Source organism: Aquila chrysaetos, chromosome Z (assembly GCF_900496995.4).
Source record: "Aquila chrysaetos chrysaetos chromosome Z, bAquChr1.4, whole genome shotgun sequence".
NCBI lineage: Eukaryota > Metazoa > Chordata > Aves > Accipitriformes > Accipitridae > Aquila > Aquila chrysaetos.
This window is the reverse complement of record NC_044030.1, coordinates 28,393,994-28,524,319: the sequence shown is the minus strand read 5'-3', so window position 1 is coordinate 28,524,319 and position 130,326 is coordinate 28,393,994. Positions and strand designations below refer to the sequence as shown.

The following is a 130,326-nucleotide window of genomic DNA, read 5'->3' as shown; positions in this document are numbered from 1 at the left end:
TGCAGACTAATGAAGAAAAAGCAAGATGTAAAGATGTGTTAGCAAACATAAAAATGACCCCAGGTGGATCCTAGGGTGAGAAAGAAATGACCAACATGAATATCACATTCCTCCTGGCAAAGAACACTGGATGCTGACAACTCCACATAACTCACCATGAACCATGAGAATGACTACATTGACATGAGGACAGAAAGGAGCAGAGGAAGGATGAGCATAGCACCAGAAAAAAACCCAGAAACTGTGTGTTTTGCATTTCAATTGTTACTAAGACTTTTTTTCCCTGTATTTTAACTGTATTATTATTCTTTTTCTGTAATAGATCTAGGCTAATAATGATTCTTGAACTACATTGTCCAGATTTCTTTGATACTAACCATAAATTCTTGGATTTATCTGTAAAGTGTGTTTCCTCTTTGCCCATAATCAGGATTTTGAAAGTAATTTATGTATTGACCTGACATTGTGCCATTACATTTCTCAGCTGGATGAAAATTCAGGAAATCAGCCAGCAGTAAAAGTGTCCCCAGGAGACTAGAAATGTAAGAATGATGCAATTGGAACTACACAGGCAAACAAAGGCAAAAAAAAATTTGTGGGAAGGCCCAACCATTGCCAAGACTTAATTTTTTCATAAAATTTCCTGTTTCCATATATACTGTGTTATTCTTTTTTTATACTGTCTATCAAGAACAATTTGAGTTAATGCTAAAAAGGACCTTAGAGCTGGTAAATCAAAATTATGTCTATCATACGTTCTAGTTATGAGCACTAACATTGGTTTGCTTTCTCCTCACACTCAGGATCTGATCATAAGATTACTTTGAGCACTGAAATAGGCAGGGTTTTTTTCTGTGGGAATACAAGACAGACAAGCAGGTAATTCAGTGGTTTTTGTACAGCATTGGCAAGTGGCCTGGCTGATAAATTGGAGATTTAACAAGTTGGCATCTAAAGCAGGTTAATGTGGACTGAAATATGCTTTAATGATCATTGCTTGGAAATGCTCTTTGCTTTTGAAGTATGTTCAAATCTCCAGCCCACTGATTCAGTTCTCTTTTTTTTTTCTTTTTTTTTTTTTTCCCCCAACACTTTTTAGCCAAAAATGCCATTGCCATCAGGCAAAAGATTTTTGTCACTGAACTTACCAGTCTCAGTATATCATAATATCCAGGATCTGTTAAAAAAGTACCTAGAGAAGGAAGACTGATTTTCTGTCACTTTTATTTCCTGTCAGACTGCTACAGACATCCAAACTGTCCTCAAGAAAAATTCATTTAACTCCTTTCCACCTCAAAGCTTTTGGCAGTACTGTGGTAATGTAAAACAGCTTCAGCACCTTCTCTTGTACTTCAAGTCTGTGTACGAAACTTTGTGCCATAGGCAGTGAACTGTTTCATAGAACATGCAGGACTAGAAGTGCTTTTGGTTACCAGCCTTCTGAATTATTTCTATGCTGAGGTTAATAATGCTTCATTATTTAAAAATCATATTCCAGAAAAGACCACAAGAAAGGGAGAAGCCACCACTGTCTTACCTAAGACTTTTGCTAGAACTTTACAAAGGTGAAGACAATGGCACTTAAATTTAAAGGAATTTTTCTTTCTTAAATTTCAGTTTTGCTTACACCCTTGTCCAGACTCATGGGAAAATGAACTAAAATTACTAGTACTGAACAAGCTAATTTTCCCCTCCCAATAAACATACATCTGTTGGCTTAATACAAGACAAACACCAACTCAGGGTAGATAAAGGGGCTAACAGGCATTTCCAGATAACACACAGTTCCATGATCCTAAAACAAACCCATAGTTCCTTTACAGCCCTCTTCCTTGGTGAGGTGGTTGCTAGCTGCCTCAGCTGCACACTTTTACCCTCCTGCAGGAACACCTACTTTCTCATTACTGGGGATCTGTCAGGCAAGGCTGACTGAACTGCTGTTACTCTTGGGCGCAGTCTGCTGGTGCTCCCACATAGGTCCTGCCTATGCCGGCAAGGGTGGGTGCAGCACTGAAGGCTTACCTGGTTCTTTTCCAAACAGGAAGCTCCCAAAGTTCATTCCAACTTCATAGCTCCTTCCCTGAACTAAAGTTACCTAAGGCATCCCTTAATCAGCCCATATGTTCATACAGTGCTCCAACCAGAAACTTTTTACCTCTTTAAAATGAAGTAGTTTTGGACTCATTTCTGTAAAACAACAACAAGAAAAAAGTAAAAGCAAAGGCCCTGTTTCAGGCCTTTAGACCCTGCATTAGTTCTTCTTGTCTCCCTGCCAGATTTAGGAGGGTACTTCCTCCAAAGAGGTCTTACTCTTCCCAGCTACCAATTTATCCATGCCTAGCATACATCAGACTACTTAATCACCCTCCCTGCTAAAATGGTATCACTTCTTTCCTACTGGAATTTGTCTGGCTTCAGTTCTGGCCACTGATTCCTTTCAAAAACTTTTTTCCACCTTCAGCTCCTGGCACTTTTCCTGTGTATCTGTATATACAAGATGTTACCTCCTCTTGATTATTTCTGCATCCTCCTGTGTTTTCATACTAGTAGAAGAAAACACAAATACTCCTTTGCTTTTTAGTTGTTCAGCACACCCAGCATCAGAAAACAATCTAGCTATCAGCTGCCTCTAATCCCTAATTCCTGGCTTTCTGCAGGAAAGCTTTTAAGGTAAAATGAGAGCCTGACAGCAATCAACAGTGACACAGAGGTGCCTGCTCAGAAACTCACTCATTAGTTTTAATCCTAGCTGTTGCTTAAGCCTAAAAGGCAGGTTTTGTTAAAAAACAAGAAACAAAGCAAGGAATGACTGACAACATGTCATAATATATGTACTATATGAATAGAACTACCGTTGTGCTTTGTCAATGCTAGCTAATGAACAGAAAAGTGTTTTTCTTGCTCTTTCATTTCAATAGATCTGTGTAACATTCTGAGTTGCAACTACTGTAAGTGTTCAAGGACCAGTAAACTGAAGGTAAACCCAGAAATATTTATAAAGCTTCTGCATCAATGAACCTTATTTAAACAGCTTAAGATTCAAACAGCCTGGCTATCTTAAATAATGTGAATGTCTTTATTGTGCTGCTACTCTGAAACACACTCACCCAGACAGTATTTACTAGAAGCAATTAAAAAAAACACTCCTCTGTCACTCCCCCCTGTCCCCCAAATCCCCTCAGACCAAAACTAATGACCAGCAGCTGCAACCCTGTCCCTTGCCTCACAGCTGTGAGCAGGCTCATGCAGCAGGGCTGTCCCAGCCACTGGAATGGGACATTTGCACAGCTGAGTGCACTCCTACTTACATGGCATCGGCAACAGGCTCACACCATTAACATCAGCTTTCTAAACACATGCTTGCCTCTCCCTCTTGTTACATTTACAGTCTTCATAATTGTCCATTACCTCATTATTACTGATCACTTTCCTGGACTAAGTTTCCTTCACATATTTATTCCTGCCAGTGGTTTCAGTCTTTATTCCAGAATGCCTTTCCCTAAGGCAACAAAATCACTATTCTTCAGTTTAAAAAATTATGCAAATATTAGCTATTCATGACACATGTCAAACATCACCGCTCAGTCACCTTGCTCTTGCTGCATCTGCTTCCCATCCACACTCTAGGCTGGCTGCAACAAAGCAGCCACAACAGTGAACATGCTTTAATTTCACTTTCTTTGCATGATATATTTCTGCTGGAAGGAAATATTTCAATTTATCCTACATACCACCAGAGAGAAGCTGTAAATATGCTGTTAGCCCAAATCAAATCTGAAAACGAAGTATGTTTTTCAAATATCCACAATAAATGTTTGGGGGTTTTGTGTGTGAAATGATATGCTGAAAACTACTTTGATTAAGCGCTGAGGAAAACCTGGTTTCACCAAACTCTATGCGTTTTCAAACAGCTAAAATCTAAACCGCTTCTCTGCACATATTTTATATGTTGTACTGTAGTATAAGCCAATACAGTGACTCAGGTGACCCTGAAGACTTCATCTAAGTCAAGCAACAGAAGTGTAAGTGTCTTCAATATTACTTGAGCATAAGAAATTGTGGGACAGCAATCCTGCCTACAGCATTATCAGAAAGTAAGTTGGCCTCATACATTGGCTGATAGTCTAAAGTAATCACACCCAATGAGTTTTTTGCTCTGCTGTCTGTCTAATATAACACACATCTATTTTCTAGCTGGACTTCTTTTCACTTTAGATTGTGTCTCCTTCTCTTATGATGAGAAGGAAAAGAAAAGGATTCAGGAGAGTTCTTTGCCAGCTGCATCATCAGTCACTTCAACAGTGAGATCAGCCATAAGCAAGGGAAAAATCCATAGTTCTGATATACCTTACTAATGAGCTCAGTCTGAAGTCACATGTTTTATGGCTCTTTCCTGATTTATAATGCATTCTGCATTCAAAAGTAACAGGTTTTGCTTTTTGCAAATCAGAAGTTTGCTTAAAAATTTAATTGATCAGCTTTATTGCTTCAAATGCATTTAACTAATTTGGATGCTCAGCAATATTTCTGTATTTCATAAATTAAGTAAATATGTATCGGCATGTTTATCTATCCTCCTCTGTAAAATATTTACTATTTTGTCAAGGCAGCTCAAGAAGAATTGGCTTAAATTAGAATCTGTCTGCTTCTCTTCAACAGCTAAGTAGAACAGTGCTACTGCAAACCAGAGATTTTTTCAGAGCAACAGTCCTGCCATACTGTGTTCTGCCAGGGGGTATTCTCACCTCCTGTGAAGTCCAATGACTGATATAAATAACAACTGAGTCATTTTCCATAGATCTTCTACTGTTTCTTTCAGACTGCCTGCATGTCTAACCTTCCTTTCCAGGATTTTGACTTGTGAGTAGGAAACTGTCTGTATGGTAACTACTGGTGCATCCTCACAGTAACTGACTTCCTGACCCCAGGTTACACAATTTTCATGTTGCTATGCTCTCCTGCCTAGCAAGGTGGAGCTGAGGACCTGGACAAGTGACCTGGTGAGGATGGAGTGATTGCCCTGTGACAAAAGATTGGCTGCACACAGGTGCTTTCCCAGTTTACAAGGTTTCTGCTAATTTTCCTCTTACTGTTGGTGGGTTTATGTAGGATACAGAACCTTATATGTTCCATAACAATTATCAAAGAAGCAAGCAAATGAACACTCTGACGAGGAAAACACCTTCATTAAAAGAGTACCGTGTTTTCTTAGCAAAAAAAAGCTCCACAATGAAGTCAGAGCACCAGCTTCAAACTTTCCGTTATAAATTTTAATTAACTAGGAGTACTGCTATAGCAGATTAGATCCTCTGCTTAGTCATCAAGATACCATTTCGATGTGTACTACTTAAAAACAGAAGGACATTCATCTTAGCTATTTCTTTTCTGTCTTTCTGTTGACTTTCATTATGGCAGCAACTGAACTGAAACTAAAATTTATCAACACTTTGCTGTATACTAGTTAAAAAATTCAAGCAGTTGCTAAGAAATATACTTTCTACAAACTATTTCTATGCCAAATAATTACAAACTACATATTGTAGTGCTATGTGGTATTCAAATAAGCCCACAAACAGACAGGATACAGAGATGAAAAATCTTTCCTACTTTTAGAGAACTACTAGTTTTCAAACCACAAAGTTCTCTTTTTCTTATAACTGTTTTCAACAGCAAATTGGAGAAAATCCAAATCATCATCTTTTTTCAGCATGTTTGCCTGCAAGCCAGCTTCCAGATGTATTGGTCTATTTAGCTCTAAAAATAAAGATCAAAAACAAAGCCATATGTTTTTAATAGATTTTCCATTAATTGACACCATTTCCAAAATATGAAAGTAAACAATACACAAGTGTGTCTAGAGTCACTTGCTTCATCATAGTCACCTAAAGATCTGCTCAGGCTAGAAGTCATGTTAAGGCTATACAAGTATAATCTGGTCTAGTGAATCACAAGAATCTAGGAACAAAATTCTCCTGGGGTGCATGGGAATTCTCTTATAGTTCTTGAAAAGCAAGCTACTTTCCCTATCAGGAATTCCACATCATCTTTCCAAACTTTGTCATATGCTCCAGATAAGAAGGTACTAAAAATAAAAGTGAGAGAATATGGGCTGGATTTCTGCTCACCTGCCTTTTTGTCACAACTGATAACCCTAGTGAGGGGGTTTCAAGTACTAGCAGTAGTAGTAGAGACTGGAAACTAGGGTTTATTTTTATTGAGAAAATAAATACCTTAGCTCTCTTCAGGTATTTTCCCATCCTATCTACAGTCACATAGCTCTGTCTTTATGTACAGCTCACTTCAGGCTGGTTTCCTAAGGCAGTAAGGCTTATATGATGCCATTGTGTCCTGGGTTCAGCTGGGATAGAGTTAATTTTTACAGGAACCTGGGAGGTGGGGGGGCATAGCCGGGGCAGCTGACCTGAACTAGCCAAGGAGCTATTCCATACCATGTGACATCATGCTCAGTATATAAATGGGGAGTGGGCCGGGGGGAGGGCTCTCCTGCTCTCGACTTTCGGTGGGGGAAGTGGCGGAGCGTCGGGTCCCGGGTGGTGAGCAGTTGCACTGTGCATCACTCTTTTCTGTATACTCTTTCATTAGTACCGTCGTTGTTGTTGTAACTTTTTTTGCGTTGTCCCAGTAAACTGCCCTTATCCCAACCCTCGAGGTTCCAGTTTTTTTCTTTTCTCTCCTCCGTCTCCCCCCTATCCCACCGGAGGGGGGCGGGAGGAGTGAGCGAGCGGCTGCGTGGTCCTTTGTTACCGGCTGGGCTGAAACCACGACACATTGCTTGTCTGTCACTTCATGCTAGTAACTTAGCCAATGAGTCCAGCACAGGCTCATGAAGAAGATTAAGGGACCGAAGCATCTTTCATATGAGGAAAGGCTGAAAGAGATGGGACTGTTAAGCCTGAAGAAGGCTCAGGGAGGTCTCATCAATGTGAACCTGATGTCCGGGAATGAAGCAGAGGGAGCCAGACTATTCTCAGTAGTACACACTGACAGCACAAGAGGCAATGAGCACACATTAAAAACTGGAAATTCCATATGAACACAAGGAAATCCTTTTTTTACTGTGAGGGTGGTCAAATACAGGACCAGGCTGCCCAGAGAGGTTGTGGAGTCTCCATCACTGGAGGCTTTCAAAACCCAACATGGTCCTGGGCAAACTGCTCTAGCTGACTCAGCTTGAGCAGCAGGATTTGGACTGAATGATCTCAAGAGGTGCCCTCCAAGCTACTGATTCTGTGATTCTGTACTAATCCCTTGAATCCAGTTCAGCCACTTTTGCTAGAAGAGTAGCTGTCTTAGACATTTTAAATTCCTAAAACTTTTTGGAAATAAATAAGTTACAAGGAGAGGGAGAGTGAGCACCACTTTTGCTGCTGCAGGAAAGACAAGCAGAACTCTGCACTCCGTCAGCAGCAACTGCCCACTCTCTAAATGGGATACAGGTTTATTAGCATGGGCATATTAGCCCTTGCACAGCTGCAAACTGGCATCATAAGCACCTTTCCTTGCCTGGCTTGTAAGCTTCTGCTGCCTTTGCAAAATGGCTCCTCTGTCCCATGCTGTAGAAGAAGAGCAGAGAGCATTACCATGATGCACTGCTCACGCTACTCCATCCTTCTTCTGAAAGAAGCAATTCATCCACATGGAGTACCATACTACAATAGCTATTCTTCTTCCAGGCTGGTGCATTGCTACATAATACTGCCTCAGGTTTCAGATAGTCTCTCTTCACACACAGATTTAGGAGTCAGCTTGCAATTGAGAATGCTTTAACAGGAATAACAGAGAGCTTGGAGAGCAAATGGTCGGCCCTGGAGAGGAAAGAGTGAATGCCATGCAGTTGGGGGTTCAAAAGAGGGACATTTAAAAGCACATGCTTTTATTTTATTACTGTTATTTTGTTCTTGCTGTTTTTATACTATCATAAGGTCATTAACCTTCACTTTGACTCTTGCTTTCCTGCAGTCAGAGGATTATGTAGGAAAACAATGTGGGAACTGGCTGCTCAGACACTGTTCTTGAACTTACCGGATGTGAAGCTGGTTTTTGTTAGTGCAACAAAACAATGGATGGAGACAAGGATTTTAATGCTCCAGAACAGCTGCTGAGTCATGAAGGTGGGTCTGAGAAACCTGATAGTAAAAGCAGGCAGATTAGTTGGATTTAATAGCAGCCATCAATATCTGAAAGGAACAGAAGCTACTGAGAATAATATTCGTGAGGTAGTAAGGAAGTAAAAGAAGTCTTAGAAACACTATCTGGACAGCACAGCTAGCTCATCAAGAAGTTTTTTTTCTTAAGGTACTATTTGAAAAAAGGTGTGCACCAGTAAACACAGAGCTTGCACCTGCCTACCATCCAGAGAAACAGCCCATTCCAGCCCTTCTGTATTAGCAAAACACTTTGTGAGCATGATTTCTATCGGGATTTCAGAAATTGACTGATTACTTACTAATTTGAGGCAAGAAGACCAAATACAAAAAGCATACGTCTCCTTAAAGCATTTTTTAGAGATATCCATTAATATTAAGGATGATGGTGACTATTTGGAAGGATTGCTTCTATGTACAGAGCATATTTTCAGACAGTCAGGGCCTTGGCTGACTCTCCATGCCCATTCTGATGCTGGAACTAATTACTTTCCCAGTTTTATATTGGTCTGAGGCTTAACTCCTGGACAACATCCCAGTGTGTTGATAGGCTTTCCTTTGGCAGGGGAATTTCCAGGAATGCATTTGAGTGTCCATTAGAAGGGGACTATGTTTAAAAGCAGGAGTTGAACTTTACTTCAATAGACTCCTAATTGTTCTCTGTATGTTATCCACACATTGACATAACAGTAACACTCAGAGCTGTTCAACCACAGTAAACAGAAATTAAAAAATCCATTAATAATAATGACCTACAAAATGGTCTAGTCCTGAGGAGAAATACAGCAGTCCCATTAAGCTATTCTGGAAGAACTGGAAGGTTTGTTTTATGAAACAAAGATCTGAGTTCATCCACAGATACAGAATGAAAAATTCTATTGCTTAGGCTAAATAAACCATTTTGATATTTATTTTTCTCTGGGGCAAATAAAGAGCTGAGAGACTGAAATTTTTTTATATTATATTTGGAAATGTCCATACATGTAGTTTTGGCATTTGGAGTCCTAGCACAACAGTCTGCCATTCCTGACTGGAAATATTTTGTTTTGTAATGTTTGCCTGAGATTTACAGGAGTTGTATTTGGGCAGGTGTCTGCATTTTTCACTCTGGGATAGAAAGTCAGTCTTCACACGGCCTCTCAGAATGGAGAATAGCCATGAGATGCCCACTGGCTTTTCAACAGAGGATGCTCCTTGGTGCACCACAAGAGATGCTAGTCCATAGAGGAGAAAGGGGACAAATCTTCCCATCTAACCCTAGACAGTAGCTTTAATAGCAACAGAGTAAAGACAGTATTTCTTCTTTGATGTACAGGTAATACCTGACGTGTCTACAGACCTGTTTTTCCTCAGACAAAGACAAAATACCATTTTATTTTAAACACACTCTGCACTAAATAGAATCAAGTCCACTACTTCCACTCAAATTATGGCAATGCAAAATGAGTGGAAAAGGTAAGAATACCCACAGTATGTATACAACAGTCTGAAGAACATGGAATGACTGTAAGGAGACTAAGAGGCTGACTTGTAGTCAACATACACGTTTTAAGGGGATATGTTTCCTGTTTGCTCTAAAACAAAGAACACTGAGACTCAAGCAATGATGTCTCCTTTAAGAGTGGACCCTTCTTGTTCCATCTTTGCCATTTTATGTTTCTCATTGCACTTCCCTTGGAATACATTTTAGTCTCCAGGAAAGAAGTAGTATTTTTCTTAGAGACCACAGCCTCTCTACTGTGCTGACTAGCTATCTGTGCAGTTGGATAGCTCTCTTATCACCTGAGTGCCCTAAAGGAAAAACTAAACTGGAAGTGGAAATTACACTTCTTTTGGCAGTACTCCTTTGAGAAGCAGTCCTTCATATTGTTAATCAGGTTTCTTAAGGCTTAGAAGCAGCACTTGAATCACATCAAAAATCTTTAAAGTTTTGCAACAAGAAAAATGTGAAAACATCTCCTTGATTTATATATGTATTTATTTTGGGACATAAAAGACAAACAGAAAATAAGGTGGCATAAACTGAAAACAGGAAGGTTGGGCTCACAAGGCCACTGTTAAAAGTCACAGGAGAAAGCACAGCTGAATATTGGCAGTATAAGCAGATCTTCACTACAGTGGAAGAATTTTTCATGGACATAGTTACTGATTATCAGTTATATGCTTATATTCTTGCTTTAGTAAATAATCAGAAGACAGCACTTTCCCAATAAAAATGGATAGTCATTTAAAATAATCTAATTAATATTACAGACCTATATGCAGGATTTAGCAAAATATGGCCTCTTGCGCTTGTGCCATGAAAAAGAACACAGCTTAGCAAAATATTGAATGTGATAGCATTTTCAAATGCATACAAGCTCCAACAGTGTGTGAAGGCTGAGTTTGCAATTATAGAATAAAAATATCAAATCCATTATGGAAAAGGTTGGGGTTTTTTTTCTACTTTCTATAGCCAGGGTTGAGTTGTGTATTTGCTTTTGCAGCATGGCTGGTAAAACAGAAATCTGTTATTGATTGAAACATGATACTGATTGATTTAATAGGCTTTAAAGCATAGTGTATGGGTTTTGCAGTATTGTATATGATTTGTACAAGCTATTTTTACATTTTCTTTTAAATTCTGAAATGTATACAGAGAATAATTCTGGCCGTCACTGGGTCAGTTTTGCTCTCATGAACCACTTCAAACATTTTATAATAGATTGTATTAATGGCGCATTATGAGCGGCTGCCTCCTCCAGTCACTTCGGGCCAGGACCTCTTCATGGAGCCCAGCCTGGTGCTTGGGCACCCGGGGTCTCAGCCCAGGCTGAGGGCTGAGGGTGATGTTTTCCCATTTGCAGGCTCAACCAGCAGTGAAGCTGAGCACACGTCCCTGTGACACACAGACACACGGACAGACTATGCAGAGGGCACTGACGCGGCCGGTCACACACGCTGCCACGGAGGAGGCTCTCTGGCAGCACCCCCATGGCGGACTCCCACAAACACAAGGGCAGACAGCCCAGCCCGCTCCTCCTCCCGGCCTGCCAGAGACGGAAGGTCACTAGTGCAGCACACAGGGCACACTCTCCCGGTTCACAAGCACACGGCCGTTCGCGGATCCCCCGAGTACCGGCACGGCCCCTCTGCCCGCCCGGCACCCCTGCCCCGACCCCGGGCCCCCTCGCCTGCCCCACGGGTCGCCGACTCGCGGGCTGGTCCAGCTCGGTGCTCGCTGCAAGCACGCAGCACTGACACACTCACTCGCCTCACAGCACCCCGCGCTCGCGGGTCCCCCTGGGCGCGCCAGCACAGACCCTCTGCCCGCCGGAGACCGCTGCCCTGACCCGGGGTCTCCTACTTGCCGGCTGGTCCAGCTTGAGGTTTGCTGGCGATTACACACGCGCACCCCAGGGCTGGGGAGGATACAGGCGCTCGCCCCCCTCCAGCAGCCGGCACCAGGCTCGTGGGCTGCGACCTGCGGTCCTGCTCCAGCCACCGGCGCCGAGCCCCTCACTCGCCTCACTGACGCCGGTGACCCCCAGTAGCTGGTTTTGGGAGCACGCGGCATTCCCGCCCCGTGGCTGGAGGTTAAAGACCCCCACTTGCTGCAGTAGCTCACGCTGGGATCCCCCCACTCACTCCAGCCTCTGACACCACAGGCCAGGGGCGCCCACCCCCCAGTCTGACTCCAGTGGCTGGCACCAAATTCCACTTGCACACACACAGGTCCCCCGGCATCTGGCACTGAGTCCTTGCGGCACGCACGCGCGCGCGGGACAGAGAGTGAGTTTACGCGGAGAGGTAGTTAAGAAAAGATTTAATGGGGAGTGAGGACAGACTGCACAATCAGGTGCAGGGCTCAGCCAGACAGGCATGCTGACCAGCCACGGTTTACACGCGGCCGGCCCCTGTTCTGTCTATTCCTCATTTCTTCCTCCCCTGCACACTGCCTCATCAGTTTGCACAGTCCCAGACTCCTCTCCAACATCCCGCACCCTCAGGTCTGCATCCTTATCAGTCAGAAAGTCCTGTTCGCCTGCGGTTTCTTGATAGCCATTCAGCTAGTGTGACTGACGAGGTTGGCTTCTTGTCTTTGTCTCCATTATGATTTGCCTGTCGGATTTGTGTCTCCATATACTTTATTCCTTCCCCCTTTTCCTTAGTATGCCATTTGACAAGGTCCTCGATCAGATAATCTTACTGTAATAAACATTCCTACACTCCACATATCCTTACCAGTTGGTGTGACTGATCAATTTAGGTTCTTGTCGCTACCTCCCTTGTAATTTGTGGGTCAGGTTTGTGTCTCTCTGTGTTGTTTATGGCTTCCTCCTTTACTTAACATCCCCTTTTGTGTTGAGAAAGTCCTTGAACAGACACCTTAAAGGAGTAGACACTCTCCTTCCACATATCCTTACAATTAGCACATAACTGAAAAATATTATCACAACTATGTTACAAAGGAATATGGGACAGAATATAGCAGAAAAAATGAAAAAAACTCTTTATTTTACAGTTATACAAATAAAAAACAATCCCCATAGCTGTACTTGAAGTAATATCAACAGTGTCAAACATGACAATCCTGACAGAATACATATCAATACTTTAAACCACAGAAATTGTATTACATATGCTCAGTAGCAATAGTACTGTGCAGGAGTGAAGCTCTCTGTAAACGCTCTTCCTTTATTTTATCTACATTTAGAACAATTGTGCTTTTCCCTACACAAAGTAACAGTGCTCTTAAAAATAAATAATGTGCAATTTCAGAGTTATATCCTGAAATATGCTAATCTAGATCCCCATCTAAATCCTGGGCATGTCTCTCCCAGGAAAGTCACTGTAAAGAGTGCTTAGCACTTTGCTAGATCAAACACTAAAAAAAGGTACTGAACCCACACCTGGTTTTCTTCAAATTGCAGTCAATTAGAGAAAAGGTGCTGACCTCAAGCACATGTTGCTTATATTGTTTAACAAAAATGGTACAGTCTTTATTACATATCAGATTGTGTAAACCAGCCAGGGTTTGAAAGGTTCAGTAGTCTTATATCTGGAGAGTGGCTCAGAGCTGTGGGAGAAAGAACTGTCCCAAAGCTGAAAACTTAACAATCAAATATAATTATCTATTATTTTTATGAAATATGAAAGACTCTCTGCCACAGAAACATTAATATGTATGCTAATAAACAATTTACAATAAATTTATCTGAATAAAATCAAGTTGTTCAATGTAAAGCTGCCATAAGATTCAGAAAAATACACACTGTCTGCTGTCTTGATGTAGCTCCCAGTTCTTACTTTTAACATACATTTAGGAACCATAGCTGGCAATTGATATGACTGATGTGAGGATAAATTTGAGGAACACTCAACTGATGGGCATTCCTCAGATGTTCCTCACCAGGGCAGTTATCATTACAATATTAAGGATCCTTCTTCTTTTTATCCTATCATCTACTTTGTTGTAGTTGTTGATAGTGTTGGATGATAAAAGTGGTAAGTATAATAAAGCCTGTTTATCTGATCTGTGCTGTAGGCAGCACAGGAGGTGTGAATCTATATAGACAACAGAAATCATTCAAGGCACCTACAGAGGCTTGAACTGTTGACTGCTGCCCAGTGAAGGACCACAAGGTGAAATTTATTCCACTGTCAAGTCCCCATACAGCAGCTAAGCCTTTGGTGCTATTCCCCCAGGTCATCTTTAGGGAAGAAGAGTCACACAGTAGAAGTAATCTGTTTTTTTCATTCAGGACCTGGGGTGCCTCAATAGAAATGCACAAAGAGCCCCAGGGCAATACAGAGCCAGAAGGTGTAAGAGAAAGATAAGAAAGGCTGCCTGCAATGAGTCCCTTGCTACAGCTTCCCAGCAGTGAGAGGGATAACAACTAAGGCCATGTAACCTAACAGGAACAAACTCTGGGCATGTCCCACCTCAGGTCACCCTAGAGTAACTGGTGGTCACAAACCACCTGAAAACAGACAATTTGCAGCACAACAAACCGCACACCAGGGAGCCCCAGAAGCTTTGGGCTCCACATGGACACAGATCTTATACAAGAGCAATAGACTAAAATGACTCCTAGTTCTTGTGAAAACCTGCACAGTCAAAGACTACAATTGCTACTTGCCTCAGAGGATAGTCTGAAACCTACCACTCGCTACATTACACTTCATCTCAGGATAAAGCTGAGGCAGGTGAGACAGGAGATGATTAGTGAGGATTCCTATGCTTTTGGTAGGGAGGCACAATTGGGTGCCAGTTTGAGGAGGGTGCTATGAGAAGGATGAGTGTGGATGACAGTAAAGAGCCGTGAGACCATGGCTCATGGTGCCAGAAGTGTGCATTATTGAAGGTGGAAAGCTGCAGGAGATGAGGTTAAGGCCCAGTTTTGAGAAGGTATGGGCAAACTCTGTTGTCTTGGAAGTACGTGCTACTGTCACATCTTGTGCCAAACTAAGCCAGAGGAACCTTGCCCTGTATCACCCTGTTCTGTCAGATTTAGTGATAGGGTAAAAATTTGGACTCCATGGCTTGTGTACTAAAGTTAACTTCACTCGCAGAGAATCAAATGTGAAGCCTGCAAAACAGGCTCAGGCCAAATTTTTCTTCATCTGCTGACTTCTAAAGGCAAACCTTCCCATCTGTCTTCCTATTTACATCTCATTGTTTTCACTTATTCAATTACACAAGTAATTTTATGTTTTTTACTACCATAGGAATCAGAGTATCTCCGTTTACTTTGCTCTCAGAGAAATAATCAACTGGTGTATTAAAACCTTCCCTGAAGTGAAAAAAATCACCTGTCAGTTAATATTTTAGTCTACTTGAATTCCCTTTTGGTTGATGGCCTGACACTAGAGTGAAGACAAGACATTCCCAGAAGAAAAGATAAAGCTGAACAGATGCTTGTCTGAGCTTCTGTGAGACTGGCACCTGTGAATTCTTTACCTCAACAGAAATTCTGTCAATGTATGTGAAATACGTTTCAAGAGATCAACAGCAGCAAAACCCTAACAGAAAGAACAGGAATATGCCCACCTTTCATCAAGGAAATAACCTTGTCTTAAACTGCAAGTTTACACAGTGTACAAGTAACACCCTCTGGCTTATCAACAGCCAATTAAACACATTCCAGTCTGTACTGCTGTTTAGCTACTTGTGATGCCTTGCTTTCAGTGGTGATCATGTGAGGACCACAGCCCACACCTTAGCATATAGCCAAAGTAAACTGTCCTGACTAGGAGAGACTGGTGAACAAGGAAAGATGCTACTGTGTCTTAGATATAGCAGAATTTTCTATTACCCATCAACTTTTGCAAAACTGTCTGCAATTAGCTACTAAATTTGCATAATCACAGACCTCTAGTCATGCATGATGAAATACATGTGATCTTAAGAGGAAAAATAGGTAATAAATGGCACTTTTAGCTAGTTAATGTTTGTGAGTGTTGTGCTACATATGAAATTGCTCAAGCTAGTTCAAAATTCAATAGATACACCAAATATCATATTTGGAGATGAGGACTTAACGTAGAGCTGAAAATATAACAAGAAAATACCCATACATTTTATCTGCATGCCTCCTCCTTAGCCTAGCCTGACATGAAAATGGTGGAACCATGGTGTTCTTCATTTACCTGCTCCATTAGTGCTATAGCATATCATATGCAGACAGGTTTTTTATCTTAGTACATGCTGTACTGACACTCCACCCTCCCCCACCATCCTGTAATTTCTTGTTCTTTTTTTTTTTTGAAAGAAGAGAGTGAAAGAATTCTTGGTTTCATGGATAAACTGGAACGTTAAAGAGAAAAATCACTGTGAGATAATGCAGCTCTGTGTTATTTCAGTCAATCACACAGCAGAACATTAAACTGATACAAAAGAGTTATATTAGAGATATCATCCAACACCATCAGAAATTTAAGTTTTAAAAGAACTGTTTGATCTACAGTTCTTTTATTTTCCATTTAATTGGCTAGGTCTTTTTTTTTTCTTTAGATGTGTTCCAGTGTCACCTGAGTTTCTTTAGACTTTGTGTTTTCCTTTCAATCAGGAATAAAAATTGTAAATATATATATATTTGAATGTATAAGGTAATTTCTTTACTCCTGCAGATTTTTCTGAAGAATGAAATTCTATATGCAAAGTCAGTAAAGAGACTTTGCTTTGAGATGCTTAATTAAAAAAATTAAATAACATAAAGAATATGTTCCCTTCAGCAGCAAAGAAACATCATACTAAATCTACACCATTTCTTCAAGGAGAGGAAAAAATGTGTATAAAAGTAATCTTTGGTACCAAAAATAAGGACACCTTCTTGTACGTCTTCAAATCTGAGCACAACAGAAAAACTTCTCTTTAAAAATGGATCAGAATGACCTCTGAGTGGTTCCATGTAGTGGGTATTGACAGCGGTAGCTAGAAAAACAATTGAGATGTTAAGGGTTGTGTGACAGCAGGATACAACACAATAACAATTGATAAAATATTTGATGTTTCCCTCCCACTCTTACAAATTTTTTTCCTAAGACAATTCCATATGATATATACTTTTAATTGCTTGTAACATCCTCAAAATCCTTTAAGGGCTCCAATACTTAAAAGCAACAAAACCCAACCAACAGCAATAAGAAAAACAGCAACAAAAGCTGAGGTTATAATACAAGATCAGAAACAGTCCTCTGACTGAAGGCATTTACTGATTTGGTTGATCGTACGGACTTCACTTTCTCTACTCAATTCCATCATGATCTTTTCTGCCAAAGCCTGGTTTCTTTGCTCAAGAAAATATTCCATCCACTTGGGATTTCTTCTGTGGGCTGTCTGACCACAGTGGCAAGTCAGCACTATGCAGGCTGTATTTTTCTTCTTTAATTCATGATGAATGTTTCACTGGATCCTGTAAACACTACTGAATATACATTCAAGCCTTGCTCTTAGTGAAAGTGGCACTTACTTGAACCCTTGCAGTCAAGATAGCTTAGTTATATAGCACTTTACAGGTATAATAGCTGGTTATGTACTTCTGATAAAATTCCTTTTTCTGATGGCTTAGTGGGTATTTAAACATATCCTCACTAGGATCCCATTGCCATTCCACAACATCTTTATGATGAAGTGTGTATTCTGTACTTCTTATTGTACTTGTGCTTTATTGCTGTACACATTTCCCTGTTGTTAATTTAAGTGCTCCTCTGTTATGTAATACATACAATGTTTTAAACTCTAATGGCATCCTATGAGGACTGGCATTAGAAAAGTACCGATACTTTAGATCATCATAATAATGATACTTGACTGGTTTTCCATGTAAATCCTTTGGGAATGGCCAAAATCCGTACAGGTGAATTTCATCACAAAATCTGGTGGCAAGAGTATACATGAGGAGACCAGTGCTGGGTCGTTTAATGTGGACCTTGTTTGTCAGCCAATAGCTACAAAGAAAGAAAAAGTACATTAAGAAACTCTCATACAACTTCACGTGAATAAATCCTGTAAACTTGTTTTAGCTATTATGCATTCATTTTACACTATAAAAAGGCAAAGGTTTCCTTCTTCTCTCTAAACTGAGATCATAAATGATGACACTGTTTTGGCACACCTTTATTCCACTTAGAAGAAGAGAAGTGAGATCTTATTTAACACAGTGCTGCAGAAAAGCTGGCCGACTAAGGTTCTTAGTTCAGGCTTTAACCCTAACAAGAAGTCACGAACCCTGCAGATGCTAAAAAACTGCAGTTAACCTCCTCAACCAGACCAGGGAACAGTCTCTTGGTACAAACTTAGGCCTCTTGCAGCATCCAATTCACCTCATCAAGTCAGCCCTACACTGAATGTTTGATTGGCCTAGTGATTACTTCACAGATTACTTGTCTAAATAGAAAGTAAATGGAAATAATGAACATAACACGTTAAGAATGTAACTTTCAGAAGTAAACAGAAGTGAAACTTTAATTACTTTGCTTGTGATTAAGTATGTAAAGCTTCCTGGTTGCTAACAGCAGTCTCCAGAAAAGCAAAATCTTACACTAATAATTTCTAAAAGGTTTTGTTTTGTACTCAACAGCTCACAGATCCAACTGAAGCTATGGGACAGTTCTCCTGAGCCAGTAACAACATGTGTGGTTGTGGGTTTAGAAACTGCAGAGAGTTTTCAAAGAGGCAAATGGTGGGTAGGTGCAGAAAGAACAAGGAAACTGAACTGGATTCCAGCATGCGGCTTACATTGGTACCTTCAAAATCTGCCACCAACCTTGTTTTACATCCCCAATCTTTAAAAATAAAACTTCATTAAAATAGTGCCAGCCTATTACTGGTAAAATGCTTCTCCCATGCCCGATTCAGTGTAAAATTTGTTAGTCCTTGATAGGAATAAAAAAGGGTATTTAGAAACTCAAACCTGGTCATTCTGTTGGTTCAGATAAACAGACACAGTTGTTCTGGTCAAACTGTGGGAATGAGTGGCTGCAAGTAAGGGAGGCAAGCAAGTCGTTACATAGTGTTATCACACAAACCTCAATCATTGCATTGTGTTGCTATATTCTTTGTTAGTTGTCAGCTGTGAATTGTTTCTACCATAGCCTAGACAGGGGGTCAAGGGAGATAAACCTCATCAGACCAGAGTTAGCCTTGTGTTAAACAGGGTTGCAAAAAGGTTGGAACCCTTGAGTATACGACCAGATTGCTTTAAAGGCATTTAGCGGTGTAGCAGGAGGAACATCCCACTGACCACGATGAGACAGGATAGCAAAAATATGTCTTTAATCAAAGCTTAAAGTGTCTTAAAAGCATCAGATGCTGTGCAACATTAAAAATAATAATCCCATTGAAACTAGCCTTTTCAGTTTCACCCTTTGCCAAAACCATAGGGCCTAAAGGCTGATGTCTTTGAATCACAGATACATATGCATGTGAAAGATAATGGGTTTTTGCATGGTACTCAGTTTCTTTTTTGAAAGCTGAAAGACTCTGCAAGCAGAAAGCAGTTCTAAGCTGAGTGATTGCTTCTCCAAAGCCAATAGAGGGAATGACTCAGAATTTTGTTTGGCTGTCAAAACCAGAATGGTAACAAGGATATTTAAGAAGCAAGCACGATGGGGAATCATTACATGTACAAATGTCAAATGTATTGCATATAATTTTGTCATTGTTTTCATAAACCTGAGTTTTCAGACAGAGGTTTCTGAGATAAGATGCTAAGTAGTTTGCTTCCTACTCTGAGAAACTGCAACATTTTAAAACAAGACAAGCCAAAGGAGAGACTCCAATTCTTGCGGATTTTTTTTTTAAATGTTTGCTTACAGAAAAGTTACTGAAGAAACAAATGTGACCACTTTTGGCACTTCATATCACAGATACAGCAAAACAGATTAAAAGTGAAAGCTAATTATTTAATTTTTGTAGAAACTGGTATTTGTGTCTTCAAAAGTTGGTAGTCGCTCTGATCATGTACAGTCAGCCACCTACATGAGCATCTCTAGCCAAACAGCAATCAAACCTGATGCACCTGCTACTACAGGGCACAACTGCTATCGTCTCACCTAAATTTCACCCCTCCAGGAATACGATGATCATGGCAGAGAATGAAATTAACAGTAAACAGGTGGATCTAAATATTTGAAAAGGACATCTTCTTACTTAAGAGTTTCTATACAGGAGTATGTAATGAAGGAGTAAGATGTAATGAAGAGCCTCTCACAATTTTAGTATATAAAAGCAGATCTTTTCTTCTGTTTGTCATATTCAGGTATCATACAAAAGGGAAGTTTAACTGTTTGGTTTCTCTTAAAAATGAAAAAGATATCCAAACTTTGTACTCAAAATTTGGTACTTGCTGTACTTACTATCAAAATTTTGCAACTTGGGAACAAGTCTACTTCAGATGAAAAAAACACAAGTAATGCAATGAATGAAACAGTTAGAGGCACTCAGTGCTCCAGGCTGAAGCTTCCTGCAGATCATTTGACCTCTGTAAATCTCTGTCTCCCAGCCTCTGCTTGAATGATAAAAATGGTTGTGTGGTATAAGTAGTCTTTGAAATTTTGGTCCTGAAATATATGTCACCTTCTTAGTCACTCAAGTAGCTACTCTAATATGAAACTAGGTTAAGGCTGATTTTTAGAGATTGATTGATATTGTAAATGCTTTAACCACTGACCATTTTTGCACCTGCTTTCAGTTTCTTGAGTTTTGTTATAACTTTATTTATCTGGGATACACTAATTTTCTGTATAACTAAGATTACAATGTGAGGGAAGCAATTTACTACAGATCCAAAAAAGAATCTCTTGTTTCTCATAACTAATCTCTAGATCTTCACCCATGACCAATTCCTGATCTTCAGGCTGGATAGAGAAGTAAGTTTAATTGACAAAGAAATAGGTGCATCTTGCCATGTTAGAAAATGGAGTCTGCTATTTAAGCATCACTATTAAGCCCGTAAGTGGAAGGCTGCAGTCACACAGTGCACCACTATAGTGCTCCAGTTATTTGTTCTCTTGATAGCTGTGCTACAACAACTTGTTTGTGGGGCCAAACTGTAAAGCAGACTTCTGAATTTATTGAAATGTGCCAATGTCTAAACACGTTTCATTTCTATAACACTGATGACCTGAAATTGAGTAGCTTGAATTCAGACTGAAGTCTCACTTCAAATTACTTTTAATTACACTCTCTCAAAAAATACTGTAGAACAGGACAAGACACAGAGAAAAGCAACATAGGCTATCTGAAGAATAAAGTAACTTCTGTATGAGAGTAAACAGGGTAGCTTGAAAAAGAGACAACTAAGCAGGGATATGGCAGAAAACTCCAAAGTCATGTAGTGCGTAATGAAGGCAAATGAAGATTTAATTACTACTCTAACACAAGCGCTGTAACATAAAAACTATGGACCCGATGGAGTTATTCAGTGGTAGGTCTAAAATAAACAGATGAAAGTACTTTTTTATACAACACATCACTGAACAATGGAATTTATTGCAACAGGATGTTTTGGATGACAATGGCCAACTGACTAAAAAGATACAAATTGTTAAAAGTTCACAAACACAGCAGCGCCGATGAAGTTCCTTCTCAAGGGTTTGCTAAGCCACTGGCCATGGGAGCACTATCACAGGATAAACACTTGACATTTCCTCTGCTTCTAACTTTGCTTCTAAGCTTCTGTGTTGGCACGTGGCACGGGTAAGACCACAGGCTAGAGAGGGATCTACTTAAACAACCACTTTTATGTTCTTGGACCCAGTGTCTGCTTTCTCCAGAAGGTGTTAGCTAAAATAACTTCCTCAAACTCAGAAAGAATAAAGCCTTTGCTTGTGCTTTCATGTCCTCAGTGGGATGAATCACATCAACGATATGAACAACCCTTCAACTGACCCTCTCAATTTATGTGACTGTATTAATTAAAAATGCATTATTCGTCCTTTTCTTACTGAGCTATGCCTTGGGCAGGAGGCTGCACAAGGACTCTAGAGTGTGAAAGAATTAAAGTGTGAACAATAACACTGAGAGTGTGACACACAGCACGGAAACACTGCTGAGTGTTTGCATAAGATCTACTTTAGAGTTTTCAATGTACAGTATTGTGAAATAGCATACACAAAAAACATTTCATTAAAAGGAATAATGCACTTTATGTAAAGAGCTGAAACACTTCCCAAAATTGTCATTTGCTTTTTAGCAAACTTAATTCACTACTTTAATGTTAAGGGGTTTTTTTTTGTTTGGGGTTTTCTTCCTTTACCCCTTCATCTTATATTGTCAAGTAAATTCAAATTCTTGCTTATAAAGCAGATTTCAAGGACCACTCGAGAGATTGGACTCTGCCTGGCAATCTTCATTAGAAGGAGAAAGAAAAAAACAGTGATATCAATGGTGAATGCAGTTGTGTTGCATACCTTGCATTGCCACAGCTAAATGAGAGCATAGCCAGCAGGCTGCCATTCAGTGTCGCTGCCATTCAGCATCACTGCCATTGCAGAGATTTTTAACCACTGTGAGCATAGTCTTTACTAGCTATGGCAAAATAATTAAGAATATATTAAAGCCACTTTTACCTGTCTTAAAATAAAATGGTTCAGTTTCTCTAGTGTAGGAGACTATTCTGCTTTGCACCATTGCTCTAGCATGATCTGCTCCCAAAGCTGCTTTAATCAACTTTTGGAAAATCACCTCAATAGGAAAAGGATCTGCTAAGGATAAAGTAGTATCAAAATACAGCATAATGTTGCCCTTCTGTTGCCAGTGAATTAAGAAATGCTTGCTATAGTTAAGAACAGTTAAGCCTATGAACTCTTTTCTCATACATAAAAAGATTTTGGTGTAACAACTGGAATCCTCCACAGCCATAAGCCACATGCCCTATATAATATGTGGAAGGAGGGGGTAGTAAGGCCTGTATACGAAGGACAAAACCTTCAGGACTCATTAACAGGATACGTTTAAGACTGGGAACATGTCTCAACTTCTGTCTGACTTCTGCAGTATTTCCAAGCTATCAGAATACTTTTATTTGAACCCATACTAGCTCCTTCAGATTTCATCTAAAAAAAGAAATTATTGACTTAGGTTTAGAAGGGAATCACAGAATAAATAAGCCTCCTTAACCATTTGATAAAACCATTCACCCAAAGGAAATGACTCATGCTTAAACCCTTGATGAACCAACGACAAAGGTTTTTTAAGTTAAACCATCATTAGTTTCAAAATATAAAATGCCCATGCTGCAGAATCCTTGATTCTTCCTTCACAAACAAGGACTTTCAAAACTGCCCACATATTTTTTGATTTTAAAGTAGAAGCATTCCAGCAGAAGAGACAGACAACGTCCCTTTCCCCAGAAAAGCCCCCAGCAGACACGGGGCAGAGCATGACTGCAGAAAACATGGGTCTCAACCTGATCACATGGGGGAGGGAGGAAGCAAGTTTAAGCCTTTGCAGGTGCTGTGTACCCTGTGCTGCACTACAAAAAGAGAATGAGAGCCATCATCTCCCATCTGTTTAAGTAACTTCCAGAAGAGAATAGCAGTACATCTCTGTGAAAACTGATTTCTAACAGGCACAGGGCCTCCGTAGAGCATACCTACAAGACCAAGCTCTTCTTACAAGGCTGTGAGAAGGTCATGCTGTCCACACATCTGCAAAGCTTGGCAATGAGGTACCTTGGCATCCCGCTCACTGCTATCATGACCAAGGCATTCCAGAATAAAAGTTAAACTGTATGACCAAAATTCTAAATTTTAGAAAAATCCAAGCTGCTTCCTTAAACACTTATTATGCCTGTACACAAAAATGCTTGTACATAATGTATTTCAACTGACACCACATCATTATCTTCATTTAGCCATGAAACTTCGGTAAATGCTCTGTTATTTTCACATGTAGGAGGTACACTGTATCTGTGAAACTAGTTAATGCCTATGTATCCAGATGGATATAAAGTCATTCAAAACCTACTAGAGTAAGTTGTCAAAAAGGAAAAACTTCCTAAAAGATGCTCTCAAATTTCAAAGAAATGTCAATGTTTCTATTAGAGACACCTTTCTTGTTTAAGAAGTTGAGTCTCGCTTGATTTGTTGCAGCAGCAGATAGTAAACCCCCGCAGAAGAGACTTCAAGCAATAGCAGTTGCAAACCTTACAGAACAAAAAAGAAATTAAAATGAACCCACATTTAAGCAATAAACAATACACATTTACTGCTATTCAAGACAACACGCTCCAATTAATTCTGCAATTAACCCACAGAAAGAGTTGGAATACTTATCTATGTATATTTTTGAAAAGCAATTGAAATTATCTTGAAAAAGACTGTGTGTGGGAAAGATAACAATGATTTAACAGCTAGTTCACTTTAGATTTCACTGATGAGAATAGTTGCCATCAGTGTAAACAATAATAGTGTACAAACCTTTTCCAGAAGGTCCATAAAGAACCAGACTATAAAGTAGTATCTTACATTAAATTTCAATCTTTAGGCTACGTAAAAGCAACAGGAGTGGAGAGATAATAGGCCAGGCCTGTATATCTTTGCTTTTGCAATAGTAAGTTACACATAGGACTAAGAAGAAATGTCTCGAAGTGCTTTTGTGAAAAGAGAGTTGATGCAGCTTCCAAAACGCTAAACATGTCAAAGTAAGCAAGTGATGTCTTTTTCCAAAAGACAGCCAAGATGTGATTGAAAATTATCTGCTTTCATTCCATGCGCAATATACTAATGATCAAACTGGCAACATAACTTATCTGGCAATTCATAGAGATACTGTCATTAACATTATTTTGACACGAGCTGAGTTACAGGTACTCTGACAGCAAAACCTAAATTGTTTACTGCACTTCTAAATCTATTTTGCATGCACATCAATAGCCCTTTTGAAAATACATACTGATTTCTTTTAAGGGACAAGAGAAGTGAAAGTCCACCCCTGTAACCTTTCGTACAAGTAACTCTCAAGTGCCTAAATTGACTTACACACTGATATAATTGTGTTAAAAAATGACTTGTTTAAAGATAAGGGACATGGGATTGCCAATGAGATTACACAAGAGGAAACTGAGTCACTTTGAATTTGAGTGTTACTTACATGCTACTGGCCTGTCAAATATTTTGAACTGACTTCAGTCTGAAAATGCTATGGCAATTAGCTTGCTAGAAGAGATTTCTTGATAAAATAGTTTAAACTCTTATGTGAATATTCCTCAGTATACAGAGAATGTCTCTCAAGTCAGATACTAACAGATGGATAAACACTTCAGCGTCAAACATTAAAAAAAGCTAAGTGAGTTTAAACACTTGCAAAAGTAAAATTACAGAAATTACATTGTCCTGTACCAAAAATCTTATTAACATTTTTTAGTTAACAGTTTCTGCCAAATCACATTGTCTCAGTATGCCTCATAGCAGAATCTATCCTCAAAATTGATAGTTAACTATGGAAGCATAGAGCTAGGCTTGCTTTCTTTTTTTCGGGCTGGGGGAACTGTTCCGTCTTTACCATTCATTATGTTTACTTCTACAACATAATCAATATTACAATGCAAGGTAGAAAATAGTTTTTTAGAATTATATCTGCCTTGCAATGCTCCACAGTTAAACCACCACTCAAAAGCAGAGTGGGCTGGGCAAAAGAGTACTTAAAATGTTCCCAGAGAAAGTTACCTGGATTTTTGCTCCCCCTGGAGTCAGTGACTAGGGCTACATTAGCAAGCAGTGGGGACCATTAGGACTTGCTCTATAGGGTAAGACAGATGGTGCTGAGTACAGTATGTCCACACCATAACCATTACAGGTTTTTTTCATCACAGACTGAGTTGGGGTGTACTTGGTGAGCCACAGGAATGCCCCGGTTTATTTTAATCTGAATATCATGTGCTTTAAGACCCTTCCATGACAGAAAAAACAGTAAAAGAGAATGATCAGGACGTTTACTTAAAAAATGCCTTCTGATGCAAACTGAAAACACTAATGTACAGACACCCAATGACAACTACTGACTTAATAGGTAACAGATACAGTCTCCAAGATGTTTCCTGAAGACTGCAATTAGCATGTTTGACCAATTCTTTGAGGTCTCTCACTAAAACTGGCCTACTGTACTTGAAAAAGCAATAGTTGGTTTTTTTTTTTAATACTAAAAGTGATGCTCCTTGATTCTCATCAGAGACCACATATCTGTCAAGAATGGAGCTCATGAGAAATGGTGCCAACTCTTGCTTGGTAGCATAGGCTAGGTTTAGCACTCATCAGGAAAGAATGACTGCAAATCTGATGTTAGCACAATAGCTAGACCTGAATGAAAAAGGAGTAATAATGTGCATGTGTGTGCTTGTATGTGAGACAGTGAAAAAGCAGTTTTGATGCAGAATATCGTCTAAGAAACAGCTACATATTTTTCAGGACAATGAAAACCAAAATCAAAGCAATGGAACAAGGACATTTTAAATGTATTGTGATAAAGATTATCTTAACTGGAGAATCAGGTTGGAAATAAAGATCACTAGAGAAGCTTGCAGAATGAAACTGTTTATAACACAATGCTATTATTAACAGACTGGGCTTGATCTACTCCAAACTAATTACTGGTAGGAGGATCATCATGTCCACGTTTCCTCTATTCACTTCGCAATAACCATCTTCTCACAGCCTTACTGGGTAGGCTGGAATGCATGCACATCCTCTAATGTTGACATACTATTTTTAAGACCTACTTAACACTTTCTTTTGTGCATCTGAGAACCTGTATTAGAATTCCTCAGGTCCTAAGCTTTGGTCCATTTAACATTCCCTTAAGACCCTCCAGAAGCCAAGGTCACTTTTGTTACTTATTTTTGTAGAAGGGCTTTATTTCCTGCTTATTATTGGTCTTCCATATCATTTATTCACTGTCATCTACAATTGGCCACAAAATATTTTTTCAGGAGTGAGGGAAGATGCATCTTCTCTTACTGTATTTTCATGCTTTTCTCACAATGCAAGTCACATTCATGACAACTTTTAAAATAAGGTTGCTGAGCAAAGCTTTTGCTGACATCTATGGGACACCTTAGTCTTCAGGCTGTGCTTAACTGCTCAGCATTCTCACAGAAAAACCTGAATGGGGCTTTTCACAGCTCCTTTTCACCTCCTCCTCTCAAAGTATTCAAGCTTCTGGGAAGTCCCTTCAACCACTTCTCTTTTCACTGTGACTTGTAAGCCACAGAAATGACTCAGTGTCTCAGGCTGCACCATCAGAACTCTGCCTGCACTTGTTTTACTTCTGTTACTTCTGTAACAAGTCATGATCTCTTTACCTGCCTACCACCAGTCACTATTCCCTACTGTGCCAAGCATGCTGAGTTTGGCTAGACTGTTGTCTTCCTCCAACTCTCAAAACACCTTGGAAACACTGATCTGGTGGTTGGGTAGTTAGTTAGAAATATTCTTTCTCATACATCACACTACAAGAAAGAAAGAGACAGTAGAGGCTACTTACTTATGTAGCTACTGAAAATCGCAAAGAATATCCATAAATTTATTTTTTAAACTGTTTTAAGCCCTTAGAAATCCATTTACACCAAAAAAGGCATGGAACCTTTGACAGTAAATGTGGTTAGTCTTCTGTTGCATAGCGACTTAAACACTTATCCTTGCTTCAGAGTCATGGAAGTCATCAGCTGACATTCTAGCACAGTACATGCTGCTGCTGAAAAGCGTTGCTCCATCAACTCATGCACAAAACCATTTTTATAGGTGAAACATATCTTAATTTAAAAGAAGTCAGTTATAAATAATTTATTCAGATATCACAGGTGCCCTAGATGTGCACACAGGTACATAGCAAAGGTGGAGTAAAATAGACCTAGAGTACATTTTACAGACTAGGAAAGCTAATAGGTAAACTTCTGGTGAAAAGGTTTTCCTTTGTGGCAAATCAGCTCCTTCCTGAGGTCTGGTGAAGAGAGATACATCTCTCAGTGAGGTGCTCCATGTCTACCTTATTTCTCTGTGACATACTTAGATAATAACATACTCCTGCAATACAGATAATGGGGCAAAATACAGAATCCTATGAATTACAGAATCACAGAATCGTTTGCGTTAGGAGGGACCTTTAAAGATCATCTAGTCTAACTCCCCCTGCCAGGGGCAGGGACATCTTCAACTAGATCAGGTTGCTCAAAGCCCTGCCCAGCCCAGCCTTGAACGCTTCCAGGGATGGGGCATCTACCACCTCTCTGGACAACCTGTTCCACTGTCTCACCACCCTCATAATAAAACATTTCTTCCGTCTAATCTAAACCTACCTTCTTTCAGTTCAAAACCATTGCCCCTTGTCCTCACACTATAAGTCTTGGCAAAAAGTCTCTCTCTGTCTTTCTTACAAGCCCCCTTTAAGTATTGAAAGGCCGCAATAAGTTCTCCCCAGAGCCTTCTCTCCTCCAGGTTGAACAACCCCAACTCTCTCAGCCTGTCTTCATATGGGAGGTAGTCCAGGCCTCTGACCATTTTCTTGGCCCTCCTCTGGACTTGCTCCAACAGTCTTTGTTCCACTGGGGACTCTAGAGCTGGATGCAGTACTGCAGGTGGGGTCTCACGAGAGTGGAGTAGAGGGGGAGAACCACCTCCCTTGACATGATGGCCATGCTTCTTTTTATGCAGCCCAGGATACAGTTGGCTTTCTGGGCTGCAAGTGCACATTACCAGCTCATATACAAAGATATGAAGGTATGTTCATGTTTCCTTCAGGTTAACATTTTCTGACCTGCTCAAAAAACCTATATTTTTTTTCAATTTGTGGCCATCAACTAGAACCCACCAGTGATAAATAATAAAACTGCATCAATTTCTTTTTGTGTTACTCCCCCTCCTTACATTATAAATGAATGAACCACATTCACACTTACAAGATAAAAGTCAATGTCTCAGTCTGTAAGTTCAAATCCATCTATTTTTGATTAACATAGCCAGAATCTGCACCAAGTAAATTATTTTTTATTATACACTGGTTAAAAGCTGCTGGCATTAATGTGCTTTTTTTTTTCCTTTCATTTCCAACAGTTAAGAAGACTATTTTTCATATGTTTTACTCTTGCCCGGTGGAACTGTTTAAACACATGGAAATATTAAGGGCTAAGATAAAACCTTAAAAAATCATGGAGAACACTTGAACAGAGGGACCCTTAGGTGTATCCTGGTTTCAGCTGCGATAGAGTTAACTGTCTTCCTAGCAGCTGGTACAGTGCTATGTTTCAAGTTCAGTATGAGAAGAAGGTTGATAACACTGATGTTTTCAGTTGTTGCTAAGTAGTGTTTAGTCTAATGGATTTTTCAGCTTCTCAAGACCAGCCAGTGAGGAAGCTGGAGGGGCACAAGAAGTTGGCACAGGACACAGCCAGGGCAGCTGACCCAAACTGGCCAACAGGGTATTCCATACCATATGACGTCCCATCTAGTATAGGAACTGGGAAGTGGGGGCAGGGAATCGCGGCTCAGGGACTAGCTGGGTGTTGGTCGGCAGGTGGTGAGCAATTGCACTGCACATCATTTGTACATTCCAATCCTTTTATCATTACTGTTGTCATTTTATTAGTGTTATCATTATCATTATTAGTTTCTTCTTTTCTGTTCTATTAAACCGTTCTTATCTCAACCCACGGGTTTTGCTTCTTTACCTGATTTTCTGCCCCATCCCACTGGGTTGGGGGGGGGGGAGTGAGTGAGCGGCTGTGTGGTGCTTAGTTGCTGGCAGGGTTAAACCACACCAGGTGTAAAAATAGTGATCAAAAAGCATGTATGTGAATTTATGAGGATGTGAAATGGAAGATGGGAGATGTGTTTAGATGGTTCATAAACAGTCAAATCTAAGCTAATACGAAACAAATGTCTGTAGCAAGGTACAGTAGCAATGATGAGAAAACAGCACAAAAGAAAAAACATTTGATTAACTAGGAAAAAACATAGAACTGACAAGTTGAATACCAAACCCAAGCAACTATTTGTCGTAATTTGATAGGCTTCCTTTTTCCTTTGTTTGATTCCTTCTGCATGAATTCAGAGAAGAGAAACTATTTTGCTATGCCTATAGCTACAAAGCACAGCTACAAACTGGCTGATGGATGTTCCCATTCAAAATCTTTCCATGACTTGTCAATATACTAATTTAGCAAGCTTCTTCATCTTGAGTGCACTCACATGGCATGTGCAGGATAACCAGTGGATCAGGCCCAGCCAGCATGAAAGGCAGGTCCCGCTTGACCAACCTGAACTCCTTCTATGACCAGGTGACCCGCCTAGTGGATGAGGGAAAGGCTGTGGATGGTGTCTACCTGGACTCCAGCAAGGCCTTTGACACTGTCTCTCATGGCATACTCCTTGAGAAGCTAGCGGCTCATGGCTTAGACAAGTGTACTCTTCGCTGGGTGAAAAACTGGCTGGATGGACAAGCCCAGAGGGTTGTGGTGAATGGGGTGAAATCCAGTTGGAGGCGGGTCATAAGTGGTGTTCTCCAGGGCTCAGTGTTGGGCCCTGTCTGTTTAATATCTTTATCAATGATCTGGATGAGGGGATTGAATGCACCCTCAGTAAGGCTGCAGATGACACCAACTTGGGTGGGAGGGTTGATCTGCTCGAGGGTAGGAAGGCCCTACAGAGGGATCTGGACAGGCTGGATCGATGGGCTGAGGCCAACTGTATGAGGTTCAACAAGGCCAAGTGCCAGGTCCTGCACTTCGGTCACAACAACCCCATGCAGCGCTAAAGGCTTGGGGAAGAGTGGCTGGAAAGCTGCCCAGCAGAGAAAGACCTGGGAGTGCTGGTTGACTAAGCTGGCTGAGTATGAGCCTGCAGTGTGCCCAGGTGGCCAAGAAGGCCAACGGCATCCTGGCCTGCATCAGAAATAGCATGGCCAGCAGGAGGAGGGAAGTGATTGTTCCCCTGTATTTGGCACTGGTGAGGCCACACCTTGAGTACTGTGTTGAGTTTTGGGACCCTCACCACAGGAAAGACATTGAGGTGCTGGAGCGTGTCCAGAGAAGGGCAACCAAATTGGTGAGGGGCTTGGAGCACAAGTCTTATGAGGAGCAGCTGAGGGAACTGGGGTTGTTTAGCCTGGAGAAAAGAAGGCTGAGGGGAGACCTTATAGCTCTCTACAACTACCTGAAAGGAGGTTGTAGTGAGGTGGGTACTGGTCTCTTCTATCAAATAACTAGTGATAGGACAAGAGGACATGGGCTCAAGTTGCGGCAGGGGAGGTTTAGATTAGATATTAAGAAAAATTTCATTACTGAAAGGGTTGTCAGGTATTGGAACAGGCTGCCCAGGGAAGTGATTGAGTCACTATCCCTGGAGGTATTAAAAAAGTGCATAGACAAGGCACTTCAGGACATGGTTTAGTGGGCATGGTTGATGGTTGGACTCGATGATCTTGAAGGTCTTTTCGAACATAAATGATTCTATGATTCTTCTTTCTTCTCCTCAACTTTCTTCCTGCTCCAAATGCTAACCCTATAAAGGCCAGGTTAAAGCAAAAGGTGCTTAGTTATATGGAAGTTCATAGGCGTATTCTGATTTGTTTCAGTAAGGTGTGGGTTTCATCCACATAATCTAACAGGAATCTTTCCTCACGACATCTTTTCTTTAATGCTATACCCTCTGTTACACAAGTATCTCCCAATTTCCTACAACACCATTGGAAAGAAATACCTGGTTGGAACTTCGTAAACAATTAGTCTGTGGATAATCTAGAACACTGTTCAGCTCAATCCTTTCTACACTCTGCAGGTTTGCATGAAAGTCCAAGCTTTCACTATCTGGCTGTCTTTTATGACCAAGGGGGAAGGCGCAAAATACCCGGCAAAGCTTTTCTGAGTGAGACCCTTTGTTGACTGGAAGGATGCTTCTATCTTATAGTCTTACAGACCTACATAACAGCTAGTGACAATAGCAACAGTTCTGTGTCACTCATGACTGGAGACAGCAATACATTAAGAGAATGTGAGTTAATGCTAACGACCAGTGAATATGCTAAGCATAATGGGAGAAAGGCACTGTGCTGCTTTGCTTATGCAGTTGTGCTAATGTGCTTCAATTAGAGAATGTCTCTGCTATTCCAGGTCAACACACTTCTTCAGACCAGTGACTTTATAAGTAGCACTGAGCTCTGCAGTTTTCCTTTGTGATTAAACACACATTAGGGAATATGCAAGCACCTCTAAACTCATTGTAATGGGTTAACCAAATCAGACTTCTGTACAAATCTTTAGAGACTAAAGATTGGAGCATGACTACGTCTCCATTTCCCAATCAACAGTTCAACACAAACAAGTAACACAAAAGTTAAGCATACTGATAGTGCAAACTTAAAACTTAGTCAGGAAAAGTAGTGTTGTATTTCCATTCTGGAAAGCACACTGGGCCCAATCCCAACAAAACAGTTATAAAAAGAAGCAAAAGGAAGCAATTGCATTTTAAGTAAATGGGTCTAGAAATTTAAGTTATGTTTTAGAGGGAGTCAGTTGCTTTTTTGCTCTCATATATATTGTAAATATTACTTATTTCCTTCTCTAAAAAGAGTATTGGCATTAGTTTGGATTAAACAGAAGTGATGAAGCAAAGCGATGAACAGGAGGATGAGAAAAATCATATCAGATTGGAGATGGCATACAATATTTTATTGTTTTTTGAGAAGGTACTACTTTTGGCTTCACAACTAATCTTCTATTCAGCAAAGTAAGACTACCTACCAAACTCTTTCACACACAGAAACATATGTAGAGGTGGGGGAAATAAGGCAAAACAGAGAGTGAAAGAATGGAAAAGTGACAGAGAAAACAAAATGTGTAGTGCATAGAAAAAACCAGCATTTCCTAACAGCAAAATGAGAAAGCAGTCATAGAAGACAGGTCTTTTACTTCATTGAGCCTAAGCTTATATTTTGACTCATAATCATGCTGTGTCTGTTTTTGAAGGAAAAGCTCTTCCTGGAGTGGTAACCACTGCTGGAAACCCCTCCTTTCCTCTCCACTCATCTTCTGGGACTCCCTTCCCATTCGGGGGTGGCACAAGAGACAGCACCACTGCTCCCTGCTGCTGACACATTTCATGGACCTAGGGGTTGATCCAGACCAACTGTGATGGTAGGCTAGCTCCCTAGGCAGAAGTTTGGTCTGTGGCATCAGCAGGGTTGATACAAGAGGTCAGCCTCCAGCTGAAGGGTGGAAACACTAGCCCACAGCGGGACCTCTCCTATTGCTGGAGCTAAAAATGGAAATGAGAACCCAAGAGTGGGTCTGATTTCACCTGGCCCACAGGGACAATTTTAACAGGCAGAGGGATAAATAAGCAGCCTACTTTCTACCAGCCATATTTCCTTTCTGAAAGGGCCTTTATTTGTATGTCTCAGAGTAGCAATTCAAGCCTCAGAAAGACTATTGAAGCAGTTCCTTCGTAGGAAACCTTGATAATGGCTTGGGTCAGCAAAGACACCGTAGCCAGGAAATGAATTTGACCCATGTCCTGCACAGTAGTGATGAATCCTCTAATAAATGCAAAATGATAATTTCCCTATTGCATGACTATTAAATATCTATTACATGATGGCAATTACACAGACTATATTTCAGCTACAAGAGAAGTTAAGTAAGTTTGAATTTTAGTTTCAATTGAAATAATACATACCCATGTCACCAAAATAATATAGAATACAACATAACCACATGTTCATGTTAATCTTGAACGTACGTGATTTGTCAGACTGCGCCCTGGGGTCCTGACTTTTTCTGGGGATTGGCGAGGCCATGACAAAATGTTCATTAACAATTACCACATGCAAAGCTATCTCCTGTGGCAAACATGGGCAACTGGAGGGGAAAAGGTATTTGGTTTGTAACAATACAAGAGTGGGACTTATTGGACAAGACTCTTCAACCATGTCAGCCAATGCTTCTCTGGGAAAGCCATGTCAAATTAAGAACAGGGGAAAACCTTTTGTTTGAACAAAGGTAACAATTCAGCTAAAGGCTAGTAAGGGAAAAAGAACAATGTAGTCTTACTGCAAAGTTATAGTAATAGTAATGTGCAGCAGACTGACTGGTAGACATGGCTAAGTGCTTTGAAACACATCGGTAACTTTGGTTTAAATTTAGAAAATATGCATTTCAAAAACCTACAGAATTCTTAATTTTTTATGAAAGCATTACTACAACTTAAAATTGATTTAGCATTTTTCCTATGAAAATGGCAACAGAATGTTACTAGAGTGTTGTAATTAAAGTTAATAACTTGCACTAATTCTAGCTTTCACCATTAGATCTAGTCTTTCCTACTGATGTGAATATCTGTTCTTACACTAATGCCCAGTAAACACATTTCTGTAACAGAAAAAATCCTAACTACTCTCTTTTCAAAACAATGCAAATGCTGTCATTTTCAGAAAATAAAAAAACCCAAATATATGAGGAATAAGAATAAAATGCAGTGTGTCCACTATGTATATTAAGGAATTAGGAACACAATAATGGAAAGACCTACTCAAATTGTTAAATTCTGTCTTTGTCACTTCAGAAAACCCTGGAATAATTTATTTGTTCCCCAGAACATCTATTCCACAGGTCTGTATTCTTGAGAGACCATTTTCTAACACCTCATATCAACTGTTAAATCTACCCTAAAAAAAGACACAACTATGGGACATTCTGCTCCCTGCTGTGGAATATTATATTCTGTGTCCCTGCAATAGAGGGAAATTTATAAAGATGATCCCAGGATGAGGACTATGCCCTGTACCATGGAGCATTTCATTAATGGCACTGATACTGAAACTGATGTTGAAAAATGTAGTCTGTAAACTTGAGAATATGTTCAGGATGCTCTTTGCTCATTGGACTGATGAACAGGTTAAAACTGCTTTCAGCTTGTGCCCAACTCCCCTTGAAGGCTCAAGTCAATAATGTCTAACATTAGCTCTGGACAGATACAGTAAAACAACATGTTCAGTGCTACATTACTTGTTAAAATAACTTCCATTATATAGAAGAATATCTGACCTCTTTTGGTTTAATCAATACAATCTGAAGTCTCCCTTTTAGAGATTATTATATAAAATATCTATTACAGGCCCTTAAATGTGATCAATGCAATGAACCAGAGCAGCTAATCAGATATAAAAGCTATTGGTTTTACCATAATAAATCCCATGGCTGTCACTGAATTAACCAACCAGAAGAGCCAGGCTTCATACAAATAAAAGTAAACTACTTCAGTAAAACAAGGAGGCAGAAGTTACTCCTTAGTATCAAGATTACACAAAACCTTTAAACAGTTAAAAAGTAGTCACTGAAGCATGTGCAAGCATGTGTTGAAGAACGTGATTGAACAGAAAGAATTTGCTGCGTCACAGCTTAATGTAGAGCTTAAAAGTAAGAGATTGCCTTAAAAAGTCCATTAAATATGAAAAACATACTTAAATAATACATAGGAGTCCACATGCTGCTACACCAAAGGACCAGCACCTTTAAAGAACAACTGTTGCTCACTTTTCACATCCTATTAAGCTCTAGCTTCACTGCAAACAATGCCAACCAAAATGCCAATTAGCAGCAGTGAAATGTGATTGGAGTTCTGCCAAGCCCACCAACTGGTTTCTCAAGGACATGCAATAGACCAAGAAAAAACTCTTTTCACTCACTGCTACACTTGGTCAGATGATACCTGTGTGAAAGGCTACAGATCCCACTACTAATTTTACAAGCAATAACTTCCCAACAGATTTCCTGTGGTTTTCAAGTAAGGAAATTAATGGATGGTTTTCCTCCAGAAAGATTTCCTGTCTTTAGCTTGCTTTTGTCCAAGATTTACTGATACGACAGCCTTCTGCATCACTTTCTTTTTTCTACTATGTATTTCAGAAAGGAGTACAGAGAAATATGACAAAAGACTTTTGTCATGATTGGCTACTATTTGCCAAAAAAATTTAGGGATGTGTCCTCTCCATTGTATAACTTGTTTTATTTTCTTTCTCTGGGTTTCATGTACTTTAAAATGTATCAATGGAGGCATCCAGCAGGTAGGTGTCTACTATTATTACTGCTGTTATAAATCAAATAAAGAAAAAAAGGAATTATGACAATCCCAAAACATATCAGCCTGCCACTTCACTAAACTGTAAGAATACAATGAAAAAGAAAAAAAAAAAGAAAGAAAAAAGAAAAGGAAAAAAGGTTGTATAAGTGCATTTAAAAAAATTCTTTTAAAAGGAAATGAAATACTTGTCACTTTCTTGATTAAAGCCTTTAAGCAAAAACTGAACTGTCTTACTGTTACTCACTTACTATTATGCTAGAAGTTGTGGTATATTGCCAGTGGCTTTACTAAGTTACCATCAGCCATGTCATTGACAGTAATTTGTTCAGTCTGAATTTAAGCTACTCAACTTCAAGTCACCAATGTTATAGAAATGAAGTGTGTTTACACATTGGCACATTTCCCAGATATTTTGTGCCCGGAACTTGCTTTGCATATTATAAACAAGTTTATAGAAATTGAAAACAAAACCAGAAAGACAGATTTCCTCTTCCTCTTTCACCTTTGTTTCAGAGGATTATCATCGTACCACAATAGTAACAATGGCTTAGCAATCTCATGAGGTAAAAGCAGGAGATCTCAGGCAAATTTTGCGCTCTACAACAGCCTTTCTGCATTACCCATGTCAGTGAGGATCCTACTGTTTTCTAAAGGGATTCAGTAGGAAAAGGACAGATGTTCACTACTAACAACATCAGAGAGCTGAGATACCCAAATGCATGAGCCTAATCTTCCTCTGCCCATATCCTCTCAAACCTGTCCCTTCTCACTCCTCAGAATTCATTCAGTTCACCTTCTAATTCACTCCACAGCCAGCCAGTGTCATCTCTATGGATCTGCTGTGAAAATTCCCTGGGGACTCAGAGAAACCCATGAACTACAGCAAATCAATTCTTCTATGAAAACCCACAACAAACCCCTTGGAGGCAGCAGAAATCCCAATTGCCATCAGTGGTCTACAGGTCAAGCCCTGTGTTTTATTTCCAGTGCCAGCTTACAGCAATCCCCTACAGCCAGCCACGCTACACCATCTCCTCAGCACACAGTCTCCACAGCATGGCTCACAGTACACTTGTGAGGTTTCACGCAGCCCATGCAGCTTCCCAGCTGGTGCAGGCGTTGTGTACCTCACTGTTTAGAAAGGAGAACACACTGCAGCATTGAGGGAGGGGTTCCCTCCTCGATCCTGAAACCCGATCAGCCCTCAGGGTTTATTTCAGTTATTTTAAAATGACTGCTAGCTCTGCAACAGAAGATAAAAAGAAACACAGATTATTTTCTGAAAGCTTCTTGTCACTGAGACCTATGTTCTGTAGTCCATCTTCTCTCTCTTGCATCTTATTCTATACTGTTCCTTACTGACTAAAGGTGAGAAAGGCCTCATCTTGAAAGTTCATACCAAACATGAATCTTTCAAACAATTTGCAAAGCCCACAGATAGATTTTACACTGTAGGAGCAGTCTGGAACAAACAGGAGGATACTGCCCTCTTAGCCCTTCTGTATGTTACGTCTCATCTGAAGCTGAAGATTTTGATATAAGCATAAGCTGTGCCACCTGTTGGTTTCAGTATGACTGATACACCCACTACTTCCTCTCTGCCAACACTTCTGGTGAGTGTGCCCACATTTATACTGAAATGGAAAAATTAAAAATAAAAAACCCCTCACGAGCCTCCAAAAGGTTCTGAAACCAGCAGTTGCACTTGTTCTCAGTAGGGTCTTATCTCAGATCCTTTTTCAGATCTTCTGTGCTTGCAAGTTGTAGAAGAAAATGATTACTCATTCTGGTTGGAAATTCCCCTGTATCCCACTGCTAGCCAATAAAGTACAACTAAGTTTAAAATGAAAAAGCACATTCTAGCAATAACTTTCTCCAGGTCAATTTTCTTTAACAACTTCACTAAATATATGCTTCAAAAAATGAAAATGATGACTCTGGTTCCCATTAAATACAGAGCAGGAAAATGTGAATAAGCTGTCTCCACAGTGCTCGTGACGTATATCAACTATTATTTCAATACAGAAATATTGTTAAAAAAAATGGTAGGAATAAAAGTAATGGGTTTTTTTACATTTTAGAAGTAGTGGTTATTTTCTTAATTCTTCCTGTGGCCCATTAATTCACTTGTTGAAGACTGAAGGACAAATTTCAAAAAAGGACTTTAGTACAGCAACCTTATCATCTTAAACTCATCATGTGGATCCACACACAATGTTAATCTCCCATACATCTGTAGACATGTCCTTATGTCTACACATAAGCATAGGGACAGCAGGACACCTAAGAACAGGATTCACAGGAACAACGTCTGCTGAAAGAGATGCGTAAGACAGAATGCACAGAGGAACAGAGACTTCAGTCTAGCCTGGGAAGGAAATAAGGACTGGTGAGATTTAAATCTCATCCCACCCGAAACGCAGGCACATAGCATCTAACTCAACCAAGGTGCGCCTTCCAATACCAAAGAAGCAGAATTCAGACCCGTCACCTGATGAACCAGTTAATTTCTTTCAAAACATGTTCTGTGCTTAAAATATCACCAGGCATGACAGCACTGACCTAACCACCTGGCTCCTTTATCTCCCAAGTGTTTAGAATACAGCAATGCTCACCCTTTTTCTCACTTTCTACCTTAGTCTCTTAATTCGTTGATGCAAATTGGAACAGGCTGGTAGGCTTCCCTTAGTCTCTGAAAACCCTGTAGTTGGCTAATGTAGCAAATACTCACACAAATTCTTTCCCTCACATGGTGGATTAACCCTGGCCAGCAGCCAAGCACTACACAGCTGCTCTCTCCCTTTCTGCTCCCTCCTCGGTGGGATGGGGGAGAGAACAGGAAGAGCAAAAGCAAGGAAACTCATGGATCAAGATAAAGACAGCTTACTAGGCGAATGAAAGATAGGGTGGAAAAGGCAATCCCTCACCGTCACCCACAAGCAGACTGAGCCCCACCTCATCTCAGCAATGGGCACCTTGGAAGACACCCCCCGGCCCCCCCGCCTCACACTTCTGCTACCACAGTTTTATTGCTTGCTGAGCATGACGCTATATGGTATGGCATTTCTTTGGTCAGTTCAGGTCAGCTGTCCTGGCTGTGTCCCTTCCCAGCTTTTTGCCCAGTACCTGCCTTCTCACTGGTGGTAGGAGAGTGAGACATGGAGAAGGCTTTGAGGCTCTGGAAGCACTGTTCAACAACAGCCAGAACAGTGTTACCAACACCGTTTTACCCCCAAATCCAAAACATAGCACCTGTATTTTGGCACAGGGCTGCCATGAAGAAAGTTACCTCCATCCCAGCCAGACCCAGTACACCTCAGAAAGAGGGATGAACAGGAGGTTTTCTCCTACACAACAGAGAAATACTCTAAACCCTGGACTCCTTTTGTAAAAGGAAGAGACAGACTGCTTCCCCACAAGCTGTCTTTGGGAGGAAGGTAGCCATTAGCCTTGGCATTTGGTAACTTCAGACATAAAATGCCCAAATGCTACTCAGTCCTTCTGACTTGAAGCACTTATGTCTTTCTCCATACACAAACAAGAACCGAAGGACTTCGAACCAACCCATCAAAGCATTCTTGAAGAAACTCACACATACTAGAAAGTGAGGGTACAGAAGATACTAAGCCAAACTGCTTCTTCCTATCCTGACACCAGTTTTGGGATTGTCCCAGTGTATTATTTCACTGAAGGACTGGACTGTTTATTCATTTTCACAAACAAGCCAATGACTTGAATTGGAGTATAAGGTAACTGACAGCATCATCTTCAATCCGTCATGGTCCTCCACGCAGAATGAAAGGCCATACTCTGTTCTTGATCTAGCTCTGCTAATGCCAATGTGGCAGCTAGAAGTGTAACACAGAAGAATTACAAAAGAACAACTACAGGCATGTGTATCCATTTCTATCTTCTCTCTTTCAGTTTGGTTTGGACTTTTTGTTTTGTGTGTCCCTGTCCTGTTCCACGCACCTCCCCACCCCCAAAAAATGTAACAAAGATGAAAAGAGAAAAAAAGCTTAGCCTTTAAAATTTTCTCTTTGTAACTATTTTTATTATTTTTTTTCTAGATGAAGGGATCAACTTAAAAAAAGATCAATAAATATATTTAGAACTAGTAGAATTTGTCAAATGATAACATGGTATCAGAACAACTCTCCACTTTTACAGAAAAGTTCAGATCCAAAGGCATTTTTAGCCAGATGGTACTGGGCAAAAAGCTGGGAAGGGACACAGGCAGGACAGCTGACCTGAACTGACCAAAGGGAAATGCCATACCATATAGTGTATAAAGCTATAACTTTCTTTATTTCCACATTTCCTCAGTAATTAACTAAGCACTTGAAGAAACCTGTTACTGGCTGAATGCTCAAATACAATTGCTCCTCATCACGAAAGTTCAGTAAGATCAAAGCTAAATGCAAACATCTTTGAAAATTCTTGGGAGGCATTACAATCAAAACAAAAAATAGCAGAATTGTAATTATTATAAGTTTTACCTTAGAAACAGCACTTTAAAAGGAAGGAAACCTGACAGAACTTCCTCATGCGCACATGTATCATATAGAATCAACAGATAGCTCACCTCACGTGTCAAAAAAAAGAAGCTGCTCTCCATCCTATTAATAATATCTATCCAACATGACTCTCTATGGACTCCAGTCCTCTCTGTAGTTTGATCCTCAAAGACAGACTATAAAAGCTGCTTCTGGTTTGCTTCTCAGCTGCACAGCTACAATTTCTGTTACAGGAGTACGATATGGTCAAATGAGAATTAATTTTGCACATTTTTATAGTTTTCAGAAACACAGAAATTAACAGATTTTATGAAACCAAAGATAAGATAAAAAATTGAAAAATTATAATAATAATACAGTAGCAAAATATTTTTGAAATAAATCTGAAAATACACTGTATGAATAAATTATGTGTTATTTATTCCCTGCTTAGCTGCCAACAGTCATTAGCATTATGTACAGTGCTGTTGCTCATGGTAGACAAAAGAAGCAGCAAAACTTGAAAATGGGTAATTTCATTACTATTTTTCTTATAACTGATACTGTTGCTCTCCTCTAGTTGAAATCTGAAATTCAACCTTAGAAGAGTAAGTTTTACAAGTCTTAAGTATATACATTGCTGATAATCAGGAACAAAGCAGCTGCCACAGCACAAGGGACAAAAAAACCCAACAACCCCACAAACTAAAAACTCACAGAATTTTGTCATCAAAAGGTAAATAAAAATAAGAATAATGGTTGTCGCCCCACAATCATGACCAGGCTTTTCATAGCATACTTCGTGGAATGGGCCAGGCAATGAAAAATACAAAAAGCAGACAAGTTTAGTACACATTCAGTTTCCTCCTGGTGCCCTCCTCTACTTCAAGTGTGTTTGCCCCCATTGAAAAAGCTCTCATTTTCTCACAAAGTGATGTATCTCTTGGCAGACCTTGCTAAATCTTCCCAAAACACAATAAAATAGGAGATCTTCTGCAAAGGAAATAAAAGTGCATCCTGAGAAACTTTGAACCAGATGAGGAGGCACCCTTATGAGGTGCATGGGCCCTGAAGCCCTGGTAATTAACTGCTAGACTGAAAGATCAACCCCGGAGTGTCTCCACTTCAAGAATGGGAGCATCACCTCCTGCTCTCCTGTTAGTACAGGATCCCTGGATCCAAAGAACGACTTCACAGAACAGATTAAGTTCTGAAAATCCAAACTAACTGGCATCCCATTTGTTTGTATAACTTACCAACTCTACTGATAAGTTACACCAAGGGCACAAGGGTACTGTAATATAGAACTCCTATTTTAACATCCACGTATACGAAAAACGGGATTGTACTCCACTGAAAAGTAGGGAAATGTGTGAATCTTTTTCCTAATATTTTGAATATTTGAATGACATGATGCAAAAGACATGGTCATTTTATATTAAGTATAGCATTGTATTTTTAGCCTAATGGCCTTTTTTTTTTAATCTTTTGTTTTCTGCTGTGATTATTTAATTCATCCGTGTACTCCAAAATGTCTTCTCTTAAGAAATATATTTTAGCAGTAAAGAAAAAAGCGAAGTCTGTTAACAGTAAGAAAAGAAACAGAAGTGTTTACAATATGGAGTGCTCCCAGCAATTGTTTCTTCATTAGCACAGAGGCTGCTGGAGAACTATTTGATTTCTGCATATGTGAGTTTCTCCAAGTATTTTTCCTGTAATTCCCACAGCAAAGGACTCTGAAGCCATGGTGAAGTTGTGTAAAAGGTCACTACATTCAAACAACAGCTGTTTGCTTTCACTGATAATGGAGAAAAGACTTTGCACTGAAAAGTGACCATAAATAGGCATAGCATACTCTTCACACAGACAAAACACAGAGATTTCAGTGGGAATTCTGCCATGTTTAATGCAGGATCAACTCTAATACCAGTCTTTTGCAGGCAGTATCAAGGAGGAAATAAGCTGAGCACAGGCAAATCCCACAGGATGGATGTCCATGCAATTGTTCTATACCCAGAAGAGGGGAAGGAATCTTATGTGAAGCAATTTCAGCAATACTGCAGCTGAGTGACTAAGAGTTCATGGGATGGCTCCAATAGGAAGAAAAGCCAAGAAAACATTCTTACACATGAAGATGAGTGTGAGAACTTTGTTTTGTGGAGTTGGAAGAGGAAACATAAGAAGAAACTTCTCAGAAAACTACTGCATTGTAAAAGACTGTATTGCTTGCTGGGGTGGGGGGTAGCGGTGTTCTGCCTCTTCAGCAAATGCCTTCAGATAATTGCCAGCAGAAGCAGATGAGCTGTGCAAGGCTGCAGGAGTTAACTCTGGCCTCCACCTAATGTACCAACAAGATGCTTAGTGTCAGGAGCCCTCTCTACTCCCTCCAGGGAACTGCAAGGCAGGATCCATAGCAGAAAGCATCTGCTGATTCTACTTTCCGGTTTGGTTGTCTGCCACCATTGGAAGTAAACAACAAGATCTGGACTCTAGTCCCAGCAGGCTCAGTTCCTGTTTGCCTGTTTAATGCACCTTCCATTAGAGCTCTGGTACTGAGACCAGACTCTATACAGACACTATCCACACCTCAGAGTATCATCTGACTTGGAAAATATTATTAAAAATAATCCCAATTAAAGAGTTCAACATCAAATCTCAGGCCTATTAATAAATCAAAGTTTCTGAAATTTGCTGTTAAATTAAAAAAAAAAAAAAAAAAAAGTTGTGTGGTTTGCTTATTATAATTAACCTTCCTGGCAGTAGCATTAGAGAGCAAATAAATCCTTTTAATCAGCTAAGCTCTTCATTTATAGATTCTAGTTCCATCTTGAACTCTGTTATGTATTGACTACCTCAATTATGTTGTCAATAATATGTGCACAATTACATAAAAAGTTCCATAAAACAGCTTTTAGAAACACTTTGTGAAAAAATCATGCAACTCCCCCTAAAGCTCCTTCCCAATCCAATTTTCTAACTTGAAACACAAACTTGGTGATCAAGACATACAAAAGCAAAATAGAGAAAATAAATTATCACATGAAACCACTTGATCTAAATCTACTGAAGTAAAAAATATGAATCCTATGTCCATTTAAGATATGCTATTGATTACAAAAAAGTAGTTATCATGTTGGAGTTAGTATTTACATAATCTGTTTTTAAAACTTGGAATCCCTCTGAGATTTTACAAGAGTGGCCTTCACTCACAGAAGTTTAATAAGGCATGAAATCTGTAAAAAAGTGATTTCTTTTTCCAACACCACATTACCTTTTTTATGACCCAAAAAGTGCACAAATGGACAGGAAAAAATAGTTTTTCAAAATTATTTCAGAATGCAGTCATTATTCTATTATCTGATCAAGAGCGACTACCAAATACTATGTGCTGCTCAGAAAGTTTCTTTCATTAAAAGAGAAGGAAAAATAGGAGAGAGAATTTCAGTGCCATATGTTATTGCAGCAAAACTGCTCTGTTATTATGTAAACCAGTACATAGGAATACAGAATTTGGCCTCACTAGATCAGAACCGAAGTCTAAGAAAGTTAATGTTCTGTCTTTAGAAACTGCCTATGCCTTATGCTTTAAAGACTTATGAAGGAAAACAACGAATTTGCCTGACCAATTTGGCAGTGTGATACACACAAAGAGAAATAGAGACAATACTTTCCAAGCCTTGTGGCTGCCAGCCTGCATCCTTCAGCATTAAACATCTCTATTAGTATTTAATATGTCAGGTTGGAATTATGAACTTAACTTTATTGATGATTAGTTACTTGAAGATTTAGCCCACAATATACTACATTTCCATATTTTTAATAAAATAGTAGGTGCATTAAATCAAAGAACTCTTGATATGAATTGAAATTTACACTGGGAATTTGTTTGTTCTTCCAAAAAAAAAAGACAACCTTATAATTATAGCTTTTTAGAACAGACATCTTCTCTTTTCAGGCAGTTATCAGGCCTGTAGCAGTGTTTTGTGTTTTTAGATTATGAAGACATGTAGTTGTAATATAATACATTAAAGTTTCAAATAAAAGCCTCATTTCAACCAGCTGAGCGATATGGGTATGGTATAGCCCTGTGGTATACTACATCTACAGATGTATCTGTGGTATAGGAAGATCAGCATGGGTGCATAAGTCTTCTGAAACAGCTTAATGGAATCTTTTAGCTTGTTAAACATAAAACTGCACCTTTTATTCGTCTCCATAAGAATATGCTTTCAAGTTGAGGACAGTTCTTCAGTAGACTCTCCTGGCATTATGTCTTTGGCATGGTCTAACAAAAATCTCACTGTCTTTACAAATTTGGGAGGGTTTCAAAATATAAAAAGTAACGTAAGACCCATACTGACTTTCTTGACTGATTCTCTTATCATTAAAGTCTAATTTAAAACAGCTCTACGTACCTTCATATAAATTATTATTTAATGCAAAATATGCATAGTCAAATAAAGAGTGAAGCCAGAGTGCTTTGGAATTATCAAGGAAAGAAACCAGAAACAAAAGAAGTTAATACTTACTTGCACGGAGGTTAAGAGGGGCTTGGGGATGTTACAAATATTACCACAGGCCAATGATTGCAAATGCTACATTCCCATGTGTCTGCTCTAAACTTTTGTAGCCTTTAATGAAAATCATTGAGCTACTTTTAAGCACAAAGACACAACCATCTGAGAATGCTTACAATCTACAAAACAACGATTGCACATGCAGGTAGTTTCCTTGTGTAAAGTAAGACAGTCTACAAAAAACACTTCTTCCAGTTCAGCCTTCCTTATCATGCTTTCATCAATAAATCAAACTTCACCTACCTCTTACGGCTTAAGAGGCTGAAAGACATAGCATAAGCCTTGCATTCTCACAGTCTTACATACATGCTTAGGCGCCCTATGAAGGAGATTAGGTGCTTTGCACAGGTCTTGCTGTATATTTTAAAATGCAGGTTTTGTGGGTAGATTTCCTGGTTTTGCTTCTTATTCAACTAACAGGAATCTTCACATTCTATTTATTTTACCCTTTCTGTTTTGCAACACCACAGGCTTCCACTAGGTCATCACTGTTAACATGGTCACAAACTTGCAAGCAGAGAGCTTGCAAAAGCATCAAACATACAAACAAATATATCAAATCTATCAAAAAAACCCCCCAAAATTAGTTCAGATTCATAAAACAAGGAGTGTTTTATAGGAGCTCCTTTTTGGTGGTGTCTCTTCAGAGGCTCATAAATCATCAGTTTACACTGAATTTGAAATAAACATGAGCACAACAGATAGAACACAGTATTATGAAGATTCTCCTTAAAGCTAAGTATGTAAGTTGCACACACCGTTTTAAATGGCAGCAGACTTAGCTGTCCATTAGTTTCAAACTGCAGTTACCAGTTGTGACTTGTTTAAACTTTCCCAAGTCTTACTGCTCAAAATGAACTGATTTGATAATCAGGTCATGCAGCTTTAAATTTTACTTTATTTTTCAAGTTACTTTACTTATTTGTAGAAAATACTTATTTTTAGCTCAGGCACATTTTTATTTAAGAACAGTTTTTGCTTAATTTCTCATACTACCATGGTATTCCATTTGACATACAAACCTAACAGATCTTAAGAGAGATGTAATTCAAGCTGTAATGAGATGATACACTCTCCCTAAATTTAACTTTGCTGTAATAAAAACCTCATTATTATGGGCTGGTGCTTTAAGACTGCCATCTAAGAAGTCTAAAGAATATTTGTTCCAAATGTATTAGTGCTAACTGTATTACTTCCAAACTTGACTCACGAAGACATATTCACCTCACGCACCTCACTTCATGAAGTCAAGAGTTAGACCAAAGATAAATTTGACTTCTTGTTTTGTTCCTACTCAAATTACAAAAAAGAACAGTAAAGAATACAATTTGATATTCAGTTACTTCCCACAAGAAGTGGAGGACCTAAGGTTTAGAGCACAGATTCAACAACCTGACAAATTTGTGCAGTCATATCAGATGACACTGCTAGGTATAATCTGAAATACAGTATAGTCTAAATTTTCAACACCAATTCTGATGGTAGAGCTTTTGTTGCCTTTCTTTCAGAGATTCATCAGTGCTAATTCTTTTTTTAAGACAAAGCCCCCTAAAGGACGTTAAAGTTGGCCAACTGAAAGACTGCATGTTCTGAATTACCATTCACATTTGATAATTTTGCCCAGATTTAGCAGATGAAAATGAGAACAGCTATTTGTAAACTGGAAGTAATCTTATTTATTCAGATTTATACACACACACAAAACCCACCACACCCATCCATGTGTTATAGGCATTTTGAATACATGAAAATTCCACACAGTCAGGGACCATAAATAGCTGAAGTGTAACTGTATAACAGAACAACTATCCAAACAGCTATGGAAACTGAGCAACGCAGTAAAAAATTAAAGGATTTCCAAATTCCAAAGGGAACAGATTATTTTTTCCAGTGCCAGAAGTGTACCACAGGAAGAATAGAGCAGTTAATCTATTTGCGACATGGCAGAAGGAGAAAAGCATATTCAGAAGTCCTAATATCCTGAAGAACAACTTATTTCTCATATTTCTAAGCTTTATTCTCATACTCCTGTACTAGATTGGGGTAACAGCTCAAACATTCCCTCTGATCTTATCTCTGCTGCTGTAACAGTACCAACTTTTTAGGCAGATACATGATCAGTAACTGGGGTACAAGTCAATACCAATACTTTAAGGCAACTCCCAAAACCCCACAGACAGCATAGTTCAAGGAACTCAAACTGAATATTATCATACTGTCATAATTCACTGCACAAACAGATATTGCACTACCATCATCTTCTGAATGTTTTTCATGCACAGCCCTATGTACTTTTATTTGTAGTGACAACAACATTGGAGCCTTCATCTGACAGTCTTGCTTAATTATGGGGCTAAAAAAAAAGTCTCTGCACAAAGCATGGATGCTTTTTTTTTCTTTTCTTTTCTTTTTTTTTTTTTTTTTTTTTTTTTTTTTTTTACCAACTGCTAACATTAATATTGATCAGAATCACTGAAAAAGTTTTTGAATTGCCCAAGCATCCGGCCAAATTCAAAAGGAGAAAGATTGCAACAAATTCTAGATGTTTTAGGAAGGAGCTCATTATTTTCAGATCTGCCAGACTTCATCATTTACATGGTTGTTACCTTACCCCTACGCTATTTAAATTATACTTTTTATCTCCATAGTCTTGCCCAAAAGAAGACACGTAGCACTTTCATTGTCCTCTGCTTTGATGACTCACAGATACTCTTTGAATTCAGACTATTTTGTCATTAATCACTATAATGATCATTAAAAAATTGTGTATGTAAAAGTGAAAGTGAAAAGTTATTGCGCTAATGCATTTCAGTTGTTTGCATTAGAGCAGGCTAAATGAGTGGATGACATTTATTACCAAACAAACTCATTTTATCATAAATGCAATCCATTACAACAATAATGGAAATATCAAACTCCTTTCAACATTTTACTTGAGCTTTTTTCTGCCTGTTAGGAATTCTAGTTATTAGCTTCATTGTGCCAAGGACAGACCAGTCTTTTCCAGACACTTACCCTCTGACAGCATGAATAAGTCTCAGTGATGGATAGGCGGTTCGCACTTTCAATTTATTCTTAAGGATTAATGCATTAACCCACTCCACATGCTTCTCTCCGCCTTTGACCATGAAAGCAGGGATCCAAAGGACACTGTCATTCAGCATGGATAGTCTATGCACAAATTTTTCTCTGTCACTCTCATTCCGAAAGCCTCCAAATGCTCTTTGTACAACTGATGGGTTCATGGTAATAAAATCAGATTTAGTTCCCACATCGGCAGCAAACTCCACCACAGGAGCTAGATTGCACCTGAAGAGGAAGAAATTAATGGGAAAAATGAAAATAAATATGAAACATTAACTCAGAAAAATGTGTGCATGAAGGGAAAGCTGCAAATGAACATGAAAGCCCATTTCAATTTAACATGAGAAAAAAATACCAGTGATAATAGGTGTGATAACACGTAGCATTTTACCCAACTTGGACATTCATTAGACAAATTTTTAAAAAACATTAAATGTACATAATGCTGCAAGAAAAAGAAGTTCTTTGTACATATGAAAACCACGTCATCATGCTTTAAAATGCACCGACAGCTATAGTAGCACTTACGAATAAGAGTACGCTTTCTAACACCTATTACCTTTCATTAGTGTTCATTTGTCATCATGTTACCAACAGCTCGCACTCTTAAAGGAAGCCATGCCAGCCAGTTAAAGTAGAATTTATACAGGTTAGTCATTGCATTTTTTTTACAGTACGGTATTTAAATATGATTTACAAATGAACTTTACCCCATGTTAAATGAGTTTTTGGTATTTTGGGTTTTGGTATTATCACTGCAGCTGATCAGATGTTGTGAAATTTCGTATTTTCTTTTAATTTCGAAATGAAATTTTTGGGAAAAAAGTATTAATCTTTCAATTTTCCTTGATGTCTCATTTTCAAACCTTGTTTAATTTTGCAGTAGCCTTGTGCTTTTTTCTAGGCTTGAGAAAAAGGTCTCATCGGGCCTTTGTTCAGCAGTTTTTTACCTCCGTTACATAAATACATATATGTGTATTTATATGTAATCACACACAGGCAGTATTCTCCATGGGCAGCATTGCATGCAGGTGACAAAAGGCAATTCAGAAATTGTGATTTCAGTGACCAGTATGATCCAGCTGAAACAAATCACCTCCACAACATCCCAAGTGAATTAGCCTGTAGCTGGTACGCCCCAAATAAGTATCCTGACACAACAATATTTTCACAATTTAACAAACTGCTCTGTTGAGGTGAAGTATGCCAAGAAGCAATGTTGGAACTAGGTCCTTCAAAAGATTTGTATATTATTATATTATTAATATAAATAGTATTCTATTAGTTCTGCAGTTCTTTTCTGGTGAAGTTTTTACTTAAGCTTATCCCTTAGCATCTTCTAAAGGCCAGATCTCCAACATCATATACAAATAACTGAAGTCAGCAGGGCAATATTAACACCAACTGATCACCTAGTCCTGACTGATAATACCAACTTCTCAGAACATCATTTTCATTCTGTAATTATCAGCTAAAGAAGTGGTCCTGTCTTCCTAAGAAAGAAACATTCGGAAGACTGTAAAGTGTATATATTCTTAGGAGGTAAAGCTGTCCAAGTTTCTGATGACATGTGGGTAGATGTAAGCTTTATTAGGAAACGGATTTACATTCTTCAGTATCTTTATACATCCGTTCCACAAACCATCTGCATGTATTAGGCTGCTGAGAGTAGTATGTTTTAGAAAATGGTAGTTAGGGCACAAGAAAAAATTCCACTGATTTCAATACTGGCTTTGAAAATTGTTTCTAAAAACCTTAATGCATGAACCTATAACCTGCAATTGTCAGAAGTTTGGTATTGCATAAAATCTAAAAATAAAAAAAATAATCAAACCAAGGACTTAAAATCAACCAAATTCACTAAATTACTGGTGCTTTTGAAAATACATCTTTTAAGGGCAGACTGCACATAAGGAAGGATTTTTGCATAGTAGGGATTTTTTCAGTAGTCACATCTACATGCACGTGATGGCATCTATTACTTACAAACATAGGACAGAGCTTGACATTGCAAATCCTGCTCTGTGTCCAGTTTTGAGAAGCACCTATGTACCAACACTATCTTGTTGAAAAAGCTGTATGCCATATGCAAAGTGTGCACATATAAAATAGGCCTTGTGGTTCTAAAATTATTCTCTGCCTTTTGACAGCTCCTTTCTGATCTGCCAACAGCATCAGTGCCTAAATCTTAAAAGTGTATGTAGTTTGAAACCAGCATATAAATGTAATTTCACCTAAAACCTGAAAAAATCATCACAGGCATACCAAATACAAGGGCTACTTACCTTGCATGTCATTACTGCTTCATCAGTAGTATACTTAATATCAAATACTGTATTTTAGAAAGGTATACAGTATAAGCAGCATAAATTCTTAACAAATTGCATATTCAGATTTTTCAAGTATAACTTCAGAAAGTAATAAGCAATCCAAATGCACTCAGTAACAATGGGGTTTTCTATTGTCTACGAACAATTATTTAGAATATTAGTCGTATTTTTCAAGCTCAAGCTCATATGTCTCAAATTAGACAACTGATTATAATATCAGAGGCAGGTAAGGCATTTTGCTTTCTAAATGCTGAGCACCTCTTAACCTTTGATCTTTTAAAAATTCAGTTATATAAATGTGGACTAGTAGCAGTGCTGAAGTTTGAAATAATGCAGTAAGTGCATCTGCACTTTGAAAGGCTCTGTTTTCAAAGAAGTAACTAGATGCTGTTAGCAGTACACTAAGATTGTTATTTTAGTAGAATACGAATGTAAGACAAGCTCTACACAAATTTCTAGCTCTGTGAAGGAAATAAACATTACTACAATAGTTGTAGTTGACCAAGTTATAAAAATAATACCCCCATTATGCCACTTCTCATTTTCTTAGAGGTTATTTCCTTCAAAGAGTGATTCTAGTGCTCATTAAATTACAAGTGTCAATATTGAATATTTACAATATATTTATCCACAAAGTTGGAAAATATAAAACACCTGCTACAACCCCTCAATTAAAATCAGCACATTCTTCAGTACAGAGTAAATGTAGCAGTTATGTCAGAAGTGTTTCCATACGAGCTTAAGAGTTTATGTGCTAGTGACGAACTGTAACACTTACCCTAAACTGCTAGTACCTGATAATTTATATTTCCAGGTGAGTTCAAGAAAATTTTATAGAAAGGTATCATGGAATCAAAGAATGGTTTGGGTTGGAAGGGACCTTTAAAGGTCATCTAGTCCAATGCTCCTGCGATGAGCAAGGACATCTTCAACTAGATCAGGTTGCTCAGAGCCCCAGCCAGCCTGATCTTGAATGTTTCCAGGGATGGGGCATCTACCACATCTCTGAGCAACGTATTCCAGTATTTCACCACCCCTGTTGTAAAAAATTTCTTCCTTATATCTAGTATGAATCTACCCTCTTTTAGTTTAAAACCATTACCACTAGTCCTATTGCAACAGGCCCTGCTAAACAGTTTCTCCCCATCTTTCTTGTGTGTTTCAGGGCTAATAAAACTAGCTATTGTATATTTGTATATAGACCTGAGTATATGTAAATAGTTTTTGTTACCTGTTGCAGAGCTTTTGTCGTAACCTCTAATGCATCTTTGTGCTATGCCAGAGTGTCATACAGTTGTTGGAATTTTTAAGTTTATTTTGTTAGCAGACATCAATGACCTCCCATCAATTCTCAGGACTCTTTCAAGAAAACTCTGTATTCAGAGACACACATAAACATATACTTGTTTTCTTTTAAGTCAAATTAAGAAGCCTATTAACTGAAAAACTGAAATGGGCAATGCAGTACCCTTCCCTCGTTAAATTCTTCAGTTCTAGCTCATTTGTCCTAAGGCACAGAATGCAAATATATCCACAACAGTGATGAGGAGGTGAGGGGGGGCTCTGCACCACAAGCTTTACCTTTATGTGCCTACAAATTTGTACACAGCAAATGAAACCTTTAAGTTGTCATTGCTATATCAAATCCAGCAGGAAGAATACATAGAAGACTGTCATTTACTGAGTTTCTCTTTCTCACATGCCACATTATTGATAACTTGCAACTATATAATTGCTTAAAATTTGACTCCAAAACACAATTTTCTGCAACATACTATCATCTTGCATTGATTCTAAAAAAACTTCAGTATTGCCTTCATGTCAGTCAACCTGCAAGTATAGAATCATAGAAACATTTAGGTTGGAAAAGACCTTCAAGATTATCGAGTCCAACCATCAACCATGCCCACTAAAACCATGTCCTGAAGTACCCCATCTACTCGGTTTTTTAATACCTCCAGGGATGGTGACTCAACCACTTCCCTGGGCAGCCTGTACCAATGTCTGACAACCCTCTCAGTAAAAAAATTTTTCCTAATACCCAACCTAAATCTCCCTTGCTGCAACTTGAGGCCATTTCCTCTTGTCCTATCTCTAGCCACCTGACAGAAAAGACCAGCACCCACCTCGCTACAACCCCCTTTCAGGTAGTTGTAGAGAGCTATAAGGTCTCCCCTCAGCCTCCTCTTCTCCAGACTAAACAGCCCCAGCTCCCTCAGCCACTCCTCATAAGACTTGTGCTCCAGGCCCCTCACCAACTTGGTTGCCCTTCTCTGGACACGCTCCAGCAACTCAATGTCTTTCTTGTAGTGAGGGGCCCAAAAGTGAACACAGTACTCGAGGTGCGGCCTCACCAGTGCGGAGTACAGGGGAACAACCACCTCCCTGCTTCTGCTGACCACACTATTTCTGATACAGGCCAGGATGTCGTTGGCCTTCTTGGCCACCTGGGCACACTGCAGGCTCATATTCAGCCGGCTGTCAACCAGCACCCCCAGGTCTTTCTCTGCCCGGAAGCTTTCCAGCCACTCTTCCCCAAGCCTGTAGCGCTGCATGGGGTTGTTGTGACCCAAGTGCAGGACCCGGCACTTAGCCTTGTTGAACTTCATACGATTGGCCTCAGCCCATCGATCCAGCCTGTCCAGATCTCTTTGTAGAGCCTCCCTACCCTCAAGCAGATCAACCCTGCCTCCCAACTTGGTGTCATCTGCAAACTTGCTGAGGGTGCACTCAATCCCCTCATCCAAATCATTGATAAGTAAGTAAGTGGGCTGCAGGTCAAAGCTGAGCTGGGCAAACTTGCTCTGAGGTTACTAACACGGAGAATATGAGAAGAGGTTGTAATTAACAGTCACACATAGCACTGAAGATTGACTTGAGCAATTAAGCAAACAGCTGTAAATATGAGCATTGAGAATATACAACACATTACATAAGGGTTTGTAAACCTCCTTCTCCTGAGCCCAAGCTATTGACTGTTTCCAGAGAAACTGATGAAATGCAGCTTGCCACAGCACCAAGAATTTTGCATAATAATGGTTTTCATGAGTTCCTTTGGTTTCCTTTTTTTTCCATAAAAATTCACTGTAAGCATATTCTTTAAAACTAACAAGCTTATGCCTGTTTTTTCTATACAATTTTGTTTAATCAGAAGCTCTAGCTCATTCTTTTTTTCCTTGCACTAAACTAGCAAATAATTAGAGTCATTATTTGCTCCCTTACTTCTTCTAAGCACTAGCTACAGTAGAAGTGTTCAGAAATTGGTCTAATGAGACAAAGATTGGCACATTTGGGAGAAGGGGTTAGGAAAAAACCTAAGTAAGTGGAAAACGTTCATAATCTGTGTGATTGGTATAGGCAATAATATGCAAGTGCCTCAAATTAATGCTGCAGTCCCTGTTCATCCCATGAGATCATCCCAGACCATATCCAAAGCCTCAGCGCATCCATTTCAACAGGGTAGTCTGTCTAAACTTACTATTGGGCATCAATTATATGATTTAGGCAATCAGCAAGTTTACAGGGTCACCTGATTTACATAGTGTTCATGTATAATCATGACACTGAAAGGCAAATATATATATATGTATAAAATATTCATAGTAAAAATGCAGAGGTTACCACACATGAGCTTTCAGTGTGGGAGCAGAGTATTTTCAACAGGAACATGCACTGCAATGCTATCACTAAAAAAAAATCTGGGGTAAATGGGAAAAATTAGTTCATGTCTGAAATATCACATGGTATTTGGGTATCTGTAGAATAACTAAGATCAACTGAGATCCTAAGATACACATGCCAAAAAGTCTCAGCGATTGAAAACCTGCTTCTTCCACAACTGTGTGTTGTATGTATTAGTTACAGTGGGATATATTAAGAAAAAGTGTGGGGAAAAAAGAACTAAACTGCCAATGGCTGGAGTTGCATGCATGAGAAAAGACTGAAGAATGGACTAAGTGCTGCTATACCACACTTACATCAAAGTAATCAACCATGGGTTTGCTGTGACACCTCTATGGCCCAAACACATCCACAACCTATTTAGTCTTTTAGAGAGCAGAGTTTAACAAAGAAAATAATGAAATCATATTCACAAAAATACACTTAAATGCAAAGACAGTTATTCCACAGGGATTCAGTTGAACTTGCTTGGTGACTGATAAACATACAGCTCATGTATATGCATGTAAATGTCCAATACATAATATTCATAGGCCACGTATCAGTATTTTCAAGTTAATTTTAAATAAAAGCCTTAAAAATTTGCTTGAGTAAAAGCAATTACTATTTCCATTTTATTTGACATTGAGAACTAAAAGCATATTCTTCATATGGTAATAACGCAAGGATTGGCCGTGAATCTGTATACTTGTTAATCCTCTAACAATCTGTGCAGTTGAGGTTTACAGGTTGAAATAAATATTTGGAAACCACTCTAAAGTCCAAGCTGCACAAAAGTGCCGTAAAAACATGCTTTGTTTCATTAGCTCTCCTTGTAGAGCAAAGCCAAAAATATCCATCACACAATATTAACCACATACACTCTGAGAAGCCAAAAAAAGAAAATTAGATTGTTGCTGGAAGACATAACAGTAAACCCATCTGAAACTTAAGGTGTTACCTAAACTAGTATCAGTTTACATACACCCTTTCCTGAACAGCCTGCAAGCTTTTATATTCAGGTTCATACCCAGATGCTCATATGAATCAAACTTGCAATCTTGAATTCAAAGATTCTTGACATTTTAAGAAACACTTGGATGTGAAAGTAAAATTCAAGGCTCAAACACACGGGGAAAAAAAAAAAAGTTAAGTTCAAGGCAGCAGACAAGATATCAGCTGGAATACTCTCTACCCAGTCTATTTGCAGGAAGCACATCACCCTAATATCTGTGTATATGTAGCACATCATTTCACCCAGTTCTTCAAATAAAGGTGTGCAGCAGCAGTAATTACTTTCACATACACATACACCCAAAAAAGGGAGATTTACAAAAAAAACCATGCACAAACCTTCTACCTCCCCCTGCCGAATCCAATGATTAATAAAATGTATGGATTCTCACATGTTCTGTATACTTGTTTGGCTCCTGATAAAACCAAAATTGCTTCAAATTAACTATAGGGATCTGGATTAGCAGGGAATCCCCTGACATATCCCACTTCATCCCAGTCCTTATCCTCTGCATGGCACAATAGAGAATGTCTCATGAGAACTGCAAGCTGTGTAGAGGCTCAGGTACAGCATAATTATGGATTCTATTCACACACAGGAATCACAGCTGTCTTTTAAGATGTGCCATGTAAAATACACAATTGTTGACCTGACATCCCCTTTTATAACACAAGTCCAAAAGAATCCTGAATTTGTGACTGGTTTCGCTTTAGTTAGAAGATACATTTTTGTGACATCACCTGCATTACTTCTTGTCACCCGAACTAGAACCTATACTGATCATTAAATTCTTTCTTCCCAAATATTCCTTAACACCAGTGACTAAAATGCAAGTTATCCTCAACTGACACAGCACAGTGAAGTGACGGAAAATGTCTAAGTGGTATTTTAGAAACAGTGGCAAAACATACTATTTACCTCTTTACTGTAAGTCCTTGCTGCAACATTATCCATGAATTACAGAGTTTTACTGTTCTTTCCAATACGATTACTTTGACACCAAAATAAAGAAAGGAATTTCTATCACTGAAAGTTTGTTGCAGGTGGGAAAAAAAAAAAAACAAAACCTACAGCAGTGAAATATTGAGAATGTAAGAAAATCTGAGAAATGGAACTTAGTACTGAATAGCTGCATCTTCACCTTTTTATGTGAAAATCCTTTACACATTACTGTCTATAAAGGGCATATTCTACAGGGCAATGATCAAAATGCTACAGAACCATTACTATTCCGATATAGAAAACTTTAGAACAGTTCTGCAACACCGTGAAGAAAGAAAGGGTTAAAAAAATTTATTCTTGCAATAAATTCAGGCAAAATGATAGTTTTCATTGAGTTGGAGAAGCACTTTGGGGTCGTGAGATTGGAATGTAGAAAAAAGCAGTAGTTTCAACATTCAAAAACAGAGAACAACAAAAAAGGCAATGTTTAGACAAATGTGAACATTGTCATACCTCTTAATTGAAACACTCGGTCAATGAACAAATGGATTAGTGAAGCTTTCCTGCATTTGAAACTGTTCAGAAAACTAATAAAATAAAAGCTCTGTATTATCAACAATAGAAGTAAGCAACTTTAAAAGAATTTTATCCTTTTCTCTCAGGATAATTATAGAAAGAGTCAAGCTAACTCTATGTGCTCTACATTTGGATGCTCATAGGACACCTATTTATTTAAGAAACCACTTTGGAATCTTCGATCATTTGTATATGGGTTTACAGAAGTCACTTCTTACTGATGTTTCCTTAGCCTTCTAAATTTATGTCCTTAAATCTCCTCCCATATCACCTACTTCAGAATTAACTACTTTTTTTTTTTTTTAAAAATAAGTTGCACCAAAGTTGGAATTATAAATGCTTAGGGAGGGTACCTAGTACTGTGGCCCACCAGCATAGGTAGCACCAGGTGCTTCGTACTGACTGAGCAAGAGATTCATCTTCATAGGAAGACATCACTGTATCAGCTCCTGTCCCATGATGGGCTGCCTGGAGTAGCGGTCATGCATTCCAGCAGCTGAAGAAGTCGTGAGGTGAAGCCAAAAAGGGAAAATGTAGCCACAAGAAGGCAGGCCTTATCCAAGGTTCTCCTGAGGCGGAGGCCACTCACGTCTAACTTGACTGGAAACACTGAACAGCTACACTGGCAATTCCCCCCTTCTCAGGCACCCAAATCACTGAGCAAGAACATCTGAAGACAATGGCTGGCTGGCTTTCTTCTGCTTTCATTTAATGTTTCAATGTAGTGTAACAATTTGTAGGAAGAGACAGAGGGCAAAAATAGAGCTGCCACACGTGAGAGCTTGAAAAGGTCTAATGAGCTAGTCATGATGTATTCAAATGTTATTTTTAAGCAAAGAATCATGTTTTAAAATAAGTCTGTTAAATTGGCAACTTTGCTTTCAACAGATCTGCTGGCTCTGAGCATCCAGCTCTGCTGGCATGATGGTTATGCTCCAAGCAAGGTGTATTAAATAAATATCTGGACATAAAAGCTGAGACAAGTTACAAAAAAAAGTTCCAGAACATAAGTATATTAATATCCTAAATCTTTCTATTCCGACAAATTTATGATTGTTTTTTCCTATCAGCTGAAGGAAGAACACAGAAGAAAGAAGCTACTACCACTCCCTGCTTATATATTAATATTAGCAGAGAAATTTAAATTGTTCTCCTGAAATGAGCAACCACACCTCCATGGTATGGTTAGAAGGTCTGTCTTTTTCTTCTTCTTGAATAGATATGCTGTCTTCTGCTCATATCACAATTGCTTGTTCACAAAAACAAGACATCAGGGAGGAGATCAAACAGATGATCCTCCTCTTTGCATAGGATAATACTTATTAAAGGACTACTAGTTTTTTCCATGTCAACTTCATAACCACAAAAATTGCCAAGTTAAAAATGAAAGTCAAAGGACACTGGAAAAATAAGAGCTGCATTTGCCCAGCAAAATTTTTTCACCAATGATGGCAAAAATACTCAGCTTAATTCCTAGATACTGACAAAGTTAGCAGGAAAACACTCCAACAGGAGAAAGAAGAGTTGTAATGTATAAACTAGGCACTTAAATCCAAAGAAAGTTAGTATTCTCTCATGGCTGTTTCCTATCAGAGCAGCCCTAAGCTAGTGAGAGCTTCACTCAACAGGCCTGTTTTCCATATAGTCCAACTGAAATGAAAGGGACTTTCCCAGAAGTAGTGTCACCATGAGAAAAAACACAAGATTATTTACTAGGTTTGGGGGGCTTTTTGTTTGTTTGTTTTCTAACCGAGTAATTCCAGAACTCTACTTGGCCTCTGCTTTTGAACAGTTCCCATCATGAATGCTGAATCCCATTACTTAAAAAAAAAAAAAAAAAAAAAAGAAAGATTTCTTCTGATCTTTGGCATTGTTCAAATTCTGAACCCAAAGCTGAACTGAATTCTTTTTGGTACTTATTGGCTGCCAGAAGTAATTCCAGGAATCTGAAAGTTATTACTTGGCAATGTTTACTATTGTTATTTTACATTTACCCAAAATACAGTTGTATTTTTCATAAGTCCTATGTAACTACTACATTTCAAAATGGACCACTTATTATAACAAGTTCACCTGTTCTGTAAGATGTTACAGCTAACACAGCCCTGGCATGAGAATTTCAGCATGAGAAAGTATAGACAGTGGGGGAATAAGATGCATTGCATTTAAATCTCACAGGGAGTAAGCACCATGTACCTGACTTAACAGCCAGAGAAACAGCTGAAAACAGTCCCATGCAAAAAACAGCTCCTGCAACAGCACTGTGCCATTTATTCATTTTAAAATGTAATCTGGTTGATTATCTCAAATTTTCATTCTAATTTATTTTATGGAATCTGGGATTTTGGAATGCTTCAGACCCTTTCTGGGTATAGTATCAAAGTGCAGCATGCTTTAGCTCACCACTACAAAAGTAGTAGAGGTGCAAGGATCAATAGTCCTTGACTATCAACAGGGTGTAAAAACATAAGAGGTAAAAAGGAAAGGAATATGGGAAACAGGAAATAGTTTACAGTCAGCACAGGTTTCTTTTAATAGCAGAGTGTCCTTGCTTCCCGTTTTAACTAGATGGGTCACATTTTCTACTGTCAAAATAGGCATGACTTCACTAAACTTGTGGAACTAATCCATTTTATCCTAGCAGGAAATATGTCCCTAGACTCTTGATTTCTGATGTTGTGAGAACAAAATAAGGCCTTATGTGATCAAGTAATTAAAACCAAGCCACCCCAAAATGTTCAGTAAATACAGGAAACCTGCTTATGCTGAGAAGATATTACCTTGCTTGCAAAACTGACCTTTATTTATCCACTTTCAGAGATGTCTAAAGAAGAAGAATTGTATTGTTTTACTTGTAAAATTTGCTGACAGAATTATATGTTGGCTTGCAGGCATGCTTATTATTTGACTCTAGTTTCAGGGCCTACTTTTAAACATTTTTCATAATAGAAGTATTCTAATCATCCAGTGTCTCTGTTGGATCAATATTCTTTGAGAGTCACTGTTACACAGAAGGCACTCAGTATGCTGCAATGTCTCAAAGGAAGATGAACAGTTATGAGTAACTTTGGATGACTTTCAAAGACATAGACAGATACTATCAAGCTTAAAGTGCTAGGTACTGACATTCTTCTTCACCCTTAATAAAGAGTATATTCTGTGTCTTTATCAGTTATTACTAACATGTTCATACCACCTTTATAGGAGCATTAAAATTCAGGATATTGAATTTATTGTACTGTAATGCAAATACTGCTGGATGTCTGCTGTGTCCTCTTCACTTTCACAGATCTTCACTATCAGTTTTATCATTAAATTAATGGTACTGTTGGTGTTAGATCTAACATTAGAACTGCTGCTCTAAGAAACAACTCTCAAAACCACACACATTTGCTTCAGATCTCAAAAAGAACATACAGTACTATTAAAATCAACTGGATAATATATTTAACCAAAATAGTATGACATGCTTGTCACAGCACATAGGCATAATGCACTCAGCATTGGAAGATTCTACAAAAATATTGCTCATCAGCCTATACACCTAGCTGCATACAGTACATACAGTAGCTGCTTTTCAGAACACCATCAGGTGGTGAGTACAATATGTACATTTTACTTTTAAGGAAATGAGCTGAAAGCAAAGAGAGTAACTGAGTCTCATGGTACATTTTAATACCAGCATACTAATAGCAATAGAGGTGAGTGGGTTACCAAGTATGCCAGTACCATTAGATCATATGATTACATATCATGTTGCGTACAACTTTTTTTAAATGAAAGAAGAAGAATGTAGGAAACTGAAGCTCTGAAGAACGCTTTGCCTTTAACTCAATATACAAATTAATTCATTGCTATTTGCTTTAAACAAATGTTATGTACCTATGCACCCATCCAGACATATATAAATAAATATCATATAATTTAACCTATGAGATAATCTGTGAACTTCTAAAATATTTTAACTCTGATTTGTAAATCCAAAAATTTCACTGTACTAAAACTCTTTATAGGCTGCAGCGTCAAGTATTCTATTCCCAGAACCTTACAAAGATTATTATCCACAATATTGTCAGTCTAACTAGTTATTATACTGATCACTTTACTAGTCATACACCATTGAGATGTTTCTCCAGTCTAAATGACTGATTAGCAACCGTAACTTTCTGACGTTCCTATTAAGCTTCACCATTCTTCTTTTATTCATACACAAATCTTTAAGAATATTATCTTTACTCCACATGGCTTGAATTAGTTAAAATCTCCTATCAGATATCATCACCTAGTTTCATGGCTAGTTAAAACATGGGGAAGAGCATGGAGATGACTTCAAAGAAATTCAGCGCATGATTTAAGTAAAAGTATGTACCTTGCCTTCTGAAAAAAATTTTCATCTAGAAAATCTAGTATCTAAATTTTTCTGCAGTCCTGTTAAATGAATCACATTTAATCTCTGAAAGAGTACAAAAGCATGCCATAGGCTAAATGTGGTTTAAAAATGTGGTATCTATTTTTGGATTCCTTCTGCAATAAGGATGTTAATTTGAAACACTAGTGGTACAAGCAAAACAAACAAGGAAAATGAAAGAGTAGTGTGTTGTTTCAGTTGCCACTTGCTAGTACACCTTTCAAATAAAATACAACTTCCATGTGTGTATCCTGTTTTATGTACTGAAAAACTATAATTTCTTCTCCATATCCTTTTGATATTTTTTTGCCACCATCTTTCTTCAAGAGGAGAAAAGAAAAAGCAAGTAACTCACAATGACAACTATTACTATACTGTTTTCTGCCACTGCCCTTCTGTTTTCTGCCCTTTCACCCTTCTCAAACCAAACCAATTGAAACTGCTGCTTCAAAAGCAGAAGGGCCTGTCTCTTGCCCGACCTTCTCTATATCCATATAATGCCAGGCTGTCAGATGAGACCAGCTATTCCTCTTTATTTCCTGTTGATATGTGAAGCCCAAAGGTATTCTACTGTGCGTGTTTGAAGAATGAACGAAAAGTGAAGCATATCAACATTTCTGTCCAAACTGCAGGGATACATTTTTAGAGCAATGTGAAGGCATTTAGATGTGTGACTTCCAATTACCTTAATGGCAGCCATCTGGTTCAACATCAATACATCACAGTGAAATTTTACCCCATGCTGCACGTAAGTAAGGTAGTAATTTACAGTTGCCAATCTTTATTGGCTAAGGGCTAAGAAAGAATATTTTTGAAAGAGAAAACATTTTGCATTTATTCTACCTCCATAAGAATATTTATTTTGTCTGGAATAAAACCAATGAACAGCAAAAATAAGTAGCACAAACCTCTCTCCTCTGGCCTCTTGTTTTATTTTCACCATAAAAATAATCTTCTTGTCAACAACATGGGCATGTATTTAAATTTGGGGAATCACACCGTGAAGGATACTGTTGCAGATTAATTTCAGATAATGCCTGAAATCTGTATCACAGATTAAAACACTTCTCCCCGCTTTTCTCCAAGAAACATAGCAGGCTGTATCTTCAACAGCAGATGACAACTCACCTTATTACAAAGTCATGGCTGTCAATCTCTTTTCCACATCTGCTGTCCAGAAGGATGCCAGAATTCCCAACAACTGCACAGGTTTTAAATCGGCGATTCTTCATTGGGGAAACTTCAGGGAGAAGACTGTGCAAATCCCGAGAAATGTTTAGGGTGCGACGTCTGTCCAGTACATAATGGATTACATCTCCTGGCTTGAAGCTGCTTTTGACCACTGAGACATCTCTTTCAGCATCCAAGAATCGAAGAATATTCTTTCTGGGTTGACAGAAAAACATACAGATAAAACCCAACACTCACTGCTCACATGGAGTTTATCTGATAGTAATACAGATTATACAGAGCATACTACATAAAGCAGAGGGTAGATAACGTCAGACAGGCGAAGGTCATTTCCCATGCTCTGGGATGGAGTTAGAGCAAAGCCATTAGGACAGAGTTCAAACTTTGGTTACAATATAACATGCAAATACTACAGTGACTTAATGACTTCCTACAGACAAAGGCACTGAGAGACCAAGGGAAGATAACTTTGGAAATTAGAACGCATGCTGGTTTTGACTATTTTACAAAACTTTGGTTTAAACACATATTTGAAAAAGGACAAGAGCAGTCTGTTTTCATAGAAACATAGTTAAATATATGAGGTATTTATGATTTAGGAAATAAATGCTTCACTGTGATCTCATCTCTCACAAATCAGCTTGGTTCAGGAATGGCCATGTTTTCTTACATATTCTTCTTTCACCATAAGAATAACATACTCACTTTAGCATAAACTTGCTCCTAATTATGCGAAGCTCAGCCAAAGTTATCCTAATTTACTTGAAATAAGAATAGCCACAGCCTTTTGTACCAATTTAAACAAAATCAGCTTAAAAACATACTGGAAATTAAACTACTGCAGTCAAGCTGTCAGCTGAACTCACAGAAACACTTACAAACTTTATCATTGCTTTAAATCAGGTTAGTCCAATCCTTTATCTTGTTTCTCTACAATTAATTGTTTAAACATTAGCTGGGTTCAGACACATACGACCAAGATATGAGGATTTAACAAGCTACCATGGGTCAGGTGAACTATGATAATTCAACAGTTGTATACCAGCAGTCCACAGCAAGTGACAGGTGAAGAATATCTGCTTAAATGTCAGCTGAATAAGTTAAGTCATGGTAATTGTACCTGCTTATGGGGGTGGGGGCAGGGTCTAAAAACTGACACACTCTCAATACATAAGTTCAAAAAAGACACTAATGACTGCAGCTATGTAATGACTGATACCCACACTGGCAGTGCCAAGCAGTTTTCAGTACACACGTATCCCTGGTATAAAAAGCTGTAAAGGACTCCAGGCCAGAGCTGCAGGAGCCACTGGTAGCTCAGGATTCCAAATGAGCAAAGCCTTACAAGCTTGTGTCCATCCCTGCTCTGCAAAGCATGTGAAAAAGCATAAAGATCGCATCTGAATTTGAGCACATACTTAAGTACGGTACACTTATGGAACAGACAGGGAGTGCTGAGCTGGGGCAGGATGTTCACTGTGTGTTAACTGGCATAGAAACTTTAGCATCTGCAACTCTAACAAGACAAGAAGAAAAATAATAACTTCGTGTTTTCTACTGCTGTCAGCAGGTAAGGTGGAATTTAAAACAGAATAGACATTTTGTTGAGTAAGAGAATGCTATTTTTACATAGTAAGTTTTCAGAGCAGAACTTCCTTAGAGCAGATCAAAACAGGAAAAGATAACTAGAGATGCTACTCTAGCAGTTGCAACACCCACTCAGAGACATAAAGGGGAAATAATCCCCCACAAGTGAAAAAGGATGAACTATAGGAACACCAAGCTTGCCAGCCAGCTCTTGTGTCACTGCCTCAGAGGGAAGAATGTCTGAACCTTGCAAGCAGTGACACAAAATAGTCACCCTGGAACTGACCTTAAAAGCCATTGGGGAAGTGAAACATGATAAAAATATCTTTTTCAAGTGTTTCCTCTAATTTTTTAAACTAGGACCAAAAAAAAAAAAAAAGGGAAAGAGTGTCATGGACTGTCTGTTACAGCTATCGTGTATGAATAAGGCAGCATCAGAGCAAAGACAGCTTGTGCTGAGGCATATGAGGGACTCAGAATAATGGGGCAGGATAGACAATGTTAAAATCCTGAGTATCTAAAGCTTTTGGTAAGGCCAAGCAAGGTATATCTGTAAAAGGAAGATGAAGACTCCACTTCAGCCTGTAAGTTGAATGGACTTAAAATCTCCGTGAGTTTGGTGAGCTTCATTTTGTGGGTACTCTGCAACAGATATATGAATTGCTACAAAATGAAAAAGAGCAAGAAAGAAGGAATTGCCCAATCTAGCAGTATCAAAAATGACTAAAATTCTTCATTACCTAAAACCAGAGCTACCAGAGCTGTAGCTGTAAAGGATAAGATGAATGCATCAAAAGTTATCAATAACATCAGCCAAGTCATCCAGAGACTCACTTCACATGCACTCTGATGTGAGAAGTGGTGACCACAAATGAGTCTTAAAGAGCAAAAGAAATCATGTGAAATGTACAGAAACCTAGGGCTCTGACTAAAAATAGTCATGTGATCACCAGAAGGTTCACTTTAGTAATCAGCACCCACCCTGACACCTAGAATGAATGGGCCTAATACTGTTTCTGTTAGCAAACAACTAGCAACATTTATGCATGGACTGAGTATCTTGCGCATTATTTTAAAACACAAGAGGAAGGCTGTGAAGTTATGCAAACAGTGCCAAAAAATAAATGCGCCCTGGCTTCCATTATTAATTTGGTTACTTACAGTCAAAGCTTATTTATCTATGTGCTTACATATGCTTATACAAGTCCTCCAATGAGTTTCAAGTGGACCTGAATTAGATTCAGATAATCAACCACTTAATTAACAGAGCTGAAATTTCCAAAATGTCTAAGAAATTTATTTTTCAATAAAATTTTGAGATGGGCAAAAGTCACTGAATCTTACTATCTCCTCACATATTTAAAAACCTTTTCTTATCTGAAGTTGTCAGTAGCATATTCAATTAAATGTATGCACAGGTATTACAGTACACATAAGAATCATTGTATAAGAGATGTTTAATAATGCTAACATGAAAATATTTTAATTGATTCATCTGACTGTATCCAGATATCTTTTAATACTGAAAGAAAGATGATTAAGAATGCAGAGTATATGCTATTGTTTTAAGTTCCTCTGTGCTACTGACTCATCTGTACCATGGGGATAGTAGTACTTCCCATTTCCATATAAGTGCTAAGAGAAAAAAAATTTACTAAGGAATATTACAAAAACTGAGTACATACATGTACAGAAAAGTACATACATGAGTGTCTGTCAGTCCTGATGCTGCTTAATAGTAACTTTTTTAAACCTCTGTTCTGTCCCACAAAGAGCACTGAAAATAGTGCAACAAGGTTATTTTGATTAAACAGACATGACAAAATAATTTTTTAAAAGTGCTAATCCACATCCAGCTGCATATAAAATTCAAAAGTAAGCTCAGTTAGAGGAAGGAAAAAAACAGCATGATTTTCAGTCAAACCTTGAAGTAAAGGTGTTCTGCAAACTTAAGCTAAAATGTGTAAATAAACTGTTTTCTTTGAGGTGGTCCTCAAGTTTTGTTTTGATGAATAAAACTGTATCTGGGGTGTGGCCTGAGCCCTTTGTGGGCTGGTGAGGCAGATGTGGCTTGCTTTTATCTGAAGCCAAGCAGCTGTTTGCAACATGTTTACAGGACTCAGTGAAACATGGTGTCACAATCTGTGGTTGACCTAGGGTTTTTCTTTGATAACCAGAAACAGATGTTCATAATACTTAAATACCTCCTACAACTCCTAGTTATCTGATAAAGTACATGTAACAGACAGCATTGTCTCTGAACAGGTTTCTAAATGATATAAATATGTATTGCTCTGGGGCAACATGGTGACATATTTCTACTTAAGTGCATTTTTCTGGTTTTATTTTGTACTGTAGTCTTTGTACTACCCAACTATTACATAATGGCAAACTCTCCCTCATCTGCCCCAGAATTCTGTGAATTAAGGAAAGAAAATAAATCACTTCAACATTTGACTTTTAAGATTACAAATAAATTTATATTTTTAGACATTGTCAAGAATACCGAAATATGACCTCCAACACTTTTCCCAGGAAAATCTTTCCTTTCGAGCAAGGCAGTGCCAGAAACCCTCACTGCTGGGGCATCTGGACTTGTCTGGACCCCAGCCATGAGGGGAAATCCCTGAGTGCATCCTCAGTACCCAGGAAGGCGGGCTAGCTCACCAGCAACCACATTATTGAAAACAGAGATGGACTAAGTGATTACCTAGTCCACACTCTGCCCCCGCTGAAGATGTGTCTTTATCTACATCACCCCCAGCTCATGTTTATCTAATATATTCCTAACAACCTCCTGTGGTGGGGACTCAGCAAACTCCCCATGCAGTCTGTGTCAGTGTTTCCCTAGCCTTACTGGCAGCACAATATTCCTTATGCTAGCTTGGATCTTTCCCACAGCAGCTGAAGAACTGTTCTTGTTCCTTATACCTTGCTGGTGGAAGACAGACTATTCTCTACTCTTGGCAATAGCCTTCATTTACCTCAGACTAAGAAGCCATCCAACTTTTTTTTTTTAAACTTTTATTTTTTTAATTGGACAGGTCATGTGCTGTAGATGACCCCTCTTGTTGCTCTCCTGCAGACTTGCTCTGACTGATTCACACAGGTCTTTAAACAACTTGATTTTCTAACCCTAGCAAGTTCTGACACCGCTTTGCACTCCCCAGTTGGAAGGCAGAAGGCAGCTCTCAGCCTTTGAAATTACCAAGGACTACGACCTACGACTAATTTTTTGCCAGCTAAATTATTTTAATTAAAAAACCAAACCAAAACAAAAACAAACTGTGAGGCAACAGGAGGTCACAGCCTGCCATTGTAGATGGCTACAGCTACAGCACCTGTTGGCCTCCTCAAGAGGCAGTGGAGACTGTGAGTATTTGCACCTGTGTCGGGTTTGGCTTGAGTCTGGCTGAAAGGGAGTTTTAAGAAAACCTCTTCAAGGAAAGCAGCATTTAGAATCATAGAATAGTTTGGACTGGAAGGGGACTTTAAAGGTTATCTAGTCCAATCCCTGATTTGGATTTGTTAAAAAGACGCCTAACTGCAACTAACCATGGAAATGTTCCTGGCATTCCCCTGCCCATGGAGGACCACACAAACAGAAGTGCCATATTACCAGAAGCTGCTGTCTGGCTCTGTCCCCATTCTAGTCCTTCCCATGCTTGTCACGGGACCTCACTTTCCCTTGACCAGAAGGGTCACTTCAGTAGCTGAAGCAGGTACTAATTGGGCACTAATCTTCAGTGGGCATGCAAAAGGAAAAGAGGGGTTTTAAATAGCGCATGACTCAACTACTGCTTACCATATGAAGGCCAGCCATACGTCAGCGTTTCATGAAGTTAAGCAAGGTAGAGCCAAAAGAAAGGAGTCAAAGGAGTTAATCAGCCCAGTTGACAGTGAATCAGTGACAACTGATTTTCAGTTGAGGCAAGGGTCTAAGGAGGCAAAAAACCCTTAAGCTTTGTTATGACTAAACCAGACTAGAGAGACCCCATTTGCAGTCTTAGAGACAAAAAAACCTAAAGGAAACAGTGCAACTGACCCCAAAATGTTGATCCAAAAGCTTCAGAGCAATGGTACACCTCCATTGCCAGTTCAGTATTTACTGCTTGTACTTCAGAGACTTGCCATAGCTGTTTCATATTAACTTGAAAGATAAACAATCATAATAACCTGAACCCTTCTAAGGAGGAAGTTGCACCTTTTTTTTTTTTTTTTTTTTTTTTTTTATGATGCTGTTAACATCTTACAAGTTCTCACACTTTTCTGACAGGAAATTTCCACTCATCGACCTGTCTGTTACATTGCAAAGAGATAAATACATCCTCAACACTTTTTTTTTTTTTTTTCCCATTTTGCCTTCCTGCAATTCAAAACCTTCATCTGCTTCTTCCAACATAAATGCCCACATTTAATCAAAAATAAGTGAAGGAAGAAAGTCACACACTGAGACCTCAGACTGTAGTTCATTTCACAGAGGTAACAGATCATGCTGGCATCAGTCCTGTGTGTAACTCTTCCCCAGACAGGTTTGTACCGTCTCAGCCACATCTCTCCTTTCTGAAAGTATGGCCTTCAATACAACTGAAATTTCCTAATTTCCATAACTGGAAAGCCTTCACACTGCTACAGAGACTAGAAAGGACTTAAGACACAAAACCTTGCAGGTGGCGGATTCTCTCTCTTCTTCATGGCTGAAATCATTCAGACAGAAGGGGAGCCAAGCAAGCAGTCTTCTTCCTTAGGCACAGGAATTACCAATCATTTTTCAAAGAAGTTGTCAGCAATCAGAACGTAACATCAGTTGGAAAAACCACTCTACCACTAGACCAATCATGACTGGCAAGACTGTAAATTTGCTACAGTCTCAACTAATTAGTAATACCCATCATTTCCAGGTCAATCACAGAAAGCCTAGCTCTTTCTTCTAACGCCTGTTTAACATCTCCAGAGCGCTGCTGCCCTCCCAAAAGAGCTGCTATACTCCCTAGACTGCCTCTTCTGGCTGCAAAGTCCCAGAAAGTATCTTGTGACACCAGAAACTCAGCGGAAGCTTTTCATCCTCCCACTGAGTCCTGATAAAGGAGCTTTTTCACTCACTGACTCCTATCTGAGCCTGGTCTTGCCAAGAATTCATAGCACCTTTGAGGCTGATAGACTGGTCACTAACCTGAGCAAAAATAAGATGGCCAGAGATGATGCCCATGGTCAACAAAGCAAATAGGAAAGCATAATATATTCCAGCTGCCAGCCAACCAGGTCCAGACACACCACTGATCGACAGTCCTCGCACAAAGCAAAACTCACTAACAAATAATTTCTACATTTCAAAATTGCAAATGTGGGTGTCAAGCCGATGTAAGACAAAAAAGTAGCTGACATTTATGGGTGATTATAAGTTTTATGAAATGCCTTTCTGCTGTACACTAATGGTTTCCCAAATTATTTCTCCACTCCTAAGAACTGATAACTTTTTATACATTATTCAACAGGCACCATTTTTTTGTTTTGTTTTTCTTTTACCATTATTTGCTATGGTCAACCTCACACCACAAGACCACCAGTGTTCACACTAACAGTTGCAGTAATAGAGTATGAATCATCTTCACGGTCTACACAGTGCATGTAATGTACTTTGGAGGGCTGAACAGTTAGTTTAACCATGAGAACACTCTAGGAGATTGCTAGACACATCTGAAGTTAGTCCTTATAGGTCCATAAGTGTGAAAATATTTACAGCTAAGATGCTTCTTACTGCTGTGACAGGGAAGAAAGGTGTACAGCAAGCAGCCTGTAAAAGTGAAAGAACAATGCACATTGTTTAGTCAGCATCAGACGGGAACATATATCACAAGTGGCTGCATGTGGCATCTTCAGGGAAAAGCATGCCAAACTTCCCTCTGTCACTGCTGAGTACCGTAACTGAATATGCTATGCACATTAGCAAAGAGGACTTCTGGAAAGAAACGACTGGCTGGTAGCAGTAATTCCTTTCATATAGTTTATGTCAAATTTTAGCCCTAAGTCACATTAATCTAAAATCTTTCACCGTTTCAGTGAAAACACCTGCTCTCTGCCCTGGTGTTCATGAGCTATTTCATCTCAAAACAAGACTAGCAATGTGGACATCTAAATAACCTCAGCTTGATGCTCTCTCCTGTACAGAAAATCTTTACACTGATAAAGTGGAACTTTTACTGCTTAAACCAGTGTACAAAACACATGTTTTTCTTCACTGTACTACTGAGACAAAAAAAATCCTTCACCGTACAATTTTTAAAAACCACCACATGATCACATCATGATTCTTAAGACCACATCAGCAATTTCTAAAATGAGAGAACTTCCCACCCCAGCCAACACTAAGGAAAAAACTGATGTTGAAACTCATGATTTCAGTAGATTGAGATGATACACGTCATGACAGGCTTAAAAAAATCTACAGCATTCTCTACTGTTTTACCTCTTTGTCTGAATGATGTCTTTTACTTTTTAAACAGGTAAAAAATGAGCATAACCCAAGCTTAATTTTATCTCTTAATTTTAATCAAAAATTTATTATAATTGTTTTACTTGTTAGTTGTTTGGCTTGAGCAGCAAGGTGTATTGGTTTTAAATGGTTCTGAAAGATGACAATTTTTCAACAAAATGGCTGAAAAGAGTTATCTGTCTCTACTTACAGTCATTCAATGGCTTCCAAACCAGTTTACTTCACAAGTAAAACAGTGTGCTATTTTCTACTAATTGTCAGAAGCATAACCTATAATCTGAAATTTCAACAGTATTCTGCTGAAGTTACTCAATATTTCTCCAAGTTAAATTATCAATTATATGCAAATAAATTTTAAATACTGTTACTGATACAGAAAATCTGTTTACCTTTCCTAGACTACGTTGGAGCAGAATTTAGCCTTTATGGAACAACTATACACTGGTCAAACAGGCTGCATCTGAACAGATGGTCCTGGAAGAAATTCTATTCCTGAGCTGCACCTCAGCTGCATTTTAGGGCGACAACCAGGTCCTCACCAGTAGGAAACTCAGGTGCCTGGGGAGCAGCCCAGTACCCGAGGGTCCCTTAGTCTAGGCAGACAGGGAGTGGGGACTCCACAGACCACTTGCCAGGCAGCTGAGACACAGCTACAGGCTCCAGAGTACTAATTTGCTGCTTACCCAAATCCTGCCACTCTTTCCATCCCTGACGCTCTTCCTCAGCTTTCGCAGCGGGGCTGCGCTATGTTCATTATAGCACAAGACTTCCAGAACATCAATTCTTTACTACAACTTCGTACGTTTCTGAGCTACTCGTATCTTCTTCATGTTTTAGAATTAGGGACATAAAATAGCAGTCATTAAAAAAAAAACTCATTCAGAGAAGCTATGCTTTCATACATGGAAACACTGCCTGTTTAGGGGTTTTGTAAGCTGTCCTTCAATTAAAAAAAAAAGGCAGAAAGGGAAATGACATAGAAACCACATTTTAATTAGATCAAATTCCTATTCAAAATCTTAATATTCAGAAAATGAAGCCCACTCTGCTATGTGATTGCTGCTAAAAATAGTTATTTTCTATAATTTTTCACAGAATGTGACACTCCTAGCCCTTCACACTGCCAACCCATGCTCCATAAGCTTCTCACTGGCCATCTTCCTGATTAAGACAGGGAAGACACAATGTCAATACAACACACTAAGAGGCTGCTGACTTCTCTTCTCTCAGGCTCCAGGGTGAGCAGACCTACTGTAATTACTAAGACACATCAGAACTATCACTCACTTTAACTCTGCTGCTGTGTTTCCCCCGTCAGCATGAGCCTAAGGCTCTTTTTAGACTCTCTGATTTCAGGAAAGAAAACTGCATAAGATATGGGTATTGCCAACATCTGACTTGTGACTTGGACTAGCCACAGACAAGGTTTGATTCGAGCACCTGATGTCCTAGCTCTTGACTCCTACATCTAAGTTGTCTGCCTAAGCTCCCTTTGTAGTTAAGGGAGAAAAATTAGTATGTTCAGGGTACTTGCCACCTGTTCTATTTCAGACCTTTAGGATGAGAGGAAATCAAGTCCTAAAAGTGCCAGTTTCTCACCACTGGCTGCAAGAGTTCTAGACAACCAGCTCAAATGTGGACATGCATAATGTAGATACTGACTGCATGGGTCTGATTGACACAGCCAGATGAAAACATCTTATTTATTCTTATGAATGATGACTTGACTTTGGAGTCTAATGTAATTTTGTTGTATTTAACACTGAACCCTAAATATGTACAGTTATAAAACATCCACCTGCAACTATAAATCAAATTATTGTTTTCCAGACCAGAAGAATTATAGGCAGTATGAAATGTAAAGAATTATGGGTAATATGAAATGAACTGCCTTTTACGACACTCACCTTATTTCCAGTACCAAAGAAGAATTGATTTTCCAACCTTCTACAGCATGCTGGAAGATTGAGGAGCCACCCTTTCGAATTATCTTATCAGAGCTATTGACCATTGTTCTACTTAAACTCAGTTCACCATCTCTGCAATGCAATATAGAAAAGACACAATTACATCAAGGTTAACTCTAGTTTTAAGTAATTTACATTACAAGCACCAGTGGTATTTCCTTTTATTCACAACAAAAAGAAGCAATTATCTCTCTGCTTGCCAAGGCAAATAAACTGTACCTGTGAGAAATCTATAGGACACCTATATCTAATACCTGAATATGCAATTTAAGAGTTTAAATATGTTTATATTTGTAAGGAAATAGACTTAACAAAAATCACAATAAGCTCCAAACTGTGAACCTGGACCAAACTTCAGTATGTTTGTGAGGCAGGATCTGCACTTCTATGTTCCAAAATTCTAGGACTAACTACTAATTAAGTGTTAACTTTCAAGCCTTCACCCAGCAATTGCTCATGTTCTACAACAGTGGCCTACTAGACTCCCTTTGCCTCCTAATGATACTAAAAGACTTTAATGCATGGAATTCTGGAGTTTAATGGCATACAAAAACCAGAATTTCCTCAAGACATCCTCAAACTTTTGTATGCACACGTCCAAACAACGCCAGTTGTCTTACCTTCTTCATCAATCTTATGTTCATAAATTTTGATAAGGTAACCTTAAAAAAATAAAAAAATACTGTGGGTGATGACCACTGAACATCTGATGAGGTATCATAATGTTACCAGTTGCAATATTAGCCAATAAGTCACACAAATGTGGCAGAGAAGCTAAAATACTGCAAGAACAACTTAAGGCATTAGGTCTAAAATGTGTTTTTATCTCCATATGTTTCCACTACCTTCCATACCATTCCCATTTAGGTGCCAGAGCAACGTTCAGCCAAGTTCAAACATAGCTGTTAATCATAAATATATCAAAGTTGTTGGATATAACATTCTACCATGTAGAATGTCTTGTATCTCAGGAGTATATATAACAGTAATATACAGAAATCTCTTTATCTGTTAATTAAGTGTGCTCTGAAACACTGCCAATGACAATACAAGCTTAGTGAAGTTAAACAGAGCTTTTGACCACCAGCCATTCAACAAACAAAATGGAAAAGGTGTGAGACCGTAAGCTTTCTAGGGAATCGCTGACTCTTGTTCTCCTGTGGCCTTAAGTTGTTAAAACAATTGGATCCTGGCCCTCACTAAGAGCTACAGCAACATTACTGCTGTGTATATATACACACACGTAAATATATATATATATAAATTATTAATATTTGGTAAATTATATAGCAGACTAAACTCAAACTAACCTGCAATGGGACATTAATTAAGCTAAGTTAACACAACTGGTAACATGTAGTCATTTGCAAAAAGTGCTATGATTGCAAAAGCTCCTGTAACAAACCAGTATTACACCCTTCATCAACAACAACCCAGCATCACTAGTACCGCTCTCCCTCCCTCATCCCCTCTATGGCAACACACTGCAGCACTGACCTGGCACTGACTGACTCAGAGGTAAGACTGCCACCTACTGAAAAACCTGCAACTTCAAGCAATCGTGTAGGTACAAGATCTGTATGCAAATTATCTCAATCATGCTAACTTGAGGGCATGGGAGGATGGTGCAGAAATCCCTAAATTCAATAACCAGAATGTAATTAATACTTTTTTCTATTTTAAAATGTTTTATTCCCTAAAAATTTTCCATAATGATTGTAAATATATTTATTACATATATTTTCCTTTATATATTTTCTAGATGCATAGAGTGCATGCATCTAAAGGAAAACTACCAAAATACATCCAGGTAAAGTACTTAGTCTAAAAGCACTTCAGAGCCGTCTCCACTTTATGCTGGGTTAAATGTTATCCATTAGACACTTTAACAGTGACACAGCTGACAAAACTTAGCAACAAAATATGCTGCCAACACCTAAAGCACCATAGCATTTGAAATGTGGTTGCCTTCCATATTCACAATTTACATCTGCAGTGAGCTATATAGATTGTACAGTAAAACAATGTTAAATTATGTTCACATGAGCTAAAAGAAGGTCCTAGGCACTCTGTGTTAAAATTCTACTATAAACACAAAGATGTTCACTTACATGCTCCTCTCTCTTTTATTGGTATTGTTTTATTTAATTTGCACTTACAGTAATATTAAATAAACTAACACATAAAAAGCTAAATTTACTCCAGAAAATTCTTCACTGAGTAAAAACTGTGAAATAAATTTGGGCTACTTTGTATCTTCTAGAATCACTTCAAATCCTCTCTGATGTAAATGAAACAGTTGCCACTGTGACAGCAACTTGTGGATGACAGTGTCAACCTTCACTCTGAATTACCTTGCCTTGGTGACCAACCAGACCAACCTGAAGACAGTTCATTAATACAAATAACTGTCCTCAAGCGTATTCTGTATCAGTAGAAGATAACACTGTTTAAGAAACACTGCATTACCCATAATATGTGTCTCATTACTTGCTTAATCTTTGAAGAGATATTACTGTCTAGATAAAGAAGGGCATGCTTTCACACTTACTGTCCTAGCAAACTTTGCTATGAGAATACAGCTGATATAAAGTTTATCACATACTTTGGAATTGCACATAGTCCATTTTGGAACATCTGGGATTTACCTGCAGTGTCACTAATAGCCATAAAATGGGCCACCTCATGCATTCACAGTTCTGCATTACTGGTACTTCTGGAAGTAAAACATCCCATGGAAAACTGACTTTGCTTTCCCATGTGGCCAGTCACAAATAACCAAATGGCATGAGCCCTTCCTTCAGGAGAAAGGCAAGTATAACATCAACAGTGGCAGCAGACACTAGCAGTACACTTAAGGTTTTTTTCCCCTGCTTCATACAGTAATGGATGGGACGACAGGCTGGGAAAAGAAACTATATTCCAATATCCTTAACCAAAGCGAGTAGCACCATACTCCACAAGAAGCCTCACTGATATCAAAGAAGTAGAGATATCAGTAAATGACCTGGCAGAAGTACATTGCATCTATATTTTTAAAGTGTTGTTAAGGACATAAATATTTATGGCTAAATACACTTACTTTCCTTCATTTAATATTAAATCTTCAGTTCATTTTAGTACCTTTTAAATGGTGTCAAACAATGCATCATAAGCTGGAGGGGGCTTTTTTTGCAAATATATATGGATTCTACCTAGTGACTAATTTCTGAATCATTTGTTTTCACATGTATTTTTGCACACCTACAACCCCAAAATTTTATACCTCTGTACATCTCCTAAGTAGGCAGATACCACAGCATCGCGGCAGAAACTGGTCTTACACCCAGGCAAGAGGGAAAGTTACCAGCAAATCTTCAATACTAACAGAAGGAAACATCACGTCATTAACCACGCACACACACAGGAGAGGCCACCCCCTGCTCCCGGGAGGTGCTGGGGCCACTGCTGGCCAGCTGTGCCCAGCTGCCTGTGCCCTGCTCCCACATCGGCCTGCCTGGGCAAGGGCCAGGGAAGAAGGATGCACCTTCTGCCTTTAAATCTGGGGACCGCGAGGTCGAAGAGGGGGCTAAGTAGGTTGTAATTGCCCCAGCTTCCTACAGGCCCCTACAGGCACTTACAACCTCCTTACGCCTCCTCCTCAAATTAAGGCAACAGTTTACACCAAAGCACGAAAATCTGCTGTGAATGCATCTCCCCCCCACTCCATTGGCACAAGCAAACAGAAAGCGTAGGCCCCTTCCCCACCGTTGCTGATCTCACTAAGCCACCACGGAATTTATGCATCCCTCCTGTTAAAACAAAAAATTATACCCCTCCAAGGAGAAATAGGCTTGGTTGAAAACCCAACATCTTCACAGGATTGCTGCAAGTTGAGAGAAAAATGAGGAATACAGGCATACACGTACACAAACACAATGCGCGACAAAGAGAAAGCTGAGGTGCCAACAGACAAATGGCAAGGGACTTTTCGCCTTTTCTTTTGAACCTAAGACAAGCAGGAGAGCGAAAATATGCAACAGAGGGTCTCAGCAAGGGACCAGAGTTTCCAGCGGAGCAGCCTCGGGAGCTAAGGGGGATGTCCCACGCACTCTCAGAGCAAGCATCCCCAAAGAGCACCGAAGTTAAACACAGCTCCCGGGCAAACTTCAAGGACGGAGGCAGTGGCCACCTGCAGCCGCCACCCACGCCGGCACGCTCGCCTCTGAAGGGGTCCCAAAGCAGGACAGGAGGCACAACGCACTCCGACGGCTGCCGCCGCCACCTCCAGCCACCCTGGCCCTCGGGGAGCAGCCGCGGCCAAGTGAACTTCCCCGGCGCGCCCTACTACTGGGGGCTGGTGGGCAGCAGCACCAGCCGCAGCCCCGGCAGCGGGCAACCTCCGTCCCCGTCCCGCTCGCCCCCAGCTCGCAGCCGCTGAGCTCCGCCAGCCAGACCCGCTCGTAACCCGTCCCGCAGCGGTACTCCCGCCCCGAACACGACCTCCCCAGCGAGAGCGCCAAGTTGAGGTGGCACCGCAGGAGAGCGGGTCACGGCCCGGGGGTCGCCGGGGGGCCTAAAGACCCGGGTGGGGCCGCGTAGAGGACCTCAGGCAACAACATGCCCCCCGCCGCCCCCTCGGGGAGTCCTCCCGGCGCGGCGCCCCGCAATTACCCGGCAAGAGGTGCCTCCTGGCGCTCCTCGGTCCGCGCTATTTCTTTCGTCTTATAAAAGATGAGGAGGAGACTTATCGTGCACACAGTCCACCTCTTCCTCACTGAACGCATGTCTTCTGCGAAACGCGGTCCCCCTCCCCCTTTTCCTTTGTTTGTCAGGGGTGTGCGGAAAAGAACTCCACACGCGGCACAAATTGCCGAAAACAGTCAATTTTTTTTTTCCGAAATAATTAAAGAACAAAAATAAAAACCAGGCGGGCGCAGACGCTGGGGGTTGTTTGGCGTTTAGTCTGTCTTTCTTTCACCCTGTCCTCCCCTGCCCAGGAGCCAGGCTCGCAGGCGGCGGCTGGCTCTCCTCGGCCGGGGGGACAAGTCCGTGGCACCACCGTGGCGCGCCCGCCAAGCCGAGCCGAGCCGCGTCGCGTCGCGTCGCGCTCCTCCCGCCGCCGCCGCTCCGCTCTACCTCCGGCTCCACTGCGGCCCCGTTGCGATCGCGGCGGCGACGGCTCGGGGAGGACGCTGGCGCCGCCCTCCCCGCGGCGGGGCGGTGGCGGGCGGAGCGCGGCCAATGGGCGCCGCGCGGGGGTGGGCACCAGACGCCGGCCCGGGGCGGCGGGCAGCAGCGGCGAGCAGTCGTGGCGGGCAGTCGTGGCTTGGGGCCGGGAGGGAGGGCGGCAGCGACGGCGGGAGGTGAGCGCCGCGGGGCGGGAGCGCGCGGGCGGCAGCGCGCGGGCGGCACCCGCTGGGCCGACCGGGAGACCCCCCCTCTGAAGCCCTTCTGTGTTTGGGGAGGGGGTGCCTTTCTCCCCTGAAGCACGGTGTACCCCGTCGCCCGTTGGGTGTCAGAAAGTTTGAGTAAAGGACCGCCAGCGCGGTGCCACTAAAAAGAAATGACGCTTCTCCTTTTCTGAGGAGGATAAGGGCTTTGCTAATTTTTAATTTTTTTTTTTCCTCTCTTCCCCGATGGACGGTTGGCGCTTGAAAAGGCCGTCGGAGGTTTTTCTCCGCTTCGGAGCACCGCCTCGGCAGCTCCCGACACCAGCGGGAGAATGCGGGGAGCGGGAGGAAGGGAAGGGGCAGGGCCCCTGCACACCCCCGCCGGGCCGCAGACTGGCCAAATACACGCCCAATCCCCGCTCCCCGGCGTCCTGTGTCATCTAAGCGGCCTCAACATGGCCGTTACTTTTCTACTTCGGCTAGGACGATTTCTCTGAAATGCACAAAAAAAAAAACCCCGAACCCCAAAACAAAACAAAAAAGCGCTTTAAAATGCATAACACAACATGAAAAAGAAATCATGAGCGGTATCCACTTTTCTCAGTATTATTTCACCCTCTTCAAAGTGACTGGGCTGTCCTGGACTATCCTTACTCTGTGTGACAGGGATCTGCCCACAGCCCTTAAGTTTGCGTTTATAGAGCAGGCTTCAACACCAATATCACTCTTCTCCCAAGGGGGTACAGGAAGGTTAAGAGTTTGCTCTTAACTTAGGTTAAGAGCAGGAGCTCACAGGATGACAGAATCTTCCTTCCCTGGGTTTATTTGGTCCGATATGCTGTCTCCAGAACTGTTTGGTTACAGACATTTCATAGCAAGTTGCAAGCAAATTTGAAAATAAGCATGGGTTTTTCTTTCCTGAAACAGTATTCCCTCACAGGCATTAAAAGTGAAGAAAGGTTAGAGAAATCCTTGAGAATATCAGGGCTGCTAATAGTTATTATGTTCTAAAAATCAATTTTGTTTAATAGGAAAGGTTTAATTCAGCCTCAGTGGAATGGAATGGAAACTTTGCAATTTCCTTCCACACAAGCCAGATCAAGATGTGTTTTCTGTGCTGTTCTCTACTGTGGCTCTGATAACCTAGACTCAGAAAGCGACCTCTAAATAGCATCAGCAGCAAAAGGCAAAAAACCTATTATATCTGTGAGCGTGAACTTCAAATTTCACTTGCTATAATTCATGTCAGACAGTCTCTTCTTAGAAAAAAATTCTTAGGAAAAAAAGGATTCAAGGCAAAACCCTGTTTAATACCATTGTAAAAACCGCGTCACTTGTTCAGCTTAAAACTTAGGATTCCACCAGTCTTGTCAGCCCTGTTGAACATCTGTAATAGTTTTTTTTATACATTGTATTATTTTTGTATATTAGATTATAGTTAGATGGGCTCATCAGAAACAGATACTGAAAATATATACAGAAGATCCAAAATTCACCCACTTTCAGTGGTGGTTTTACTCGGTTCCACCCACAACTACCAGTGCCAGCTTACGATATCAGTTAGCCACAGCAGCTCTGGGTTTCATGCCAGGCCCTGTGCACATTCAGAAAGTAGTGTGCCTTCATCTTCTTCTTCCCCACCTTCTGCTGCACTTCCTTCCCCCTGAAGCTCAAACCCCAGCTCACGTGCTGCTTCATATTGACTAATCCTCACCCCACACAAGGAATCCCTGCTTGCATCCAAGAGACTTGAGGACTGATGATGATGGGTGTTATGAGGTGCCTTGCCCGGCAGTGCACGTTTCTCTCTGACTGAAACTGACCTCCACCACCTGGAGAGGCCAAAAAAGTTGACTGCAAACTGATTCTATGTATAGGTAGCCACAGTAGCTTCATCCAGGCAAGTGGACACTTTCAGAGGTTTTTTATGTCTGTGTGTGTTTAAATACCATCAGCAATACCAGCACGTGCTCTATGATGCTCTCAGCACCCTTGAGGAACCTGTCTAATATTGTAACTACAAGCTCTAAACCATCAAGACTCCAAAACTTTTATTCAGTTATTAAAATAAAACCTGTCAGTTTACACTTCAGTAAAATACGGAGAAAAAGACTTCTGCAAAAGCACATATTAATAATCTGTGGCCATTTTCCTGAAAATTAAGGCTGCTCCCATGCCTGTCATTCTACTACCACGAAAACACACTGCTGCATCAGAAGAGGACTATGGGAGCCTGACAGGTAACCTAGAGCATCCCCTGTCACAGGGCAGGATTTGCAATACCACTCATGTACCTGAGCCATATCATCTAACCTTTTATTGAAGGCTTCTGCTGTTGACAACTCCACCACCCATCATCTCTATCAATCTGATCCTGCAGTGATTCAGCATCTTCACCTTTTGCGCATGCTATTCTAAGCTCTGAGGTTATCTGTGTAGCAGGGTCCCAGTGTCACAGGAGCCGCTTAAAAGTTGATCCAGGGCAAGTTCCCGACTTGTTCAGTGCTCTCCCAAATCAGTCCTGATCTCTATTTCAGAAATAGCCTTCCAGCTGTGGCTACAGTGAGGAAGACCCCTCTCATAGCTGTTCTGACTGGTTTCCCTCCTAATATAGTCTTGTTCTCTAGCTCTGTGATGTACTCAAGTAACAAGCAGATGCATATACTATACAGGTATATAGCATATATATAACATGATTGAGCCAGCTGGTACATTCCATTTGCAATGACAAAGTTTATTATAACACAAAATGAGTTTACTGTATAGAGGATTTAAACATTCCTATCTAGTACTTCACCAATTCCTTTAATTACCTTTTTTTAATGTATCAGTAGCAGCACTTCATAACTCTAACAAGCTGTCTAAATTACGCCTTGAAATGATTTCCTCTTTCTCATACAGTCTAATGATATTTAAATAATGAATAGAGTTTATATCAAATAGTATGGTTTATTTTATATGAATTAAAGGAATGGTTTAGCTCTGTGAACCCAGAAATATGTTCAGTAAATCCTATTTCATGGCATCTAGTGACGACAGTAAAATTTCTTTCATGAAGACTACTGGAGGAGCAAAAATGTGAATAATACAAATAATCATGCATTTAAGCATTTCAGATTTCAGAGTGCTAATTAGTTCCTATGGCAAAGAGATCTTGAAAGGCTGCATTTCATGCTGAAGAAAGTTGCTAGAAATTGGAACATTTACATTTGTTAAAACATATTACCATATAAAGTCCTTTTTGCATTAAGAGTATTTCATGTTCTGTGTGGGTGCGCAGAAATATCTTCTGACTTAATTCTGTCCTTGTTATTACTGAGAGTAGAGAAACACTAGAAGAGATTGCCTGGGGAAGCTGCAGCATTTCCATCACTGGTTGTCTTTAGGACCAAGTTACACAAATCTGTATTCTTAACTCAAGGTGGAAGGATGAATGAGGTAACTTTTTCAGGTACCTTCTAACTATTTATTTAAATGCATAATTTTAATGTAAATCTGCTCAATTTACACCAAGCAGAGCTTTCTGATTCCTGTATAATAACTTTTAAAAGAATACTCAATATTGTGGAAAGGTCATGTGTTCTGTACATGCTTTTGTTTCAGGAATAGGCATGGCTGATGCTTCATTCTTGCATTTGCTTGACAGTTAACTGATTTAGTCCTATGCAATGTCTTTAATAGTACTAACTGTCCAAATTTTGTGTAAAAAAGAAATATCAGTTAAAACAATGAGTGACTGAGAAATTTTTAAGTACTACTGATACTTAGATCTGTTTTCATGCAGACATCAATATCCATCAGTGGCTCAGGCAAAGACACCAGGCATCCCCTTTATTTGCCTAATGTTAATGTGCACAGAACACTAACACTTTGCAGAAGAAGTAGTCTTAACAGCCAAAATTTGAATATCTTTTATGCTTGAATATCTTCTATACTTTTGTCATCATCCATACATACTTCCATTAAAACGTCTTCCTCTTTGAAATATAATCTACTTGCTATTGTAGTAGAAGTGTAGTCCTGTATTATATTTTTAGCGTTACTGGCATTGCAAATAACATTTCAAATACATCACCTTTATAACGCAACAGCTTTTCTATAGGCAGCAAAATTAAAGATGATGCAGTGAACTGTACTTTTGTATAGTTATTCCACTGTATAGGACTCAATGTTTGGGTTGGTGGTGCTTAAATTTCTCTTGATGTTCAGAGACACAAAAAGCAGGTCAGAATCTGTATTCAGATTAACCTCCCCTTTTGTTTTTGTGACTACTGTGCAATGATGACTTAGTGTCTGCAATTGCCTTGCAGAACAACCACAGGATCAATAATGTGGAGACAGTTGCAATAAGCTTACCTGAATCTCTCAGCCTTTTCTTTCTGTGTGTGATAGGAGGAGACCGTCTTTTTCTCTAGAAGAAATGCTATAGCAATTTTTTAGAAAGCATTGGAATTAAATCCCAATGAAGCCATGTTCTCAGTTCTACATTCTTTTGTGCAGTAATGTATTTATCCAGTGCAGAGGTCCCCAGATGAAGTTGCAGTGTAACAACAAGGAAATATGTTTAAATTAGGGGTACACACTGTTGTAGTTATTGCATTGCAGACTTCTCTGATCCAGGCACACTTTTATGTAGCAGTAAAATATAAACTATATTAACATTTCAAGAAGAGTGATCATGCAGATAGAGGCCAACCTAAAAGAAGACGTCATCAGTTGTCATGATCTCCTCCTCACGTTTGTGACATGGGATATTTCAAAAGTCCCATAGACGTGGGTTATAAATATGCAAATTCTTTGCTAATTCAAAATGGCTATCAGCTAGCATGCCTTTCACGAAGGCTAAAACCTCACTGCTTTAAATCAAAATATCTGTCACATTTCTAGAGGGTGTATATGTGAAATTTGGTAATGATGAGCTGCATTACTTCCCATATTTTTTCAGTGAGGCTCAAGACAGTCTGCCCTTAGGGGAAATAATCATCCTGTATTTTTTATAGTAGGGATGAACAGAAAAAATGAGGAAACAGAAATAAGGATTAGAGAACACTGGGAAACTAACAGAAGAGAAAGGGAGAAGAGGAAGTAGCTATAGAAGAAGGATGGGGATTGTGATAAATGAATTTAGTCCCAAACAGGATTCCAATCAAAGTTTATAATTTATTAAATGAATAAAGGCAAGCAAACAGTGCTGGGTGCGTCGGGAGTCTCTGCTCTACCAAGACGCACACTGTGAAAAGCAACACAGCTTCTTTTATAGTCTAACATTAGTTACATATTCATACTAGGCGTGTCCTTCCAAAAGACTCTCCACCTCCTGGTTGTGCAGGTGCAGTAGTTCTCCTAGAAACTTCTCGAACTCTCCTCATTGGCTGAGGGGTCTTCTATACAATATATCTCCTACCAAGCTTCTCACTGCTCAGGCATGACAGCAGACATCCTGTGCAACAGGCGACACCCTGCACAGCACCAGCTGTGGCCATCAAAACCCAAGCAAGTTTGCAACAGACACCTCTCCCCCCGACAAATGCATATAACAAATTGCTTACACACTGCCACTTCAATACACCCTCTATTCATACATACTAAAGATCACCCCGTTCGTAACCTCGCTTAATACTATGATAAATGCCTCAGTTCTCCCCTAGGATCTCTTGTTTAACACTGTGCAGTTAACAACAAAACCGGTTTTGGGCTGGCAAAAAAGAACTATATACATATCATCTGTTTCCTCCTGGCCTGTGCTTATACGAGGACTGACAAAATGGTTACAGTGAGGGTCACATTTTATTATGCGGCCCTAGCATTGTTTATATTGACACGAATCAGATGAACACATTTCACAGGGATGAAGGGATTAAGTGGTTGGGAACTGGCAGAAAGGGAAACAGCTGTATCTGATCCAATGAAAGAAATAGGAGAAAAAGTTGAGAATCCAGAGAAGGTACAAGAAACTACTTGAATGGAGGAGCATGACTAACTCAGGCCTGCTGAAGAAGCTGAGTTAAGAAATGCATAGTTGTGTCTGCCTTTCATCTTGATTTGTCCTGCCTGTGCGAACAAAACTGTTGTCTCCCTTGCTTAAATGCGCCTGAGCCTGTATGCAAGCCCTAAGTTCACTTCACTGTTCAGAAACAATTCTGGTTTGGTGTCTGAATGAAGAATTTTTCTTTCTAGAATGTCAAGCATGATTCAGCTAGGAGACTGCTGTTTACTTAAAAGTTTCTTTTTTGGTCAAATGAAAGGAAGTCAAGACGATTTCTGGCCATATTTCCATCCTTGCAGTTTAACGATCTGTAAATGATTACAACTCCAGAAAGCACTCCTCTTTCTGATTACACCAAACCTCCAACTCCTCTCTTCATAAGGGCAACAAGATATTCTTTCCTTCAGACTCTGAAACTAGGACTAATGGTTTAAGTATTCCCAGGTAAGACTGCTGGGACTTAATCAAGAAAACCTTCACTACTGTCCAGCCCTGCCAAAACTTTCCTAATGAGTCACAGGAAATTACTAAGAGTTTAAAAGGACTATGAACACCTTCTTATGATGCTATTTGAGCTGCCCTTATTGCAGAAGAGGAAGTGGAGAAAGATCTTGGCAATATGTTAACATGATTTTTTGTGCGTGCTTATGCCTGAAGTGAAACCTTGGTCCAAAGGGGCTCCTCTTAGGGGTTAGGGTTAGGTGTTAGGTTTGGGGTGAGAGGTCAGCATTGGGGTTAGGGTTTCGGGTTAGGGTTAGGGTTTAGGGTTGTTAGGATTAGGGTTACGATCATTAGAGTTTAGGGTTATGGTTAGGATGTTAGGGTTAGTTGTTAGGGGCTAGGGGTTTCAGGCTAGAGTCAGGGTTAGGATTGGGGTTAGGGGTTATGGTTAGGGTTAGGTTAAACTCAGCTGCACTCATTCTCTTCTGGTTTTTAGGTGGTCTCAGATCAGTGATCCCAGTAGAGTCCCTCTAGTACATGGGACATCAGGAAGACCCTGAACTGTCTGCCTTATACTGGTCCTATGGTGTTTCCAATAGGCCTCCCATGATAGGAAGTGAGATCAGAATCAGGCCGATTATCTCTGTTCTTGCATACTCATTCAACATGGCTCAAAAAGTCCAGGTTGGTTTAGAACGAGCTCAATCTTTCTCTCTTGTTCTTCTATGCTTTAGGCAAGCTTCTAGAGCTGAAAGACCTGGAATCACAAAAAGGTAAATTTAGGTTTCCACACAGCCCAGACCCATGCACAAAACACAGCATGAACGTACTTATTCAGAAGCAATGTTGATTGGGTCTGCCTGAAATTTTAAGTCCTGCTTTCTGCTAAGAGGCAGTAGGCAAACATGAGACAGGGAACAGTGTGATTAATTGTAGTTAAGACATGTAAGCACACCTGCTACCCAGACTACTCTTCAGTTGTTACTGCAGAAATGAAGTTTAAGGAAGTATCTGAAAGATGTCTTGTTTTATATCTATTAATATAGAGCTTGCATGTTGATTTTACATTTTTTTCCAAGTGAGTAATCATGGTTATAAAAGCAAGGGAGATACAACATTAAAAGACTTTTTCCTTTATTTGAAAGGCTATGCTTTCATTTCGTTTATTTATAACACTTCATAACTCATTACTGCATGCAGAGTAATGTATTTCCTAAACACCTTGTAGTGAAAATGTAATATGAGAGATTAGTGCATTAATTTTCCATGTCTGAGAACTGGAAAGAGATTTTATGAGAAGCTATATGGTGGATTTGTGAGGTTCTACTATATTTTAATAACTGTGAATGGCCTCCCAGTGAGAACCATCATTTTACTAATAGTTCCCAGCAGGACAACCACCTAGACTATACAGATTTGGAGGTGGGGAAAGAAGCTTTTTGTCTGAATTCAAACCACTGCAGGAGCCATTCACTCTTTGGGAGCTAATTCCCATTTTTATTATTGCTATTTTTAATTTTGTTTAATTTAGTGGTGGTTAAACTGTATCTAGTTAGATAGTACAAAATTGCCTGACTTTTATTGCTTTGTGTTAGATAAAGTCACACAAAAAAGCTTCCTATTTGCCTTCAGCTATTATTTTTGTACTTATCTCTTTGACAGTAACGCTTTGAGGCATTTGCTGAGATCAAGACTACAGCTTGTTGTGAATTTTTTTTCCTTTTTTTTTTTTTTTTTCCTAATTGGAAAACTGTAATTCAATGACACATTTATGGCATCTTTCTAAGTTTCAGCAAAAGGAAATCTCCTCCATGTCCAAAACTGTATTTTGTCAGTGGGGGAGGTCAGACCTATCAGTAATTTAGTCTGTTCTGCACTCACCTGGCATACAAAGGATTTGGACTCATATCCCTGTCAGAGAAGGTTTTTGGCTGTCTTCAGCAGCAGCTTATAGACCTTGTATGGGCAGATGAACAAGCAGCCCTTTTTGTTGACAGATAAGCTACCTCAACATGATCTCATATTTGCTGCAGACAAAAGCACGCATGCAAACTGTTACTGCATAACAACCAACAGACGCTGTAAGTTCACAGTATACCCTCTTCTGTGGTAACTTGTTTGTGAAGCTGTACTCTCAGCCTGTGTTGTTATGATCAAGTTGATTTTTAATGACAGCTTTCAATGACAGTTTTACAGTATGAGTGAGAGAAAGAGGCTTACACCATTACATGGTGCTTAAGACAGGAAAAAACCTCCATCTACCGCATTCCAAGTAAGATTTTTAATCAGTAACCTCTTCAGGGCAAGTCATTCACTAAAATGCAATAATATCTTTTTTTTTTTTTTTTTTTTTTTTTTTTTTTTTTTTATTTTCTGTTTTATTTCTTTGCAAACTAGGATTTGGTATTCCAGTCCCAGATGATCAGAGTCCTCAGTATTTAAATTCCCATGGGAAAGCTCACCTCAGAAATTACAGTCCACACAGAAGACATTGGCACCAGCCAGGGTAGGAAAAACCCACAAGGAAATGGGATTTCCCATATGTCACCCAGGTAGCCAGTCAGCGGGCAGACATGTGAAGCAGATCTAAGGTTGAGTTTCTGACTCTGCTGAAGTAGATGCTAAAATTTTGATTGACTTCTGCAGGGTTAGGATAACACTTCAGCTCTCCTACCTTCCAGTCCTATACTCAAAATAGGAAGCCACTAAATGTAACAAGAACATACTAGGAAAGATATTCCCTAATTTTGCTTAGTGTATTTCATTAAATATTATCTCTTAGGGTAAAAAGTTTAAAAAATTACAGAAAGTAGAGATGTATTCTATAGAATTCCATTAATAATCTAAGCCTATTACTTGCAGTCTCTTCAAAGACAGTATAGAGGGAAATAATTTTTTTTCCATATTTTGATGACTAAGGAAAAGCATACAAAATCTTAACCAGTCACAGTTGTAGAAGTCCTTTAGAAGCTTTTCAATGTTAAGACTTTTTCATCTGAAGAAATATAAGCACTGTATCAACTTCAGAGTCTTTTCTTTTGACTTTAAAAAATATGATTTGCATTAAATTAAAGGCAGAGAACTTTTTATTTTTGCCTAGAATACTTTATGGTTTAGTGCTCTTTAAAGGAAATTACATCACAAAATCAAAAATAGCTATTTTTGATGGAAATTAATAGCACAATAACTATTTTTATAGTTCAGAGAAACACTGTGGAAAGTAAATTTGATTTACCAAGCTTATCACAGACTGTGAACTTCAACATTAAAGTGAAAGGAATGTTTCATTTTGAAATCACTGGTTCAGCCCTGACTGAAGTAAAATAATGTGCAATGGAAAAGAATATATATATACACACATGTAAATGCTATAAGTCACAAGAGGTAAATATTCTTTAAATACAGAGGAAGGGACAAATCTGAATCTGAAGTGCTTGAACAGGAAATCGCCACCTATATGGGCAGAATTTTGAGAACTTCTTTTCATGTCCATTTTGACTGACTGGAGAGTGGGAAAATCTGTCTTGGTCCAAGCCTAGGAAAAAAGTATATGATTAATATAGTTTTGTGTCCAGAAACAGGTCATTTGAAATGATTTTGCTCAGCTGCTGCAAAGTGCTGTAGTCTGGTTGTGTGCTCTCAGTGGAGAATTTCCACAGTGCAAAGCACATATGTGCAATGTCTAGGTCTGTGCTTCCTCTCTGCATCCTTGCCTCCAAATAAAAAAATGCCAAGCAGAGGGAAGAGGAGACAGAAGAGAGCTGTAGTGTACTATGTCAATCTTCCCTTGGCAGTGACTGGAAATTGCTTTGGAGCCAGGTCCTACCAGCCCAAGCTCTGGTACAGAGCGCAGAAATATTCTGTGTTCTCAGGATGAGGAAGGGTTTAGGAAGCCCTTTTGTCAGTACCAGTATATTTATGATGAGTTTCAGGTGGCACTTGCTTCCCAAAAATGAACAGCTTGCAGATTTTTTAGTATAATATGGGAGTATCTCTCAGTATAAGTGTATTGAGATTCAGCTTTCATAAGTACATGCAATGCATTAGCCTTTTTTGACCACAACATTGCAAATGGGCTTTAGCAACACCTTTCTCAGAATCTTTGTCTGGACAACTTAATGCTGGATGTCTCACATCTAGGACTCCTCTTAGCATTGCTGTCAGCATCTCAAATTGTCAAGATTTTCCAAAGCATCTTGCAAAGCAGTATTCTTAGGGCAATGATTTTAGAGTTGAGGCCAACGATTTTCAAGAAAAACGTGCTTATTTGCAGGGAACTTTGTAATTTTACACTCTGGGGAAGCAAGCAAGTTGGTGATGAATGAGCTCAGGCTTGCTACAAAAAATCGTTGTTCTTTGCTAAGTTAACTTTTATCCCAGCTGTGCTATTCTGTTGTATTCCCCTGTGAAATTCTTTCTGCAGGGCAACCCAAAAAGCAATTTGAAGAAATGGACTCTCTCCAGATGAAACATTGTTGTGTGTTCACAGACCTCTTTCTCCACTGGCAGATCCTACACCCCACAAATGCTCCTTTTTTTGTCCTCAGTAGATACATGCTTTCCAGCAGGCTACCAATTCTTAGGGTTTGTGTACAGAATATTTTTTTCCTTTGTCCTGACTGCCCAAATCTAGTCAATTACCCACTGCATTGCTTATTTGTTTTGCTTTGTCTGCTGTACAGCACAGGGAGTTTTTCTAAGGAATTGAATTGTGTGTCATTTGCTCAGCTTCACCTTTAGATTTTGCCTTACTGATGGTTTCCTAAATGCTGGGAAATGTCTTCAAACCTCCTGCAAAATGAATTTGGTCCTTTACCATTCAAGTGAAAGTAGCATTTTCATAAGGTGAAGCTTTTATAAACAAGCTGAATAGTAAACAAACAAGCTTAACAGTAGAGTCCTGTATTTAAGCATAGCTCACTTATATTCCACTAGAGAGATGAAAGTAGAAGTGAAAATACTACATTTCAGCTTGCTCTGCAGCAGTCCTCCTCTTTACTCACATAGTGCATGCTCTACAGGTGCTGACCAGACCATGCAAACTCTGCTGCATTTCTTGCACATTTTTTTCCATGTGCCAAGTAATGCCCTGGCTTGCTGGCTGACACAGCCTGTATATCTTGATCTTCTTCACTCTGATATTTAGATTTCCAGATCAGAATTTTATTGTTTAAGATAATTTGAACTTGCAATCATTTTATCAAAGCACTGTTCATTCTTATCTCCAAGTTTCTTCCTTGTCCAATAAGCTTTAGTGGGTTTCATATGTGTTTTAATGGGTTGCTCCATATTCCAGCTACTATCATCTCTCTCAGGAAAGACTCATTTTAATCAATTAGGATTGCAAGACCTATTCCTTTGTCATTTCAGTCATTTTTTACTTTTCAGTTAAAAACTGTTACTTGGGTATATTCCCTTTTCATATTAAGTAAAACAGAACTTTGATTTCTGTCTCAGATCTTGAGTGAACATTAATTGAAACCACCACTCCAGTCAGTCCCTCACAAATACCGTGTTTTTAGCTCTGGTGCAACCCTTACCTGCCCTCTCATTCCAGCAACTGCATTTCTACACGTCCTGTGGGAATGCTCTTCTGTGGGTAGTCAGTCCAAGGCTGCTCTGCCCTTTCTCATGCAGTGAAAGAAGTCTACCAGTGTCTCTGTAACTTGTCTTGTGTATTCATGATGTTCTTCCTTAGAATTTCTGTATCTGAGAAGTGAAACGATTTAAAACCAGAGTTCCTGATTGAAGCTGTACCTTCCTTTATGCAGCGGTCTTCTCAGCTGTTTAAATGAGGTTGAAGTGGAAGGTGGGGTGTCACAGCAGCAGACAAAGTGAATATCTGGGCTTTTTCTGCCTTCTTCTAAAAAGAAATGGAAGGTGGAAAAGAAAATTCAGCTCCCTTGATTTTTTAAACTTGCTTCATTCCCAGTGATGTCCTTCAGTACCCAAACAAGGCAATCTTTTGGCTTTTTTCTCACCAAGTTTCTGGAGCATGTGACTGAGGAGATCTGTAGGAGTAGATGTTTAATTCAGCAGTTTTCAGTAACAGAGGTAATACCTTATGCCACGAGGCATTTGACAAAGTCAGCAAATTAGAATTTTTCTCTTGCCATCACTTGTGTATGTCACATTTCCATTACATGGTTTAAGAAAGAAAACAAACACTTAGCAAAAGTGAAGTAAAGCCTCCACAGTCCCTCCCACCTCTGTCAGTCTGAGCAGCTTGTTTTCTTCTTAAAACAAATCACAGTGTAAACAAATTGGATGTGTGAAATTCTACACATAAAGTTTCAGGAACCTATGGTTTATTGCACCAGGAGCAGGAAAAAGTATGAGACTAAGAAGTTATTAAAAATTTAAAGAATTCTTTGATCCATGCATAATGGGTTGTTTTGGGGGGAAATTGCCAGATGCCCTGTGAAACTGCAGACATATCTTTCTATAAGCCTGTAATATAGCTAAGTCATATGTATTTGAATACCCTAGTCAGAAGTTAGTCAGTGACCACATTCTGCATGACATTAAAAGGCAACATACAAAGTTAGTGTGAAGAGAGAGACTTGCTCTGCAAATCCCAACAAATATCTCCAGGGCCAGTGAAAACTGTGCTTCATAAATGCTCTTGTTAGCAAGCAGAGGAAGAAAGAAAGTCCACCTAATTAAACACAGATATCACAGAAAAAAACATAGAAGGGTAAATCACTGACTGAAACAAGCTGTCTGTGCAATAAATGGGACAGTTCTTACAGCAAAATGCCAAGGTGAGCAGGACAAGAGGTAATAGGTCACACAATCAGTAACAACAACATTAACAACATGTGCTATTTAAAAAAAAAAACTGCTGATGAAAAAAGCAAAGAATTTGAGGTTGATAGTGGTGCAGAATCAGTTGTTTGTCAGGACTCTTTGTAGATATACAAGGTTACATTCTACAATTAACTCATTTATTACAGCAGACTAAGTAACAAGAGATAGGTTTCAAATAAAGACAGTGATAAACTGTTTGAAGAAAGGCAATCCACCAGGGACTGCCCAGTCAAAAGTAGAAAATGGAGATCTCGATTTTGCAAAATCTTAAGAAAAAATTGTCCCATTCTTTTTAATTTAAAGAATGTGTGTTGTCCTAAGGTGGTATTATGCATGCAGATGAGCCCATTTTAAGAAGCTTTGGACTCAGTCGGGGTTCTCAGGGCTTTACAGAGCCAAGACTTAAAGTTCTCTTTTTCCTGGATGCATTTTGATTTTTGGTGGTAGGTTGAGCTATTTTATCACTCAGGACTTCAAAATGTTTTAACATTTTAGGCAAAATAATAGTTTGCTAGAACAGAGTCCATTCCAATAATATTTACCCTTGGTAGATGTGGATCAGTTTGCCACACAGAAGATGGAGGACAATGCACCATTTGAAAAGAGCTTCTGTTTTAGGAAATATCCTACATGAAATTATCTTTAATATGCTTAAGTTATCTTTGGCCTATCTAAAAATTTAAATCCATTCTCCTGCTAAGTACAATTTTTATATATACTAAAGCACAGATTTACTTTTTTTTGTAACATTTTTACCTGAGCAGTAACTGAATCTCTACAAGCTGGTATGGTTGGAATATTACCCTGGTCAGCTCCATTTTCTCCCCTTGTGTTTTAGGATTCTCAAGGGAACCATCTCAAGGCTTTTCAACCTGAAGTGAATTAGATTCACTTAAATAATAAGGGGGGAAAATATACCACTGCTCCCCTGCATACATGCAATGACTATTACAGAGATTTTTTAGAAATCATTTCCTGATGACTGGCTTTGTGGGTGCACTTACTTATCTCTAGGCATTAGATTAACAGCATATTTATGGACATGTAAACATTTATCAGACACTACAGTTACATTTTACATACTGACCAGTGCTTGCAAGTGTGTTATATGAAGTGATTCATGTGTTGATATCAAGAATGTTCTTTACTGCTGTTTATAGTTGGCCTATGAACAGTACGACAGCTGCTGTCTTCTCTTGCAACTCAAAGTGGTGCATGAGGTACTTTTTCAGAGGGCTCTACCACACTTTACAGACAGCAGAGAAAATCAAACATATTTCATCTTCAGCAGGGGATGTTGTCAGGACCTTTGGCTATGCGTACAAAATAGCAAGCGCATAAAGGAAGACAGTCCCAAGTATTGGACTGCAGTATGTAGTGGACTGCATTTCCCCCTGTATTACTTCAGAAATTACATTCATAATAATTTGTTTGTATTTTGAATAGGGCTTTTTTTAATCACAAAAAGTTTGGAAGGATTTCAGACTGAAGTACCCTGTTTAGGATACTGTTTAGTTCTTACAGACTTTATTTGTATGTTTCTATGTTTTCTTCAGATTCATTCTATTTTTTTGGTACATTAAGAACAGATGGGGATGCTTTTAAAATGGCATAGTCCTATTCATAATCCGAAATTATTAACAGGGTGCATATGTCATCTAATATTTATAGAAGTAAATACAGATTAAGGAGAAGTGCCAAATACAGGAAGTTTTTTGAGCATTACAATCCATAATCAGGTTCTGTGTTTGAAAAAAAAAAATACATCTAATGCATACACTGGAATAAACAGGAGCCTACAGTCATCACGTTATTTTCAAAGGTTGCACTTTGAAAGGATTTAAAGGAAGGCAAGATTCACCTGCATGATGCAGGTATGTAAACAACAGTCTATATTACTTACATGGAAAGTTTTAACAAGCTGTTGCATTAATCCATCAAGAAGTCAAAGCGCCAATGCAGAGCAGCACACAGCCAATATTACAGAAGCTGTCTCAGTCTGTGCACATTCCTACCAAACGATCTGCAAAGGGCAGAAGCAATTCATATCTCACTTGTATTTTATCTTAGTGCCATCCTAAGCACCTATTCATCAGCCCTGGTCAACCTGCTGTGCCATGCTTTGGACTTTGGGGCCTGGATTAAAGACTGAAGGGTGACTAATGCTCTAAAGCTATGTTGTTACGTCTTAATTTCAGCAAAAGTTCTGCTAATGAGGAAATGCAATCCAAATATTGTGTTTATGTTAATCCCATCATCTAACTATAGACCCAAAATGCAAAAAATACAAAAATAGGCTGGGTATGTTGATAGTACTGCAGTAGGATGCTTTTCAAATGCAATACTGCATTTCATTTAAACAATTTCCGAAAAAGCATACTCTGAGAATATCTGTTATGTATGTCGGACCCTAAAAATAAGAGAAATAGCACACCTTTTAGTATGCGAATGAACTACAACCCTGGCCGTTAAATATAGCTAAGCTCTGAGTAATAACTCAGAAAACATACAACTGGGTGAATTTTAAAATGTACAGATGCCTAGTAACTCCATGTTTAGGTAGAGTCTAAACATAATGTTTGAACATTTAAATGTTTGAACTCTTCTGCCAAAAATAACAACTAAGTCCTTTTGTATATCTACCACACACATCTTTTTTTCAATCTATTTCTAAAGCATTTTGGCTTCTTGTTAAATTGTATATTGTGTTTTATTTTTAATGTGTTAGAAATTATTACTTGCACATTTTTTTTGCTTTTTTCCTATGTAGACCTAATTCAGAGAATCACTCACATCATAACAAGTTTCTGAACAGGGATGCTTTTTTCAGTCAAGACCAGAAAAAATCAGAACGTAAAAATGTACTTATTGAACTGCTGAATTCTTTGATACTATCTCTCCCTGTTTTTAATATGTCTTCTATACATATATTATTAATTTTTTGACTGATAATGAGTAATCACGATGTTAATAAATTGCAACCTTATACTAATACACAAAAAGATTACATAAGTCTGCAGATGATGTTCTGACTCTTTGAGTAGTAAAACAGGCAAGGGAGAAAGGTTTCTCCATTTGTCCACTTCAGCTGTCTAGTAACTGCAAAAAAGAAATTCCATTCTATTTTCAATCACAGACTCACTGGACTGACAAGACTTCTGGTAGGTCATATCACCCAGACAGTATTTAATCTTTATTTAATCTTTGACGTTCAAATAGAAAACAGAAGAAAAAGAAAAAAGAAAAAAAAAAGCAGCATATATGCTTGAGTTCACTAATAAACTTCAGCTTATATGTAGATCCCAAATTATGTGCAATTTCTATTTTTTTGAATAAAAGTTAACTCTAATGCTATATGACCTGTAAGGCTCTCCTTCTTTTCTGTGCTAAAAATGGTGTAAATAATTTCTTCTTTTCATGTAAATCTGGAAACATGTCAATGTGTACACACTCAACAAATGGAACAAAAGGGTTATTTTAAACCTTAGCTGAGAATCAAAAATGAAGTTAGCACTTCACAAGGTCCATTTTCAATAATAGAAAAAAGTAAGTAAGTTTCTTCTTGCAGTAAAGTTAAAATACTATCAATTTGTCTGGAACATGAATAAAACAGGCTGATCATTTTAGAATTTGTCAGGGCCTCAATTATTCCTAGCTGTTATAATAATAAACTCTCAAAGGGCAGACCAGCTAAAGATGAAATAAGATTGCTAGGACCCATTTTGCCTTTAAGTTATGTGAAAATAATCCCACCTTTTCTCAATTTATTTCTGGAATTATGATATTATTGAAGTATTAGGGGAGCAATTTTAAACACACAGTCTCGGGACCAGAGGAAAACATATAATGTAAATGGGACAAACTTACAGTTAGATTGATTCAGCCTCTGGAGTCTGTCTTTCCTGGTAGATTACCATTTTTAATATTACAAAGTTTTTCTCTAAATGGCCTACACTGAATATGAGGTGGAATCAGATCTTTAAATACCAAGCCCAACCAGTCTGAGTACATCTAATTTATCCAAAATAGTCTCTTGTATCTCCTTTTCCTGTTGCAGGCAGGGATCTCACTCCTTTGCCTCCAGTGCTATTTGTCCTATCCAGCTGCACAGTTAGAAAATGGAAACACAGTTACCACACAAAAACTTTTAGCACTGGATTGTATAAAAAACAATTAAAAATAAAAAAATACCACTACTATTCTGCTGCATGTAGCTAGTACATTGAAATAAAGCAGATACTTACCAGACCTTGGGGTTTTTTCCAGCTATGGGGAGATCTGAGGTTGGGTGAGAGTGCTGCCACTAATGAACATACTAGAAAAACTGAGATTCATCATTATTGCTTACCAAGCTAACTGTCTATAAAGTGATATGTTAAACTTCATAATAATCCCTTTTATATATGTTATACAATTTTCATTTTAAAAACTGCATTTACTTCTATGACAATGAAGTATAAAGACATTGAGTGTAGTAAAGCATCTGTTCGAGAGTTGCGATTTGAGAGGATGCAGTCATGACACAATTTAATTGCTTTACTTTCATATAACAACATGTCATAAAGTTAATGTGTTCCAGTTAATGCTCTCCTTACACTTTCATTGAAAGTTACTACTACAGGAGCATGACACTCATATTGAACATTAAAGGTATTCATGTCTGGAGCTCAGGGCCAGATAAGTGATAACTGCTGGAGTTAATAAAAATATTTTTTGGGGGAAAGTTATATTCTATGCATTTTCCACAATTTTTTAATTTTTTTTTTTTTTTCCTACTGTAGAGAAAACCCAAAACTTTCAGTCAAATTTAGAAAATTTTAGTTTGGAGATGTTACTGTAATGTCTGATGGGAATCTTTATTTGTCACTGATCAGTGCATTATTGTCCCACATAGTCAAAATTTGCTGACTTGGATAGTGCCTTCTACATAATACCATACTCTGTCTTCCTTAGTCAATGTGATACAGACTGAAAGTCTCTTTCTGTTATTCCATGAAAGATGTAATCCAGTTTAAAGAAATACATACATATATATATATATATATATATAAAGGTAATTCACAGGTACTTTCAATGACTGAGTAATTTTCAGATGGAATTTTCTTCAGTGGTAGGCCAAAAATGAGGGTTCTAATTTCTTTGCAATTAAGCTAATATTTTTCCATTAGCAAATAGTTTTCATAAGGGAATCAAAGTAGCTGAAAATCCTTTCAGGGGTCAAAAATTTTTTTTGATTGAAAGTATTCAGTTTCTCAAGCTAGAATATTGTAGTCTGTTATTTAGAAAGAAAGGCTGTTTAGATACCATACAAATGAAATCTCCAAATAATCAAAATACAATTTCATAAAATAAGGGTAGGGAAACGCACACAAATGACAAACTGGTGGGGGCAGGAAGGAGAAAAAGATATATTTTCACTGGTTCCCCAAATGGGAGAATGAGTGAAAGGTCAAAAACCTGTCCTAAGAATAATTAAACAACAGAGAAATACTGATAATAATAATAATAAAAGATTGGCATTGAATTTGCTGGACTGATAAGCCTTAATAACAAAAGGCCTTTGAGGAATCAGTTACTAAAAGAGAAGCAGACTCTACAGATAGATTTCTGGAACACAAAATCAATGTCTGCAGAAACAGAAAGCATGCAGGCAGAGAGAAAACATGAAGGACTATAACATCAAACTTCTTGGAGTTAATGAATGTAGGGAAATAAATGAAAAATGAAGTAAAAAGAATAAAATCATAATGGAATTACAAAGCTAAGATGGTTTTCTCTTAAAGAAAACAGCATTAATTGTAATTTCCAAAGCAGAAAAATTACTCATGGTCTAGGAGCTTAATGGTTTTAAGCTGGGCCTAAGTCATAAAATCGATGATGGTGTGAACTGAACAGCTATAATTATCAACTTTAAAACAGCCTTTCAAGCTCAAACCAACAATTTTATCTATAAAAATGGCAGGCATCAATGTCAAGGCTGGAGAGCACAACCATGGCAAATTAATGGGAAAATGCTATGTAAATTGCCACAGCCAGGATGCCAGAAGTGTAACACCAGTGCATCTGATGTCAGGACTTGCCTCAGAAGAGCACTGCCCCAACAAGGATGGATGTATGTTCCCAGTTTGTTCCAGGACAAAACAGGATAAGCAATTGTAGGAGAAAGCATATACTGGTTTTGCATGCTCCATTAACATAGAAAACTATCATCTAAACACCACTGTCAAGAAACAATTTCCAGTTTGCTGTAGAGCCGGCTGGAATGGTATTGTAATCCAAAGATAAAAATCTATCTGCACTTTGCTGTATATTTATGTAACTTAGCTATACAGTTTGCAGAGTTAAAATGAGTGCAGTGGTAACCGAACAGTTTAACAAGAACACAGGTGATAACTGCAGCATGATGCTTTCATTCTTACTATTTGTGTCTGCCATTAAGTGACGGAAAGTCTGACAATTAAAAGACAAACATCAAATGACTGGAAAGAATATATGTGCTTTATGTACTTTAGGAAGACTACAACTTTTGTTCTGTTACATGCACATTTTACATGCCCCCACTTTCTCTCATGATGAAGTTAATGTCTCTGCCAACCATTAGAGGTGAGAGAATGCAACCTTGAATTGTATATAAAAAATTGCATTTCACTGTTGTCATAACTGTGTGTTAGTGCTACCAGGATTCAAGCAGATTGGTCATCACCCTGAAATGGCATATTTAATAATGATAACCTTAACATATTTCAATGGAAACAGCGTATTAGCAGCCAAAGGAATACAACTGAGTCAGTTCGCATGTTCAGCAATAACTGCACACTAGCTGAGCTATGCAAAAGTAAATAATGTAACAAAACAGGGGTTTTCAAGTTATATGGCTTCATCAACTTGTTTGGTCAACAAAAAGCTAAATATTAAAGGCAAAACTAAAGGTATGCATTCTCAGTTTAATTACTGGTTCCAGATTAACTTGTGGAAATGAAAGTTGGGAATCTAGAAGACACCAACAGACATCTAATTGCCAGAGGAAAATACTACATGTTAGAAAGAATGTGTTTTCAACACATACTAAGATTATCAGAGAGCTCAACAGTTCATCAGCTCTGAAATTACTTAAAAAAAAAAAAAAAAGTGGGTATATTTGGGATTTATTAAGAAAAAGGTATGAGTGTCTGGAATGCAGCCATGTGAATGGAGAGGATTGAAAAACTTACTATGCTGAGTAATATTTAAGGAAGTAAAACCTATGAAATCAACAAGGAAGAGAAGTCCAAAGTAGATAGGGTGAGCTGAGCTTTATTTGTGCCATAAGTGATAAAATGAATGTGCAGAAAAGATTGAAATTCCTTCTTGTTATTTTGTTTGTACATATACATTCATCAACCATCAAACTGTATACTGAAAAATAAACCAAAGCCTACTATCGCAGCAATACTACAAATATCTACAAACACATCCAAAGTGGAACCAAAATGTGCCATGACAGATCATTTGCAGAGAAGCAAACAGAAGCTTTGAAACATTGCTCGGGTATGGCTGGCTCCTCAGCATAGTTTCATTAATTATGTAATTTCAAAGGAAGTGTGCTGATTTACAGTAGTGTCAGAGTCTAATATTCTCTGACCAGGTTCTTTTAGATACTCCATATATGGAGGGATATCTTTAATATCAAATTTACTTCTCTGAAGATAGTTGATGTTACACGGTATTTCTAATTTAACAGAGTGATACAAAATATGCTGAAAACACAATACAAATGCAAGTTACATTTAGCAACATACAGCAATTGCAATAGAGTTCAGTCACAGTACCAATATGATTCCCATTACCGGTCTCTGTAACAGGCTAACCATCACAATGCTGGGCCTCCTCAGTCACCAGGAAGGCATACACAGGTTAGAGCCAGCTCAAGCCCATTGCACTCCTCAAAATTCTGTTGCTAGTTGCCTGATATTTATATTCTGTGTTGGGATGAGCCACATATTCACTCCCCCCATGTTGATCTGACTGAGACAGACACTTTCACACTTTTTTAATGAACTCAGGGAGAATCATTTACACCACCAGCTGATCCACTCAACTGTTGATAGCTGTTTACCTAAAACAAAGGCCACCCTCCGATCTTCTTTGTGTTGGGATAAAGCCAGCTTCTTTGCAACAGCTGTGGTCAATCACACCCTGCATTATTGTCTGAGCTTCATGGGCACATTGCCCTTGCCCATATCCTCTGAGCCTTCTTCCATGATAGGGTTTTATTGGTCAATAACAAGTAGCTGTAGAGCTGGTACTGAAATTTTATTTTCATACTGCCCTGTCTCGCATTTTCTGGGGGGAAAAAAATTAATGAAAATAAAAGGCACAACTAAAGCCTACAACTTACCAACAGGAGAAAGATAGAGAAAAGGAGGTAAAATTGAAAAACCATTTTCTTTAGTATATGTATACTTCAATGGAATCAGGCCAGGTCAGGTTACTCTCTACCTTTTGAGTTTAAGGACTGTCATTTTGGTTCAGACGCCTGCTCTCTAAGGCAAGTGCAAAGTGATGCATCTGCTGGAATGCCTTCTCAGGAATCAGTGGTTTCATGACATCCTGAGTCAATTGATTGCATTCAATAGTCCCCATGGACTTATCTTCCATTAATTTGCCTAATCTTTTTTCAGATTAATTTACACTTTTGGCTTCTACAACCTTCTGTAGAAATTAATTCCACAGTTTAATATTAAGCACACTGTGAAAAAGCATTTCCCCTTAAAAAAAGCCCAGCAAAAACTGCTGCCTGCTCATTTCAGTGGATGCCTGCCAGTTTTTGTGCTAATGGGCACAAAATGTGCTAATGGGAATAATGAACAGTCTATACTCACCTTCTCCTTACCATACCTGATTTTGCAGGGATCCGTCATCTCTTGCTTTTGTCTTTGCTTTTCCAGGTTGAAGAGTCCTAGCCTAATTATTTTCTTTTCCTGTAAAAATCATGCCATAACTTCAGTCATCCTTGCTACCCTTCTCTGTATTTTTGTACTTCAGTATTTTGAAACAGGATTACAAGGCCTGCATGCATATGATATTCAAGATGTGACAGTACAATATTGATATTTTCTGGTTTATTCTTTGTTTTTCCCTAACATTTCCTAGGTTTTTTGGACTAAGCATTGAGCTGCCCACTATCATTCCTGGCTGGCAAAAAATGCCCTTTAATCTGGAGTTCTTCGTTGTCAAACCAGTGTCCAGAGTGCTTTTCCTTATGTTCATCATTGTGCATTTATCAACTCTGCGTTTCATGTGCCATGTTATCTTATAGTCAGATGGTATCTGCAACCATTTGTAGAGATTTGTGTTTTGTCTTTTCTTCTTTGAATAATTTTGAAGCAGCAGCCAGGTAGTCCCTGTACTGGGTATAGATGCCCAGGTGCTGGCAGCAGTGGGCTGCAGGGGGGGTCTCTGTGAAGAGAGGCCGGGTCTGCCCTGTACCAGACAGCTGGTTCTAGCCAGCTCCAATGGACCCACCACCAGGCATGGCTGAGCCCAGCAGCCAAGGTGGTGGTGCCTCTGTGGAAACATATTTAAGGAAGGGCAAAAAATGCTGGAGAAAAAGAGGAGGAGGAAACAAAACAGGAATGAGAAACAATGGGAGGAGCACTGTGTTGAGAGGAGGAGGAGGTGCTCCATGGCAGAGCAGGTGCTCTGCCAAAGGGACTGCAGCTTCCTGAGGACCCACAACAGCGCAGAGAAAAACTGTGAGAAACAAGGAACAGCAGAGAGAAACTGCTACATCTTGACCCCAAACACCCTCCTCTGCTCATGGCCTCATTGAAGGGACTGAATGTATAACCTGTGGCACTTACAGCGATGAGGAGAGAGTCTGGGGTGAAACTGAGCCTAGCAATGTGGGAGGTGTTTTCCTCCTTATGTGTTATTATGTTTTTGTTTCCCAATACCCCAATCAGTAACTAAATATGTGACTTGGCAATAAATTTAAAGTCAAGACCATTCTGCCCTCTACAGTAATTGATAAATGATCTCCCTGCCTTTATTTTGACTCATGAGTTTTCTCAATCCTCTTTTGCTATTGTGTCCCCTATCCACAGAGCAGTGGCCTGGGGAGCAAGCGTCTGTGCTGGTGCTTTGCTGCCACCGAAGACCAACCCATCATACTTGGCTCACTTTCCACTTCCTTTAAAGATCTTATTCCCTTTAAAGAGTGGATTGAAATGTCAGAGACAGGTGGGACAGCCCCCGCGGAACATCGTTTTGTGAAAACTGACTGTACATTTCCAGCTTTATAATGACTCTTTCTCCTGGTTTCAGCTGGGATAGAGTTAATTTTCTTTCTAGTAGCTGGTATAGTGTTATGTTTTGGGTTCAGTATGAGAAGAATGTTGATAACACTGATGTTTTCAGTTGTTGCTACGTAGTGTTTAGACTAAGTCAGGGATTTTTCAGGTTCTCATGCCTAGCCAGCAAGAAAGCTGGAGAGGCACAAGAAGCTGGGAGGAGACACACCCAGGACAGATGACCCAAACCGTCCAAAGGGATATCCCATATATGATGTCATGCCCAGTATACAAACTGGGGGGAGTTGGCCTGGGGCGGGATTGCTGCTCAGGAACTAACTGCGCATCGGTCGGCAAATGGTGAGCAACAGCATTGTGCATCACTTGTTTTGTGTATTCCAATTCTTTTATTATTATTATTGTCACTTTATTATTGTTATTATTATCATTATTAGATTCTTCCTTTCTGTTCTATTAAACTCATCTTATCTCAACCCATGAGTTTTACTTTTTTTCTGCTTCACTTCCGCCATCCCACTGGGTGGGCGGAAGTGAGTGAGTGGCTGCGTGGTGCTTAGTTGTTGACTGGGATTAAACCACAACACTCCTAATCAATTGTTAAAATATAGGAAGAGCGTCTTTTTATCCCATGAAAGGTAGGTTTTTTCTTAAGTGTCTTTAGTGATGGATATGTTAAAATTTGCTTTAATATAGAGGCAGTACATTAGCTGGATCCTCCTTAACTGCAATGAATTCTCCTCTTTTTTTGTTATAATTTCAAACCCTTTGCCTAGTATGGAAATAATGTATTGCTCCATGATGCTCCTAAAGCCCTTTTTAAGGTTGGTGAATACCATTTTGTTTCTGTTCTGGTGCTAAGACTTTGTGAAACAACACATTTACACACTATGGGTAATAATTTCACAGTTTCATATTCGAGTTTCTTTCCTACTTTTGAGTGACTCTTCCACTTTGGATACTGGAGATTTGTCACTGTATATTTCATTGATTAGACTAATTTAATTAATTTCATTCATTAGATGGTGGCATTGATTAGGTGCCATTGGCTGTTCAGTTTGGGACAACACCTTAGACTCTTTCCTCATAAAAAGTGGTTCCAAGGTGAGAACTTGTAAGGCATCTCTCTAGATTGTTCAAATATGGAAGAGTTTTTAAACATCACATCCCTTCACTTTGATGCCTGTACCTTTCCTCCATTTAGCAATCTCCTCTCTAATACAGCATAATCTTAGAGTGGAGAAACACTAGGTTAGAGCATGCAGCCCAGAATATCCAAGAATGCAAAGATGCCTGTCAGCACACTTTTGCAGGACACAGCCCACCCTGGGTTATGTGGTTGGCCAGTTCTTCTGTTCACTGTAAAGCTGAGGGAACATGTGCTGCATTCCTGATTCCCACATTTTGTAGGCTTCAAATGTCCTGTAAGGAAAGAAATATAGCCCTGCATTCTGTGGAGGAGAGAAATGAAAATTCTCATCCTTCTTCTACCACAGAAGAGCAGTGAAATACTAGCAGTATGTTAAGTCTTCAAAAGCTGATAAGCACAGAGCTTAGTGGAGTCAACAGATAATACACTACCCACACAGATAGCAGGCAAGCCTAAAATAAAGGGGTCCTTCAGACTAAGCTCAAGTTATCAATGGAGTCAGAGCATTGGAGTATACTTGTTATTTTAAAATGGACCTAAACTTGCTCCCTCATTTATCAAACCTGGCTGAATCAAGTCAGACAGGCCTAAGAAGGGCATTAAGGACAATTCCCAGAAGGACTCTATATCTGTCAGAAAGAATTGGAACAGTCTCACAGTCAGCCCAGGCCTCTCTAAGCATACAGAGTCAGTAATACAGTTAAAAACCAAGAAATGTAAATGGAAAAGGGCAAGTAAATAATCTGACATGAATGAACCTGCTCTAGAGCCTTATATTCAATTCACAGGGCAGCCTTATTGAATAATGTCACTACTAAATTCTCATTTACTACCTTCAGATCAGAATTCTTCTCTATGTGGTGACTGTCCATCCAGAAAGGAAGGACATCTTACATCAGAGCATATGATTTTACTCTGGACAATATACATTTGTATATACTTTGTACAAGTCTTAGTATTTTCTTTCAGCAATAACCACTCTAACATCATCTTACTACCTGCACAACAGATTATTTAAGTGCAAGTGTTACATTAAAAGTAAACAGACAATGCTAATATAAAAATGCACTCCAGCTAGAATCAATAAAAAAAAATTACCAGTCCTGCTGTGGACACTGCTGAAAACTCTGACAATGGAAAATGTAAGAAGATAAGCAAGCCTGTAACATCAAATAAATGATTATCCATATTTGGGAGGAACCTACTCCAGAGAAAAATATTTATAGTGTTAACATTTAAGATATTCATAAAATAACATCTATAACACTAGTACTCCAAAACAAACTCCTTCAAACATAGCAAAATCTCTTGTCTCTGTTTAAGGTCATATCTGGTCTGGTTCTAAGTACCTATGCAAGGTACTGGAGTGTCATCATTTTCCACGACCTGCTTGTTTTCTGCACTTTCAACTCCGCACCGTGCAGGATTTGTTCCTGTTTACAGACCAAATCTGAAGCTTGAAAGCTATATAGCTATGTATATATGTACATACATATATATAAAATAGCATACATGCACATATGTATGTATTTATAACTATATATGGTGTCTTAATTTTTTTGCACAAAACAAAGTACTGGATCCAAAATGGAAACAGATACCTTGTGACTCCTTGTAGTCAGTTAAAAAGAGGAGAGGTACCTATCTTTGGTGGATTAGAAGGCTCTCTGGAGGTTTTGACAAATGCTTCATTCTTCCTGTCTGAATTTAGGCATACAACATTTAACATATAAATGGGGAAAAAAAATGCTGCTGTATTCATTAAGAGCTTGGGTGATTATCTTAAACCCAATTAGCTACAAGTTGCCTCAAATGAAGGAAACTTTTGAAGCTGTCCCCAGGCTTACAGTTTCCAAAACAAGGCAGGTAAGACCATCATTATTTGCAGATATATGATGTATGAAGGAATTGTTTAAACTAAGTAAAGTATCAGGAAACCACATTCCCCCCAAGTTAAACTTTGACAGCATTCTTATGCCGATACCCATTTTTAGAGTTACATAAAGATTTCTTTTTTGTAAAGCTGATTCCAGTCTCCCAGCCTGTGCTCAAGTTTTATTCTATTCCTATGCTAAAATGAGTATGATATAATAATTTTCTGCCTATTTTATTATTTTCTTGCTGATTGTCACCCCTTCACAAGTTAAAAATTAAACCAGTGATTTCAATGCTTATAGAATGCAAGGGGCTTGTAATGAACTTTCCTTTGAGGTAAAGACAATAAAGAAACAGATGCAGCAACTATGAAGGTGACCCCCTGCAGTGATGAGGTACCATGTATTTTAAAAGAGATTAAAAAATATATTTTTAAAAGACTTTTAATTTCCATTCAGTCCAAATCCCTCTGAAATGATTTATTGATAAAGAAATCTAAGTCCACAATGTTCTGTTACAGGGTAAAGATTTTTTTAATAAAAGCTCCTTCAAGAATTCTAGTTTACTAGTCAGAAATCTGAAAAGAGTAATGATTTATGACATTTTATGACATTTAACATGACATTTTAAAAAAACAAATATCATTCCCTGCACACTTCATTTTATGTATGTAAATGTATGTTGCACATCCCCAACATAGTGTAAAATGACTTCTGAACTGCTTTTTTAGTAGTTGCCTGGGTTGTTTGGTGGGTGGGGTTTTGTGTTGTTTTCTTTTAGCAGCTTAGTACAAGATAGAAGGCATGTTATCTTTTGCCTAAGTCCATCAGAATATAGCTACATCCCTATCTTTGAGAGAAAATTAATTGAATGATCAAGCTACCAGAGCTTATGATAGTCTGAAGTTGTGTTAACCAGCAGTTAAGTTAGGGCTAAAACGCCATCAGACAGAGAAACAGCTAGGAAATACCACCATCAAGTTGCTTGCACCTTAATTTAGTTCCGATAGTGTTAGGACAGGAAAAACATGTTATTTATTCCCTAATTTTTTCTCCTATGTCATTTGGTGTGTCCTGGTCTCACAGAACAATGGAATGAATGAAGTAGAATATTTTGTGTGAGAATGGGGCAAAAGAAAGGCTAAGTTCTTGTTAAAATAACTGAACACTGCCCTGGGAAGTTAGATCGACTCTTCTCTTGGCCCTAGGGTTCCTTCCTCTAAGCAACACATTATTTCCTGGGAAATATAGTCAAGATCCTGTGGCTATGCCGGTACAAAATATATCCGAATTCCCAGGGTTATGGCATAAGCTGAAGCACTGTCATGTGTTAAAAGACTGCTACCATCATACCTTGTAGAGTTTGACATGGGCTGACTAAGACTTCCTCTGTCAGTGCCAAGGAGACACCACAAGCCAGAGTCATTCACAGTAGGTGGTATTGATGGGGTCTGGGGTATTTTTGAAATGGGAGAAGAAGAGGAAAGAGATCAGAGGGCTCTTGAAATAGGATTGTAAAACCAATATATACACACTCTAATATGCAGTGTCAAGCAATTATGGAAGTCATTGCTGAAGTCACCAGGAGTTGTACTTTTAATATATGTACACAATGGTATGGTAAAACTCTGGTCCTAGCCCTTCAACCTTGTAGCTAAATGTTGTGGCCACTTCTGCTGCCTCTGCAAAATGGGATTAGTGTCACTCCCTCACATCAAAGTTATGCTGTGAAAATAACTAAATAACATTGAAATCATAAGGATAAATACCACAGCAATTTCAAGAGTAGGTTATTAACATTGTCCACAGAGCATAGTTTGAACAGCAGATCATTAAGTTGTCCCGATCCAATGTCGGGGAAGGTTTCGATATGATCCCAAGAGCGAGATTAAGACACAAACGAGGTCAAATGCCGTATAGTCAAAAGAGTTTTTATTATCAAAAGTATCAAAAGTGGAAAATGGTGGCGATAGGATAGAATGGAAGAAAAGGTAGAAATTAAGCAAGCAGTCGGGATAGAGTTGCAAGGATGGTCACCAGCACGGATCCAGCGGCGTCCCGTCGGTCCTCAATCTTCAATTCTTTCGTGAGGAAGAAAAAGCCTCCCACAGCTTGTCTCTATGGGTTTTTACAGGGCATATTTCGATGATGTCATGCACTGCAGGTTTCATTTATCACACGACCTTCGCGTGATCGACACCAGAAACCAGTATCTTATCAGCTCCAGCCCAGTTTCCTCCCCTGGATGCCTCAATGGCCTGGTAATCGTCCTTATGGACAGAGGAGTGTCCTGCTTAAACAGGCCATCTTAGAGACAAAGGGCTCAAGATGAGCAGTTCACAGTTCCTTGATGACAGCCCAGTCCCTCACACCTGACAATTTTTGAGGCAAATGGTTCAAGATAACAATTCAGTCTCTTACATAAGTGAACAGTATCTACTCCTAATACTGAATGAAGTAGGAGGTCCTGTGGAAAATACCATGTATGGACTCAGTCAGGTGAACTAAGTTTGCATAGTCAATACTCATTCTGCTATTTCCTAACTTTCAAGTAATTAATTCTGAAACCCCATTAATTTTCTTCTAACAATTTTGTGCTTGTTTAATAAGCAAGTATACTACAACTAATACACTAATTTCACTAAAGACATGCCAGCTTGAGAAAAGGCATGAGATCAACCACATCTGCACTCCACAATTGTGATTCAGATTACCCAATTTACCGAGTACGTAGTTCCAGTAAAAAATGCTTGTTTCTTTTAATTATTTCAAGATATGAGAATGCATAAGCAATAGAACTTACGCATTATATATAAATCTATACTTATTTAGCCAAAGAAACCTGAAGAAGGAAAGCCTTACCCACAACTGTAAAATCACATCATTTTTATTTATATAAAGCAATTTACTGACCAATTTAGTTAAAGGTATTCAACAGTGACAGAAGGAAAAGGGACATAGCAATTTGTCTTAAAAGAGATTTTTTTAGGAAAAAAATAGATTTCTTGCAAAGCAACAAGTTTTAATGCAGAGGTAGAAATACTTTTAAGATGCCTTTCATAAAATAATTTCAAGGTAAAAAATAATAAATGCTCCCTTGCTAAATCAACCACTACCTTCAATAGCTGAAAGCCTAAGCAAGTAAAAAGGTTGGACCATATTGTCCCACTAAATATCAAGCAATAGTCTACAGTGCTGTTTTCCTTAAACCGTGTTGGCATAGCCCACTTTCTATTTTAAAAGTAGTTTTAGACCAGATTCTATAATATTCAGCTGCAGATTCATAGGCAAAGAGACTTCAAGAGGAAAAGATTATTGTGTCACAGAAAGGACCAAATGTAAAATTACAAATCCTAATTCATTGGCGGGGTGGGGGGGGGGAGAGAAAAGGAAAAAAGAAAAAAAAAAGAAAAAAGAGAAAGGAAAAAAAGAAAAAAAAGGGCAAAACAACAACAACAACAGAAAAGAAAAAGCGCAAAACCAAAAAGGGCAAAAGAGGAAAAAAAGAAGAAAAAAAGAAGAAAAAAAAATTTAAAAAAAAAGGCAAGAAAGAAAAAAAAAAAGAAGAAAGAAAAAAAAGAAAGACAATTTTTGTAAAGTTTTTTAAGAAAATCTTAATAAACAAGAGTGGAATAAGTGTCCTAATCATTAAAGCTTCTTTAAGATGTTTTTTGTTTATTTTCACAGCACATTTCATGCTGGCTAAAGTTTTTACTCCTTAAGTGAGAAAAAAAAATTTTAAAAAATTAAGTTTTTCTTGATTAAAAAGTCAATCAAAATTCAGAATTTCCACTTGGCCAGACTTGACCTTTCAGTTTTTTCATTCCACAACATACAAATATTTAAGAATGTCTCATGAAGTGGAATTTCAAAAGCCACAACTCTTACATTGAAATTTCTGTTTTATTTCAGAATATTTACATGGTTATGATTTATGAGATCAGCATATATACAGAATTTTACATTTTAACCAGTAATTTTCAATATTGAATCATGTCATGATATCTATAAAATATATGCACTATTATAATTACTATATTGTAATATATGAATTTAAATATTGTATTATGTCCATGTTAGTTTAAATGTAAATGTGACCCACTGTAACAACTTCTTTTTCAGAACTGTGCCACCTATTTGTGACATAATCAATCAATGTAGTGTTAATAGCAAGATACCTTAAAATAAATTAAAACCAAAACCCAAACAAAATTCCAAAACATTCTAGTGTCAACTGTAAAGGTTACAATAGGAACTTTGAAATTTGTCCCCTTGGAAAGTTTTTGATTAAAGTTCAGACAATTTCACAGAATGATCATAGAATAGATTCTCCAAGGAAAACCAAATTGTTTTGCTTAACTTTTTCTAGCTAGCTTTGAGAAGCATAATGTAAATCCTATGGCAGTAGTCTATTGAAAAGCATCTTTCATGCATAATTTGACATTTGAGAAATAGTCAGGTTTACTTTTGGTATTTGTCCTTTGCTAACTGGTTATTAGGTGAGATCTTTAACTGTAACAGGCAGAATTTTCCAATAGGCATCTTTTCCTGGTGTAATCCTTTCTGAGAAGCATCTAAAGGAGCTGTAATTACAAGAAAAGTGTTTATGTAAACAACTGTCAAATAATGAGGATTGTGGGCTTGGTCTCTTCACCATTCCTGGGTGCTCTAACAAGCTTTTGTTGAAGACAACCTCTTCCTCCAGCTCAACAAATGCTGAATTTATTTGTAGTAGATCAGTTTCAGCAGTGGAAATCAAGCAAGAGTCACCTCAGAAAGGCCATGAAGCTGATAATCGGAAGCTGTTTGTGATTCATACACTATAAATGTATCTCCAGCCATTCTTTCAAAGAACAGAGGGAGAATCATAATTTTCTACAGTGCTGTTGTAGTCTGCTTTTGGTAGTAACATACCCCCTTTCATATGACACTTTCTGTTTAAAGCTCTCACCCAGATAGCAAGATCTGGATTGCATTACCTCCTCACCTTGAGGAATTCAAACAGACACTCCTGGCTTTTGTGACAATGCTCTGACAGTATTACTCTGATTGACAAAAATCTCTTGCTGAAACTGTCATCATACAGAAATGATTATACCAGAGTCAGGGGAGGACATGCTCAAAAGCACCATGGGAGCTAATCAGTGTGTCCAAGACAATATTTTTATAATTTGATACCTTCACTCTGCCTGTAACTTCCACTTTAAGCAGCTTGGCTCTGACGCTAGCTTTGGCAACTTAGATTGAACAGTTTATATAGCTGAGATGTAGCTTTCTTATATATGAAACACTCTAACTACATTTTTAGCCCCACTCCTGACCCCATAAAGTCTCTTTCCTACATTTATTAGAATGGCAGTTTTATTCCACTGAAGTCTATGGAGTGCACCAGACTCAAAAGTCATAAGTATTAGGGAGATTTCAGTGCTCAGTTGTAAATGAGAGCATGCCTGCTGCTCAATCTGGTTATAAAGACCACAGAATTGAATGACCTTTGGTTGTAGAATGGTAATTCCAAAGTTCTTCTGATGGAAAACTGTAATACATTTAAAATAACCAAATAAAGACACAGTTCTGTATTAACTTATTTGGTTATCAACCTTGATAATACTGCAGTTCCACAAAGCAGACAAAGTGTTCTTGGAATGGTTTTTCAAGGTCCAGAGTTAATTAAAAAAAGACAGACAGACAGACTTTACATTAGTTTATATTGAAGATTCGCATTGTATTGCACCCAGTTCGTGCCTTCCACCAAGTTAAAAATCTCTTGTGAGTTAAACACACACTGAATTACAACAAAGGTAAGTATCACATTCCTTTAGCAATATTAACTTTTGTTTGGCTTTTTTTCCTTTCATAATAATGTTCAACTCAAGTTCATATTTCCAGGCTGCTTTTAAAGCAACATCCAAGAATTTCTTCCTTGTTAAATTTCTTCCAATATTACATAAATGAAAGTAAGTTTATCTGTATTCCTTGTAGAGCTACTCAGACTTACTTAATTTATTTTGGCTCCAATACCTCTTTTCATGTTCAGGTGTTCTTTATTTTTTTCAGCCAAAGTAGGAAGTCTTATGGTTTTTTTAATGATGTACATTTCCCTGTTTGTTTGTTTTCCAGAAATTACTATTTGTATAGAAGCTGGCAGATAATGATAGTTTAAAAAAAGTTAATTCAGTGGTTCTCCAAGGCTTTACATCTGGGGCTTTTCCTAGTAACTCTGCTACTCTATAGATGTAGAGACAGAAATCTGGTATTCAACGATTCCTCAGGATTGCCATGTGGCTATAAGGTGCCTTCCTTCTCTGTCAGTCAAAGAGATGGTTACAAAATTTTCATACAAATTTCCCTAGTCCATCAGAAAATACTAACTAGTTTATCTAGTAGTGAACTTATTTAAGCCTTCTCATCAAAATCCTACTGATTAATAGAGAACTTGCCAAGCACATGAAAAACAGATCCAAAATCACAGCATTCCTTTTTTTTTTCTTTTGTTTTAAAAATGAGATTTTACCCTAAATCTTCATATCTTAGATGAGTAACTTAATCATCAAATTGCTGGTTGTATTACTTGAGAACAGTGAGCATGTCAATATTTTGTGTTTAAAACTCAGTTCATTCACCAACTACTCTAGGTTTTTAAAATCTGAATGATAGTTTGGAAGTGGAAAAGCTGTTCTTGCCTGTAGTTTTCCAAGCTAACATTCTCTTTCTAAATATTTCTTATTTGCCATATTTTTCAATAGTATTTTCATTATAGAAGTTTCTGGCCAAATTCCAAAGCTAGAAAGGCATTTATTTGTTTGGAACAGAACACAAATTTCACTCTGATGAGATTTTAATTTTTTTCTTTCCATTTTTCATGATCATGATTAGAAGAAACTTTTCATTTCACAAGGACAGGATTTTCTGTATACATTAAAACTATACATACATAAATCATTTTAAGGACAATGAGGTGTATTTAGCCACTTACGTTTTTTCATTATTTCTTTTCCAGTTTTAAGCCCATTAACCAATCAGCAAGTGTATATTAACTTGGTAAAACACTAACTACTAACTGAAGAGACCACGACTCATTTTTAAAACAGCTGAAGGCCAAGCTTAATTGTGAGTATGTACTGAAATTAGAAGGATTTAAGCAGCTAAATGCACTGCTTATCCTGGGATTATATCACTGAAGAAGCAAAATGTATATAAAAAACAATCAGCTTTCCTCCCACCACTACATCTTCATAAATACAAAGAAATTATCTAATTATTTAACGCTATTGGTTTAACCAGGCTAAATACAAGCATATATATTAAGGTCTTGGGCAGGCTCTTGGAATGCTCATTTCCTTGCTGTGTCACAGACTTCCACAAAAATCAGTTATGCCCGGGTCCTCCAAAGACTATTTATTTGCCTGTCACTGATCACAATATCAAACATCTTTGAGAATATCAGCTTTACAGAAATTGAAGCAAATGGAAAAAAACCCACAATAACGCATAGTGGTGTTAAATATACTACAGATTGGATAGAGCATAAGTGGGGGGAATGTAATATTTATGAAGCATGTGCAAATGAGTTAGAAGAATAGTTTTTTGGTTTTTATACCACAGATTAACCAATACACATAAAGAATAATATAGCTCCACATTCCTGAATTAAATTTCAAGATCAGAAAATAATTGTATTCAACAGCACAGCAGGGTATGCTATTCCCCCCAGATGCAACTGGGGAACATATTCAGAAATACATATGTAAAAATGCATCTATAAATTCAGTGAACAAACTTCAATCACCTAAAGAAAACCTAAAAGCAAGTCTAAAAAGGCCAGGCACAAGGTTTAGCATACATTTTCAAGCAGGCAGTGTCAGGAATACTAAATACAGCACTGGTTATTGATGTCCAAGTAACATGGTAGTAACAAAACCCAGCTGCAGTTTAGACAACTGCTCTGTAGATATTGCAGTGTCTCTGAGAACTGTGACAATTCATCCACCCTGCCCCAGTTTCCCCATGTGATAGCCCAAACCTGCTATAAAGATTGCCATGTTCTCAAACCAAAATGCTACAAGGAACTAACTGACTCCTATGAGGAAAAGAGAGCAAGCTATTCTTATGGTAAATAACTCCTTTATCAAATTATAATATATGTAATTAAAAATAAATATTTATTCTATCTAGGCTCTACTTTCAACAGCCTCCTTACTGGTCTACCCTTAGCTGAAACAACATCCCTCAAAGTATCCAGCTTTCTCTTATTAACAAATTAGGATAATCTTTAATCAAATCTAGCTAATCCCATTGCCTTATACCAAAGTGTTTAAATTTCCAGCACCAGCCAGTATCAATCTCCTACTCTGCTTGGGAAGGTTATAATGATATGTTTCGGTTCTTCTTGTGTTGCCCCCATTGTCTTGGGACCTTTCATTGCTGACCTCATACCTCTTAAAGGACTCAGGCATATCTGAACAGTCAATGCACCCAAACTAAGCACCCCTCATTTTTTGCTCTGTCTACAGCCCCGTTTGCAGAGCTGCTAGGGAATCCCAATGTAAAAAGGTGAATCTAATTCAGCTTTGCATCCATCACACAAAACCACCATACCAACTTTCAAGAACTGAATGTTTAGTTCAATTCGTTGGAATAAAGTGGTGTAGTTTCCTTTCTATGTTTACAGATGTTTCTTTAATTCCAGGGACAATTCTCCCCAAGGGAGAAAATTTTGCACCATTGTACTCTCTCAAGAAGGTGTGACAAATGGCAGTAAGATTTCCATTTGTGCTCTACTGCTAGATATGCAAGAATATGCTGGAAACTCACTAGCTATATTAGTAAACTAACACAGGACCATCACCTAGCACTGAAGCCATCTAGCACAGAACAACCTGTGTCTTCACTGTTAAACTATAAAAAGGTACCACAGCTGCCTACTAGAAATGGCCTCCTACCCCACACTAACTTCTAATGCATACACAGAAAAACAAGGGAAAGCCTTAGCTGACACAGGCCCAGAATAAATCAAGAAATAAATAATAGCAGGGATTTTTCTAACAGTTTAATAGTAGATAGGATTTAATTCCTTTGCCTGGGAGCTTTCCCTATCACTATTTAATGCACTAGTGTAGACATAGCTGTACTGTCTTGGATTCCTTCATCCCTGCTACATGTCCCCAAGCAGGTCTGCCTGCTTTGGAGAGGGTACAGTGACTAATTTTATGCTTTAAAAATTGTAATGCATTACTATTTCTTCATATCAGTCAGACCGTTGAATGCCCACCTGGCAGCATCTAAGCTATATTTATTCTCTGAACCGAAGTAATGCCATAAATTCCTTTATGATATCCTTCAAGGTCTGAAAGACTGATTATTTCTTTTATGCCTTGCAGAGGTAGAGGCGATTACAGACCCTTTAAGAAATGCATTTGCAGCAATCTTCTAGTATAAAGAAGGGTAGCTGTCACTAATGTTTTTTGTCTCAGTAAGTAGTTCAAAATAATTTTCTAAACAAATTAAGAAATAGAGGTCATTTTTGTCCTCCAGAACTTCTCTCTCCAGAGATGGAACTTCAACAGAAGCAGCTAGAGCTATAGCACTACAGGAGGTGAAAACATTGCCAATATCAGCATAAAACCTGCTGGCACTCTAAAAGTTTTCTAGAAGTACCTCTCAGAAGAAAAGATTCCAGAGGCTGCAAAAGGATGGTAGAAGGGAAAGAGTAGAGAGTTTATTGCTGCTATCGTTAGCCTTAGGAGTGAAAGCAGCTCTTGAGCATACTTAAAAATAGTATAGCTACACTGCATGTTGGCTGGTTGTATAAAATATCTGAAATGGCTTCAAATGCACTCCTTAGGTACCAGAATCAGTGACAATCTGTAACAGCTGGAGATAAGCAGGACAAAGTAGCCAATACTGAGTAGCTGGAAGGCTGCTGGAAAATGTGCTAATCTGTTTAAATCTACTTGGGGCATCTCTACATTAGACTGCAGCACAGACTTCAAGTCTGCACTGTGTACATGCAGCATTCAGATTTTTATCTCAACTAATTGCCTACTCATAAGAAGCCAGGTAGAGTCCTTACTTATGACAACTGTTTCATAGCACCCAAAGCCCTTCTCTGCCTCTGGCACATCAGAGTGATCTTGGTCCACCTGAATTTGAATGGGAGTGCTGTATCTGCGTGCTTTCTGCTTGACATTGATACCAGATACACTTCTTGGGAAATAACAGTGAACAGCTTTAAGACATAGGTGAAATGATTGATTTTTGTGTTAGTGGCAAGTTGAAGTGAACAGGCTGCCCAGGGAAGTGGTTGAGTCACCAATCCCTGGAGGTATTCAAAAAGCATGTAGACAAGGCACTTCAGGACATGGTTTAGTGGGCATGGTTGATGGTTGGACTCAATGATCTTGAAGGTCTTTTCCAACCTAAGCGATTCTATGATTCTATGATTCTATATTGTACCTAGAATAATCTCTGTAGAATACTTTTAACTACAACCCATATATCGTGCAGTAGTGGAAAAGGAGTTGTTGGGGAAAGGTTAACACTTTTTTTAACAAACATTTTGGGGATTTTTTTTTTCATTTTACATAATCTTGTTGTAAAATGGAGTGGATATTTTATATATTAAACAAAAATATGTTAAAACTACTTTTAGCAGCTCTGTCCTATGAGGAAGCTTCCTTTGAATCCTAGAAGGGAAACGAATTGATCTGGGGGAACACACAAATTCATGGGCTATGTCAGGGTTTATGTCAAGTAAAAGCAATCCCTAATAGATGAAAAAAGAAAGCCTGTCTTAAAATGAAAACGTGTAATCCTAATCCCAATCTAACAGGACTTTATTTGTAGCCAGAAGTCAAGATCTTCCAACAATCAGAAGAGAAGCTGAATAGTCCTCAAACTTTTTCAATGGCTTCCAGGCAGTTGTCACACAGTAATCTATCCAAGAAAAACACCATTAAGCCCTGAATAACCCAGTCAATAAATACTGAACTAGAATGGCAAAAGTAAACTTATTTTTACTTCCCCATCCTTCACTTGTACTTCATCAACAATATTTCTGTAAACTAGCTTTAAAAAGAGTTCTTACAATCCTACTGAAATAATTGAACTGGGCTACATTTTGTATTGGAGTCTTATTCAGGAGCCATAACCACCATCTGTCACAAGTACAGTACTGAGAAGGCCAACACTATCCTAAGATCACAAGAACTGATTTTCAATACTTGTCTAAGAAAAGAGATAGAACAGAAAAATAATCATAACCTGTCACTGAATACAAAACAACCCATCCATGTTAAAATCCAGATTTGAGTGGGATATAGGAGAGGTATCAATCTGAGATGTGATGGTTATAGTATCAATAATAACTGCAATTTAAACTGGGTATCACTTAACAAAGAAGAATCTAAAAATACTAAAGAAATTACATGAGAGAAAGAAAGCTAAAAAATCTACACTACAGGATAAATATACTTACATAACTTGTAGATCTAAGGCTAAAAGGAACGTATGCTTGATACCTATTCATTCCTTTAATATAAATAGTAAAATGAATCCTTTGTGTATTTTCTGTACCTTTTAGAGCAAATATCAGACTCTAACTCTTTTGTATCTAATAAAAGCAGACACTGGGTACACAGAACACATGCTTGATCTTATGAGATTTTAGGAACTTAAAGATGCAGGAAAATATTTCTAAATGCTTGTATCTCTCAGAGAGTTCTTGACTTCAGAATACCCCTTCTTCCTTTTTTTTTTTCTTTTAAAGTTTTCACTTTATCTTTGATATTTCTCAGCTATAAAATGACAAATTTTTGTCTTTTGTCATACAGAAGTCAGAAATTTATGCACTGCAATCTCAGTCTTAATGAATTTTATTTTGGCTGTGCTTATACTGTGAACCAAGTTAAGCTCCTCTTCCTGGCTGCTAGCACCACTATGCAGATGTCCAAATACCGAATTTCACATGACCAAAGCCTGCCTGAGTTTAGTTGCATCATTAGTACTCTAGATGGGAACCCTAGTCCTTGTGACAGTAGGAAAAACACAAATGAAATGCCCAGGCCATCACAGCATTTCTCCACAGCTGCCCAGCATTTGCAAGCTTCCAGGAATCTGATTTAAAGTTTACAACCTAAAGGATATAAAACACTGAAAGAAAACAGATAAAATCTTAGAAAAAAATGTTTCTAAATCAAGTATACTTAAGAGATAAAGCATAAAAGATATAGATTCTTTTGAGAACAAGTATACTGATATATTGATATATTTACAGCTCTGTCCTCTCCTAACATGCCACAGGGAAGGACTGCAGTACAGCTGTGCAGGGTAAAACTTACCTGCATGCCAGCCCTCTGGGACTTACACAGTAATTCTCATTTCACCCTGTTGCTTCAGATTTCTGCAGGAGCTGTCCAATTTGAGCTGCCAAAAACAGCCAACCAGAAAGGCAGAGCAGTTTTGAACCACCTCTTGCTGTGCAGTCCTCATTCTGGCAACAAAAGCCTCTGGTCCAGGTAGCCTTATTGGATGGTAACATTCCTTGTAATAGACCATTTTTCTTGGATACACAGCTGTCTTTATTGGGGATGACTATTTAATCAGCAGACGGCAGAAAAACTCAGCAAAATCATAGTACAAGACGGTGAAGTTGATGCCAGTTTAGGTATTATATGTAATAGAAAAATAATTTTGTGCAATAATATAAATCAATGACTAACAAGGGGTTTTTTGCTGTATAGTAGAGCATGGGCATACTCCCTCTGAATTCTCTTTGACTTAAAGAATTAAGAACCACGTATTGCTTTTAGAAAGCTCCTCTGTTTCTGAGACCAAGACACTTGATTTTCAGCTCTACAGTGTAGCATTTTAATCACCACAGATACTTTGAGCAGTGGTTTGATATATGACCGCTATAACTTCCACTGCTGAAAGTCCTCAATTACACCAAAATACCATGATTTGGTTGGCATTTTGCTTTTGAATAAGATTCCAGGATAACTTATTCCAGAAAAAGCACAAGTTGCTGCTGAAAACTACATTGCACTTGGGAACACCTTAGCCAGTGTTGGACATTAATACAGCTGTGCTGGCAAAGAAAATCTGGAGTGCTCACCTAGACCTGAGCTTTCCACCATCTCTCTGTAAAAATGTCCTGGTCTGAAAAGTACTTTCGTCCCATACACTTTGACTTAATATACACACATTGTTAAAACCAGGGACCAGATTCATTACAAGTGGTATTAAATTAAACCCATTGGTGTTACAGTTTCATTATATAACAATTAATTTGCCACATCATTCCAGACATCTTGAAAATGCAGGAGAATTTTGTTTGGTTAGGACTGTGTTGTTCCTTTGGGGGGGAAGAAGGGCAAAGAAGAGAAGAAGAAATTATGAGAAAAACCTATGTTTTATAATGGAACATAAGGTGATTAGTTCCTACATGCATATGAATTTCATATTTAATGATATGGTTCTGAAATATTGACATTCTTACAGTTCTGCAGAAAAAATCTCTTTTTAGAGAAAAAAAAGTCTTCAATGGAGCTAAATCCATGTTTTTTCAATTTCTATATCTCCTGGGTCTGAACAAAATTGAAGTGTCATATTTCATCAAGAGAAAAATGCCAGACAATCTGAAAATCACTCAACCTTTTTTATTGCCTTTCTATTCTTTTTTTATAAAAAAAAAATTAAATACCTGGCAAAGACGTCAGTCAGCCTCAGAGAAGTAAGTCTACTTTCTCACAGAGAAAGGAAAATTGCACCACAGAGCTTCTACTAATAAACTCCGTGTTCTCCACTGCCAACATTTACTTCAGTGCCAAAAAATGATTCTACAAATATAATACTAATCTGGTGGGTGGTCAGTGTAGGGGATTGTAGCAAACCTAATCACTGGAAAATTCAGCAGTTTGTTTATGACAAGATGAATCTGTTAAATAAGCAAACAAACAGGAGTCACAGAACATGCAAGATGGGTCCAGTGATCCGTTTGAATCAGCTTCTGGCAGTGGCCAGCCTTGTAGAGCAAACTACAAGATGCTTGTGGAGCAATCTTTGAAATTACAGTGTAAGCTGTATTTTCATGGCAGTTGTGTCCAGTCTGCTAATGGTTTCTTTACCTTCTGTATCAAAATTCCTGTTATTTTTCCTACTCAACATGATTTTTGATGTTCTAATTACCTTACAAATATCTACTTCTTGTTTGACTCTAGCTATCTTGTGGGAAATGGATTAATGAAATGAAATAATTATGCATTAGAAAAAGAAGCATGTATTTACATAATTATTAAGATTCCCCTTTCTGTTTCATTAGGTGTTCTTTGTGCCTGCATTCTGCAGAAAGGAAACTGGAAATTGCTGAGTTAGCTACTCTGTATTGCTCATTGTTTCAGATGACTTTCACACACGTATACAATTACATGGCTGCCCACATGTTTATGTCTCATTGAAGCCAACGATAAAGATGGGAAAGAAAGGGAAAGGGATACATTACCTCATATTTACATCAGCATAAGACTATGCCAACAGGCAGTTATGACAGAGAGAAGAAATCCCATGGGTTCATAATGCACCTTCTTTTCCATTGTTTTTTCTTATGCTTCATCACTAAAGTACGGTATTTTTAGTGCCATCATACTTAAGAAGTACAATAAGTATGTCTAAGAAGTAAACTTTGAAAAAATAAAAAAAAGTAAAATCCCATTTTAGAGGCGAAAACCGCTGTGCAAATTGATCACTAAAATAGTTTTTAAAAGTGCATGAGACACTTGGACTTATTATTGTGATTTTACTACAAAATCATCTGAAGCATGGTATGTCCTTACAGAGCCACTGCTCCTTCACAGTGACAGCAATGAGTTAGGTGCACTGTGAATGGTATGCACTACTCCACCAGCAGTGAGTTACGTCCCATCTGCCACAATGCCAGCATTTATACCTGGAGGACCTAATGTGCTCTAGTCCCCATGCTGCTTATATCACAGCAACCTAATCACATAGTCAGCTCATGAAGCATCTAAAGACTTTTGAAAACTTGTCTCTAAGAGCCTGGGAAGCCTCAACCCTATTTTCAAAATTGTCTTAGTTATTTGAAGTCTAAGTTGCTTTGGCATGCAATGAAACAAGGCACTAAGACTGGCATAAACTATTGAGGGGAAAATAAGAACAAATGTCTGAAAGTTTGGTATCATATGTCATCATGCTATTTTAAAAATAAGCAGGCCACAAAAGGAAGATTTGGTAGTTTAGGGGGGGGAATGAATCCTAAAAATCCATGACACTGTTTGTTTCTAGTAACATTAGTCTCCTGAGTTCCCTTCAAATACCTTATGGGCTTTTTTTTCCCCCCGAAACAGGGAATGTGCATGTATTATACTTTTATTAAAACTACAATTAGATTAATCTCTGGTACTCTCAGTTTGAAATGTTGATATGTGTATTTCTCAGGTTTGGCATCTGTTCACCCTATTTGTTTTCATGCATATTGGTTTGTGCACACGCATACAAGACTGAAAAGATTAAAACTAGAATAAATATGTCCACCTACCCAATCAATACCCAACGACACTTCTCTACATAGTGCCTTCTACTCCTCCCACTCACTCACTATTGCAGAATGTGAGTAAATACAAGGATAATGGTCTGTCTCAGCAGAAAATTATGATTACAGAAGAATTGCTCTGAGACAGACACTGGTGGAATAAACCATCCATGAGGAGCAATTAGTTGGTGGCAAGCGATTTTTGGTGTGCCAAGAAACAGTCATTTTCTCAGCTAACATGGCAAGTCCAACACAATGCAAGCAGCTGTCATATAAAAGCAGAAAATTTGAATAATTTTCTCTGCCTAATAAATATGAGAAATTAGGTATACATTTTTTCAGTGTATTTCTATGCCAAAGGACATTTTGAAATTCACTGTAGGCCTTTATCAAAATATCTACTTTTTTCAAATTCCTTTACCTTCAGAAGGTGTTTGATTCCATCCTAAAATAAGAATCTATGATAAACAGTAGAGCTGTCTTCTAGAGGTGCCTGTCTGCTGGCTACAGAAGAAATCCAGATAACTAGATCAAGCTAGGTACGTGCCTTCTACACAGATGTTAAGTAAAGGGATTATAGTTCTAATGGATTTATATACTTTTTTTTCCTCCTTTTACACTTGGGAACTATCATAATCTATACAAGACACTTAGGAAGAAGTGAGCTAAATTTTATCCCTTTCTGTGCAACAGCAGGATTAGTTGCACAACTGAAGTGCCAATCAGTGACATCTCTGCAGAATCACTGAAATAATTTAAAGTAATTGGTTCCTTCAAGTGTAAGGGAAGGCATAACTCACAACTCTTTATTTTTGGTCATATTGTCCAGAAGAAAGTAAGCATGGACTTCTTTTCACAACCTAAGATGTGACTGCATAACATTAAACATTGAAATAATACTTTTGAAAAACAAGAAATAATTCAGTTCCGCTATATCAATGGGACTGCTCATTTGAGCAGTTGTTTGCAGATTAGTAGCTGTGTTATAATTCTTATCAACTTCTATGCTATTCCATGCCTTAAATCTTGCCCAGACTGTCTAGATATATACAAACACATAAATATTGTACAAAATGAAGCAGAAGCCTGAATGTATAGTGGTTGGCACATATTAATTTTAAAATCTGTCATTTTTCATTCCTCAGTTATTCTAATATTTCTTAGGCTGGGAAACTAAGTAGATAACTGGAAGTAAAGTGGGCCAAATTTGATGTTACTTACTGTGGTGGGTTGACCTTGGCTGGCTGCCAGACTCCCACCCAGCTGCTCTCTTATTCCACCTTCCCAGGAGGATGTGGGGACCAAATAAGATGGAAAAAAAAGCTCACAGGTCAATACAAAGACAGGGAGATCACTTACCAATTACCATCACGGGCAAAATAAACTCAACTTAAGGAATATTAATTTAATGTATTGCCAGTTAAAATAGGTTTGAATGGTGAGAAACAAAGACAAAAATTAACCATCTCCCCCCACTCTCCCACTTTTTCCCAAACTCAACTCCTTCATTCCAGTCTCCTCTACCAAGCAGCACAGTGGGGTGGGGAACAGGGGTTATGGTCAGTCCATAGCAGTTCTTCCCTGCTGTTCCTTCCTCCTCACACTTTTCCCCTGTTCCAGTGTAGGTCCTCTCCATGAGCTGCAGCTTCTTTCAGGGAATATATACCTACTGATCCAATGTGGTCCTCCACAGGCTGCAGTGTGGATACCTGCTCCAGTGTGGTCCTCCATGGGCTGCAGGGGGACAAAATACTTCACCATGATCTTCTCCATGGGCTGCAAGGGAATCTCTGCTCCACTGCCTGGAGCAGCCTTTCCCCCTCCTTCTTCACTGACCTTGGTGACTGCAGGGCTCTTTCTCATACTGTTTTTCCTCACTCCTTTCTCTGCTGTGCCATGTTTTGCCCTTTCTTTAATATGTTTTCCCAGAGACACCACCATCTTGGCTGAGGGGCTCAGCTGTACCTTGTAATGAGTATGTCGGAGAAAGGTGGAACCAGTTGTGTCTGGCACTGGACAGCCCCAGTCTCTCCTTGCAGAGGACACCCCTGCAGCCCCCCACTGCCAGTACCTGGGCACCTACACCCATACATGCACCTAATCCTACTAGGCAGTAGGAATGCAAAATGATGAAAATCTGCAGCAGGAGAGATAATATTGATGGGCCCTCTTGGTGGATGCCAACAACTCATATGAGATAGACTAAATGCACAAACTTTCTCTTGCTGGAAAAGGTTTTAGTTACAGTACCTCTTTTACCCTCTATGTCTAAGTCAAAAATGGTGACTCCTAACCACAGAAATGTGAAGAGCTACTGTGTCTTTCCTGTTGTGGGATCATATATAATATTTTTTCTAAATTCCTTAACACTGTTTATGGTAATATATTAGTGGAAATATATAAATATCAATCACTCCTCCTTTTGCCAAACTGGAACTTCCCAAATTTCATGTGCCTTCCAAAGATTATTATTAGATGTGCTAGAAACAAATAGTTCACGTAATTAAAGTTCCTAGCTCAGCTTCCAAAAATTAGGGTATACTTCTTAACTGCCGCTGATGTCATGTTACGCTGCTGAAGACCTGAGACGTTTCTCTTAAAAGTTATTCTGCAGAAAGGAAGAAAAATGAAGAAAGTAACAGGGGAAGATGTGATGGAAGTATGTTGCCCCTAGGATTCATAGCCATATAGCATTCTGTATCTAACACACTAGTTTCCTTGTCCCAAAAGTGAAAATTCTATGTTTTTCTGTTGAGAATTACTATTCACTGATTGACATACAAGTGTCTAAGTCATTATTGCATATATGAATGTGAACATGTACCTTATTGATGAGATAGATAAAAATAAATGGTACTGAAAAAGATATCATTTCCAAAGTATGAAGACCAATAAAACATCTTGTACATTGTCAAAGTTCCTTCTTCCTGTACTACCTCAGGATTTATTATTTGCAATATTACAATGCGAAGCGTGCCAAATTTCATTGAAAGGGAGGCTACATAACCATCTAACAAAAAAGTATCTATAGATTTTCCAGTCTAGATAAAAACAAATTAACTTCCATGCACAACTAAGTATCAGTATAAATGATAAAAGAAGAAGAATACTTTTACCACTTATAAACAAGAAATAACTAATTCAAAATCATTTGAATGGTTATTTATCATTTATTTTGGGTGTATGCCACCATCTCAAGAGTACCTTAGCAACTCCTATCAATGTGTTTTGGCCAGCTTGTGTGTCCAAAGTGCAGATTTCTTTGATTCTAATTTTCTTCTTAAAATAGTGTTGTCATTGTCTTTCACATTTCACTGAATGAAAATGTTTAATCCATTGACAAAAGTATAAGCCACTCTCTTGCCACTGTTGCTACAAAGCAGACAAATTATTATATATCTTTGGTTTGACTTTGTCAGATAAAAGATATTCATTAGAGTCACTTGTCAGTGTAATGGACTGCAGGCTGAATGGGAGGAGGGAGAAAAACATAAAGAAGCAGAGATAATATTAAAGCACCATCACAAACATGTTACAGCAGTCAAGAAAGGAAGACAAGCATGAAGCAAAGAGTCTGGCAACACTGCAGTGACTTGTCCAACTCTACCTCTGTCTTTTGGGCATATGAAAAGTTCCAGTACAAGTCATCTTGCAAAGTTTAGTTTGAATAGTGCACAACTCTTACCACTGCAAGACAAAAGCCTGTGCATGGAAAAGAAAGCCTGGGAAAGGAAAGAAAAAGAAGCTCAGGCTACAGAATTCATTCGGCATCGCTTACTGTTATGATTTACTAGCTTAGCGTCATAAAGAAGCTCCCTTTGAATTATATCCTAACAACATCTAATTCATAAGAATGCTGAAATTATTATTTATTCTGATAAGGAAAAATTACTTTATATCTTCAGGCAGTAAGGTGGCTCTGTTACCAATATCTGCAATCACTCAAAGCACCCAGAATAATCTGAATGCTAACTTGCTAATAAGCAGTTCAAATAACTGAGCTATCTTAAAGAGTTTTGTCCAAATCCTTCGCTTTTCTTTCCAGCAAGGCAGGGGATGCTTATTCAAATATTCATTTAGTTTAAACAGAAAGATGTATTTAAGTGACAAAATACCTATTCAGCTGACCAGTTAATTGTTAGGGTTGTTCAAAAGAAACCAAGAAATGCAAGTAAATATTAAAACAGAGTATTAGTTTACTGTATCTCCTTATAATGATGACACTCAGAGCTCAAAGTGTATCTGTCATTACCAAATAATAGAGGCAAGAAAATATTTGAGATAAAGGATATTTCCAGAAATTAGATTTGTTATTCCTACAGCATAGGACTGTGATTGGGTGTTTGGCAATGATTACATATTTAGGATCAATACTTGGTTTTGGTTAGAGTATCCCATTAGCCCATTAGCAGGCCTTTCTTTGTTTGGAGTGAAGTACCCGTTTTCTCAGTATCTTTGCACCTGCATGGCAATATCCACTGAGAAAAGCCAGGGAATCAATGGTAGCTCTTGAAAGCCACTGAGCTGTATCTGGAGCTTACACTAGGAAATGGCAAAGTCATTGGTCTAGATGACATCTCTATAACTGAGTGACCCTCTTCTACATTCAGCTCCATTGGAGTGGTATGCAGAGCTCAAAGGATGCAAAGTGATCTTGCTGAGACTGTGTTATGTATCTTCAGTAAGACAACATAGATTGTCTATAGCTATGCAAGGGATGTCTAAACTTCAGGAAGCTCACAGCCCTTGCAAAAAGAAAACCAAATGAAGACAAATGATACATTATAGGTATAATTTGCTAAAAAGAATAACTGCATGAGTAGTTTCCTTGTGATGTAGTACCAGTCCCCTTCCTTGGCTTTCCTTAGTTACTACAGAGAAAAATGTTTAGCATTTGGGGAGTAGAGCAGCTAGTATATCCCAAGCTGCCGTGCATTGCTAATGTTACAGATATCCCTGTCTAAGTATTGAAATAATTAAAACTGCTCCTAGCAACATACTACAAAGCGGGTGAGAGTTTCCAACACCATGAACCTGCCTATAGCAGCAGCTGTACTCTCAGGAGAAAATGCAAAGCACTTGCACCTCAGCGTATTGTAGCACCCAAAGATGCATTTTGACATCCTAACCAGAAGAATAGGCAGGCAATTAACTATTCAACAATTTCCACACATTAGCTTAAAATGCACTAATTTTTTTCTCCTTTTCCTCAAGATTCAAAATCTCCAAGAATAGCATTGCCAACTCAGGTTCAAGTCCTCGTTTGCTAAAAATTACTTCTGAGACTTTCTGACAACATAATGCAGGAATGTTCTTTGCTGTATTATTTGTATATTCTTTCTTTTCAGGCTAATTCAGGAGCTATCACCACCCATGAGCAAAATCCTGCTATTTTACCCTAAAAGACTGTGTGCTCTAAACAGTGATTGTATGTTGTGTTTTTCTGTCTTTCTGTCCCAGTGGGCAATGTCATAGGCTAAATTCAATCTAAAGAGTATGCATTGCTTTTGCTGTTGGTATTTACTCACAGAGTTCTTAAATGTATCTATCATCTACAGTTAGAGGGCATGCATAACATAAAAACAGGACTATATGATATGCCTGCCACGAGAACTGGTTGAGGCAAGAGAGACTACTATAAGCCATTATTATTACTGCTTTCTTGGATGCTTTAAGCAAAAGATCTGTGAAACTAGTTCAGTTGTCCATTGAGAAATCACAGTGGAAACTGTGAGAAGAGGACAAAGGAAAATATATAGGGACACTTTCTGCTATGAACATTTTTAAACATTTTGTCTGAAATTGCCACACAGCGTAAACCAGGCTTATAAAAATAAATATATGGTGATGAACCTAAAAAACATGACAAAAAACCCCTGTAATCCCAGATTTAGAAAGAGAATTGAGTGTAAACTTAATAATGGAGAAGATTCACAGATGCAATCCAGCTGGTTTTGCTGCTCTGGTTATGCAAAATAGCTATAAATGCATTTGAACAGAAGGTGGTGGTTGCTTTGAATTATGACAGGAAGGCAAAGAAGCTAGAACACACTGTTAAGCTTGGACTTGTGATTGTAAGTGGATTCAATTTAATGAAGTATAATTAGTATAACTTTCATGGAAGAAAGGTGCTAATATGGGAAACTTCCTAATAGTAGATCAAAGTTACCATTGCCTTTGCTAAGGAAGATGTATATTATTATTTCTGATTCAGAGATGGAGAAAATGGAATATGAGAAATGGAGTGACTTGCCAAAAGAAACAATTTAGCTCAATTACAGGCATCTAAACTCTCATTCCAGAGGCCAACAATAGCAGCCCACAGACTCTTGCACAGATCTTTCTAATTCTATATCCAACATCCTAAGTCCTCTCAGGGCTTACTCAACATAGCTACAAGTTAAGGAATTGTATCTGGTGCAAAATTAAAAGATTAGAACATGAGCATTGCCCAAAATCAAGGTCTCCAAAGCACTGCTACGTTTCTAAATTCATGAGCAGCAAAAGACAAAATTTTATAATCAGGGTTCACTAGTAACCATGTAGTTTCATAGCTTTCCATGATAGCTTATAATAAAAAATTAAAAAAAAAAAATATTGTGTCTAACTGGGAAAGATAGACAAAGACTGTACACAAATATAGGAAAAGGTGTAGCCAGGTTAAGGAAGCTCCCAATGGGACTCATTTTACCCTGAGTAAGTACAGTACAGTACTGACTCCTCACCACATAACTTCTACTGTGCTTTTCTGAACATTCCGTGGAAGTCCAGGAGTCAGAATTCTGGAGGCCTCACTGATGCTGATGGAATGTTCACATTTGGCCTTGACTACCAGGAAAACAACTGAGAATCCCTGTGATTTTATCACAGGGGGTAACAGTGGAAATAAGTGAAGAATATACTGCTTAAAGTTGTGTGAAAGGAAGTCCATGATGAAAATTCCCCATTGATTTATCAGTCCTTAGCATGATACAAGCATTTTACTGTCAAAAAGAAACGTATGCACAATGTGTGTGTGTGTAACTACATGTGTGTGTACAGATACATTTAGCTAAGTATGACATATCACATTGTTTTCCAAACTCTGATATGATCCAGAAGCTATTTCAACATTCATTTACCTGCTCCTGGAATAACATGATTTGGATCAATGCGGTGGTATGTGATGGTACCCTCAGCCATCACTGGAATAAAGTGCACATTAGAAGCATAAGTATTGCAAAATAAAAGAACTTAGATCAGTACAACTAAGCATAAATTCTAGTGGGAACATCAGTGAATTAGAAGCACAGGCTTCCAGGTCATTGGTTGCTCTAGAGGATCACAATAACACAGAGGAGAAGCTTTCAAGTCACTTGTAAAAGACCTGAGTATATTTCCAGTGTTCTCTGTTTTCTATTGAAGGCAAATGTAGTTCTCAAGCTAAGTTACTCTAAAGAGAGTAAATATCCCATGGAATTTAACCTCTGTCTTTCGACAAACTGAGCAAGGCAAATCAAGCTTAATGTTCAGTGAATATTGTCCTGTCCTCATGTCAACTATTATTGGCTGCTTCAACTGACACTGTAAAATAACTTAGGTCCATTTTCTGTTTAAAAGATATGACATTGGTAATTAGCCTATTGTTTCCAATTTCAGTATGCATCAGTCTGTGCCAGTCACTGATTTCAGAGGATAGAGGAATAAATGAAGAGGTTCGTGTATCTCTTCAATACTACAAAGTAATAAATATAAAATAAATAGAGAGAGATAGATCTAGTGGACAATGAAACTGTATAATCTATTTTATAGTAAACTGGAGCTCATATGAGTATTGAAATGAAAGATTCTGTTCTCTGCTTATTTTAGTGACTAGACTTTTTGAAATACATTTTCAGACCTTTTTCTCTGACTGTTCTGTGAAAGTATTCTTGTGATAGTATTTGATAGCTAAGGCTATATGCCTAGGAAATCTTACTTCCTCTGTGAAAGAAAAAGGCAGGAGGTGTACTACAATCATTCCTACTGCACAGTAATTGAGAAGCTGTAGCGTTTGGAGATTTTGAAGACAGTTTTTTCCTAATGCTGTGTGTCACAACATTAAGAAACCAGTACTGCAAAGAGTTCAGAGACTGTATATGTGAAAGAAAAAAAATGTATCTCTTCTTGGAGGAAAACAGACAATTCCAGAGGCCCATGAACTGGTCTTTTAATTACTTACTGCTCTCAGAACAGGAATTAATGTAAGCTCTTCAGCAATGTTGTATGGATGCTCTTCTTTAACAAGAAGAAATCCTAGAAAAGAGACTGTATTTCAGCATGCAGTCTGAATTTGATGTCTACAGAGGTCTGCTTTCTTTGTGAAATGTAGTTTATGTCAGTGAAGATGGGCTACTGTTTTGTCTCATTGACCAGTAGGAACCAGGCAGTATTTACAGCTATTACTGACAAAAACATCAAACAAGAAAGTAATTTTGTCAGTACTTTGTAAAGCCTGGAAAAGAAGGGTAATGACAACTGCTGGTAAAGACTATCATAAAGTAATCTAGAATATTCTCTACATAGAAGACGCTGAAACTCCAGTATTGTTTCCCAGTTCCTAATTCCTGGGATCCCTGTGTGCTTCCTCCCTGGCCAGATTAATTGTCCTTGTTGTTGATGTGGAGACTAATTTAAACTGTAGAAAAGGAATTGTCAAAATTCAGCCAGTCAGCAAAGTCTCTCCTCTGACCTCAAACTGGCCTGTGAAACTCACATTTCATGAAAACATGCTAATCGAGGAGAAATTATGACATTTCTTCTTTCATTTGTTTGCTAAGTTTTAGTGACATACCCCCAGAAGCAGCCATACATGCTGTATGTAGTGTTACTGAGGAATTAAAGGAAGAAACAAATGGTTGTCTTCCAAGGGAAGCTGTGGCTCAAGACTGCAGGACTAGCCTTATGCTTTTCCTTTTTAAAAAAATAAAAATTTGCAGGACTACTATGAAAGGAACAGCAAACTAGCAGGACAATTTTACAGATGTCAGTGCATTTAGTATGCTGACTGGCATCCAGCTCTGTCAAAGGGGTTTTGTCACAGTATCACCTTCATATGTATCATGTTGATGCAGGAAATCTCTGATGCCTGTGGAAACAGAACACGTTTCCTCTGTCGCACCTTGAATATGATGGCATGGTATGTAGGTAGAATTTGTTGTTAAGAATGATACATACTTGGAAGACTCAGAAAATAATTATGTCCTCTATATATTTCCAGGGTATCACCTCAATGCCGTGCTTTTTGCAGGGTATTCATTTGTCTTTAACATACAAATGCTAATGCTTGGTACAAATTTTCAGGCTATTTGCCACGCAGCCTCTCTCTTCATCATGCCATTCTTTAGTCCATAAGAGAGGTCAGCATTTTTGAACAGCATTGGAGAAGCTGATGATTCACAGTAAGATATAGTATACCACAATTTTTCTTTCTAATGAATCAAACTGAGTCCTTAAAATTGCATCTAATTTGATCCTCCTCTGTTCTTTATTACATTTCACAAACATCCTCCAAAAAGAAATGCTAGTTATTAGATAAAAAAAACCTATGAACAATTTTTATTCAATAATTAATAGAAGGATTATTTTCATTATTCACAAAGAGTGCTCTCTGGACATATACAAAATTAATCAGAAATATAGCTACATCTTTAAATATATTAAAAATATAGGTCAGACATAGCCTATGGTTCCATCAGTTATTCCTATAGAGGCCATTTCTGTAAATTCTGAATTAATTTCCTGTGTAACAGAGAAGAATGCAGTAAAGGAAAGAAATTTCACATTTTATCTGTATAGGTTTCCACCTAGATAACATGACATGAGTCTTTATATGGAGCTATGGAAAAGATCAGTCATATCAGAGAGAAGAGTGGTCAGCACGCATAAATTATCTGGAAGCAGCAACCACAGGTGGTAAAACTTCTCACAGCAAACTGATGCTTAATGCCCCTCCTTCTAGCATTGGTTTGTAACAGCAATAGATTCATTTTAAGTTAAAACCAAGCACATAGCAGCTACAGGCGGAAGTAATTATCTTTACCTGGATTTTTAGAACAAGCCCATTAGGTTGACTTTCCAAAACAAGACTGTCTCTTAAAATCATAGAATCATAGAATCATTTAGGTTGGAAAAGACCTTTTAGATCATCGAGTCCAACCATAAACCTAACACTTCCAAGTCTACCACTAATCCATGTCGCTAAGTGCCACATCTACATGTCTTTCAAATACCTCCAAGGATGGTGGATGATGACTCAACCACTTCCCTGGGCAGCCTGTTCCAATGCTTGACAACCCTTTCAGTAAAGAAATTTTTCCCAATATCCCATCTAAACCTCTCCTGGTGCCACTTGAGGCCATTTTGTCTCACCTATCACTTGTTACTTGGGGAAAGAGACGAATATCCACCTCATTACAACCTCCTTTCAGGTAGCTGTAGAGAGCAATAAGGTCTCCCCTCAGCCTCCTTTCCTCCAGACTAAACAACCCAGTTCCCTCAGCCACTCCTCAAAGCACTTGTTCTCTAGACCCGTCACCAGCTTCATTGCTCTTCTTTGGACATGCTCCAGTACCTCAATGTCTTTCTTGTAGTGAGGGGCCCAAAACTGAACACAGTATTCAAGGTGCAGTCTCACCAGTGCCAACAACAAAGGGACAATCACTTCCCTAGTCCTGCTGGCCACACGATTTCCGACACATGCCAGGATGCTATTAGCCTTCTTGGCCACCTGGGCATACTGCTGGCTCATCAGCTGTCGACCAACACCCCCAGGTCCTTTCCCACCAGGCAGCTTT

At 38.6% G+C, this 130,326-nt stretch overlaps 1 protein-coding gene across 1 annotated transcript; it reads right to left on the bottom strand.

Moving 5' to 3' along the window:
* Positions 1-12,633: 12,633 nt before the first annotated feature.
* Positions 12,634-77,179, bottom strand: ST8SIA4 (ST8 alpha-N-acetyl-neuraminide alpha-2,8-sialyltransferase 4). Its single transcript, XM_030005385.1, has 5 exons — positions 76,697-77,179; positions 71,984-72,115; positions 61,934-62,191; positions 47,806-48,099; positions 12,634-17,597 (listed from the first exon to the last, which is right to left on the bottom strand). Exons 1-5 carry the CDS (start codon positions 76,807-76,809, stop codon positions 17,315-17,317), a joined length of 1,080 nt encoding a protein of 359 aa, XP_029861245.1. The 5' UTR covers positions 76,810-77,179; the 3' UTR covers positions 12,634-17,314.
* Between the last annotated feature and the right edge of the window lie 53,147 nt (positions 77,180-130,326).

Coding starts and splice junctions, on each gene's coding strand:
- ST8SIA4 (XM_030005385.1), bottom strand. CDS start 76,809: ATGCGTTCAGTGAGGAAGAGGTGGACTGTGTGCACGATAAGTCTCCTC. Junction 62,192..71,983: donor TCTTTGGTACTGGAAATAAG/GTGAGTGTCGTA, acceptor CTGTCAACCCAG/AAAGAATATTCTTCGATTCT. Junction 48,100..61,933: donor AGCCATGACTTTGTAATAAG/GTGAGTTGTCAT, acceptor CTTCCTCTTCAG/GTGCAATCTAGCTCCTGTGG.